This window comes from Puntigrus tetrazona, chromosome 16 (assembly GCF_018831695.1).
Source record: "Puntigrus tetrazona isolate hp1 chromosome 16, ASM1883169v1, whole genome shotgun sequence".
In the NCBI taxonomy this organism is placed as follows: domain Eukaryota; kingdom Metazoa; phylum Chordata; class Actinopteri; order Cypriniformes; family Cyprinidae; genus Puntigrus; species Puntigrus tetrazona.
This window is the reverse complement of record NC_056714.1, coordinates 17,701,045-17,842,512: the sequence shown is the minus strand read 5'-3', so window position 1 is coordinate 17,842,512 and position 141,468 is coordinate 17,701,045. Positions and strand designations below refer to the sequence as shown.

Genomic DNA, 141,468 nt, shown 5'->3' with positions numbered 1-141,468 from the left:
GTATACATGCCATTTTAGCACAAAATTGTCAACAAAGACTTGTGTTTTCAATTAAGGTCTTCTGATTTTTAAATAAACTAATCATGGCTCCTTCAAAAAAAATTACATTTGAAACTGGTTACCATAGTTTGGCTTGACAATATTTTGCGGAAATAAGAAAAATGGGCGCCCCAGATATTTTCGTTCACACAACCCAACTAACACCATCAGGTTAAGGTAGGCGTGACAAAATCTAAAGTGACAGGATAAACCAATCAGACGCTGTTATTTCGTGACGTCTGAGCTGCCTGACAAATCAAAAGGAGGCTCATGCTTGTGAAACGCTCGTCTATCACCTTGTTGAACTCATGCAGGTGACAGCTCAGAAATCAAATCGCAAAGAGTCAGAAAGATTTCTGTGTTTAAGGTTTAAACGAGCAAGAAGCAAGCAGCCATTTTAATATAACAGTATTTAAGCGTAATGACATTATAGTGGATGAAACTGACAGACACCACAAGAGACTGCACCGAGCGAGGCGCAGCCCGAGTCTAATCCCCACCTGAGTCTCTTCCATCTGCTCCGAATGCGTCTCCGTGTCTTGGTTATCTGATGACATGGTTGCTCGCCGTTTGCTGTCCAATTAATCAACGTGTTTGAGTATATATTTCGCTGTATATTCGTGCTCGATCTGGTCCACCCACGGTGTTCAGTATCAAAATGGCGTTCGCTGCAGTGACGTGGTTTTGGAGGATGGTCACGCAGCCTAAGAGCCAATAGGAATCTGGATTGATGTTTGAGAGACAGGAGAATCAGCCCGTAGATATCCAGAAGCCTTATCATAATAAAAAAGTGACCAATAGTAGGCTACAATGCCTTTGCGAGTTCGCACAATAATAAACAATATGGGGTAATTTAAACTGTTAAACGGTATTAAAATCTTCAGCAGACGTTAATATAAATTCTCAATAAATGACAGTTTTAGTAATATGGATTATGCCCGCGACAATCCTGTTACACAGGAGAGACCTTTTAAGTGCTATTTCTGAAATAGCAATTATAAGGCCTAGGCCTAAGTTGACTTCATTCATCAGTCATGCCATGACGTTTCAATGAGTAAATCTACAATGGCATACCTGAGGTAATAATGACATATAGATCAGTGCATTTAGTTATTTTAAAAAGCTGATGATAAAAAATTCAGCATTTTCAAATATATTTATATACAAAATATATTTTTATATATTTATTTTAAAACCCAAAACAGTTCACAAAATAAAAAAATAAAAAACCCTGCATAATTTTATTAACTTTTCATAAGCCCATATGTGGGGGGGTTTTATATGGTAGTTACACATAATTAGACAAGAAAAAAGAAAAGACATGTTTTGTTGTTATCCTATACTGTTTTATATTTCGATTTATATTATTTCCAACATATGCATACAGAATATAAGAATAAAAAGGCTTTAACTCAAAACAGAGTGCCAAGAGTTCAGGGATGACCAAATATTAAATAACAAAGATTTCGACAGTGTTTTGTGTGTGTGTGTGTGTGTGTGTGTGTGTGTGTGTGTGTGTGTGTGTGTGTGTGTGTGCATAACAGTTAAAAGAAACTACAACAATAGAGGATCATAACGTTTCAAGTATTATTAATTATCTTCATAATTGTATCAAAGGAGCAATATTTATTTATTTCGATATTTGAGGGCTCTCTTGTTTTTGGCCTGACGTCACGTAGGACCCGCGTACTCGATCGATGGTCGCGCGCATCCGGTGACGGTTAGAAGTCGGTTGATACGGACTGACGTTATCATCGTTTATAAGTATATTTTGCATTATTTCACGTTCATCAGAACCACTTAAAATTTTCACTTTCGACTTTACATATGTATGTGCTTTTAAGTAACTGAAAATATGGAAATTTCTAACGTTAATTATATTTGCCGATGCTAATTTTAAGGTTTTATTGCAGTCATCATGGCTTCTGAACAGAAATTGCGCCCTGTTCAGGTAAAAAATAGTTTTTTGTGGGTTGTTTTCCACATCTAGCACAATACCACGTACTGTGTGATTGTAATTTAGTTTTATAATTTGTCCTGGCATTTTGCTAGACTGTCCATTGTCTTACAGCACGTTTTTTAACGTGTTTTTCAGAGCTGTCAGATGTTGCCTGCTGTGGTGTCCACAGAACAACAATCTCTGGTGCTTGTGAAGAAACTATTAGCCATTGCTGTCTCAAGCATCACTTACCTCAGAGGGCTTTTCCCAGAAAAGGCCTATGGAAACAAATATGTTGGAGGTGAACGTCATACATCAGAGTTTGACAGGTAACAGAAATCCAGATCAACTTATTATTATTTTTCCTTTCTTTCTTTTGACAGAACTGAAAGTCCTGATACTGCGAGAGCATAGCTGTCCTGGTGCTCAGCAGATTGTGCAGTGGTAATATTCCCTTAATAAAGTACATACATCATTAGAAAGTATAATAAGCTGAATTGAGAGTATCTTACCTCTACTATTTCAGGTTGCAGGGATGTTTTGATGCACTTCAAAGAAGATACGTAAGTCTGTGCTGTTGCACTGTTCTGTGCATTTTTATGGGTAATAACCAGTTTAGTAACCAGATATATATTGGTCATCAATCTCAGTAACCTCTGGACCTTTTTGCATCTGCTTTACTTTATCAGCTGCGCATGGTTGTTCTGTCTGTGAGTATTAACTTATGGATTTGAGAACAGTAATCAGTTTGCATACAGAAGTTTAAAAAAATATATACTCTGTCTTCTAAAAGTATTTGTTAAATAAAAATTGTACTTTTTTACTTGTAGATTTACTGCGATCCAGACAATCCACAGGTGATCATACACCATACTTGAATGTTACTTAGCATTTGAATATAATACAACAATGATTAAATTAGTGCATGATGACCTTGTTTATTTAAGACTGAATTTCCATGTTTACTTTTCCATTTTTGCTTTTGTTGTAGAAAGTGACTGAATGCTATCAGTTTAAAATCAAGTACACAGAGAACGGACCTCAGATGGACTTTGAGAGGTGGCTTATCTGTCTGAGCAGTTATCAAAAGTAGTTTATAGATTGCAACCACTAAAGTGCTGTGTTCAACCTAAAATACATAACTTGTATCGGTATAGAAAGTCTCAATTACATTTTTACAGCATTATCAATTACTAGTATATTAGTATTGCATAATAATAATAATTGTCTGTGTTTCCAGCAAAAATGGGCACAGTGAGAGTAAAATGGCCTGTGACAACACCCAGAAATCCAGTATGCTGCTGGTGCGCAAACTTTACATGCTGATGCAACATCTCGGCCCGCTGCCTGACAACATCTGCCTCAACATGAAACTCTTCTACTATGATGAGGGTACATTTATGCTTGCTTTGTGAAAAACAGACAATTTCATTTATTGTATTTTTAGTATGTGATCATTTTTTGTGCTTAATATTTATTAACACAATTTATAAATAACCCAATATTTATTATAGTCATTCAAAAGCATTTGATACTTTTCAGATCTTCACACTACATACAGATCAGAAATGCACAAACAAAGGCCTGTGGCTCAGATTTGGTGGATGATGACCTTTCATTTCACACGCCATGTCATATCACACAGGAGGAAAAAAATATGAAAAAAAAATCCATTGAAACATTTTCATTTCTAAAATATATTTTTTATATTTACATTTTTACATTACAGTACAGAGAATATAAGTTAATTTGATTAAATAAAATGAATATAATACAGTTGAATATGATGCAGTATTTACTTTTGTTTTCAGCTTTTTATTGCAAAATGTTTGATGACCTCTGGTATTGGTGACTGTGCTGCTCTGAATCAGTATGTATTTCTGTTTCAGTGACCCCTCAGGAGTATCAGCCACCTGGTTTCAAGGACGATGACAATGAGACGCTGTTGTTTGAGAGGGAACCGGTAAATCTGACCATGGGAGAGGTGGTCACACCTTTTCATAGCCTCAGAATGAACGTCTCCACTGAGCAAAACAGACTTGAGTCGGTGAGGTAGACATCTACTGATCTTTCTGGGGGGGAAAAAAAACAAAACTACTCAATGATGTACAGCTGTGATCAATGTCTTTCACATGCATGAGCAGTTTGATGAGAAGGAGGTAGTATGTGTGAGTACTACGAAATGGTCTTTGAACGTGTTTGAGGATGGAGTGTTGTCTGAGACTTCAGTGCAGCAGGTGGGTTCTTTTAATAGCGAGCAGTTTATCTTTCAGATATTTCCTTTTCTGCATTACCTTTACAAAATGTGAGGATTAATCTCAAAAGATGGATGTTTTTGCTTGCAGGAGTGTAGGACAAAGGAAAACGTCATCACCGATGCAGGCATTGAATACTCAGGTGAATATTGGATTCTGCTTTGCCAGTTCGGCGTGAATCTAAATGAAGGAAAATGCAGCAGACTCCCAGCCACCGTCGCTCATGGTCTGTCACATTTTCAGAAACTCAGGAAACCTCACAACAGGGTCACAGAAGTAGCAAGGAGGATCTCAACCTAAGAAATGCAAAGGTAGCACTGCACAATTCACCACACACACACACACACACACACAAGTAAACTACCAGTCTGATTTAATGGCCTGTGATTGAGAGGAAGTTGTTTTAAATGATGTGCTGCATATTTTAGACGGACAGTCTGGTAGAGAAGGTGCATGCAAGGAAGACCAGGAGCGGACGCATCTTTGCCCCTCAGGTAGGAAATACACTGCCCATGGTCCATATCTGTATTTTGTCATGTTGGTTGGATTTTTTTGCCAGTGTAATCACTGGAATTTCGTGAGCAGTTTTAACATGCAAAATACAAGGTGTCATTCTGATGACTTCATCAGGAAATATGAAAAATGTAAAGTAAACAAATGAGTCTGATTCCTGTTTTGATTAACTGTAATTCACCGCAACTAAACACTTCCTCTCTCTCTCTGTAGATCACTCAGTTAGAGTTCCCGCTAAGCCAAGATCCCCAGCTAGCATCCCTGAAGAGGCGCAAAGTCAGTGTACCTAAAGAACAATGACTTGTGCGATCACAGTAGTCACAAAGCAACGTCATTTTTTTAAAAAAAGATTAATTTAGTTGCAGAAATGCATTGTTAACAAGTTGTATGGTTCAAGGGAATATGATAACACGAGGGGTGCACAAATGAATTTTGTATTTTGCTGTTTATGTCGGTTTTCTATCAGATAGATTTAAAATAGTCATATTTTGCTTTCAGTGCTTGTAAATGGTTACAGCTCTGCAAGATTTATTCACTAGAGCTACGCTACGGTGAACACATGTAATGAGTCCACTAGATGGCAGCATGCACTGTGCTTGTGTGTTTGTATTAAAGCAGTGATTCCAATAAAATAGCATGCTGTTTTCTGTAGTAAAGCAGACATTTTTATTGATGTACTTGAACCTGAGAGATATAATTTAATGAATAATGAGTTTGTGTGTCTAGAGAAGTACAGATATTGGACTACAGATATTTTAAATTAGATTCGTCTTAGTTTTCTGATGCTGATCTATACAGCTACACAACATAACATTTTCCTGTGTGATTGGTGACGTTGGTGAGTTGTTTAAATACATGTAAAAAAATAAATCTACAAAAGCATTAGCACCAAACGTAGGTTGCAAGGTCAAGGACTAAATCTTGCATTTTTGCACCTGCTGACGGTCACCTGCCAAAAATCAAATGCATATTATTACTTGCAAATGTCTTTTTACATTTTTTTTTTAAATCTAAAAAAATATGCAACAATGGTTGTTTTGCTGCCACACTCTACAATTGCATTGTAACGATAGTATGTAGTAGTCCCTTGTTTACAGCAGCGTTCATTTTATCTATTTCCAAAAAAACATTTGGCTCATTGCCTGAGTGTTCTAAGAAGTTGGCTAGAGACAAAAGCGTCTAAAAAAAACCCAAAAACAATTCTAGATATGCAGTTTCAGGCTCGGCTGCAAAACTCTGTCTTTGGGACTTGACTTGTCACTGATCAGAAACCTCAAAAGCCCCTTTGCCCATTCACAGAGGAGCTTTTGGTATTGACATCAGAGTTTGAAACATTTAGCATTTTCTCTGCCCAGTTTACAGCAGCTGCTAGTAGTCATGTTTACCTCACATCGATGACGCAAACATATCTCAGTTTGGTCCTGAAAGTACGATGTAAAAAGAGGCCTGCGGGGAAGGGGGAGGGTAGCGGAGTGGAGTTTGGACCAAGCAATCGAACCAAGTTAGCTGCTGTCAGGCTCTGTATCTATGTGTGGGGGGTGATATCTCCCCTCAGGGCTTCGGAGAGGGGGGGCTTCGGACATTTAGCAGGGGACTGTGATCCCCTGACCTTGCCAGAAGGGTAGAAAATGTTTTGCTGCTGATTAGCGATTCTTCAGCTTAGCTAAACTTTTAGTGCAGTTAAATTTTTTTCTGTTGTAAAGAAGGCTTGAATAACAAACAAAAATGCTTAAATGGGTTTCCATTGTAATGAAAATGCAGAATATAGTTTCACTTTGATTCTGCTTAATATACACAGCATGTAGTCGGTGATAGTGTCTTGTTTTGTCTTTGTTCACTCTCTAAACTAAAGTGTTAAGAAGAGTCTCATTTAAATAACGAGACTGTCCGAATTTATTAGATCACACTCTCTCAGAAGAAACGCGCAATGCTGTCGCCGTACCCTAGGTACGTCTTTCTACCTTATTTATCCCTAAGTAGTTCATATTAGCGTTTTAAAAGTTCTCGTTAGTATGTGTGTATGCTAGAACCTTTTGAAAGCTGAGAAACCACACACGAACTAAAACTGCACCTATATCTACGACCAAACAAAAAGCGTAGGATCTTTTCAAGCGGCTTCCATTTTTACCGTATTGATCAGTATCCAAAACATGAAATAAAACGTGTCACGATCAAGCTGAATTCATGCTTGGCATCTCTCAACATGACGGAGTGTTTTACACGTGTGTTCCCTCTGAAATAGCAGCACCGTACACTTGACCTTGGGGTGGATGTATGTGCCTGTGAGCTGCGGACCATCACTCCTGTCAATGGAGTGTGTGTCTGACCTTGGGCTGTAGTTACAGACTTGGCACTGACTAATTTCAGCGCTGGACTTCATATCGACACTGCAATCGCTAATATGTTGGATGATAAATAACTATTGACTGTGAAGTGAATGGAGCTCCTGGACAGGACAGAGTGGTTTGCTAACGTAGACCTTGAATTGAATACAGAAGCTGGCCACCCATAGATCCAGGACCAGCGCTATCTGTCTTACATTTGACTAGAAACAGCATTTAAAAATACGAACTGATTTTAGGTCAGTATCTACTTTTTTTCGTTGTGAGGAGCTTCTTCTGTAGACGTTTAGGTAGATAATCAATAACTTTTAATAACTAAAAATATTTTTTAACAATTTATATGTTGTAGCAATTGGATAATTTATTAAAAATAATATTAAAAAAAAAAAAATTCTGTTATTATTAACTCATGTTGGCTTTCAATTGACCTTCACTGTATGGACAAATAATATCTTATTTTGCGTCCACAGAAGAAAGAAAGCAATACAGGTTCGGATCGACCTGAGGGTGATTAGATGCTAGAATTTTCATTTTTGGATGAACTATCTTTTTAAATGTTAAAAGTGGTTATGTAAACATTTGGCACCTATATTTACACTGTTTACCCAAATGTGATCAACATCGACTATGATTAATCTGAGCGCTTTGAGAACAAAGCGAACCCAATGAGAAACTGCTCTTTAAACAAAATGTAGGCGAGCAAAATCTTATATCGGCGAGCCAAGAATTGAAAAAAAAAAAAAAAAAAAATGCAAGGCACAGCGTCTGACAAATCTCAAGAATCCAGAATCACGAATCAAGACACAGCTCGTATTAGGATGCAGTGTGCACGTCTGCTCCATAAAGTTTTGAAGTGTGCTGCCAAGTTCACTGCAGGCTCTCACTCTCACAACATATGCAGAGCGCTTGAGGCAGAGAAAACTTTCCCTCCATCACTCCTCTCTCCCACATGCCCGGCCCCACCGCGGCTGACTTCTGCCCTGGTAGCCGATGTGCCTCTCCGAGTGGATGGGTTTTCATCTCGCAGGGATGCGAGGGCAGCCACTCCGCTCCCCCTCACACTCCGTCCCCGCGGAGCACGGATTTACATTTGTACCGCTGCACAGAGCTCAGTACTGCAGGCGAGCAGCCAAATCCATGCAGCACTGATAGAAACACAAAAACAGCTTGAGCGACTTCAGTCGAGTCTCTGGAGATCAAGGACTTCTCAGCCTGGGATGACGGAAGTTCATGCGTTTAAAAAAAATGATCGGTGAACAACATTCAGGAGCCGGTTTTGCTTAAATGCGCGTCGCTCGAGTATTTTGCGTGTCGATGATTTTTTGGCAGTTTTACTGACAGTATTTGTAAGCGCTCTTAGTCTATGTATAATTCATAATATTAAACTAATTTTATACGTTCACTCAAGAAGTCAAACCTCTCAGTAATTCTTCTTAAACTCACACTAGGGTGTTGCTGAGGTGGACGGAGGCAAAAAGAAAGATGTAACCGACATCTCAATCATTTGAGTAATTTTTCTGAGCAGTGGCCATAAGCAAGGAAAGGGCCTTTGTCCTAGACCGGCTTTCATTTCCAGCACTGCAGGAATTGTGATGGCTGTGCCTCGGGGCAACAGAGGCACCTTAAGGAGCCCCACCTTTAAATCCAGTGCGCTGTGACTCCAACCGTGACCCCTAGCTGGAGGGATCCCTCAGGCCAGATTTAAACGAGCTCCCGCAGGTCCTTCTCCGCGCCTCTCTCTCCTTCACAAGCTCTTGCTGAACCCGGAGCAGCCTGGTCTTCCTGGCCATTCTGATTTGTGTAACAGTCAAAGCAATGACTGGACTAAACGGCCTCACATTAGGTAAATGGCGTGTGGCTGTTCGCATATGCACACCGGGAGATGTGTGGAAAAATCGGATATGACATGTTTTCCGTGCCGGGGCGCAGTAAAACGCGTAACACAGGCGAAGTGTCGTGATGGCTGTCTATTGTTTTTAAGAGCGTGCCTATCGGTCCAAGAAGGAAGTATTTTTTTTTTTCTCTCGTTTATGACGAAATAGATTCAGCTGTGTTTTTACTATTGTTTCAGGCTTCCTCCTTTTCTGTTTGCTTCCCTCTCACTATCATTACCACTATTATGGAAGCCATGAGAGACGCAGGGCAAAAGAGGCATACAATATCAGGTATTGATCCACACCCATCACCACACAGAGAAAAAACGCGGGTTCAGGGGCTGCACAATTCAGACTGGACAGTGCGATCGATAGGATGCTCTATCAGCCGTTGCCATGGCAACTCACAGAGCAAGGACAGAGCCCCGGCGTTTATTTACACCTGTCTTCTACTCCCTGCCACCTTGTGCTAGTCCCTGGCAGCTTGTGTCGGTTTAAGTGCCACCCAAAAGCGTTATGCGTTATAGCTATTGTATTTAAGTGTTTTTGTTTTTTTGTCGTAATGCAATTTGCATTTGCTTCCCCGAAAAGCGTATTGGATTTTGTGAACACGATATCTGTGTCTCAATAGTTCACTGTTTGTCTGCGCTCTTTGCACAATTGTAAGGGTCTTTACTTTGCGTTGACCCCAATTTGCAGGTCAAGTAAACATGTTCAATGCTGCAGCCGTTGACTTGACGAGGTCATAAAAGAGAGCCGGAGAAGAACAGGCTAAGGCTTTTTTCAATGAGCGCATGAGTGAGCAAAACACTGCAACAAAGAAAGGATCAGCAGACAACTTAACACTAGAAGCCGGCCAACTTAACACAAGAATCCTCTCAGACACAATCTATGTGATTATGGATCGCATTCAAAGAAGTCGAATGGTTAAACAAGTCGTTACATAGAACTTTAGTTTATTTTTATGGTAAAGCGAAATAACATGCTCAGTGAAGCTAATAAATAATTACATATAATATCAGCCTACAGCCTTATTAATAAAAAAGGCTATAGAGAAAATAATTTTTCTTAGTGTAAAGATCATTTTAATAATTTAAAAAGGCCTTTTTTTCATTATATAAAAAAAAAAAAACATTATTAAAAAACTAACAAACAATCAAACTAAAATCCTTGGTTCCATGGATGGTTCTTTTTTGAACCATAAATGGCAAAAATAAGAATATTTATTGCGATTATTAATTACGATGAACAAAATTTACCCTGAATGATGTTTATACCATTGCTTAAAGCAACTGCATTTCAAATTTTAAATGAAAATAAGCAAGCTGAAAATATTTAAACCGAAAAACGCTTTTCTACACTTTTCACTTCTCTGCTTTTCTATAGTATTAAGCCTCAAATGTCAAGAATTCGTTGGATTGGTTTCTTCTTTAAGGTCTATTTAAAAAAGGTAAAAATGTGCATGGTATCATAATGTTAAACTTAAACTATAATGAAAACAATGGAAACCCCTTTTCTGTAATGGAGAGGCCCTGTAGAAAGAAAAAACAACTTCTTAAGTGCTCAGAATAACAATTGTTGCCTTTTTGAGCGGTTACGCAATTGTGGCATCCATAATTGCGATAAGAAATTTGATTAATTGTGCAGCGCTACGATGGAGCTTTGGAAGAAATCTCTAAAATTGCTTAAAATTATTATAAATAGAGATGTGTGGCTATTTTGGCCAGTTCTGATTAACTCTTACATTTTATGTAACTAATAAATATCCCAAATTAAAATTATGCATTTTGTTAAAATAAATTAAAATTACAGCACTAAAGATTAATATTTATCAATTCAAATGCTACTTTTAGACATATTATAATGATTATAAATTAAGACATATTTTCATTATAATGAAAAATTGATGATTTGTTTCAAGATTCACTAAAGATTGCTTTTAACAATGTTATTAAATGATTGTCGTTTTTAAAGATTAACTTTGAGTGGGAAAAAAATAAAATAAAAATAGGAGAATCAGGCATGAACAATTACAATTGTCCAATTTCAACAGCACAGAACAATACCAACAACAAAAAATCTAAATCAACCAAAAACCAATGTACTTTCTATATATAATGTAATCTGATGCCAAAACACCTTTGTGTTATGGGCGTCCCGAGTTCAAGTCCCAGCTCAAGGTCCTTTCCCGATCCCGCCCCCTCTCTCTCTCACTTTGCTTCCTGTCTGCTATTCACCGTCCTATCATAATAAAGGCAAAACACCCCAAAATAAAACTGAACATGTATATATAGTCTGAAAAACTCAAATTCTTTTATTCACTTAGAATGTGTGTTTTGAGTTGTGATAGGAGGTAACAGAAACAAAATCTTTAATCTCTGCTGTGTGTGTGTGTGTGTGTGTGTGTGTGTGTGAGTGTGAGTGTGTGTGAGTGAGTGAGTGAGTGAGTGTGTTTAAGTGTGTAAGCATTACAGAGGCCATTTTAAACTCCCTATTGCAGTGTTAGGAATTGAGGTGAGCCCCATAACCTCACACACATGCACAGCTCTGACCATCAGCGCTCTCCCTACCCCCTTCAATCAATGGTAGTTTCATGTGGCCTCTCAGCCCTGCAGTGACGTGTGTGTGTGTGTGTGTGTGTGTGTGTGTGTGTGTGTGCGTGTGCGTGCGTGAGTGACCTATTGATTTATCGACTGTCTGGCTCAGCCCGGCCCATGGTACTGGACAGCCTGGAGCTGTGGATCATTGGACCTGCGGTTGCTGGGGTACTTTAGCCAAAGTAGCCGCAACGCTAAATGACACAGTTTTGCCGCCAGGTGATAGATTCTGTCACAGTACTTACAAGAAAATGAAATCCAAGGTGGAAATCAGGTGGCAAACTAAAGTGGGTCTTTGCTAACTTGCTAATTGTCTCTCTGTGGGGTCTATGTGTGCCAGACTCGCTTCTTCTTTTTCTTCTTCTTGCTTCCAGTTGCTCTCATCAACACTAGGCTATTAAGCTTTTCTCTTGCTCACATGTACCCACACACACTAGGACTCCCCCTGAGGAGGCAGGAGAGTGGCGAGTGTCCAGCTGTCCTACACCCCACCCCATCCTTGCCTTTTCACTGGTCAGTGTAGGCAGATTGAGGGGGCCTAAGGGGTGTGTGTGTGTGTGTGTGTGTGTGTGTGTATGCGTGTTTTTGGGGAGGTGCCATTAGCACAGAACTAGTAGCAGCTGGCCTGAAAGAAGGGATTGAGTGTCACTGACCTGGCCATAGTGTCCAGCTGAGGGTCACTGCTCTGCCCTCCTTCGGGCACGTGCTGACCAACCATCTGTGTGTGTGTGTGTGTGTGTACAGAACGGCCTTTTCTTTTTGAATGGAGTGACAGTTGCCTAATCTCAAGCTTGTTTGTGAGCAGCTGGCCTGTTTGGCCTTCATAAAATGTCTGTGAAGCAATACTTGGGTCAGCTTTTAGAAGAAAACATTAAGGTCTGTTTACACCAGAAATGATATCTACAACAGTAACTTTATTTTCATCCGCACCAGCAGATGATAAAATTCTGTTTAATATAATAACACTTTGCAATAACAGTATGTCGACTGCAACTTTAAATGCTTTTAAAAATTCTATAAATAGCTATGTTTCCATTCACTTATTTTTAACCACATTTTGGTGTATCACATAAAAAGGCTGGATTGAAACACCAAGATGCACATACATTCTAAAAACCTATATGTGGTCAACTAAGCAGGATCAATTTTTTATCCTGTAAGAAAACATGTACACGCTTTTACAGAATAAATATCTTAATGCGCTTCAAAAAAACGGGACAGCATAAAACTGGACCATCCAACAGATCGATCTCATTGCACAGCATATGAAATGCTAGTTTTGTTGTTTCAAAATGTTTGAGCAAAGTCTCATCAATGTGCTTCGTTATAATTAACTCCCAGAATTGCGTTCCCAAATAGCAGGCTCCAAAAATAAGATAACATGACCGCTTTTCGTCTGCGCACTCTGAAGGTCATAATTTATTCAGTACAAAAATTATTATTAGACAATGACTATTGCAACAAATGTATTTTTTCTTTTTGAAATTCAGCGGTTAATCGAGCGATTTATTTTGAAACGTTTATGCGGTATTCAACTTTAGATGGAAAAATGTATCAGGTAAAAAAACGTAGAAATATATAGTTTGTTGTTATAGATGTGGTGTAGACTTCCCTATTCTCTTAGAATTCTAATGATTATAAAAACTTTAAAGTTGTAGTTATTGTTATTATCATACTTTAACATGGTAGAAATGGCATGCGCTGTTACTGTATAAAAGTCCTAGAGATCATGTAATTTTCACAACTTTCCTTGCTGATTTTTAGTATGTTTTTTGAAAGATCCCGAGTTCTCAATACCGTCCCTCTCGCCCACTTCTGCCTGTTTGTAATAAAGGCAAAAATAACAAAAAGAAATTCAGATTGGCTCGACAAAATGTGTCACATCAGATTTGTTGGTAAAAAAGCTTCAAAATTCATTGAACACGCTGCACTTCTATCCCTCAGCCTCAGCCATTGCTGTCAAAAATTTAATATGTTACCCCAACTACAGTCTATGGCTGTTGTCCTAAAGAGGCCTTTAGTGTTTAAGATATTCTGCTTGTTAAGTCTGATATTACATCAATCCAAACGCTTATTGGCAAAACCAAGCAAGCTAATATACACTCAAGGTGTGCTGTAATGCACAAAAAATCATGATCCTAACCTTATCTGCAGACTGATTGATCTTTTATGAATCGTTAAAATATTCTCCTGGATGCTGTGAGCCTGTGGAGTGTAGTGTACACTGTGAGGTTTTAAAGATTTATTTTTGCCGTTTTGGCCTAGATCTGACAGTGGGAGAGAGAGGGGGGATGGGATCAGGAAAGATTCGAACTTGGGTCGCCCGTAGCACGATAATTCTATTGGCGCCGACTCCCTGTGAGTTTTTAAAAGCTTAGCTTAAATGTATGTTATTGTGAATAAACAGTTGCCGAGCTCGTATCCTCAACTGAAATGCATAGAAGCTTGTACCTGGTAACAGTATTTCTTATCAAGCGGCTTAGGTCATCAAGGTCATAAATTCTCGTAGTGGTGGCTCCTGTGTCGGGATGATGTCAGGCTGAATGTGCGGTAAGTGAATTTCGTCACATTTCACCATCAGATTAAAATACAGCACAGATGGAGTCGAGGTGGATGTGTCTTTCATCCTTCTGGTCTTCTTCATCCCTCTATTCAAGGTGCTGCAGGCCCTGATCAAGGCACAGATTAATGCTGCATCTGCACCCATCCATTCTTCGTTCCCTTTATCAACCCCCCTCTTTTCATTACCTCCTTCCATCCTGGACGTGCTGCCTCGGACTGTTTAAGGTGATTGGATCGTGCCCATCCTCCTCTTGTGGTCAGCTGGGGTCAGAGGTCAGTGACCTTTTCTTGATTGGATGAAATGGAATGGTCATCGTTGCCCTTTGTTGTTATTCAGTGGAAAACAAAGAAGTTTAAATGTCGTAAGTGTACGGGCACACTTTTTCATTCCTAACATTTTTTATTTTCATGCCCAGAGGAGTATTATACTTAAGTGCTTCCTGTGCGTGTGTGGAGGCGATTTGGAGTGCTTTACTTGACAATGCTTAAATGAATCCTTAATGTAAAGCATAAACAATGCTGTGACTTAATTCTTAAAATGGATGACTGTAATTCTGAGATTCTATATTAACGTTTTTTGGAGTGTGTGTAATATCTACGATAGCCCCTGGTCTTTGACCTCTGACTGCTAGGCCTCTGTTGCTAGGTGACTGGTGCATTTCTGATGGAGGTTTGGTTTGTGGGGTGACAGTATAAAGGGGGGTCAGGGGGGCAGTGGTCACTCTAAACCTCCCTAGGGACGCTCACACACACACGCCACATTCGGAGAGAGCCGTGAGCTGAAACACAAGCTCGCATCAGTGCTAGAAATATGATAGGGCTTCTGTTATATCAGAGATTTCTGGAACATGGCACTTAGGCCTTTTCAATTAGTCATTAATAATTCCAAGCATGTAAATAAGCCACATTTGATGGGTAAAGCCTAATATTACTGTATATGATACTGTATATTTTTAAATGAGAGTGTTTGCCTTTTACCTTTTATTTAAATGGATAGCTGAAACAAAAATGAAATTCTGTCATTCGAAAATTACTTTTTTTCACCTTTATAACTAACCTTTCACCTTTATAACTAACTAACTTCGCGTTTAAAATTATATGGTATTTTTTTCCAGTGTTTGTTGCAGTGACAATATAGTGCCTGTAAAAACATTATATTAATACATACAAATAATACATTTTAACAGAAGAATCATTTGAGAATATAAGTTTCACATTTCTGCTTTTAAATCCTCCAAAACTGACCCCATTCGCTTGCAAAGTAAGTGCTGGCAAATGCTATTGATTAAGATAACTTGCACTAAACACAGAAAATTCCTTTTACAAAATCCTTGAGTTGTACCCTTTATCTAAAAAAGGCTTGCATGTTTAAAATGCAAAAAAAAAAACTTTTATCTTTAGAAGAATGTACAATCTAGTTTCTCTGATCTGCCAGCTCAACATGCAAACAGTTAAGGTCAACCGATGGCAAACATAAGAGAACTTTGCTATGTACACACCGCAAAGAAACTACCACGAAGTAAAAGCATGACCGCAGGTCTGCACAATGTCAGCTTTAAAGGCCATTCTGTGTTTGCATGTGCGTTTAATGTTTTTCTCCCCCAAACATTTTCTTCTGTAAAGGGAATTCTCTTTATCCTCTGCCATTTTTCTCTTTCCATCCTGTTGGATTTGGCCATTTGTAGTAGAAGACCTTACCCTGGGGTGAAGAACACACATACTCACTAAGAGATATTTTTACTCTTGGTGTTGATGTTGGAAAAGACGTGTATCACCATGTGCTTTGATACAAGTAAAAAAAATAAAAAATCATCCCTTTGTGTTTGCAGATCCCAGCCATTTAATAAAGCACATGCTTAAATTCCCTATTCTACACACTTCAGATTCTTTACAGATACCAGTATCAGACAGATCGCTGTTAAACTTAAAATCAAAAAAGTAATTATTCCCTCAATGTTATTGTATACATTTCTGTTTACTATTTAGCCTTTGTGCTCATAGTGTGTGTATATGTGTGTGTGTGTGTGCGTCAAAGAGAGAGGGGAGGGAGGCTGAGATGGTATCAATCGCCTGGCCATTGAACGTATTGATTAGTTACCTTTCTTATTAACATGCTGATTAAAAAGAGCAGGAACAGAAACCGCATCTAGCCACACACACACTGAGACAGGGAAGACACCACATCGCCGAGGAGCAAAGCAAAATGGATACAGGGCAAATTGTGTGGAAATAGACGGATGCGGGACACAGAGGGGACTCACAAAATGGGGGATTTCTAGGGACAGGAAAACATTCTCTTATGATAAAACTGAAGATGGGATGGAGGACGCGGACGCTAACTCCCGCAGAGAGGAGCGAAGAAGAGAGTGGGGAAGAGGAGAAAAAAAATGGAAGAGAGAGGGGCAGGGAAAAGGATGCTAACCGACTACAAGGCAATCTCAGACCCTCCACCCACCCACAGAGCATCTATTAGACGGGATATACAGAACACACACTCTTATAAACGCATAAACAATGCGAAGGTTCACTTCACCTTCACTCACAAGCTGTGTTCTACATGGACAAAATCAGATCACTGTGTTTGCATAGACTTGTATTTATATTGTGCAATGCATGTGGGTGTCTGAAGTGCTCTGCCGCTGCCGCTGTTGTTGTTGTGTGGAATGAACGTGAGATGGAAATGTGCTGGTATGTTTAGCATCGTGAGGATCAGGATTTTTCTAGTGCTGCTGTAGTTTTGTTTTGAAGAAGGCCGCGCGTCTTCAAATTATTTTAGTGGCAAAAATCCTACGCCATTTTATTTTTAGAATTTTAAGATTTGAATTAAATGTGATTGGGCGGCGCTTTAATTTCAAATGGATTCATCTAAATTGCATCATCGTGTTGCGTTCACGATTACGTCGTTTAAATTTGAACTAAAGACTAAAACGCCGTGCTTGTTTTACTGAGTGATTTGAACAGGTTCAGTCGAATTCAAACGCTACGCAGTAGCACGTGAGACATTAGAAATCTTTTGGCAATTTATATTAAACACGCTGTATTATATACACGGCCGGTTGTTAGACTCCGATTGCTAATAATTCACAATGGTAATAATAGATTGCCATCCTGCATGTTGGCAGCACGCCCACGTTTCCCAATCGATAAACAGAACCAAATACACGGGCGCGCGCCCATTTGAATGCGGCTGAACACTTGCTGTGGCTCAGAGGTTAAATCGTAAAATCATAGAAAATATTATCCTTTAACATTGTGGTTACGTTTGTGAATGTGACTACTGAAACGTTACTAAAAGCCGAATGTGAGCACGCCCTTCATAGTAATTCGGCAGACTCCCTTAATACAGTCTCGTCTTCATATTTTTGAAAATTATAAATATCTCTCAGGATTTGTCTGAAAAGTGTTTTTATGCAAAACCTTTATATAAAATACCCTTACACGAATAAAATAGGCAACCTACCTGTATGTAGGCCTGTAGGTAGGCCTGTGATGGATTTGCTGCCTGCGTTTTATGTAATGGTAAATTCTTTTGAGTAATTAAATCTGTGAGGGGGAAGCTTTAAGTTGTATGCTATTTGAACAAATCCATAAATTATTTTTCAGCTAACAAATAAAGCCAGTATAAACAGCTGTACTGCATGAAGGTGCTCTTAGACATAAGATCGCGCGTGATGTAAAATGTAGCTTATTTTACGTGAACTTGATGTTAGAATTTTATTATTTATTTGTTTGTTTTTTTATAGTCACAAAATTAGGCTTTACACTTCCATTTGAGTTTAAACTTTGCAACGTAAAGAAAGTTAAATGTACCTTGAGCTCGAACACACTGAGAGGTTCGTGAATGAATTCTCGTATCTTTTTCCGGTGCAGCCCGTTAGAACGCCCACCCCACAATGTTACATTTAAAAAAAAATATTGGAAATGTAATTTACTAATATTTATAGAAAACAATAATAGATGCATTTGTTTTTAAACTTTTATCATTGCGGCTATACAACCCTCCGTTTATGTTTTGTGTAATTGTAAAGTTACAGTCAGGCGCACAAAGTTTTTATTTCCATGTGATTTTCCATGTTTCATGGGCCTGCTCTCCGTGAGGTTCGGGCATGTTAATTGAGTTATTGACTTTTTCATCGATCGACTTCTTTTTATTATTCACCATGCGTCCTATTATTTTTGGACAAAATGAATTTGTTTTGGGCCTTTTACATTTTGCATTTGAATGCACGTTTTAGTTTAGGGAGTATAATTGTTAATTCGTTTATTTTTGCGCTTTTAGGCACTTGTTTCGGAAGCCAATATGTTAAGGCTGATATAAAACATTAACAATGAAACAAAAGACATAACGCATGAAAACAAACATTGTTGAATATAATAAAAAATGTAAAAATATATACGTTTTAATAATACTCTTTTTAGATTGATGCAATTTGTTAAATCTGAAAGGAATAAGTGACAGTTGTAGGTTAAGTATTTAAATGTATTTATTACAATTGCTGCACAATTTCATAATTGATTTTTTTATTGCACTTGCAGATTTGGGATACTTGTTTTTTGTTGTTGTTGTTGTTGTTGTTGTTGTTATCTTCTATTTTTTAATTAAAGTCTTGAATTGTAATATTTTGTAAGTCTAAAGCGCTGCAGTCAAAAGACGACATAAACATGGATGAAGAGGAACATCTAGATTTATCAAATTATACCGCACAATCATTTTTTAAAACAATATTATTTAAAATGATAACGTATGAGGCTGCAAGCTATAAACAGTTATTACTATTTATCTTCCATAAGATGTTTCTATAAATCGTATTAATTGGACTGCACGAAACTTACACTTTAAACGGATTCTTTTCGCTTTATGTCTCCTCACGAATTAAATGCAAAGAATAAATTCTATTCAGACACCGAGGTTTTAAGAAACCGCACAAACAACATTGTTTCCACATGTGATCAATAACATGTATGCCTTTGAAATTTATCAGAAGGCCGAAAACACCAAAGGAAAGCAAATCAGTCTATACCTCGTTATGCGTAGAATACTTATGAATTGTACAGTTATTGCGTAAATACCATAAGCATATTTTATATAATCTATCAATTTTGCACAGTCGGTTTAAACTCTAAAGGTGCTTTCGTAACAGAAGTAGAAATGTATTCAATGTAGAAACTGATTCTCTGATTTCATTTATTCAGTTTTACGCATTAAGGCCACTGCAGAAAATACATTTATTTGATGTTACGCGCCGAGAGACGTGAGCGATTTAACGCCGTCTTTTCTGCCGCAAAGACAATATATTAATATTATGATGTGAGTCAAACTCTTGAGCAAGTTTCAAAGAACACACACTGTCCGTATCTGTCTGCTTAGCTCTGCTCGTTTAGCCTCATGTACGTGTTAACCTGCAGGCCTCTTGATACACACCACTCGGGAGGAGGACGTGGCTCGACCAAAGGCTCAAAGAACTCAATAGACAGGTATAAATAATTTACCAACTCGCTGGCCGCTGTTTTGATTTCCACGGTTTGTTTTGAACAATGTTTGATCATTGATACGTGTCCCAGACAGAAAAAGAGAATCGGTGAATAATATTCCGCAACGCCTTACGTGGCGCAGAACTTGTAGCTCTCTCCGTCTCTAATTCGTGCGGATAGTGCCACATTAAAATTATTTTGAAATAGCAATAATATTAATAGATACGGCGGGGGGGAAAGCACGGTGGCTAAGCCGTGCCAGAAAAAGAGAGGTCATTGTTACACAACCGTCCATATTGATCATTACTGTCGTGTATCTATATTTTAAAATACAAAATCACGTTGAAATAATATCACGATTCACTTGAATTTACTGACGCACGCGCGCGCGCGCGCAAAAAAAAAAATCCCATTCAGTCCACTTGCTATTCATTATTTTCTAGATGACTTTAAAACGCACAAGAAAATTATTAAAAGGTTAAAGGGAAACGATTGTGTTTTATTTATCAGAATTTCAGATTCTGAAGGGCGTGAAGGGTTATCAACGCACTCTTGTTTTGATTCGGGTGTATAACGTCTATCGAGCTCTCCAGCCGCAGTGAGTGAACTTTCACCTCGACCCTCAAACAGACCTTTTTTTGCGGTAAGAGCTGACCATTTTACCTCCAGCCACACACTCTCCGCACGCACGCACACACACACGCACGCACACACACACACACACACACACACACACGCACGCACACACACCCCTCCTTCCCTCCCTCCCTCGGCCCTGCTCGGCGCGGATCGATAGTGCAGCATCTGCTGCGGGAAGACAGCGGTCCCACATCGCACTGGAAAATTTTTCAAGCGCTAGAACTGCTCATCTCTAAAAATTAAACTGACAGACAGATATAATTAATATTCCAAGTTTCAAACACCTACCCGCATCAACTCCCAGCTCTTTCTCTCTTTCTCTCTCTCTCTCTCCGACGCGCAAAATCTCGCGTCGCATAAATGGCTTTCCCCCCTTTTTTATGGAAACATGACAGAAGTGTAATTCTGTTGATTATTAGATAGCGCGGTTTAGCAAAGGTCGCGTGTGCTCTTGGAAAGGAGGTCATAGGTGCGCATTGGGTAGATCAAGTGCATTGATCTTGTTTAGCACTTCTGTGATTGAAGAGCAAACTCTTATGTTAATTGTCCACTACACTGTAAGCTGACAGCTGATAAGAACCGCTCTCTGTCACTGCGCTTTGTTGCTTCAGTTAATTGCCATTAGCTTGGGAAAATAAAACTGTAGTTAACGGTACATAAACGTTTTGGCCTTTGATTGGATTGCGCGGTTTTTTTCTCTCGTGCAACGTCCTAAACGTAGCTATTATTTATCATCGACAAAATAAACTTGAACACGGTTCTCGAAGGGCTGTGAACTAAATGCGAAATATTGCGTAAACATCACATCGTGTATTTAGGCTCAAAATATTGCTGCGCGTTTTCAATTTTAGCTAACAGAAAAGCAAAATCGCGTCGGCCCGAAGAAGTAACCATAGCAACAGTACGCCGAGTACTTTTCGTTAGTATCAAACGCTAAAAAGCATACGGGTCCATCAGTATTCGTCGCTTTGGTAAAAATGTGCATATTAAAAGCAGCTTATAGCCTACGGCAAAAGACGCGTGTTTTGTTTATAATGTGTTTTAAGATATTTAATATTTGTATAAATGCGATTACGGCAGGAATCGGCGATTTGGGTTACGCGAGAACCTCAACAGATTGCGCCCAAAAAATGTTCCCGATTTTTTTTTATTTTATTTTTTTTTATTTCAACTCTTCTGAAACTGTTTAATTCGACTACTGTCACGAGCCCCACCTAAGACAATGGCTTCTTGAGGTCCGCAGGAGGGAAGGAGTTAACGAGGGTTGTAAATTCACCCCACATCTGTCAGATTTTAAGAGTGTGACGTACAGGGAAGGGGGGCTGGGGGAAGAGAGAGAGGAGAGAAAGAGTTGGGGCCGAGATCGATGAGGATACAGAAGGGCAAAACCACAGAGATAATGACAGCGACGGAGCGCGATGCTTAGACGCACATCGGCGTTCATTTTTGACACGGTTGCGGCATAACGAAGTCCGGACATCGGACAAAAATCGCACGGCCTTACGCGTCATTTGTGTTGCATCCTCGGCAGTTGTGGTCCGGCGAGAATCTGGCGGATAACGGGAGTGAAGGACCGGACCGAGCCGTTGCTCTGTTTTTTTTGAACACCGAAATGTGCTGATGACACACAAAAGTCGTTGTTACGTAAAACCGACTGTTGTGTGATGGTAAACTCGGGATTTCTGCAGGTGTATAGAATAACCCATCCTATTATCGGCTTTTGATTGTGTTTTGGAGAGGCTGTTTCGCTTCTCTCCGTCGTGTCGGATAAGCTACGTTGTGAGGTAAGCGATTCTTAGCTGCTTAATTTTTCTCGAACTGTTTTTTAAACCTTTTCAACTATACGATTGTTCATTGAAATGTATGGAAAGTTAAAATTGAATGATTCATTTTATAAGCAAAATAAGGTTGCTGTTAATAAACAAAAAAGTTAGTTGTGACGGAATTAATCATCATGGCGTTCAAGTAGTGTGATATTTGCGACTGATCAATAAAGCTGAATAAATCATCAATAATAAATCAGTGATCGTGGTCCTCCGGTTTCTTTTTCAGCTTTGGTCAACAAGACAAAAGCAAGACTCACATGGATAAATTCAGAAGCATTGATGGAACACAGAATTTGCTTGCATGACCCAAGATGGTGCCACTGTGATGAAATGTCTCTGAGAGTACACTGAAATCAGATTTTGAGATATAAACAGCATCAGGAACTGTTTTAGATCGCATTACAGAAACCACACTCTAGACAGGTAGAAAAAACGCATCAGCTGGAATTTAAAGAAGAAGTGGAGCAAGGAAGGCACAGTTATGGATGGTAATATGGGTGAGATGTCCGTGCACAGCCACGTAGAGCTGGCACACAGTCAGGACAGCCGAGCCATGCTGCACTCTCGGGATCTCGCGGCTGCTTTCCCTCGTCCCTCTCTGGGAGGCCCCGCCATGGGCCTGGAGTCAGACCACCAGAGCGCCGCGTATGACCACAGCATGGCAACTCTGGGGTACGGTAGAGACCCACCAACCAGCTGCGGAAGCACCTACACCACACTGACACCCCTACAGCCCTTTGATGACAAATTCCACCATCATCATCACCATCCCTGCCTGCCTGTGAGCAACGTCATCGGCAGCTTCACTCTCATGCGAGAAGATCGAGGCCTGGGAGGAAACTACTATACCCCGTACGCAAAAGACTTTGGTTTGGGTCAGGGTCTGTCTCCACCGTTGGGCAGTGCAGGCCTAGAGACCGCCATGCATGGCTATGGCAGCCTGGGAAGTCAGAATGGACACAGTAGCCAGATGCTTCCAGGTGGCCATGAGGTCCATATGGGCAGCAATGGGGGTAACATCTGTCGAACAGCACCAGACTTTGGGAGGGAGATGTCACCGCCCTCTCTGGGGGGCGAGCATGGGGTCAGCCACCAGCTAAACAAAATGGATGCCCATCAGCACACTCCCACCTACCACCCCCATATATACAACCAGAGTTATCAGCACCACCTTCAGAGCCAACAGGCTTCCAAACTAGGGGATCTTCCCTCTTCTTCCCCTTCCTCCTCCAGCTCCAGCTTGGGAAGGGAGGGCATGCTGGCCAGCTCTCAGAACGGCGGTGGAGGGGAAGAGATCAACACCAAAGATGTGGCTCAGAGAATCATCACTGAACTGAAGAGGTACAGCATCCCACAGGCCATTTTCGCAGAGCGGGTTCTGTGCAGGTCTCAGGGCACTCTGTCAGACCTGCTTAGGAACCCCAAACCTTGGGGGAAACTCAAGTCTGGCCGCGAAACCTTCAAGAGGATGTCCCGCTGGCTACAGGAGCCAGAGTTTCAGAGGATGGCCTCGTTACGTCTGGAAGGTAAAAAGCTTGCGCTTGTTTAGTTGAATTTAAAATGGATTGTTGTTGTGAGATCCTCAAAATCAGTAGTAAATCTGGACCAGTGTTGTTAAAAACAGTAGCAAGTGGTACATATGTGATTAGCAAAAAACAAAGAACATTTACGTTATTCAGTCACAATACATGAAAAGTACCACGAATACAACACCGTCTTTTGACCAACAATTGCTTAACATACTGTAAAATATTGGCACCTAAACGTTTCAATAATGTGAAATGAACATTGTGTGTATTATTGAAAAAGAAGTCATATTTCACTTCAAACCTCGGCGTGTTACAATGTTTTGACATTAAAGAGGCTGAAACTTTAACTGTTGTCCAAAGCACACAAAGAGATCCAGAGAAAAACAGTAACATGAGAATAGACGAAGGTGGGGGGGGTGGCGATGCAGGGATGGGGCGGTTTTCAAAATGTCGGCTGGCGTGCTGCAGCAGCCACTGAGGATTGTGGGGTGGGAGACAAACACAGACACGCAGATTCTGCCGAAATCTTTCCGAATCCCAAGCAATCAATCACCTAAGCATGAAATACGCTTCAGAATGAATTATTCTGCTTGCATTACCACTACAGATATTGATTGGTGACCACTGTGCCCTCAGTCGTAGGGGTGTTCCATGCAACGAAATACATGGAATCAATCAATGCCCTGTTGGCCTGAGCGTTACCGTGTCCTGCTGTTGTTTTCTGTGGTAGTCGCTAAACATGCCATTGTGTAAATTGGCAGTAAATGTTCGTTGAGGACGATGAGCGGTGCTGTGATAACATAAGCCCTGTTTATTTATGACCTTTTTTATATATGTATGCATAATGCATAATTTAGGATGGGATTATTAATTAGAATATTTTTCATGCATTTGAGTTGATATTGACTGTGAGTTTGCTGTTGGCCAATCACCACCTTTTCTTGAGGATTTTTTCACAGCTTCTGGGCGCAAAAGCATAAGTGGACACCTCCGTATTTCCCTATATAACCCACTTTCCATGAGTGTTGACTTTTCTCACCATGCCCTTTGTTTAATTACTAGCTAGTATTGATTTCCTTGGGAAAGCAACACAGAAGGCTCCAGCGCACACCTCCTGTGAATAAGACGGCGTGAGCAAACATTAGAATGCATGCGGCTACACGCCTCCTCTCTCGAAGACAGCAGGAGTTCAACTTACCGACACGTTTAATGATGATTCAGCTTAATGCAGTGATTTTTAACATGCGATTATACAACAAATACCCATCCTTTTAAAATCCATCAGCACTTTCTAGACACTCACCATCGTTATTGGGAGGAAAAATGATGACACTTTTTATTTATTTTTTTTCCTAGTGCAAACAGGGCCTGGGATCACGCTGCATTTACTGTATAACAAATGCATATTTTAATATTTTATAAGCTAGATTTATTGACCTAAAATGCGTATCCTGTTTTCCTAGATATCCTGAATTGTTTCTCTCCTGCTCTTACTCAGTTTTTCCTCAGGTCTTTTGTGTGGATGCGTTCTGTTGCTTGTGTCTGTGTGTTTTCACAAACTGGCTGAGCTTTGATTGGGAGAGAGATGAACAGAGAGAAATTCAGTCGCAGGGCAGGGTAGAGATCATTACTCTAAAGCTCGGCATTCGGACAGCATTGGGATTTCACACACAAGCACTGAAGCCTAAAGCCCTTGTCTTAAGGAATCACAGAGATATAATCGGCTTAAATAGCAGAGGCTTTTTTTCACTGATGCTGTTACTTTTACATTTTCAGCCTCAAACTATTTTTTATAAAAATTGTATAGTTAAGTTTGGATCTCTGCCGCCCTGCAGAGATTGACAATAAATGTGGTTTGGCACGTAGAAGCTCCCCTTTCATCCAGCACTAAAGGGGTTAAAGCTCCTCTATAGGTCGGGGAGTCTGAGCAGCACAGATTTAATCAATAATTTCTATCAGCCCCTGGCCGAAAAAAAATCAGCAGGGTGTGGAGTAGGCAGGGAGTACGGCTTCGGGGGGAGGGGGGGTGATAGGCAATTGGGGGTGGGGGTGGTTTATGAAAAAGGCTTTCGATCACGTTTCAGCTACATGAGACAAGTGGTATACATCATGATTAGGGCCTGCTCCCACGATCATAAGAACTCTATGGGGGGATGTTTATGTCTGGAAGTGTGGTGTGGAGCGCAGGATTTATAGCATGGTAATTCCTACCTTTTACACATGATTACAACATCAGGAAGCATTTAGTTAATGGTCGCCGTTGTATTGGCGAAAGCAAGTGGGCCCGATCGAGAGAATCAGGAGTTTGAATATGATGAAGAGGCAAATGCTGAACTGAACATTCAGCGTTTCAAGGACGTTTTGTTTCTTCTGGTTTGTTGTATTTGATATAGATCATTATTGTTCAGCACGTTTACAGTCTTTCTCTTTATCACTTAATCTCCCTTATCCTGAATTTCCACTCAGGGATCAATAAAGTACATTTATCTATCTATCAAGCTGGCAGTTGTCTGATAGAGACTCTCTCTGGTTTTCAGGCAATAGTCTAGTCTACACCCAGCACAGTATTTAATTAAGCTGTATATCATATAACATTAATAGCGATGTATGATAAATATCGCAAAATGAAAATGCAGAGCATTGACAACATTGGCTCTAACTGATCTATTGCATCTTTTTCTATTGCACAGGACTGCTCAGTTTCATGTTACATGCAATAGTTTATTTATTTTATGTAGCTTTGGATTATGATTTCCCGATCTGTTGCATATTTTTCTGTAGTAGCAAAGGATTTATTCATCAAATCACAAACTAGTTTCACTTTAGATGCAACGTTTACCATTATTACATGTACAACAGCAAAGGTCTTTTACAATAGCAAATCTCGAACTGGTGGCACTTCAGATGCAACGCTTTCGGCTTTGTATATTTTTCTACAAAACCAAACTACTTGATTATTATCCCTTAAATTAGTTGCATTTCAGATTGAATGGTTAGCGTTTTAAAATGTTGAGATCTTAAAAACCTGAGAATATTTCAGCCTTTTACTATCATTTCCTTGATGAATCGTTCTCTTTTTGTGCATTTTGTAAAAGATGCATGTTAAGAATCTGCACTGAATAGGCCGTTATCAAACACTATTTATGTTTTGTGTGGAGTGTGGAGCCTATTAGATAAGATAAACCGCTAATAATAATGGAAAGACCAATTAAGATTTTCAGGTCTTATCTGTACACTAATGGGTTTTTTTCTCTCTACCTTTTTGCAGCTTGTAAGCGTAAGGAGCAGGAGCAATCCAAACTAGAGCGCAACCAAGGGCCCAAGCGCACCCGGCTAGTCTTCACGGACCTGCAGCGTCGCACTCTCATGGCCATTTTCAGAGAGAACCACAGACCGACCAAAGACCTGCAGATCACCATCTCTCAGCAGCTTGGCCTTGAGCTTTCCACAGTAAGCAACTTCTTCATGAACGCTCGCCGCAGAAACCTCAACCGCTGGACCGAAGAGGGCCGCCCATCCTCCACTGGCTCATCGGGGTCCAGCACTGCTTCTCCAGCTGTGACCTGCTCCACGGCATGATGGGAAAATGAGCCGTTTTACGCTCTGCACAGCACAGGTTTACCTGTAGCTCCTAGAGTTTGAGATTTTTAATCAAGGGTGTTTTTGTATACAAATCAACAGCATATGAAACCAAAGATGAAGTCTGATGTTCGCAATGTCTAGATGAGACAGGATCTGATTGTAGTTTTAGCGTCGATTATTTTAGCGTTAATCGCAATGGATGGGCCCGACGCATCAGGGCTTATGAAATCACTCACAAATCAATATGGAAGGTTATGAAAAGCTACTGAATAGATATTGAATCTATTAATTTTGTAATTCGTTACAGCGTCTAAAATCAGTGCAAATGTTTCTGGTTTTTCTTTGTTGATCATGACAGTCAAAATGATATTTTTAGAGTTCTCGAAAGAGAGAGAGATGATTTTACAACAAATGGAAAATTAATGACCAAAGAAACAAAGGAGGATGCAAACGAATCTTTCAGAAAATCTTTTAAAGGGAAAAACTACTGGATAAAGAAGCTGAAACCAAAATATGAACATTTTTGAGAGCTTGTTTTCTTTTTATACACCTTCGTTACAAAAAGCCAGGCCTCATAGTCCAAAAAAGACATCTGCTGTGGGACAACTACAGTCTCAGCACAGGACTGGAGTCGCATCCTCTCTGACAGTTCGAGGAGGAACTCAGCCATGACTCTTTTTGCAACAGACGTTTAACTTGTTGGTGAGTTTCCGCTGACAGAATGGCTGCGAAGAGGAATCCAGGACGCTCTTGCATACTTTCCATCTGATTTCAAATGATTTCTTAGATGTCACACTGAGGATGGAGAAGTCCGTTTGTTTTTGTAAAAATTTCAAGCACACAATCTGGCCGAAGGCTGTTCGTTACCGGAAAAAGCTCAAAATCTCAAAGAACCTGATGACAAAATACACACAGAAAGCTTGAATTGAACATGAACTGAGAACCACTTTGTGTATTTATAATTATTTATGTATTTATTTCCAATCTTCTAGCTATTTATTTTATTTATTTGCTAGTTACCGTCAGTATTTATTTCACAGAGTGTTGTTTGTGTGTGAAAAATGACCCTATCTCTGATAGGAGTCCCAATACCAAAGATGAATATTTGTCCTCCCTGAATGTCCGACGTTTCTCATCTCCTGAACGCTGTGTTAGTACTTCGATAGCCAAGCTACCATCCATGTTCCCCGTTCACGTGTGCTGCATGTCTAGACCCTTTAGGCCACAGCTCGACCAAACAAATCGAGACTCAGCGTGATCGTAAAAAAAACAGCACACAAGTGGCTGGGAAGTCGAGACGATTCTATATTTAGGCTGTTGAACTGTGATCTCCTCACTGCAGTCCACATTTACTGTACGGTGATTGTACGTGCTGTGCCGTGGTCTCTCGGGGTGGGCCGTCGAGGGAGAGATCGTCCCTTTTTCAATGCTCTTTCACGTTCCCCTGTGTTTAACCTTTGCAGGGCATGTAGTGAGGCCCCTTCACAGCACACACTTGAAAGAGGGCCCATGAAAGAGGCCATCGACTTTTGCCGACTTCAAAGAGGCCCTTTTTATCTGTGTCCTCTCGGCGGCTGAGGCCGGTGCTCGGCACTCGGTAGGGCCCATGGGCTTAGGGCTTTCACGGGGAGGGGTGGCAGATCAGAGGCTAGCAGCATTACCGAATCACGGTGAGGGAGGGGAGGGGCGGTTGAATGGGAGTTTGGGGATGTGAATTAAAGTTTAATGAGCGACAATTGTAAGCGTGCTGCGCGAGGGGCAAAGGGTGTCAGCGTGTGAGCGTCTCAACTCTCCAGGTCACCCTGTTGCAGCACTGGTGGTTAGCCGGGCCTCTCTTCTTGTAGAGATGTAATGATTTAGGTTATAATAATTTGCAGACTTAAGGCGGTAGATGGTTAGAGATCACTCGACGACTTGTAGCGTCCCGAAGATCACGTTTAGCAGCTCGTGGCAGACGCGTCTAACGTAATTTAGTATTTGGCCCCTCCTAGTGGACGTTTTGTTCACACGCTTACCGAGAGGAGCATAAATCACACCATGTTCTCGTAGTGTTTAACCTCTTCAGATGCATTTGAAAGACTTACTACAGTATGTAAATCTTAAGCGATATTTTCAACTGAGGGGAACCCGTTTGGCAATTTTTGTTCTACCCGACAGCTCTAATTTCATCTACCTCAACTGTGTGTGATGTGTCGTGTAGCTGAGATGTAACTGTACCAAAGATCCCATCCATTCAGGGAGCGTCTGTGCGTTACTAAGTTTTTATAGCCAAATGTGCTGGAATCAATCCGTGAACACAACTAAATCACAGCCCTACCTGCAGGCAGAGAGAACCTTGTTTGTGTGTGTGTGTGTGTGTGTGCGTGAGAGAAGAGCGATTGAAGAACAATTATCAGTATAAAGACCAAATGGGAATGACAATCGGAGCAAGAGAGGGGTTCTTGCTGATCTTATGATTGCTTATCCCTCCAAAAAAAAAAAAAAAAAAAAAGTGTTACCGTGTAAAAGTGACAATAGAGACCAAAATAAATGTTAAATATGTTTGTCTCTACAAATATGATGCAATTATGTTTTAAATGTGTCATATGAATCACCCGAATAAAAATATGATTTTAGCAAACTTGATTGTTGGATCACAACGTAGGCTGACAGAATTCATTCTCTCGAGGCGTTTTTGGCATCTGGAGATCCACTTATTAACGGTTCAGATAAGCAGACTGAAAAGGTAGCAAGTGTTTTCTTTTTCCTTTTACCTATCACTCATTTAAAATCTCTTTCTGCTGGTGTGAACATCTGTGTCATTTTATGCCATTCTCTCCCTTGTGTTACCTTATGAATGTGGCTAATCAACCAAAGGTGTAAAAATCACAGCAATCTAAATGTCAATCATAACTGGACATTGTGTGCTGATCTTGAAAAATCCTTTAATACCTCATGTGAAACTGTTCGTTGTGATGTTGCACTGAATAAAACCAAGTCATTTGTAAACATACTGGACAGAGTGAGAGCAATTTTTCTTTTAAAGCTTTACAAGAGAGAGAAAAAGACAGATTTAAAATGTAATATTTATATTGTAAGACATAACTTTTTTTTTTTTTTTTTTTTTTTTTTTTTTTTTAAAGACTGGAAATAAACAAAAACATACAGTATATAGAATACTAATTTACAGCAGATACCTTAGATGCTAAAATAATAAGATATTTATCTATTCGGGGCATAAAGTTTTTCAGAAGAAAAACAATTTTTTTTTTTTTTTTTGCCAGATCTCTGGCATGCAGCATTTGGCTGCGGAAAAAAATAATCACACATTTTTAAAAAAAACAAAACGTGATATCACTTTCAAGTCAACGAGTTCGCCAACCAATGGTGTGAGAGGAGCACAGCTTTCACTAGCAAGAAAACTAACACTACTAGCCAATCAGATTGTTTTGCTCTTATAAACACGAGACGTGCAGATTTACATGAAAGAACTAATTAAAAAGCAGAGCTTTGTAAACAGCTCGGAGTAATCATGTCACCTCCATAAAATGATATGAATGGCAAAAATTTTTGCAGGTTTTACAGGAAAAGGTCCTGTTGCTGTTCACACGTGATCTCTAAAAGTTTCCGAGTTGTCAGGTGGCCAAATTTTAAAATGACATGGTTTTAAACGTCTTTTACTCACGCTGTAAAGTGAAACGTCACCAGTCTGTTGGAACACTCTATAGGTATTTGTTATAATACATAATGTACTTAAGTGTTTTAATGTTCATATTACATTATGTATTTTAACAGTGTTATTCAATAAAACCATGTAATCCTAATGTAACTTGGTTTTGATATTTTATTTGAGCCAATTATTACTGCCTGCATTAGTCATACTAAAGTTACTAAGCTTGTTTGTGTTACTACAAAATCAGTATAACCAGTAGATTATTTGATTACTAAAATAATCATAAATTACAGCCTTAGATTAGTTAAAATATTTCAAAATCTAATGGCATTGTTTAACTTTTTTTGTCATTAAATATGTCTTAAATATGGTATTAGAACTATTGCTTTCCTTCCCACAAATAAGGAAAGAGATAACTTTGTAGAGATAACTTACAGTATCTTCTTAAATGTTAAAGTTACCACAGGCATCGCATCCCCTTCCCCTGCCGCCGGAAAAATGCTCTGGCTCAGGATTGTTGTTTTGCTTTAACTCCTGTCTATTTTAGAATAGGTTTCATTTACATAATCAGATACGAGGCGTATGAGGAGATGCCACACCATCTCCGAATCCAGTACCCCAACTGTTCAAAAAGATAACAATTAGCATTTGTATTTATTCATCTCAGTGGGTTTTTTTTTTAATGGATGTTTTCTTTTTAAGACTGCATTGGGTACTTTAGAAAAACTAAATCAGACCCAGTCATTTCAGAATTACAAAACTTTACAATCATTCTGAGTGTACCTGTTTTTGACCAACCAAAACCAATTATAGTCATAATAATGGGATACAGCTTCTCAAAAATACACTGCCAGCTCAGCTGTCTGCATACATATTGCTAAAATCTTGCAGTAACAGTTCCTGACTTCAAACATCTAATGTTTCTACCGTGTTTCTGTATTTATCACTAGTTTCTTCTTCACTTAGACCCACACAAACAACCTACCATTCCTTCATAAAGGTAAGATGCTGGAAGCACACTGGAAGGTGCCATAACTGGAGGAACAGTCCACCAGATTCTGAGGACCGAGGTCAACCAGCTTTCCTGTGGCCTTCAGCTGACCTTCAAGAGCCCCTACAGAGCTGAAGGCCCAACACGAACCACATTATACGGAATTATGATACAACTACTAAAACAGGAAACACAAAATCTATTTTCGACTTCAAGCTACATTTAAAAGAAATATAAGGTGAATGCTAAAAATGCTTTGTCTCAGTTCTATCACAAGAAACAAAAGACCTGTCCTGAGAAATACAAAACTATTTTTTTTATTTAAAAACAACAAATGGTATAATCACACAGCAACTTCAAGACACTATATTCATTTTATCATCTAGGAACTTTTGTAAAGAAAATATATGAAATGAAAAAGTCCCCCCCACACAGAATAGCTTCATGTAAAAAAAAAACAAGGAAATAAGGTAGCATTGCATACCAGTTTTTTTAAGCAAACTGGATGCAAGTGCATACAAACAAAAACCACAATGAAATGCAGTGAAAAAGGGACGCTGTGTTCATGTTCTCACCATGTCACCCATGTGGTTCATGCCCAAGTCATATGAATGCAGACCCATGGAGGCCTCCAGGTTGTGACGGGTGATAAGTTCAAGGTTTCCTCAGTTCCTCATCCCGCCAATATAAGCAACAGACAGTTTCACGGTTTAATACAGAATGTTGATATATATAACATAACTACTGATATTGCTGGTCGTAACACTTAAGTCTCAAGGTAATACACAATTTATATAACCAGTAAGTCAATGAATCGAGCTTTAGAAGTTTGATAAGAAACAAGGAAGACATTTTGTTTGTATTCCTCACAGAACATGTGGTTAAAAAATATTCTAGATGTAGGTAAAAGATAATCTTTCGGATCATGTGACAAATGAATGAAATTCATAGAATCACCTTTGCAGTAAAACTTGTTATGTGTCTTCTTCCACAACAGCTGGTCTAGATGTATGTTGAAACGGTCCAGTGCCGCACTACAACACACGACAAACAGCAAGCTCCCGAGCGCCATGTCCTGACAACAACAAAACTATATTACTATTTTAAACCTTAGCATTTGGCTTTGCATTAACGATTCATTGAAAACGGGCTTTCAGTCCCACCTACTGGCCGGAACAAGTACTTCTACTTTAAAACTGCAATGAGCTGAACAAACTGTCGAGACAAATTTGAAAAGTTGAAAAGGCGCAAAATCGTCTGTTTCTCATTTTCACCTCTAGTACAGAAGAATCTAGATTATCTGACGTTATCTAAAAAGATCAGGCACACTGAAAAATCTGTGAAAAAAGCTATTATAAACACATGCTAATATATGGCTAATGTCATCTGACACAGCTTGCTTTGTCAGGTTACATGAATGAATAAATTACTGTTGGATAAAGACGGGTTAATTCACTATACCATCCATAAAACATACTCATATGACAGCTTACATTTTTAGCGTCCTGAGATCCACTGTAATGTTTGTTTGGCCCGTGTTCCCCTGTTAAAAAAAAATCACCTTCCCCCCTCCGTCGTCTGGCCCTTAGATTCATCCTAGCTACACAGAGGAGTGGAGTAAAATTTAGCTTCAACATCATAGGGAAATGTTTAACTTTAAAATATATTAAAGTAAAAAAAAGTTATTTTAATTTTGTAATATTTTAATAGTGCTGTTGTACCTGTATTTCTTGTTAAATGTGGTTTTAATGAACATAAGAGACTTTTTTGTTGTTGGTTTCTTTTCAAAAACATTTTTTTAATCTTATCATCCAACTTGATTAATGATTCATTGTCGTTCCAAATCTGTAAAAGCCTTGTTTGTCTTCATAATATAATTTAAGAAGATATTTTTGATGAAAACTGTCAAGGTGCAGAAAAGTATGCAAGACTCACCAAACTCGCAGCATGCTTTAGGAGGGCTTTTAAAACTCAGTGGGCTCAGGCAAGAGAGGCACGGATTCCCTCTGTAACTTATCACCTCTGTCAGGGGAGAAAAACCTTGAACTTATCACCCTTAGCAACCTGGAGGTCTTTATGGGCCTGCAATCATATGACCTGGGCATGAACCACCTGCTGTTGTTGCTGAAGTCTCATTCACTGAAATAATCTATTATATAGATAAACTGCTATATCTGCCAGATGTCAACATAATGCAATGAAAAGGTATTATCAGATAAAATATTTATGTTTTTATGCATGTCAGTAACTGGCACAGGCCGTTTGCTGTGTGTTGTAGCACAGCACTGACCCATTTCAACCCAAATCTAGACCAGCACTGAGGAAGAACGCTTTCTTCCTCAGTGCTGGTCTAGATTTGGGTTGAAATAGAAAGGTTTTACTCTAGCAAGGTAAGAATAAGAAACATCTGTCAGGGGAGAAAAACCTTGAAATGATGACCCTTAGCAACCTGGAGGTCTTTATGGGCCTGCATTCATACGACCTGGGCATGAACCACATGGATTTCCGGGTAATTTGTGGGCTCTTCTAGAGTTGCTGTCCCAGACTCTGTGTATTGAAAGATGAAGGGATATGTCTTCATAGTGAAGGGGTTTTTTTTGGGTAGGAGCAAATAGACCTTTGATAGACCAGAGACCAAAATCTGAATAGTTCTCATTATTAGTAATTCAGTAAATCTATAGTATCTATTGAATGTAGTATGAAAGCAAAATGTTTCCTGTTTCTATAGTTTTATCACGCTTCTCTCTGTTCTGTGAGGGTGCCTGTTGTTCTTGTTGGGCGTTCAGCTCCGTCGGGGCTCTTGAAGGTCAGCTGATGAAGGCCACAGGAAAGCTGGTCGACCTCGGTCCACAGAATCTGGTGGACTGTGATACCTTCTAGTACGTTATAGATAATAGGGGAATAAATTCAGAGTCATCTTACCCTTATGAAGGAGTGGTTGTTTGCTTGGGACAAGAAATTGATGAGATTATGTTCCATATTAAAAGTGACAGAACCTGTTATTGTAAGATTTAAGTAATACAAATGCAGTCAGGTCTCTACATCACTGATTTGTCAGTGCAAAGCTGCACTCCATTATCATTATGAATGTAATCTAATAAATAAATGTTTCCTTCAGCAAGGGCAGTGCAGATACAATCCATTCCAGCGTGCAACAATATGCATCAAGTACTATCCTGTCCTTCAAGCCTGAAGCAGGCTGTTGGTTGGTCAAAAACAGGTACAGGCTGACTGATTGTGAAATTTTGAGATCAAAACCTGACTGGGTCAGAGAATGTTTTGGGAAATGTACCTATTCAAAGGAACACTTGTATGCAGTTCAGACTCTCTCAAATGAAGTGTAATTACTACATTATATTATATTGTTCTGTTATAGGAGTTCTCATATACACTGGGTTGCTTGCTCACCAAAGCCGCATTTATTTGATCAGAAATACAGTAAAATTATTGTATTATGACACATCATTACAATACAAATTCATGGTTTCGATTTGCCACATTTATAAGGTAACAAAGGAGAGTGGCATGTGAAGGAAAATTGTATAATTTTCAAATTCATTCTAAAATCAGTTTCATCATAAATAATGAAATCATTGCCTTTTTCTGAAGGCCTAACCTTTAAGTATGTAGTAGGTAAAAAGGTTGAGAACCTTTAGTAGTGTTGCAAAAATAAAACATGGACATGACGAGACGAGATGGCTAAACATCTATCTGAAATTAGTAATATCATGATTTGGGGAACAAGCTGATTTGCCATATAAGTGATTCACATTAAAGGGGAATGATGTAATGTGGCATGATGTTACATTTGCTATATACTTTTTCTATATAAACTGTTGTATCTTATATGCCAGGGGATTCTTTGTGCTTGGTATGAGCTCCTTCCGGCCAAGATTAAAGCCCATTCAAAGGCATTGTCAGGTTACTGCTGTGCAGCAGATATAGTTGAACACTAAAGATTTTGATCCCAAGTGATAATATTCATAGAGGGTGAGATATCGTCCAACTAAGACTCTCTAAGGTGTCAGGTATAGCTGTAATCATTAAGTGATTTGTCTTAAGCCTGGTTCTCCAGTGCGGTCAGAGGTATCAGTTTGCAGAAAAGTCACCTGAGGATAATTCAGGTGTTGTTAGACAATGTTCAATTGATCAAATTTCTACCACAATTTTGGCAAGGTATTTAACCAGGAGACCTGGCAATCTCCCTCCGTCAGTGGATGGGGCCTAGGAGACTAAGCGGACTCTGAGAATTGAATAGAGAAGGACATTTTTATCTTCATCTGACAGAGGGACCATTCCTTCACAGGCTAAAAAGACATAGCACGGACATCAGGCCCAGACTGACTAATCAGGAGCACCTGGAGAACTCCTGGTGGGCCAGTCTGTCTTTTTGCCCACAAGGGCCGGTGCTGTCGTGCTTTTGGGTTGAAATATGAATGCTGTCCTATAGGAAGCCTGCACTCACAGCAGCCTCGCTATTTTTATTTAATATTTCCCCTGAACCCTATATAGACTGCAGCCTGTAATGCTTCACCCTCTTTACCAAGCGCTCACAAGAAGCACACGGGAGGTTATTGTCAGCAGATCCCCGATATATCTGCACATAAACAGATTGTCTGATAGACACAGCTTTCAAATGCTCCCTTGTGCTTCTGTGTGAGTGTTTGGTCAAGAGGGTAAAGTGATGATGATTGCAGCCAATCACACTTATATCTGTTGAACACGTAACACAAAGACTAATCAGCACTGTTTAAGAATCTGCTCAGGAGTGCACCAGCCTAGCCCTACTGTATATCTTAACGAAAGGGAAAGGACGTTCACTGAAAGAGTCATTCTTGAGAAGTAGGACAAAACAGGATGCAAATCTGAAAAAACAAATCCTTGTACTTGTATCTATGCCTTGACCCAACCTCCCAACTTTTCTCTTTTTTTGTAATGTAAACATGGACTATAGGATAATAGGCCCCAGACTAAAACGAGGAGAAAGATTTTGAATTGGCTAAACTAAAAATTCATTGTACATATCATCCACAAAGTGGATAAAGTGTGAGAATGCTTTAATAAGGACAAAACTGTATACCAAAAGACAACATAAACAGCACTTACAAATAACAGTGTATATAAAAAGTTAATAATACACTCACAGTCGCAGACTGAAGGCATAAAACAAAACACAACAATCTACATGTCAATCATAACTGCACACTGTGTGCTGATCTTCAAAAATTCTTTAATACCTCATGTGAGACTGTTGTGATGTTTCACTGAATTAAAAAGTCATTTGTACACATACTGAATAGAGTGAAAGTACTTTTTCTTTTTAGAGCTTTGGAAGACAAAAAAAAAAACAGATTTAAAATGTAATGTTAATACATTCCTAAAATACATCTGGATTTTTTCCAAAACAAAAAAACGACTGAAACTGAAAAAAAAAATCAAATGTCTATACTTCTATTTGTGTCTATTTGTCAGTGTCTATTCTGGCAGATCATGTTAGTCAAGCTTGCATCAACTAACTCATTTGACTAATTTCTAAAATGATATTACATTTTTAAACCTTAATAAAATCTGTAATACATTTAAGTTTTTCTGTCTGCCCTGGGGCATTATTGCTGCTCTCCCTGCTCTTATCCATGCTAGGCTGTATGAATGCGCAGGGAGTTCTTGCCCAGAACAGAACCAATTCTTCCAATCCAAAATGCTAATTGTCAGTCATCTTTGACAACAGTGGTCATGACAGAAAAACAGTATAGAGAACATGCATCATCAGCTAAGAAATTAGATTATAAAATAATACATTTCTTACATCTTATCTATATTTAGCGTTTTGGTTACATAATTGGATAGGAGGCATACGAGGCGATGCCACACATGTTGTTCTGGTTTCTGGCCATACGGATGTAGCCACCATCTCCAAATCCAGTACCCCAACTGTTAAAGTAAATTTTAACAATTACAATACTTCAGATGTTCTCTTTTTACAAGACTACATGTATTATGATATATATTTTGAAAAATAATTTGATTGAACCTGTTTTTGACCAGCCAAAAGTCCTGTCCAGCAATCGCACCGTATCCCACAACCAGCACTGCATGATTTATGATTTTGCTGCAGGATGGATCATTGTACACTCCTGTGAACAGATGTGAAATAACATTACAATAGCTATCAACAAAAGGTTGTAGCTTCAGTTTGCGATGTGATCCTTGGAAATTGGTATGAATGAAATGTGGTGAGAAAGAAGTACTCACCACTACGGTACAGGATAAACTGAGGGCGGGTGGCGTCGATGGCCACTGAAATGGGTCCGACGTTGGCAACAGCCTGCTTCAGGGCCTCCTCATCTCCCTGACTGACAGAATAGTATTTGGTGCAGTTTGCTGCACGCTGGGATGGATTGTATCTGCACTGCCCTTGCTGTAGGAAACATCAATTCACAAATCTGCTGCAATCTTGCAGTAACGGTTCCTGACACTTCTAATATGAAATGTTTCTAACATGTTTCTGTATTTATCACTAGTTTCTTCTTCACCTTCACCCACACAAACAACTTACCACTCCTTCATAAGGGTAAGATGACTCTGAGTCTATTCCACCATTATCAATAACATACTGGAATGCTTCATTCATCCAACCACCACTACAGCCATGGGTGCCATATCTGGAGGAACAGTCCACCAGATTCTGAGGACTGAGGTCGACCAGCTTTCCTGTGGTTTTCATCAACTGACCTTCAAGAGCCCCGACGGAGCTGAACGCCCAACATGAACCACAGGCACCCTGACAGAAAAGAGAGAAATGTGATAAAACTACTAAAACATGAAACAGAAAAACAATGGAATATTTACACTTTTTGAATGTCAGCATACATTTAATAGAAATATAATGTGAACTTGAAATACTTGAAAATGCTTTTGTCTTCGGTCTATCAATTAAAACCTACTCAGACAAAAATCTAAACAAGATTGCTTTTGTGTTAAAAAAAACCCCAACAACAAATAGTATCACACCTGCATCTTCACACTGGTGACATATCCCTTCTCTCTCCAGTCCAGAGAGTCTGGGACAGGAGCTCTAGAATAGCTCCCAAATTCTGGTGTTTGCCTCTTATAGTTAGGAGGGACACGAGTTGCGGCTAACTTTTGCAGAATCTCCTCTGTTGTCTGTGAATCAACAAAACAAATAGAAAGTTTGATGATGAAATTGTCACTGCATCTGATGTAGAGAATGTCTCCCGAAAACTTTATGGCTGTGCAACTTCTAGACGCTATATCAACTTAAACGTCTAGAACCTTTTGTAAAAAAAATGTATTGGATGAAAAAAATTATGTTTCCTTGCACAGAATAGCTTTGTGAGGAAAAAAACGAAACAAGGAAATAAACTGCGTGCCAGGGGGGGGGGTTTCATCAAGCAAACTGGATGCAAGTGCATACAAACAAAAACCACAATGAAATGCAGTGAAAAAGGGACGCTGTGTTCATGTTCTCACCATGTCACCCATGTGGTTCATGCCCAGGTCATATGAATGCAGACCCATGGAGGCCTCCAGGTTGTGACGGGTGATAAGTTCAAGGTTTTTCTCCCATAGCTCCCTCCTGCCCAGTTCTTCATCCTGCCAACATAAAAAACAGACAATTTCACTGTTTAATACAATAATAATATTCAGACACACACACACACACACACACACACACACACATATGTGTGTGTATATATATATATATATATATATATATATATATATATATACACACACACACACACACACACACACAGCATACCTATTGATACTACTAGTCATAATATTTAAGTCTAAAATGAATACATAATTATTTATATAACAAATAAACCCACGAATCAGGTTTTGCCAGTTTGATAAGAAATGAGGAAGAAATGTTGTTTGTATTCCTCAAAGAACATCTTTTTCGATCATCTGGCAGATTAATAAAAAAAATCCTATTCTCACTTTACTGGAGTAAAACTTCTTATGGGTCTTCTTCCACAGCTCCCAGTGCTGGTCTAGATTGGTGTTGAAATAGGCCAGTGCTGTGCTACAACACACGACAAACAGCAAGCTCCCGAACATCATGGCCTGACAAGAACACAATGTCTCGTTAAAACTGACATGCATTCAAACATCAGTATTTGATAATATATTCTCACTGCATTATCAGCCACAATATGAAGAGGTCATTTAACCGAATGACTTTTGAAACTATATATAGTCCATTTATATGTTAACACGAATGGAACAAAACCATGAAAGTTATTAAGGTTGGTTAGGATTTGGGACTTTGAATTAACGACTGAAAACGGGCTCTCAGTCCCACCTACTGGCCGGAACAGGGACTGTTCTACTTTAAAACTGTAGTGCACTTCAGATACAAACGCCATTCACACAGAACGATATGATTTACATACTCGAACAAAATGGAAAAACACAGAAAGTCGAGGCACATTTAAAACGTAGCATGAGAAGCCGAAAAAGCAGTGAGGCGAGGCGGTCAAAGAGGTCTGTTGCCGTACGTTTACCCTTTCTATTTTTAACCCCTATTACAGAAGAAAGTGCAAAATTGAATTTAAAATCTGACGTTATCTTAAAAACATAAAGGGCTTCGGATAATACACACAATCAAATCCCTGTGGAAAGCTGTCTTAATTAAAAGTCAGTCAGTGTCTTAATTAAAACAGAACGAGAAAGCGTTTCTATATAAACCCCACACACAAAGGCTTTTATTAAATAGATGAATTGATGTATCTCGCCTCACCTGTGTACCTTTTGTTAAGCCGCACCTCTGGACTCTGTAAAAGAGGTTATGGTGAACGAGTTCCTGGTCGCTTTGCTTTTACTTTGTTCCATCACGTGCTATCTTGCTATTATCGCATAACACAGCCATCTTCTTGCTTAGGTTACATGAGTGAAAAAACCCCACTTGCATAAAATGAATTGCTGTTGGATAAAGACGAGTTAATTCACTATATCACCCGGAAAACATATAGCCTACGTTGTCAGCATCCTGAGATCCATTGTAATGTAATAGTTCAGATAAGCAGACTAAAAGGTAGCAAGTTATTATTATTATTTTTCTTATGCTCATAAATCAACTTGACGTTACTTTTCCCTTTTAGGCAACAAAGTTAAAAAATAAGATATGCTTAGAGTAGAGTGGGAGAAAATGCCCCCTTAAGCAATTTTTTTAAACTTAAATACACCCTTCTAATGAACAGATTTTACAGGAAATTTCTATACAAATCTTAATGTTTAAGTATATAATGACATTAGAGAATTGTGTGTTTCTAATTTTACCTAATTTTAGATCAACAGTTTGAACATGACATTTTCTTTTCTGACAATAAATGGAAAAAAACTAAAGTGCTGAAGAATAAAACTGGTCTGTAGAAAGCAAAATTGTAATCCCAGTTGAACACTTGTTACTTTACAAGTGCTGTATGAAAAATTGTAGTGGTCGAACTAGGTATTGCAATCCAAATTCAAGATATTGGAGAGTCTCCTCCTCGAGATGCACACACAGGTTGATGACACCAACATGAATGGGCAAACATGATGAAAAAATGAAATATGTTGTATTTACCACCAACTGGCAACCTGAGGTGCCCAAAATCCAAAAACAGTTTTGAAAGAGTCTGTGTCTATATATGTACAAGTCATTGGTTTTTGCTGCTAATGATTACTCCTCTCATTGAAATCTGATTGCCTAATCCCAAGCCTTCCCCCAAATCCTAACCCCAAATTTTCCAGTACCAGGGGTTAAGAATATGATGGGGGTCAGAAGACCGTTTTTTGCAAAAGCTCTCATTAAACAGTTAGATGTCATTGTCCAACATGCAATAATTTATTCAGACTTTACCCCTTGTGGTATCTGAGTGTGGCTGATTGATTCATGTGTATTTGTTTAAAATAAACAAAGATCATAACTAACTCAAAACCATAACTGTGTGCTGATCTTAATCATTTATTTAATATCTAATCTTAAAATATGTTGCACTGACCAGTTAAATAAATACGCCAACCAGTAATAGCATACTTTCATTTTAAATGTCAGCACAAGCCAAAGACAAGATTTAAAATTTCATATTCATTTTGTAAGATTCATAAAATACATTTGCAAAACTGAACACACATTTACAATAAGAAATTAGACTATAATACGCCAAAGCCCCAAAACAAAGTTATACCCAGTCAATTTACGCTCATGAAACTTTACAGTCACTCTGACTGTACCTGTTTTTCACCTGCAAAAAGTAATGTCCTACAATCACTGTATCCCACAGCCAGAACAGCATTGTTCACATTTTTGTAGAGGTTAGGTCATCGTAAGCTCCTGTAGTGGACAGATGTGAGGCTTCATAAATGCACCACTGCAGCCCTTGTGGCTGTAACTGCAGGATCAGTCCACCAGATTCTGAGGTCAACCAGCTTTCTTGAGTTCTTCATCAGCTGACCTGCAAAAACCTTAACGGAGCTAAACGGCCAACTGCACCCAGATAGAAGAGAGAAGTGTGGGAAAACTGTTTCTGCTACAGAAACTGCATTTTTCAGCCTTGAGTTTTTGGTTTCTGAATTTCCAAATCATCATAGAGGATGTTACTGGAAAGGGGAAATAAATCCCCTCAAACACAGACTGTACAAACATATATAAAGGAAGTGAAATTAACAAAAAAAAGTCTAACAAAGACTGTAGTCAGTTCACTTGACATCATGAGAGCAACATCTGAAACAACATCTAAAATAAAAGCCACAAAGCTATTTGAGCAGATATCAGTTAACATAGTTTCCAAGACACCTGCATCTTCACATATTATTTTCCTTTTACAATTTAGAGAGCTAAGCTGCGGAAGAGCCAACAAACCCTTGTCTTTCAACCCTTGTGTGGCCTTCAGTCATTTCTGAGCCAAGAATTGCCAAGAAAAAGAAAGTCACAATGAGGTGGTGACACTAAAACATTCAGTGTAAAATCACCATATCCATTCATACATATGTATACACACTCAATTCCCTATACATGAAATTGTGGTTACAACATGAAATTCCATGTTTTTTCTTTCTTTAAATTGAATTTTTTAATTTTTTACTATTTTCAATGGGACAAATTGATTATAATTATTGCATAAATATTAATTAGTACCATAAAATTATTTCAAAATGCAAAAGAGAAAATAAAACATATTATTAAATATAAATATATTGATTGATCTTGCTAAAGAAAAAAGTAAAATTTCAGGTTCCATTTTAGTTTGACTCCCAAATGAGGACCCCTCAAGAATAAATGTATTTCATTACTAGGTCATATTAATTTATTGTGAAATAGAACAATAAACAATGATTAATACACTTTTATTAAATATAGCCACAAGCAGCAACTGCCAACTGCAACAAGCAATTAAATCCATTCACTGTAATTTCAGTTAAAATGGCTAATAAATCACAAATACAACCTCTAGTAATATGATTTAATGGGTTATTATTTTTGTATATCATTTTTGTCTACCCAGTATTACAATAACATTATAATGACAAGTTATAAATAATTTCTGAAAATTGTATTAATGGTTAATGAATTCTTTTGAACTTTTTAATGAACCTTTAACCAATAGATGCCGCTGTAATTAACGTGGCACGGTCAGTGTAAGGTGACAATGGCACAGGTTTGGTGTCAATATCTCAAAGCATTGCAGAGATACACACTCCGATGCAATACAACATTCCAAAAAAATGTGGTAAATGATAACTATTTTGTATATTGATACAAAATCCATATCTTTTGCCAGCATGGTCTGAAGATGATCTGAGTCGAATATGGTAAAAATGAGACCAATGGTCTAGGAGGAGTTCAAAAAAGTATGTGTTTAACATAAATCAAAATGTCGGACAAAAAGTTTGGCCGACTACGGCAAAATTTGTATCATGTCCTGCCTAACCCAAGGAATATTTTTTAATTAAAACAGCCCAATTTATTCAAACGTTATTAGGTCATGGTTGTAATAACACACACCAGGTTTGATCTCAGTGAGCTAAAAATTTGCATTTATTGATCATTTTATTTAAGACATGCATATTAGGGCATTTTTAAGACAATGTTTAAGACAACTGAGTTGGGAGAAAACATATTTAACACATTTACAATTAAGACAAGAGATTCTAAAACAAGAAATCTTGAATCTTATTTTGATATATTCATATCTTTAAAAGGATTTCTGCTACATAGTTGGATAGCAGGCATACGAGGCGATGCCACACATGTTGTTCTGGTTTCTGGCTATACGGATGTAGCCACTATCTCCAAATCCAGTACCCCAACTGTTAAAGTAAAAGATAACAATCAGCGTTTTATTTTTTTATCTTAATGTTTTGTTTGAGACAGATATTCTGATCTTACATGCATTTAAGTAGGTACATCTCTCAAAACAATATTGGACCAAGTCAGTTTACGTTCACACAAATTGATAAGTCAGCCTGTACCTGTTTTTGACCAGCCAAAAATCCTGTCCAGTCATCGTACCATATCCCACAACCAAAACTCCATGGTTTACATCTTTGGTGCAGGATGGATCATTGTAAACTCCTGTGGAAAGATGTAAGATAATGTTAGAATAGCTGTCAATGAAAAATGACAAATTTATACCCTAAATTTGTAACTTGAATACCTTGATCTGGCAATAAGTCTAAAATGTGCAAGGAAAAAGTACTCACCACTACGGTACAGGATAAACTGAGGGCGGGTGGCGTCGATGGCCACTGAAATGGGTCCGACGTTGGCAACAGCCTGCTTCAGGGCCTCCTCATCTCCCTGACTGACAAAATAGTATTTGGTGCAGTTTGCTGCACGCTGGGATGGATTGTATCTGCACTGCCCTTGCTGTAGGACACATTTATTTATTATTAAATTAATTTGCTTAATCATACTGATAAATCCATCAATGAGGAATATCATTAAAATTTCACAATAACAGGTTCTGTCACTTCTAATATGGAATATGGAGCACATGGACCCATGCAAAACAACTTACCACTCCTTCATAAGGGTATGATGACTCGGAATCTATTCCCCCATTATCAATAACATACTGGAAGGCAGAACTCATAAAACCGCCATTGCAGCCCTTGTTGCCGTAACTGGAGGAACAGTCCACCAGATTCTGAGGACTGAGGTCCACCAGCTTTCCTGTGGTTTTCATCAACTGACCTTCAAGAGCCCCGACAGAATTGAACGCCCAACATGAACCACATGCACCCTGACAGAAGACAGAAAAGCATGATAAAACTACTAAAACAGTAAACATTTAGCATTTATGCTATGTACTAGTACAGATTTTCAAATACTAATAATATAAATCAAATAAATGTTTGGCCTCTGCTTGTCTATTGAAAGCAGGAGAAATTAGCATTTCAAACAAAAGGTTACACAGAGAAAAATCAAAATGAGTAAATATTTTACACAAAATAGTATAATCATACCTGGTTCTTTACACTGGTGACATATCCCTTTTCTCTCCAGTCCAGAGAGTCTGGGACAGGAGTTTTAGACAGGACAGAAAGTCTAGAAGAGCTTTTAGAATTTCTTTGCCTTTTAAAGTCAGGAGGGACACGAGTCGAGGCTAATGACTCCAGAATCTCCTCAGCTGTCTGTGAACCAACACGACACAAAAAAAAACAATATGAGTTACTGATGACGAAATTAGCAAATTTTTCAACAGGACATCTATTATAGTTTATGCCTAGCAAAATAGATTTCATGGAAGTAAAATTTCTAGGTGCTACTGAAAATGATCTAAAAAAAATCACATAAGAATGCTGTGACAAAGATAAAAAGGGACGCTGTGTTCATGTTCTCACCATGTCACCCATTTCGTTCATGCCCAGTTCATATGAATGCAGACCCATGGAAGCCTCCAGGTTGTGACGGGTGATAAGTTCAAGGTTTCTCTCCCACAACTCCCTCCTTCCAGGCTCCTCATCCTGCCAGCATAAGACATTTTTAAAAAGCAATATAGAAAATTATTGAGAAGTGAGAAGAATTATTGAGGACTAATCTAAGGCAGACAAAGGGAGCTCAAAAAATGATTTCACAGAGGCATCTTAGTCAGAGTAACAGTTTAATGATCTACAGCAAAAAAATATATATATGATATATATATATATATATATATATATATATATATATATATATATATATATATATAATACAAAAGTGCAAATTGTCAGAAATATACATCACAATAGACAAACTGTCCACTTTCAGATGCCATCTTGATTTTCTTATCTCAACCGTCACAGAATGGAAAACACAGAATTGTGATTTCAAAGATTTTCAAAGACATATATGCTGCCATGATGCCTTCCTGCCTTGGAATGCTTGAAGTGTCTCATTACATATTACAGACCTAACTGAACTAGTTCCAGATCTTAAAACAGATTTTAAATAACCTAACAATCAATTGAGGCTGAAGTTAAGACCGACCGACAGAAAATGAAAAGTTGATTTTCTAGGCTGATATAAATAGGAACTATACTCTCACTCCAGTGCAATAATCAAGGAACTTTGCTGCCGTACCATTATTGCAGCAGGCGCATGATATTACGTAGTGCCAGAAAATGCTGGAGACTATTTTCAGGCGCTGCTGAGTACACAATGCTTAGTTTTAATTTTCCGTCATAGTACATGATGCAAAAATAGAAGAGTCTTACATAGGAAAAATATTGAAACTATGATATAATCAGATTCAATTATCTATGCTAAGCTACTGCTAAAAGTGCTACCATGGCACCAGAGCCCTGGAATAGAAACTTCTGAGTTGGAGATATAGCCTATTTCTAAAAAAACTGATGTTTGTCATGGCCTTAGGAGGTAATGATACCACGCAGCACCTGAAAACAGCCAGACCCTCTGCGTGTCTTGCAAGATGCTGATTATTTTCCACATGCACTGCGTGATATCACTGCGTCTGCTGCAGCCATGTTACGGCAGCAAACTTCCTTGATTATTACGCCGGAATGAATGTATACTTCCTAAACATATCAGCCTATAAAATTGCAAATTTTCATTGGACGCCGGTCTTAGTGCATGATATAACTACAGAAGAGTCAACTTTTAAACAGGAAAAATATTGAATTCTATACTTATTCTTAATGTTCTGTGCTGCATTGTGTATAATTTTGTCCAATTATCTACACAACTTCCTGTTTTTAGTGCCATGTTGTAGTTAACACGTAGTCCTTATGTTTCATTTTCCCCATTGGTTTCATTGTGGTCACATTGTTACACTGGTTACACGCTCCCCTGTAAAACTTGCGTTTCCTAGTTCCTTGTTCTTTGTTTGCTGAAGATGCTCATGTTCTGTCTCCTGCTCTGCTACTGTTGGGTGTTTCTTGTTTACACGAGTTTGATTTAATTTAATTTAGTGAATACACATTCTGTGCAATTCTGTAATTCATCTCTCTTTTGTCTAAGTATTAGTACAAAAACATTTAAGTCTCAAATGAATATAAATTTCTTCTTAAACAAAAAACCCATTAAACAAGCATTACCACGAAAACACAGAAGTTGTTAACGATTATATTCTTTATAAACAAGTTGGAGTGGGAAAAGAAGATTTTAAATGTGAATAAAGGATCCGATTTTGATAATCTGACAGATGCTTGGGAAATTCATTTTCTTACCTTACTGGAGTAAAACCTTTTATGGGTCTTCTTCCACAGCTCCCAGTGCTGGTCTAGGTTGGTGCTGAAATAGGCCAGTGCTGTGCTACAACACACAACCAACAGCAAGATCTGGAGCATCATGGCCTGAAAAGAACAAAAACCCCCGTCATATTTACTGACAAGCATTGAAACATAAGTATTAATTTCTAATATATTCTCTTTTCATTATGTTGACAGATATTTCAGTGTGCATGAAACAACACACACTGAATACTATCCACCCTGAAAATTATTAATGCCACTTAGTATCAATAACATATAACTAAAAATGCTGCTATTTTAACCTGGTGATAATAGAATACATTGCTATAGTACATAGAGTTTAGGATGGATAGTATGCACACTGGGACGCAAGCTATATCTATTTAAATTGGGTACCTTTCAATAAGGGTTTTAAAACTCATTCACACAGAATGCATTTGTGCTTTAAAAAGCAAACCAATCAGAAAAGAGCACAGACTGTCGAGACATATTTTTAAGGCAGTGGCTATTTGCACAAAGTAGAGGCTATTTACACTAAGTGAATATAATATTTTCTTAGCATACATGCCATTTACACTAAATGCAAATATAATTTTCTGCTATTTATACTACTTATTGCAGGTGGCAATTATTTGTATTTGAAGTACATTATAAAACAGAATGGAAATTATTGAGTGTAAATGTTGATATTAATTGAAATTATTAAACAGATGCTATGGTTGGCACACTTATTGGGACAAAAAGCCCTCCATACACCTACCCTAACCCTACCCAATACTTTATTTGTAACTTTTTGATTGTTTCCTTAATTTTTATTGCAAATAAATAGCTTTTCTGATGTGATTAGAAATCTAAAAAGTCCAAAAGGCTGATTCGAACCCGCGGCAAAACATGACAGCCTGACATTTTTGCACCCACGCCACTGGAGATGATACCACACAATCATGTCTTGTTGTCGTGACGACTAATCACACATTTGTGGGCTGAGTTAGTGTAAATAGCCACTGGCAATTGAGTGGGGGAACTAGGACGTCACTCTGTAGGCGAAACCCCGGGAAGCGAGTAAACATTTTTCATACCTGTTTACATTTTAAATGTTTTTTTTTTACTGATAAACACTTAAAAAATTACCATGATTGTACTACAGTGAATATTGGGTTATCTTGTTTTTTGTACTGATTTTTATTCGTATAGACACAGTCTATACCTCTGTTCATTTTCATGAGAGTAATATTAAAATAGATAAGTGAATACGCGGGCGTTGCCTTAAAGAAATGTAATAATTTTTAATGTTTTGGCTAAATAATCTTAAAAAGCATAACGTGTCGACAGTGTGACAGTGTGAATATTTATTAACAATTTTGGCATCAATAAATTTTGGCGCTGCTTCGACTGGTACTTCCAGCAATAAATTTCGCTGCGATAAAGGTACATTTTCTCTTTTTTTACGAGGGTTTGGTTAGATCCCTTAAAATAAGGTCTGTGATTCACACAATCGTAATGTTTGTGGTTTCAACGACAACATAAACAAACGGCACTGCGCATGCTTGCTTTTGTGGCCCTAACTTAACTTCAGGTAGACGTGCTAATAGAATCAATAATAATCTGTAAATCCTTCTAGAGTAGATTATTTCTTTTGATAACAAGCAAAATGTGTTTGTTGCGTAAATCAACTCCCAGTGCTGGTCTAGATTTGTGTAAAATGGGCCAGTGTTATGCTACAACACGCAGCAAACAGCAAGGTCTCGAGAATCATGTCCTGACAAGAACAAAAACTCCCATCATATCTACTGACATGCATTCAAACATAAGCATTATTTTCTAATATATTATCATTGCATTACGTTGACAGCTGTTTCAGTTTGTGAGAATCCTGAAATCCTGACAACACACATACTGTACTATCCCTGGGTCCCAATGTGCATACTATTCACCCTATCTGCACTAAATAGTATTAAACTTTATTAATATCACATAGAATGCACGTCGGGACGCAGGCTATATCTCCCATCTTCCACCTGCTGGCCAAATTAGTGCTTTAAAAAGCAAACAAATTGGAAAACAGTAGACTGTTGAGACATATTTTTGGGGAGCGGCTATTTGCACTAAGGATCAATATATAGCATTAGAGGCTATTTACACTATCTTTAAAGGGCAAATAGCAATATATGCTGTTTAAACTAAGCGTAGCAATTAGATGCTAATTACAACGTGAAAATAGCATTTTTTTCTTAGCATTTTCCTTAGGAGATAAAGTGAAACGTTATTGATGCATTTACACTCAATTTCCTTTTTTTATGATGTACTACAATAGTGAGGTGCAAATAAATGCCACCTGCAATAAGTAGGGAAGAATTTTCCACAAGGAAAGATAAAATAACATTTTGTGCATCCACCCTAACAAAACGATAGCTGAAATGTGATATTTTATTTAGTTGCCTGGCTCACTCACTCTGCTGTTATTTAATAGACTAAATGCACTAGAATTTTACTGAACAGTACGCGAAGACACGTTTTGAATTAAAATATCAAGATTGTATTAACTTTTAATGCACCTTATTTCGAAATGTACAGACATACGTGCTTTAAAAAGTTATTTGGTTTTACTATAATATAGTATTTATAACAAGGATCTCATTTTAGTGTAAGTTTGGTTATAGTTTTGCATTAATTCCAGTTTATATGAATACAGGATTAAAATTAATATACAGACTAAATTCACTGAACAACTTGTCTGGAGCGCAGTAGCGGTGACGTTGAAGGCGAGCGACCGGGGTGCTGTAGTTCGTTTATAAAAGTTTAGCTTTTAAGTTCTGGCGCTTTTATTCAGACAAGCCATATTTATAAACGTTATATTATTAAGATTATTTCGATGGACAAAACATGTGACTTCCCTTAACTATGACTGAACACAAAGCTTTTGTTTTGTTGTTGCAATAATCGAAAAGCCTATGTCTTTTTTTGAGGGAACCAGTTTCATGCTAACGGCCGATCGGACTACAGAGTGACGTCATGGCTCCCCAACTCCTGCTGGGGGTATTTGCGATTAGTGTAAATAGACACTCCGTACTTTTAAACTTGACAGCATTTTAAGTACGTGGCGTCAAAAGCTGAGAAGCAGAAAGACGAATCCTAAAAGATTTTTTATTACAATTACAGGTCGAAGAAATTGCACGAATCTATGTTAAAATTTACGTTGGCTATCTGATGTTATAGCCTGGGTGAATTTTTTATAAAGATCATGGACAAGACACGCTATACTACCATTACGAACCTCTTTGAAAAGAAAGCTCATTTTAAGAAAATAAAACAAAATAGCCTAATTACACTTTTTTTTTTTTTTTTTTTTTGGTAAACGTAAAAAATTTCAAACAAAAAAACCCTCCTTATTTAAAACCGAAAGAGAAACTTTTGGAGAGAAAACCCGTACTTTGGTTAAAAAGATTATACATAATACAATGTGGGGAGAAAAAGTAGTCTTCTCACCTTTGCAGCTGCACTTTTGGTCGTCTGTAGAGGGAGGCAATAATGAACGATTTCCTGGTTGCTTTGGTTTTTTAGTCTTCTATCACGTGCTGATTTTGCATATCGTCATGACGACATAACTTTCTTTGTTTTGCCCTGTCACGAGTAAAAAAATTAAAAAACCCAAATTTCCTACCTGCTCTTAAATCTCATTCTGCTAATGTGAACACCTTTCTCTCTTTACAGATGTGACCATAAGATGTTTGTCATAAAATCTGTCTCATTTACTAAAAATCAATATTGTCTTAATCTTTTGATTTAAATAATTTAAGCTTTTATTTCTAAAAAAAAAAAGTGTGTGTGTTGTGGTGACTTTTTATAGACCATTTTGGAATTCCACTAAGCTTGAAGACTTCCTGTATCCAATATGGTAGGCATCATCCTATGGTGACAACATTGTAGCTTTTTCTGGTGTGACCAGGTAGGTGTATGGCATTGTCCAAATTTATGCAATTTAGACACTGTTACCCCTCATGTTACCTTATGTATATGGCCAATTGCCTGAAGGTGTAGATGTTTTTGCAAATGTAAATAACACACACTTCATTACCTTTTAAAGAGGCAAGCCAAACAAAATGGATAAAATACATTTATTTTGTAAGAGTCATAAAACATTAAGGCATAATCAAAAAAATTAATAAAACCCACATATAGAACATGCATTTACAAAGAAATTAGATTAAAACTTATTTTAGAAGTGTTGCAGTTACATAACTGGATAACAGGCATACGAGGCGATGCCACACATGTTGTTCTTGTTTCTGGCTATACGGATGTAGCCACCATCTCCAAATCCAGTACCCCAACTGTTAAAGTAGAACAAAACAATCAGCATTTGTAGAGTCCTCTAAATGCTTTTTTTTTTTTTTTTTTAAACCACTGTTCTGCTTTTTACAAAGCCTTTGAGGCGGTACACTTCAAAAATCAGAGTCATACCAAGTCAATTTATGATCAAACCTTAAATCATTTGGATTGTACCTGTTTTTGACCAGCCAAAAGTCCTGTCCAGCAGTAGCACCATATCCCACAGCCAGCACTGCGTGGTTTACTTTTTTTGTACATGTTGGGTCATTGTAAACGCCTGTGGTGGACAGTAAGATAAAGGGTAACAACAACAACAAAAATGCAACAGGAACAGGAGAAGGCAAAGAAGAGGAGAGAAAAAAAAAAAAAAAAAAAAAAAAAAAAAAGCACTCACCACTACGGTACAGGATAAACTGAGGGCGGGTGGCGTCGATGGCCACTGAAATGGGTCCGACGTTGGCAACAGCCTGCTTCAGGGCCTCCTCATCTCCCTGACGGACGAAATAGTACTTGGTGCAGTTTGCTGCATGCTGGGATGGATTGTATCTGCACTGCCCTTGCTGCAGGACACATTTATTGGATTATGCATCAAGATCCATAATTATAGATTATAGTATTAAAAAAAGATTTAAATTGTGAGATTTTCTCACACAACTTACCACTCCTTCATAAGGGTACGATGACTCTGAATCTATTCCCCCATTATCAATAACATACTGGAAGGCAGAACTCATAAAACCGCCGCTGCAGCCCTTGTTGCCGTATCTGGAGGAACAGTCCACCAGATTCTGAGGACTGAGGTCCACCAGCTTTCCTGTGGTTTTCATCAACTGACCTTCAAGAGCCCCGACGGAGCTGAATGCCCAACATGAACCACAGGCACCCTGACAGAACAGAGAGAAACGTGATAAAAAACCCTCCCCCAACTAATGGCTTGTGAAGGTGCAACAACAGCATTTTGACCAATCAGTTCTCAGTTGTTGGTTTCTGAAATGTCCAAATCATCATAAAAGGAAGTTACAGGAAAGAGGAAATAAACTCCCTCAAACACTTGACTGGACAAATAAAGTGAAGGAAGTGAAATTTAAAAACACACGTCAAGCTCTGACAGAATGTGGTCAACTCACTTGACATCATAAGACCAACATCTGAATAAACCAAACCATTTACTTTAGCGAACGCAAGATAACCACCTAGCACGTTTATATTGTGTACACAAAAACAAATTAAGTGGATATCAATGATCATAGTGTCAAGAAGAATACATTCACACCTGCATCTTCACACTGGAGACATATCCCTTCTCTCTCCAGTCCAGAGAGTCTGGGACAGGAGCCCCAGAGGAGCCCACGAAACTTGCTGTTTGTCTCTTCAGGTTAAGAGGGATACGGGTTGTGGCGAATGATTGCAGGATCTCCTCTGGTGTCTTTAAACCAACATGAAAAATAGGGAGAAAAAGGTCAAGAAGAAGTTACGTTATAGCTGCATTATTGATATTAATTAGAAAAGTGGACACAAGCATTTAAACCTCTTACAGTTGCGTTACAGCAATGAAAGGGTTACTCTAAAACACCAAGAGTGTGAAACAGACACAAGCTGATGTACAAGATTATCATTTATGAAACAACCAATCACCAGTAGAGTACATAAACAGATTTAATATTTATTTTCCATTATAACTGATAGACAAAAATCATTGCCAGAAGACATGCCAGAAGCAAGATAATCACGAAAAAAAAAACAAAAAAAAAACAAAACAAACAAACAAACACAAACCATGTCACCCATGTGGTTCATGCCCAGGTCATATGAATGCAGGCCCATGGAGGCTTCTAGATTGTGAAGAGTGATAAGTTGAATGTTTCTCTCCCATAGCTCCCTCCTGCCCAGTTCTTCAACCTGCAACAACATTCAAATTACAGGGATGACATGAGAGTTGTCAGACTGCCATCGCTGCATTTATTACAGATATCTTTGGTAAATACGTCCAGTTCAAAAACTGACATTGATACAACTCCAAAACATGGACAGCATGAACACCACTTCAAACTACAGTAACGAAACCATTCTAGCGCCAAAAACACTCGAACCCGTAAGGGAGTGAGCTTTTTTAAAAAGTTCATAGACTCACTTTACTGGAGTAAAACTTCTTATGGGTCTTCTTCCACAGCTCCCAGTGCTGGTCTAGATTTGTGTTGAAATAGGCCAGTGCTGTGCTACAACACACGACAAACAGCAAGCTCCCGAACATCATGGCCTGACAAGAACACAATGTCTCGTTAAAACTGACATGCATTCAAACAGCAAAAGTTTCTGCCAATTTATTCACATTGCATTACGTTGACCGTTGGTTAATCTAGTGCTAGTTAAAATAAGTGTTCATATCTAATGAATGAGCCATTTAACGTCACATAAAAAAAAAAAAAAAAAAAAAAAAGGAAACAAATTGAGTAAAAATAAAAGTAAGTGAGGTTGACCAAAAAGGAAGTTAAAGCATCCAAATGTTGTAAAACTGGTAGAGGAAATCCAAAGGGTGAAAAGACTTTATAAATCCAGACTCAATGTGCTGCATTTATGCAAGCAATAAACATAATTGCTTAATTCTTACTCTATCGCGACACCAAGCAGGCCATTATGTCTCGGGTCGTTTTTACAAGTCTGATTTTAACCCTAAATAATGAAAATTACTTTTAACCAGATTAATGAGGCAAAATGGCAATTCCAAAAGGTTAACCGTTTAAATCGAAGAAGATAACAAACCGGCCAGAAGAAGGAGGAAGAAACGGAAATTAAACCAATACTATTGTTTGATCGACTTCACCTGATGCTTCATCTCACAGCACATATACATAACAACTTTAGTATTTTTTAACGTTTTTTTTAAACCCAAAATGACTAAAGAAGAGTAATAAAACGCTGGATACGCTTTAAATCCATCTGAGGAAATGTTTTCAATCACCGTTTGCCACCTTAATTAAAACCGAAAGAGAATCTTTTTGGGAGGAACGCCTTACAAACTCAAGGGGGAAAAAAACATAAAAGCGAATAACATGAACGATACCGAGCTGGTGTGTTTCGTCTCACCTGTGCACTCTCTTTCAGCTACACTTCTGGTGGTCTGTAGAGGAGATGATGATCGACGTTTTGAGTTCCTGGTTCCTGCTTTTATTTTGTTCCATCACGTGCTAATCTCTGCGTATTGTGATATGACACAAATGACCTCGCTTACTTTTTGTTTCGCCCTGTTATAAAACATTTGGTCTAGCCTATATTTATTGCAATCAAACATAAAAATCTGATCAAAAACTAAACTAGTACCTAACCAGTAAGCTGATACCATGCAGAGTTTTGATTAATACAACAGACTAGCTAAAGAATATTAGTATTTACTATTAATCAAATGGTCAAATATGAAAATAAATATGCTACTGTTGATATTAAAAATAAGCATACGCAATAGTACGACGCATGGCAACTTGCAGTGACCTAAAAATGCGTCCGAGGCTTTGTTTAATTATATTCTAGTTTTTTTTTAAAGGGGTTTTCCAGCGAAGTTACCCTGTAACTCTAAAGAAAATACACTCACAGCTCACAGCTGACCAGCTAACTGAACTGTTAAAGACACTCGTCTACAATTAGTGGAAATACACATATGTTTTTAATAAGCCGTGCAGGTAGGCATTATGATCAGAATTTTTTTTTTTTTGAACTCTACATCCTTTCTCACATTTTGTGTTCGGATCGCCATCTAGCGGAATTTATATTAAACAAGATATTCCTCAAGCGATGCACAGTAACTATTTTTCATTTTAGTGGTAATATATAACCCGGCATTTGAGGCCTTCACCCATAATTACAATTTATTACATGATACATGACAGTGTACAGGAAACAGGAAGGCAGCCAGAGGAAACCATGTGGTTAGACGAGCAAGCACATGACATTTAAAACACCTGCTGAACTGGCATCTGGCTTTGAGCGTATGTGCCACAAGGTTTAGGACCGAAAAGAGCATGCTGTGCTCAGAATGACATTTCTTACCACTGGGCTAACGTTATACTGGGCCACGCAACCACTGAGGAACTGGAACAATTGGCAGCATGACTTATTTTCCATTCGTGAAGCATTTGCCGTTCGCTTATAAAATGAGTCATCAGCGTGATTTGACAAATATTTTTGCTGACAAATGTATAGCTACATTTAAAAAGATTAAATGTGTGTCGATGAGGGGAATTTCTAGTTAATATTAGAGCTTGCAGGTCATGCTGAGTGCTAAAATGATACATATCTTTTGTCTGTCAGAAAAAGTATTTTGTGGATTCTGAATGTTGTGTTTCCTAAACATGCATCTGTTTATGCGGTCTGTGGTTCTATTTTGGCTCTGGGAAACATTTACTAAGCAGACGGCTTTTATTAATTCAGAAAGTACACAAACAAACAAGCAGAACTGAAAGTGGTGCGTTCAGCAGTACCCAATATAAAAAGTTAGTCACGTTACATCCCACAACGTGCAAAGCTTTCTGAAATGAATTCTTATTTAATCGCTAATCGATTAAACGAATTAATGCCTCTAATATACAGAGAATATGCAGTGGCTAATGAATGCATTCAGTTTTGCAATTGTCATTTTGTTTCATCACATTGTTTCATTATTTCTCACCTTACTAATTTGTTCTTTTTACATACGTTTACATCCGCAGTGCACTTACTTGTTATTTGCACATCACAGAATTACGAGAATCTGTAATAAATTATAACAAATTAGTTCATATCAGCATTTCCAGTTACAAGAAGGTAAAGTTGCTTGTTTTGTAGTATAATTATGATATAAAGTTTTTAGATTTTCAATGGTAGTTATTGAATGTGAAGAAGTGGGTAAAAAATAAAAGAAAGGTTAAAGCTGGGTTGTTCATCTGGCGAATGGGGAAGTGATTCAGTTATTGTCATTTGATTTCATACCATTGAACACATAACTGTCATGATTTTTGTTTAAATAGCCCAGACTGTTTTTTAGTTCAGTATGTTGGTTTTTTTTTTACTTCTCTTGGTTTCAACTTCCCAAAATAAAGTCTCTGATGCTTTCTCTTCCACCTCAACACAAGTAAAACTAAGTCATACCCGCATGTACGTAATAAAGATACCATTGTTTAAGGATAAATTCTATTAATTTGGAATAAAGGTTTATTATATATAATGTTTATATATATAATATTCATTATACATAATATTTCTGTACAGAGGTGTGATATTGTCTTGGTATTAAATGTAGTATAATAAAAATGACATTGAGCTTCAATGAAGTAAAACAATTATGAAAATGATGAGATTAAGATATCTTTTCCCATATATGATATACTCAAAAACAGTTTATTAACATTTTAAAACATAATAAAACAAATGTTTCAAAAATCATATCCCACCAGGGGAACTGAAAAAAAAACTTTAACAGACTGTATACACAATATCAAAATTTCCCTTATGAATTTCAAATATTGCACAAAACAGTTTCAACTGCACCGATAGGGTTAAAAACAAGATATTTAAGACACAAGAAAAAATACACTTAAACTTGGGGTTTTCAAATCAACTGCATCTTTTAAAAAATGTTTCCCCCGGTCAATGTTGGAGCACACTGATAGTGATCAAGTCCCTTTTTGTCAGCAGCAGACAAGTTTGGTCCCAGTTCTCACATGACTGGAAAACTGGCCAGGCTGGCAATGCCGCATGCATTGTTACGGTTACGAGCCATCAGGACGTATCCCTTCTTCCCCCAATCTTCACCCCAACTTCAGGAACCGAAACAAAAAATAGGTTGGATTAGGAGAATTTCACACTATTACATGCTGAATGTGACAACATGGGGATTTATTTATTTTTATATATTTCTAAATGTATTTTTTTCATTTACAAGTACTTTTTTATTAACATTACATATATTTTTTCATTTAATTGAATGAATGATTTTTTTTTTTCTGCGCTCAGCATATTTTCCTTACCTGTTCTTCACAATCCAGTATTTTTTGCCTTTTGGTGTGACTCCGTAGCCAACAGCTAGAACTGCATGGTTGACATCATCCTTGTTGCAGTTGGGATCATAGTACACACCTAGAAAAGGGTTTTACATAGTAAGGGGACAAGATTTTAGTCTTTTACTTCACTATAAAAATTTCAGCAGAACAACAAAACACTTTGTAGATGATATGTTAATTACCGCTTTTGTAGTAGAGGAAGGTGGACTGCATGGCATCTATACCCACTGACACAGGTCCCACCTTTGCCACGGCAGAAGTCAGTGCCTTCTCATTACCCTCAGGAATTTCTTTATACTTTTTACAAGTGGCTGCTCTCCCTGAGCTGTTGTAGGCACACTGCTGGTCCTGCAGGGGCAGTAGCAAGATGAAAAATCATTACTGTGATATATATATATATATATATATATATATATATATATATATATATATATATATATATATATATATATATATATATATATATATATATATATATATATACAGTCGCTAGGACACATTTCTCAAAACTTAGTTAACTTTTTACAAATTCTCCATGCAGATCTCCTTACTATCTGGGAGCTGTGCCCATAAAAATGCACAAACCCCCCCCCAAAATAGTTCATATGTGTCTCAAATCAAGTCCTTCATCCATAAGAGTAGCAAAAGTTGCCACCCAACAAGTATATTTTGTCACAGATCTCAAAACACTAATAGCAGTGTAATTTGAAAGGCATGATCATTGAATGTAGTACCAAAGCAATGTAAAAACCGTATTTGCACTTTTACAGAATAAAATAAATGAATCGTTGAATAAATGTTGTTTAGGAAAGCTGACTCTTACTGTTCCAACATAGGGGTAGCTCTCCTCTGAATCGATGCCATTATTCTGACTGACGTATTTGAAGGCATTTGTCATATATCCTCCGCCACAGCCGTCATTGTCAGTCACACAGTCCACCAGGTTCTGAGGACTGAGGTCCACCAGCTGACCTTTGGTCTTCTTCAGCTGACCTTCCAAAGCCCCAACAGAGCTAAAGGCCCAGCATGAGCCGCATGAACCCTGAGAGAGCGAGAGAAAAAACACTGAGAACACTTGTATACCGGTAGAGAAATAATCGTTTTGACCACTGGGTGGCACTTAAGTACAGTGATATCCATAGCTGGCTTGAAACAACAGATGATCATATGGATCATAGTTAGTTGCTAACCCTCATTCTGTGAGAAAGCACTTGAGGATAGGGTTGATCGTATTAGTGTTTCTAAGAATGATGAAATATTACCACAACATTACTGAAATATTTTGTTATTTCCTCACTTGGTTCTTGACAGAAGTGACGTATCCCAGTTTACGGTAGTCAATCGATTTGGGCAACTTCTCCACTGTGTTGTCAGGCAAATATCTGTTAGCTGGATCCCGGTACATGGGCATCTGAAGTCCCATGACTTTCTCGGCCACTTCCTCTAGAGTCTGCAGAGAGATAAGCATTAGACAAAAAAAAACCTTGATTAAAATAGTTGATCAACCCTCAAAAATGTTATCAAGTTGGATCTAGTTATCAAGTTGGATCTAGTTTCGGTAAACATGCGTTTATAATACATACTTTGTTGATAAAGCATTATCACGCACTCTTAAAAATGTGACATATTAAAATTATAGGGTGTGGGCTTACATATATACACCTGTTTTCCAACACATAAGACTGGAAGATGTTTGTAAAACAATGTATTACACATTTTACAGCAGCAAAATATTAGCAAATTGAATTAGGGCACTTACCATATCTCCAAAATGGTTCATGCCCAGATTATAGGTATGAATCCCTAGCTCATACTCTTTGTTATGGGCTTCAATAAACAGCATGTTCTTTTCCCAAATCGTCCGTCGAATAGACTCTTCATCCTGTCCACCATAAAAAAACACATGTGAACGCTTGGCTCGAGTGCTTGGTTCTCAAACCATATATAAACCACCAGCTGATGATACATTACATGAACATGAACGTTATATTAAGTCGAATAATAGAAGAAGCAATGGTTTGACTTTAAAAATATCTTGATGGATTTGTTTGTTAACACATGCAGCTTTTTGCTTCGCAAAGAGTTCATCTTATGTACTGGAGTCATATGTGGATTACTTGATGATAATGTTTTCATCAGCTGTTTAAACTCTTTGATGAGGAAATGATCCAATGCTAATTCTCTACAAATCTTTTCGAATGAGCAAACAAATTTATTAACACCGAATATGACCTTTGGGTGAGTACATTATCATTTCTGGTTACACTATTCATTTTTCCATATCATTTTTACATTCTTGCACCTAATAACTAAATCTATATAACATATACAAATAGCTGAGCTAATAGTTAAGCACAGAAAGGGACTTAGCCAGAACATTCCAATCAATGTAGTCATAAAAATACAAGGTCATTTTCCTCTCTCTTTTTTTCCAGGCAATGGAAAAACAGACGGTTTTTCATGAAAACACAAACCCGGTCTAGTTGATTAACTCTTTCGGTAGGCTAAGGAAACAAATATTGTTGTATTGTTGTCTTCGGAGGCTGTTACTCACCAGGCCGTTGTACTCCCTCCTGTGGGTGAGTTTCCAGCTCTCCCATGCCTCATCCAGTGTGAGGTTCTCCAGAGTGTGAGCCAGTCCACACCACACCACTACGAGCAGAGTGATCCCACCAAACGCAAACATTGTGCCCTGACAAACAGACCCACAGTCAGAGGTGCAAAGCCGCACTGTAAACTATATCACGCCAGCCACTGTGGTTTACAGTGTTTACTGTAAACCACAAACACGAACGAGTGAAACTTCACCGCAGCGAAACCTATTCAGTCAGTTTCGAGAAAGAAGGTTTAAGCGTTACTTCTGAAACGAGCTTACCGTGTTGTTATATTTTAGTGTTATGTGCGAAGAATAAAAAGAAAGCGAAAGCTATTGCAACAAAGCTGCACCCACAACTTCAAATGTTTGGAATTTTCACCCTTTTTTTTACAGGAATTAAAACCGCCATTTGCAACACTTAGCATAAAAGCTATGTAAACCATTTTATATGGGTTAAAAAAAGAGCGATGAGGAACTTCGGTTACCTGGACGATTTCCAGAAGTTCAGAACAAAAGATGGATGCTGGTTTGAAACTGGGTTAGTGGACGACCTCTTTATACGCAGAAGTTTTGAGGAAGTCGCTCCTCTTGCAGGAAAAGGAGGAAGACCCGCTTCATCTGGAATCGTTTACACACCAGCTCAGAGCAATGATGTCAGGAGTCAGGTTACGGATTTAGGAAAAGTGGAAGTTGGGAATAATGTATCCTGTGCCAAGGTCATAGAAAGAGATCAGTAGCCTATTTGAAATTAAAATAAAATGTACTAAAACCAAAACCAACAACAGAAATTATACTATTTTAGAAATACCTTGTATTGGTTTTGCATATAATTTGCATATAAGCTACAGTTGCCTGGAAAACTAATTTGCAAGCAGTAGCAAGTTTCAATGCATCCATTATTTTTTACGTAACAACCATTAGTTTTACATAATGCATTTGCTGCACCTTTTCCTTTATGTTAAATATTCTTAAAAGTATTGGCAATTGCTTACTGACAGCAGTTTTTGATTCTCGCCACTGATTCTCATTAGCATTTAAACCTTTGAGCAGGCTAGATGGTCTTAGTCACGCTAACAAAAGAAACAGTCCACCCAGTTTTTTTTAGGGAATGTCTTCTGGGATGCCGCAAAAAGATGGATGGGATTAAGTGATATACATTTTCTCATCTTGGAGACTAACCTTCCGTAAAGTCACAATATCAGCTGTTTTTTGCTGGCATAAATAAAGGACATATGGTACGTGACTTTAAATTCAACTGATTTGAAGGTATCAATATATAGCATCTCTTTCTAAGCTCTGTTCTCCTAGGGCCATGCCAGCTTGTCATGAACACTTCCGCTTCTTAGTCAACAACCTGTGTTCCCTGTGCAGTGTGTCACTGCATGAGGTCTATGTGAAAACTGTCCCATGATGTCTACTGTATAAGCATGCGGTCAGCACTAAGTTATAAATGTATGTTGAGGAAAGTCCCCTGATGTTAGTTGTTCACACTATGTGCAGGTTACTCACAAACATGTAAGCAACCCATAAATATCACAGGCCAAAAGCAGCCCAGCCTGCTGACATAGTGACAAGACTGAGAAGAATACGTTGAAGAATGTGTTTATCTTTGTTTAAAGGAAACAAAAAAGTGTTAGTTGCAAATTGTTTGCGGTACAGAGTGGATATAGATTTCATGTGATTGAGCATTATTCACCGAATATACAAAATAGTCAATGAAATAATAATAATAACATATTCTAGCACTTAAACTCAACAACCTTTACTCTTTTTTTCTCCAGTGTAGTGAGAAAGCTCTTTCAGACTGTGCATTTCATTTACTGCAGTTTCTCAGTATAGCACAGTGTTCACTGGAATTAATTTGATATTATATATTAAACTGCAATACCTAAAAGGAAGGATTGACTTTGACCGCATACATTAAATGAAACATTTTTTGGTAATGCACACCTGCTCATTCATGCTTTAGAAAAATTTTGCTTTTTATTGTTCATCTGATCCCGATCAGAGCCAGCATTGTGTGTGTGTGTGTGTGTGTGTTCAAGTGTGTTTTTGCTACAGCATTAAGGATTAGGCCTTATATATCTCTTTTTAGAATTTGTGAGTGCGGGTATTTTTTGTGTGAACACAATTAAACTGTCGTGAAATTATTCAGTACAATAAACAAAGAATTAACACTACAAACAAACGCTCATAAGAACAAAAAACACTGCAATGCATGCATATTAACCTGATGAAATATCAGATATTAATTTGCATACATTATAGCTGTATTAATAGGAATTTAAATAGCTCCATGATGACAAATGTCCTTTCACATTACACATGAAAAAAACCCCAAAAGCTCCTTAACTCTGATGTTAGCAGCGAACTCTACATCTGTTTCGTGTTACCTTACATTCCAGTCTAACCACAAAACTGAAGAAACCCAGAATGCCTTGCTGCAGTCATGTGTCTGCTCCCATGACTGTCACGAGACTTTTGATTCAAAGGTTTTTTTTAAAGTTTACTGTTCAGACTGAGAGCTCCAGCGCCATACATCAAACTTCCCTTTCTTGTGGGCACTATTGTATTGTATGTCCTAAAAACACTACCTAGTCCGGACACTTCATTTGAATTTCACTGTTTTAATGGATATCTGTAGTATTTTAATAGTTAAATTTTGCATTATATATTTTAATTATATTATATTGTGTATAAAAAGTGCTGAAGCAGAGACACTCCATTCATAAATCCCATCACAAGAGCTTGTTTCTGTTTTCCCAGTGCTGCCACCATTGATGCACAGATGTCCACATGCTGGAGATTAGAGACACAGAAGCCTGGCAAACTATACATTGCAGCGTGACAACCAGTCTTTGAAAAGCAAGAGCACATTCACAATTTCAAAACTGTCCCATCTGCCACGTGCACAGGGATCTGAGGGTTTGCGATGGCAGGATTTGACCAATACGAATCAGTGTGCATCCCGTCTTACTCTAAGCCAAGGTCAGTACGGCATTTATAAAGGCGGGTCAAGAGATTGTTGTGTCAGTGGATGCACAGAAAAAAAAGAGAGAGAGAGAGATATTCAGCTGGGAATGATGTAGTAGATTTCAGAAGGTTGTGCTGGGATACGAGATAAACATCCTTTGACAATCCTTTTTAAATATACAACAAACAGCAGTAAGGCTTTGTTTACAACACTGAAGAAAAAAAAAAAGTAAAAGCAAATAATCCCATTTCCTGGCTTTATACCAAGACCAAGCTCTGCAGAAGACATTTTAGAAAATAAGAGAAAATGGTACACTTACTTAAAGCCTTTATGTATAATGCATTATAAAAATGATTTTAATGCATTAATTATGCCTAGGCATAATAAATGAATTATGTAGGCACCTTATAATGTATTGAACAATCACATTAATAATTGTAACCACAGTTAATACATTATAACACTCATTAATTAATTGCTACCCTATGCATTTTAAATTATTTACGATAAGGAACATTATGAATAATTATAATGTATCATAACCTTTAATAACCCTTTATAATTGATTACATACAAAGGCTTTAAGTAAGGTGTTACTGAAATAAAAACACTCAGTAATGAGAAAACGCTATCATTTATAGTAATTTCTGACAAAACAAATTTATTATGTATATATAAATACAAACACATGCAAGTATAAATCGAAGAAAATATGTTGTTAATATATTAAATATATAATATAAAATATAAGATTATATAGGAATATATAAATGTATAAACGTTTAAATATATATAAACATATATATATATATATATATATACATATATTTTATATGTGTGTATTTATAAATAATAAATATACATAGTACACATAATGTAAACAAAACCTTTTAGTTTGAAAGCACTAGTTACAGTTTTTTTTAATTTTATATAGATTACTAAATAAGGTTTAAATATTTCTAAATATACACATATCTAAAGATAAGTGCATTTGGTTCATTCAGATCATTTAAGAAGTGCTACTGGCTGAGCACGCAAACATGATGATATGTCACTGTTATGATGAAAAGGCAAAGGGTTCAGAAAAATAGGCCAGTCTTGTTGTGATGTATTACTTTCTTGAAGTTTAAAGAACTTGGAGCTATTAAATGAGGATAAAGGTGAATGTTTCCTATATTAGAGACGTTTCTGCTCTCAGTCCCTTCCTTCATTTGAAATGTTTTCCCTCTAGTGGCCAGATTTAATTAAAATCCTACAGGCAATGTGGAGGGTGTCACTGTTCTCCCAAACCACTAATGTGTGCTTCTCCAGTGCAGGTATCTATGTTTCCGTTTGACTTGTTCCACCATCGGGTTGTAACAGAAGTAAACAACCATGTGGCAATAAATCTGCTGCCATTAGGGATCATCTCTGGGATGATTGTGAGCAAATGTATGCAGTGTCTACGGCATGGCTTGCCTGATTAATTGTTTTTGAGACTAAATATCACACCTCTGTTCTTCATTTATACACTAGGCCCAGAATTATGAACATTTATGGTTCATTGTGTGCAATATGTTTCCTCCTCACTAATTAGAGAATTAAATATGATGTTTTACATTAAAAGCGCTGGTTAATGTCGTGTGATGTCCATTAAAAGACACTTGTAGTCTTAATGTTAGTGATTTTGTGGCTTTTTCATCCTGGCATGAGGGCTAAAAGAGCTGCCACACTGATTAACCACAGAGATGTTTTAACACAAGTTATATAACGTTAGTGTCTCTCTACAGATGGTGAAACTTTGCATATTCTAAAAGAAAGGTGAATGGCTACAGTTCTTAAATATTATTTAATAAAAGCTATTTTAGTCCTGCAGTATTCCTGGGAGATCTGACCATCGTCAGCATATTAGAGGATCTTGGTCGCAAGCCTGCACATCTGACTCAGGGCCTTACAAAAACAAATAGTGATTTATTAATTGCACAGTATTAGCCAATGCTGTAAAAAACCAAAACTAAAAATGTTATGTTAACAAAAAAGAAAAAAGCTCACTGACAAATGGCCAAGTTACCTTACCCATATAGAATTAAAAATATGTATTCATAAAGAACATAACAATGTAATTTTACTGCAAAATGTTGCACAGATAGATGGATTCTAGAGCAAAAACAATGAATAATCTCATAAAATGCTATTTGAATCACATACTATAGAATCACATATTATTAATGTGGAAATGTGCATAGGCTACCCACAATTCCCTATGCGCATTATCTGTTAGTTGATATTTAGGCCATGAGTTTTTTGCATTAATTTTTTATGACTAAAATCTGTGCCATTCTGTAACTCGTTTAATTTTACCTTCGCCGCATTGTTACCATAAAGCGACAACATTTTACCTTAAATTATTTTTTTTTAATGTATCTAAGTTTTGAATAGGCTACTGTCACCTTTACATACAATGCATTTAAAACCAGTTCGCCACAAAAAAAGTTGCATTTAGTTTAACACCGCGAGCCTTCGCATCGTGCAAATGGACTGAAGCAAACATGTGTCCTATGAGATGTTTTCTACCATCTACAAGCCACGAGTCTCACTCAGGCAACCATCTGCTGTTTTACCTAAATCCGGAGATTTGGCCAAGCCGCGCAAATATCTGTCATTCTCTCAGAGTGCCCTCACGAGGTGTTATCCTTCATCAGCTCTGCCGAACAGACCAGTAAACACCGATCTGCTCTCTAAAACCGCTGGGGTTCGGATGTTCACTCGTACCGAAACGGGCAGGTGGGAGCTGGAAGTTAGAGGAGCGTCAGCGCGGAGAACAGCCAGCCTAAATTAAGCTTACAATTATCCTACAAGACCCTGGAGGGATGTGTCGTAGACAGAAGGAATTAATGAAGGAGCAAAGCGATTAAAAACATTCGGGTCTTGTCTCAAGACATGCTCGTCGTCTTTCTGAGCACGATGTTAGAGGACATCGTGCAGAAGTGAGGATCTGCGAACCGAGATGGACAGAGACTTGGGGAGCTATGATATCGCTGCCATGCAGATATCGTAAGGGAAGCGGGTGAGTTCCGCTTTGTGTGTGTGTGTGTGTGTGTGTTTTTTTGCGATAGTTTATGCAGACTATATTTAAAACTATGTTTGCTTGGAGTTTTTCAGGGTTACGACTAATTTGGAAGTAACTCATTTTGTCACATTCAAACATGGATGCCAAACATTTGTTTTATATTCAATTATTTCAATCTAAAAACAAAAAAACAAAAACACAATAAAGTTGACGGCTTTTCATATACAGTTGTAATCAAATCATTTTATTTACGTTGTTTTCCAAGGTAGACGTGATATTGTAGAAGACGTGTTAACGTTTGAATGATTTTTTTAAATGGATTTGCCCTTGTTTCTTTTATAAACTTAAAAAAAGAAATATGCTTGCAATCGTTTGCCTACAAATAGCAGCTAGTTTGTGCTGGAACAGGAAAGCATTGGTTTAACCAGATAGTTAGATAAATGGATGGATTTATTGACTATTGATTGACAGAGCATGGATTAGACTTACTGACTTTAGCTAGATAGATAGATAGATAGATAGATAGATAGATAGATAGATAGATAGATAGATAGATTAAAAAAAGAATAAGTAGATGACAGACTAATTAGTTGGTTCATTTATTAACTTTAATTGATTAACTGATAAAGCATTGTTCACTAACTCATAAACAGATAGACAGACAGACAGACAGATAGATAGATAGATAGATAGATAGATAGATAGATAGATAGATAGATAGATCTGTTGCATTGTTTTCTTAAAGCCCACATGACAGGTCCAGATCAGTCCTGTGAAGCACATAACTTATGTGATAGCTTTTCGTTTAGGAGTCAAATATACAACTAAAAATAGTAGCCGGGACCCCAGTGGTCAGCTCAAACTGTGCGGACCAGGTGTGTTGTGCTTTCTGTCTCAGGTCGCATGGACACTGAGGCTTTTGAGATGCATGGCAGTCATAGATGGCTTAATTAGCACTAATCAACTGTGCAAGTTCTTTCTAATGAGATTTCAAACAGCATCCCGCACCGCCAATGATGTGCTGCACGGCAAATTCCCGTCGCGCCCCGCGTGAGCCAGCACTAAAGGAGCGCAAGCTTTGGGGCCGGTCCAGATGAGCACTTTAATCAGAAGAGTTGTAATGCACAGCAGGGCCTGATTTATCACCGGTTGATGGGGCGGAGTGGTAAAAGCACTTACTTGATCACTGGTTTGTTTTGCTTGGTCACTCGACATTCTCATCACGCCCTCATATGTAACGGCATGTGATTTATGAGGTCTGCCGATATGAGGTCGTTTTGGAGCAGGGTTTAATATCACCGAACAGGTGCAGATGCCCTGTTTTGACCAGTTTTGCCATTTTAATAAACCACAGCAGGACTAAATTTGCGATTTGGGGCCCCGATAAGTCTGCCTCACATTGTGAGCATCATCCTGATTCTTTGTGTAATCCTGCTGCCCTAAAACAGACCTATTTAGGACTGCTTAAACACTGAACTATCCAGGGCACCATATGACCCTGCTAATGGGTGTCCTGTATTACAACGCGCAGCCAGATGCAGAGGTCTCACTGGTGAAATTTCCCAATAGACCAGACCTATCTTTTAACTAAGCAATAGCTATTTTTCCTGTAAGGACGTCTCAGTTGTGAGCTGGATCTGTGACCCTGGATGGGAGGCAATCTGTCAGCGTGACTGGGTTGCAACCTCAATTGATGGATTAAAATCTATGGACGTCTAATACATACGTGGGTGAAACAGACTCTCAGCTTTTCACAGATGACATATGAGCCTAAACCACATTCATATGTGTGACCTCTTCGAAATCACACTAAAATCAATGGACGCAGACTTGATTTATTCTCTCTTCTTCAAGACAAGTACATCACTGGAATGAAATCTGAATCGGGGCCTTCACAGTCCCACCAGCATGTTTACTGAATTGCAGATGCTTTTGCTGCTGCATGTTTCACATGTTTATTTTATACGGAGTATATGCAAATGTTCGTCATCCAAAATGGCTAAAATTAACAATGAACTTGAGCACATGTACAGTGACCCAGTTACATTAATGCATTCAGTTTAGCCTGAGGTCACCTTACTTGAATGTCCTTGAAAAGTTCTGTTGAAGTTTGTTTAAAACACTGGTACTCGTATGTGTGCTGCCTTCTGGCAGGCAGTAGGAACATGTGAGAGGAACTCAGGTTCATTTTTTTTCCCACACATATTTTCCTATTGTATTATGTTTGATTCTCTTTGGGGTACACAATGTACATGCACTGACTAAAGTGACCAGCACAAAGCTGAATTATCATAATCTGTCCTTCAGACTGTTGTGATCTAAACCCAGCATGACCTCTCTCAGCTGCTCCACATTATTAATGAAAAAACAAAGAAGCATGAACATTCATATTTGTTTGTTAGAGTAAAACAGGCATTTTAGATACTTTTCTGTGAGCAGTACCTAAAGCGATTATGTGTCTATAATTTAGTTTTATTTCTGCTTTCTTGCACAAAACTAAATAATGTTCATGCAACTGCAGCAGATTTAATAGATTTAGCATTAGATCACATGCTCACCAGTGGATACTCTGCAGTGAATGGGTGCCGTCAGAATGAGAGATAAAAACATCATAATAATTCACAAATAATCCACATTACCTGGTCCATCAATTAATGTCTCGTCTTGTATAAGAGGTGTGTGCTTATAATGAAAAAACCCATCATAATATTGCTTTCTCCAGTAAAAAAAGTTCAGATCAAACACTGTAAGTAAAAACAGTTCAAAACAGATATGTTGGTAGATTTTGATGTGAGAGAACAATAGGGGAAGGCACTTCTTTACTGTAGAAAGCATTATCATGGATCATGGATTTGTCAGTTTTTAGAAAATGTTAAGTTTTGAGTAACTGTTTCTTTAAGACAATAATTATGATGTTATGGCTGGTAACAGATAGATGTCCAGTATTAAAATCCAATACTGTTGTCTAAATAAATAAATGATAAAAAAATACATTTTAAATACTTCAAGTGAATTTAGGACAAAAATGATAATGCATAATGATACATTTTGTCACATTATCTTCTTCTCACAGTCATTTAGACTAAAGCAGCAAAATCAGTCACTCATCTCTTAGACTGTAAATGCTTGTCTATATGGTAGACAAGCAGGCAAACAACAGAGATGCCTTTAAACTCCATCCTTATGGCTTTCAGCAAAAGGCGGATTACAGAAGGATGAGTAGAAGTGTCTTGTAAATTCACTGTGGGCTTGAAATACAAACACTTTGAGGAAGCATCTGTGGTTTGTGCATCCAAGTGTGAACCTCACCTTCTCTGTTATATTTATTTTTCCGTTCCCCGGGCAAGCTCGAAGGGAACAAATACTCCATGTCCAGAAGATCTGTCATCATCTCCCATTGCTAAACAACACCTGTTTCAGAAAGCTTTTAATACTTGCGTTCATTCACATGGCTGCATTCTGTGGCGGGGGTGGAGGGCCAGGAGCCATAAACAGCCTCTTTCTCACTGAGTTGCAATTGTTGCTGTGAAGAATTGATGTGAGGAATTCTAATTGGAGATTGAAGAGCAGCTCTGGGCAGTTTTCACCCGGCTGGGACCAGAATAGCACAGGCTCCGAGAGACAGGTGAAGTACATTCCCTGGATGCACTTAGGGGTTAGAGATCGCACTAAATATGCAGGTCAGAGACCTCTGATATTGTCACTGTAGAGTTCCTGCAAGTTCAGGCACGGTTAGTGTAAGATAAGCCAAAATAAGGATAAAAATAAAATCTCTTGTGGGTTTGGCTGGCATTTTGTGAATATCCTAATGTTAAATATTTATTTCAAAATGTCTGGATTTCCTCATCTGTTTGCTTGGCACGTTCCCTCTCCTGACCTTTTCGCACAAAAATACACAGTTAAAACTCAATAGAACTTCTTTTGGCATGGTTGTAAGCCCATTTGCACGGCTGGAGTCAGTGAAGTGCAAATTGGAGTCAGACTGCAGAGGCTTTAAGTGTTGTGGTTTTCTAATGGAGTCAGGGGAACAGCTACAGCAGCAGAGGAAAGGTTTTGCTCCCCTGTTTATAGTACCTGGCAAAGGTCCATGTCATTTACTGTAACCTAATGAAGCCTGCCTGACTCTGATGAGTTTTGATTGTTGACATGAAAGTATGAAAGTCAGGCCCAATATGAGAAAACAACACAATGTGTGTGTGTGTGTGTGTGTGTTTAGCTTATTGAAGGCTGGCTAACTGTGATGACATTGCATCAGATCGACAAGGGCACACTCAATGTTTGGCGGAGTGTTGTTTGTTAGATAAGAGCATTGCCAAAGCTGGTATGTAGACAGTCGGGGTAGCCGATTATGCAAAAGTTTTACTAAGAGGCATCTTCTTAAGAGTTTGGGCCACAAATGTTTTATTTGACAGAGTTAATGAACAAAAAAGTTACATATAAATAAATATATATATATATATATAATTGTAAACAATTTTGACATCAAATCACTTAAACTGCATTTCTTTTTGCTTTCATTAAAGATGAGCTTAGCTGTCAGACAGTGTGAAAATGTTATAGGCAGGAGACAGAAAATGACTTTCAACACCTCCATGTTCAGATCTCGTACACCTGCTGCACCGTGTCTTTCACAAGTCGACAGAGAGGGATTCGCACCTTTAATTTGTGTAAGCCAGGCTCTATGCTGTGTAGAAAACCAATATGGTGTCAAAACAGCCAAGCCAGGATTGACTCTCTCTCTCTCCTTTCGCTAGATACAGCATTATGAGTCAGCTTATTTGGCCAGTATAAGGCCTTTGTGTAGAGACAGGGGACGACACTGGATTCGGGGAAACAAGTCAACCTCATTTTAAGTGGTTTCAGCAGGAACAAGTTCAAAATAGAAGCTTTGTGTGTAAACAGGAGATGTGAGAAACCCAGACCCATGTGAATAGGCTATAAAAAGCAAGCAAGCAGTGGGAGAGGTGTAATGCAGGACTGCATTAATTGAGATCATTTGTCACGACAAGGTAGGAGTTTATACCCATTTTGTTTCATTCATTATAGGACTACTGGAAAGTTTACAAATTCATTGTAAACTTATGATTCATGAAGTAATGTAACTTAAGTATTACAAAACAGGTGTTAATGTGATAATTTAGAGATGAATTTTCTCATTTTAAAAAAGTGTTTTCACATGGTTTGCGGTTTTTGTTTTATCCTGATGTTTGTTATCACTGCTACTTTCTAATATTTTATTTAAAGCTTAGTTTTGTTCTTAATTTAACTTTTTATTTGTCACCATTACTGAGGTTTATGTGTGAAGTGTTTACCTATAATAATAAATTAAAGCAAAAAATCTTTATGATGCAGAATGTTCTCTTAATAAGCAGACTTTTAGAGGCGAGCCATAAATAAAAACTGTGTGAGATAATGATAAATGAACGATTACTGTGCTGCTCATCGACTTCAGCAGATGCATGAGACATTTAGCATTCAGTGAACAAACACATAAATAAACTAAATTACAGAAGACGCTTGTTGAAAGAATAAATCTCAATCTCAGATCCCAGTCCATTGCATTGCAAGCTCAGTGCAAGTTGTGTAAGGTTATATTGCTGTAATAGTTACGTTTTAGATGCAGTTTTACTCTTAATTCAATGCATGTATGTTCAGATCTTACTCTCGATTCAGTTTGAGTATGCTGAATTAATTTATATGCAAATCAGTTTTTCCATACATACATAATTTTTATTCTCACAATTCATTTTTTTTTTCAGTTGCAAAAATGTCAGAAATGTATATAGTCACAAATACCCTTTTATATTTCATATTCTTTGGTGGAAACGATTCCATGCACATATTATTTAGCAGTCCAGTGTTCTGTTCTGTTTAATGTCATTTGGCACAGCTCTATCCATTAAACTAAATGTCTGTTCATGCTGGGTGGGTAATTCCTAATTTGTGTCCAGGCCTGGGCACCTGTACCCTGTGACATGAGGTTAAGCTGGACTATAGTGAAAGTGCCCTGCACACCTGTCATCTCACATCAGACGCTTTAGAGCAGTAGAAAGGGAAAAAAGCGTGTTGCTGTGCAGCTGTCACATGGCCTGCCATTTTTATTTACCTAATGATGGTGCTTTCAAATGACAGTCTCACACCCAAACAGGTATAAAGCATTCCACTGTTGCACTTAATCAGAACTGAATGAAAAACTGTTTTACAACTTCAGCTGTGTCTGGATCAGTCGGTCTGTCTAAAAGCAGAGCATTGTTAGTACAATCATCATAACACAGTATCAATCATTTTTTGCTGATTCTTCTCTTTTCTCTGGTTTCAGGTTTTTTGGAGTGTGACGTCTAAATGTGACTAAATGCTTCTTCAACAACCTCTGAGCCCAACATAGATACCAACCTGAAAACATCTGGTTATGAGAACTGGCACCACAAACGTCCCTTGGTAAGTGGTCCCTTGGTGAAATAGACATAAAAAAATTGTTATGGGGAAAGCAAGTAAGCTTGTCTTCTGATTTGGTTATTTCACATCTATAGCTCTAGAAAATACTTTTTGTATTTGTAGATTAATGCCTAGTATTGCTTAGTAGTTTCATTTTGATTGGTCAAGATGCCTTTGGGTTAATGGCAACACACTGATTTTTTTTGTCCATGTCTATTAATGTATTCAAAAATACATAATTGGAAATGCATTTCATACATAAAATGACTTAAAGTGACCTCTTCTATGAGAAACATTTTATTTTCTTAATGTGCATTAATGTTTTGGAGGAAATACACGGAAAAACAATGCACCCACATGTACTGTAGATTGTGAATTAAAATTATTTTACGAAGATTACATTTCTAATAACTTTCCTGTTGAAAAAAAGAGCACATGCTGGTTAGGTATGCTTTAAGGCCGGCAGCTGGTTTGAGCTGATTTTAACTGGTCCTTATTTGGTCATGACCAAGTTTAAAGTTATGATCTGGTCTTGTGCAGAAGCTAGTGACTAGCTTATACCAGCTCACGAATAGCTGCCATGCTCATACCTAACCAACATATGCAGCATATATTTTTTTCAACAGGGTTTACTTTTAATTTTTGTAAATGTTTCCTCATATTTGACACATCACTGACCGTTTGGTTACACTTTATTTTGATAGTCTACTTTAGACATTTTGGTAACTATAAGTAACTTTGCAATTACATGTCAACTAATTCTTGTTATTTTGTAACTACATGTATATTTACTCTCAGAGTAGACTTTCAGGTTAGGTTTAGGGGTAGCAGTTGACATATTTGCACAGTTTCTCATAGTATGTTGTATGTTGTGTACAAAAATAAAGTGTTAAAAGATATTAAGCAGTCTTTTAATACCCTAATGACTGCTGATTGACATGTTGTTGCAAAGTTACTTACTATTAGTAGAATGTCTTCAAAAAAAAAAAGTATTATCTTTTTTTTCTTCTTTTTGCAGGAAGGAGGTAAGATGTTCATGGATCTGTGTGGCCGGCGGGGCGCATGGACAGTCCTGTTGTTGTGGTGCATAAATCTATCAGTTGCAGACCTCACCTGCCCGCAGAAATGCACATGTTACCCTGACACTTTGGAGGTCAACTGCTCCTCAAGACACCTAACGAGTGTGCCTGAGGGCTTACCAAACTATGGCAAACGCTTAGATCTTTCAAGAAACCAGCTGAAAACGCTGGCCAGGCGTCAGTTCTCCAGCCTGTCAAAGCTGGAGGACCTGGACCTAAGTGAGAACATAATCTCTATGATCGAGGTGGAAACATTTCAGGGGCTGAAGAACCTGAGATACTTGAGGATTAAGAACAACCGGCTCAAGATCCTCCCAGTTGGAGTCTTTTCTGGTCTCTCCAACCTTCGACGTCTGGATATCAGTGAGAATGAGATCCTGGTTTTTCTGGATTACACATTTCGGGACATGATTAATCTACAGCAGCTTGATGCAGGAGAAAATGACCTGGTGTTTATCTCGCAACGGGCATTTGTTGGGCTTCAGGCGCTGAAGGAGATGAATGTGGACCGCAGCAATTTAACCTCCATCCCCACCGAGGCTCTGTCGCAACTTCAGAGCTTGACCAAGCTACGTCTGCGTAAGTTGACCATAAGCGTCCTGCCCAACAATGCCTTCCGCCGACTGCACCAGCTGCGTACCTTGCAGATCCTCCACTGGCCTTCTCTTGAGACGCTAAATAGCAACAGCTTGGTAGGCCTCAACCTTACCACCCTAATATTAAGCAGCTGCAACCTCAGCGCTGTACCTTATGCTGCGCTGCGTCCACTCACCTACCTGCAGTACCTTGACTTGTCCTACAACCCCATCACCTCCATACAGGGCAACCTTCTTGGGGAGATTCTGCGGCTCCAAGAGTTACACCTAGTTGGTGGGAACCTACTGCGTATTGAGCCGGGTGCCTTCAGGGGTCTGGTCCACCTTCGTCTGCTCAATGTGTCCTCGAATCGTCTGTCCACAATAGAAGAAAGCGTCTTCCACTCTGTAGGGAATTTGCAGACCCTGAGGCTGGACAGAAACCCATTGGCTTGCGACTGTAGGTTACTCTGGGTCATGCGAAGGCGGCGGCGCCTGGATTTCGATGGCCGCCAACCTACCTGCTCGCCTCTAAATCAGCACAAGAAGGCATTTCGTGACTTTTCAGAGGCTGATCTCCCGGTTATATTTACTTGCAGACAAGCGCAGATTCTAAATCGGCAGCAGCAGGATGTGAGTGTAGTGGAGGGCATGAGTGTACGGTTTGACTGCAAAGCAGACGGCTATCCATCACCTTCTATTATTTGGCTGTCAGCCCAGCAGACTGCACTTAGCTCTGTCGGGAGAGTACGAGTGCTTGCTAATGGGAGCTTGGAGGTGCGTTACACCCAAGTACAGGACAGTGGAACATATCTATGTACTGCATTTAATGCAGCAGGCAACGACAGCATCTCCGTGAGTCTGCAAGTGGAGGGGCTTCCACAAAACCGCACAGCGTCATATTTCTCAGACGAGGGGTGGATGGAAACTTCATTACCCCCTTCTACCAACTCCTCCGCACGGGTGTCAAGTCCTTACCCATTTGATGCGAAAACCCTCATCATTGCTACCACCATGGGATTTCTCTCTTTCCTCAGCTCTGTGGCGATCTGTTTTGTGTTTATGTTCTTCTGGAGTCAGAGCAAAGGTCAGATTAAACACACTGCCACTATAGACTTTGTGCCACGATCTTCCATGGGTGGAGGTGGAGATGGTGGGGACACTGGGAGATTCACAATGAAGCTGATTTGAGCTGGAATAGAGAATTCATGGTCACGGTTACAATTAGTTGAGCCTTTAAAGCTGTAGTAACTCTTATAGTGGAGCAACTGCTCATTCATAATGCAGCTTGCCAACACAACAAGGTACAAAGCCTTATAATAACACAACAAGTCTGATTGACAACAATGTAAATAGGTATAGTAACTCAACTTTAATTAGTAATAATAATAATAATAATCTCATTTATATTTTGTAGGCCTGATGACATTAATGTAAGTAGGTTTAATAACTTAACTCTTTATTATAATTACATTTTAGTGGAGAATTAAGATATATCTAATCAATAATTAATTCTGTAAAATTGCTAAGCAATGCCAAAGTCGAACAATAATAGAAGAATAAATACTTTTATTGTCCAATAGCTATAATTAAAAAAATATTATATATGTGTGTGTGCGTGTGTGTAGTGGAATAATATTCCACTAATAAATAATTAAATAACTGTTGGATATTATTGTGGTGTGCCCTTGATATGGTGTGTTATTGCTTGATTTTTTTAGGCTCACAGCTCTTAGTATAATGAATAAAATCTCTTCCTTTGAGAGGGTTCTGGTACAGTTAGCCTTTAGAGATGTTCATTTCACTGCCAAATTAAACCAGAGCAGGCCACACAATGATGCATCTGACAACTGTTAGAATGCAGTTTAGATATTGTAACTTTTTGTTGCACAAATGTATAACCCATAGAACTATGTATGTTGCTATAGAAGTCTTAACAGCCTATAAATGTCTATTGTAGTTTGTAGCATTACAACAGAAAATAAGTAAACTAATATGTTTTTAAAAAGTGAAGGATTTTAAATGGATACGTTAATGACAGAAATGCGTTATTGTATTATATATTGTGTGTGGTTTTATTGTACATTACAGCCGTTATTCTTATAGGTTGCTGTAAAATGACAAACATTTGGCAGGGTCATTCAAATATGTCTTTTGTGATTTTTTTTTAACAACATCAAGTGAAATGGCTATGCACAAATGTCATGACCACACATGGTTATTTACCTAAGATGCTTTGCAACTTATGTAATGTATATAAGTTATATTTCCACATTTTAATGTTTTTGCTAATGCATTTGTAAGTTATCATGTTTTGCATTGGATTATTAAAGACTATGCAAGTCTGCTTGTTCAGAAAACGATCTCATCTTGCTATCTTTACTCCATAGTGTTCCATTTTAAACCTCCTCATTAAAAATTCAAGTTCATTTCTAGGTAAAAATTAATTTCTGAAAGTCTGAACAACTTGCGGGGAGGTTCATTAATACAGCTGACAGCGGTAATTTTAAATGGCATTGTGATCACCTCTTTGTTACTCTGTGTATGCAGTATAAAATAATCCAGATGTAAGCTCCATCTGTTTCATCAATGCAGCACCTATAACCTTGAGTGCCTGCAGTTTTTCTTTAGCTCATTTGATCGTGGAGGATAAATGACATGAGATGTTACGGCGGTGTCAGGAGAGAGAGAAATCTGCATAATTATCTGCATCAGTCACTGTCTTGTTTGTTAAACAGAGAAGTAATTTTCCCCTGTTGATTCTCATCTGATTACCTACGATTTAGGTTTGATATTAAAGTATTTACGCCGTTTTTTCCGTGTAATAACAAAGTGAAATTGATCTGTGAGGGGTATGTTTTATTACGCTGATGACAGATTATTGTCTGAGCGTACAGGAAAGGACGGGGGACTCACAGTGATGTTTTAGGCAGGCCGTTGATTTGTTGGACAGACAGTTCTCAAGCTTTAACTGGATTCTGCAGGGAGAGAGAGAGAGAGACAGAGTAAGTCAGAGCAAATCATTTCTGCTGCTGCCCAGAATAACCCAGAAAAAAAAGATAATAATCACGTGTATGACCAGTGGTTTAAACCCTTTAGGATTACCTCTAGATGTCTCAATCTGTTATATAGGTCTGTCTGGCTACAGATGTGCTCAGCCCACAAACAGAATCTTGTACTAAAATCAAATTAAAAAATGCTTCTTATTCTCCAAAAATGTATTACAATTTAACTTAAAATTGTATTTTAAGTTAAAGTAACAGTTAAAATAATACTTTTTTTATTAAGATATACAATACAATATCAAACTATTTTTGTAACTATTATAACAGAAAAACATTTAGCACATTTTTAGATTTTTTTTTCTTTTTTTACTAATTACTTTGTAGTTATTTATGAAATGTATTAGGCATTTCTGAGTGAAAATAATTTTTACACTATGTTTATTATTTACTAATGCATTTGTGCGGTCAACATGATCCTATAGTCAAACTGTAAAGTGTGATTACAGTGTTTTCAGATCTCCCTTTTATAGACTGTTATAGAAATGTGAGGGACTATGTGGCCTACCAAAAGTATATGGATCTCACGCCTTTTAGCCACTAGGTGGAGCAAAAGAGGGACCCATAAATCAGATGATGGCCTGTACCTTTGAAAGGCTGCACAATTTAAAAGCTTTAAAACTGAAATATATCAGTTTACATATGCTATATCATTTGAAACTACTTATGATAAAGGTTGTTTTTTGATGCTCAGTCTAACACTGAATGAGAAAGAAGAAAAGGTCAGTGCCTCTTCAGGCCCGCTCTTCCGCTGATGCATTGGTTTACTGTATCTGAGCTTCAGGAGTATTGATGAGTTTGATGAATAGGACAATAACTTGGGCAAGACGCAGAGCGAGCTGATCCTAAATGCTGATTCTGTCAAAAATCTGAGTATTGGCAAGACCTGACAAAGCAAAATGTACAGCACACCAGGGTAGACATTTTTTCCCATATTTATTTACTGTATGATCTAAATGTACATACATATATATTACGTACATACATAATTAAATACAAAATTGAGACAAAATTATCCTCGAAACTGTTTTGACTGAATTAATTAGACAAATGGGGATATTAAAAATTATCAAATTAAAAACAGCACAGGCATTCATTCATATATACAGCGATAAATATGTATATATAGTTATACAATGTAGATACTAAAATCTTCTTTATTTCTCTACAAACTACAATAATCTACATTTAATAGCAGGGTGAAAAATTTTGGGTGATTTTAAGGTTAAAATACTAGGTCAGGCAGGGCCCACTTGGGCTTATAGGGGTACACTTTAACTTTTATCTCAACATACTTTCAGGATTATTTCAATTTATTTTTTACTGCTATGTATTACTGCAATCTCTAGAAGCATATAGGCAGAGATTGAACCAACTCTAGGGTAAAGCTAAAAATATCCTAATTTAATTTACTAACTGCACACATCATAAACCTGTTGTTTTAGGCAATGATATACTACAAACCACGTGATACTACAACCACCATTGTACATATTTCTCTTTATATCTGTCTTGTCTTGTTATCGTGTTGCACTGTAGAGTTTTTGTCACTAAAACAAATTCCTCGTATGTGCAAACATACCTGGCAATAAAGTGATTCTGATTCTGATATGGGTGTCATCTCATAAAATATTTATAATACAGCTGAATTTGTATGATCACAATTTAAGTTACTACTGCTTTAATTGCTACAGTAAAATTTAGTGAATTCAGTTAATTATAGCAGATAAATTATACAGGACTACAGAAATTAACAGAGCAAAGAACTTTCACGTTATCAAAGAACAGTACCATTATCGCTGACTTGAGTCTAGAGCATGTTTAAGGACGCTTAAAGAACTCCCTTCATAATGTCTACACTGTGAAATTAATTTCTTCATACATTCATCTGCACTCTGTGAGAGTGCGGAAATACTGTCAGCAAGACGCACACTGAGCAAAACTATGGTGCTTCAGCGATGGCTAATCTGGGATATTCTGATTGGCCAGTGCATTCATAAACTCAAAGGAACTGTGTGATTACTGCTTAAAACATAAAAAAAAAAAAAAAAACTTGAGCAGATCTAAAGTGAATGCTGCAATAAACACTTCCCCTTTTTATTTTTACTCATGACAGCCATGTAGAGTTTTTTTTTTTTGTTGTTGTCTGAGTGTACAGGAAAGGACAGAGACTCACAGTTCTGCAATTTACATATATTTACAGTTAGAAATTGCCAAAATATCTTCATTTACCATGATTTTCCATAATGTCCTATAATTTTGACAAAAAGGAAAACTATAATTTTGACCAATACAGTGTATTGCTGGCTAATGCTACAAACATAGTCGTGTTCCTTGTTTTGTGGTCAAGGGTAACAATTTGGGCAACATTTTTTGTACCCCAATTTTTTTTTTTTGAATCTACATTCCAAGTTTAGGGGTCCAGAGGAGGGCAGAGGGTCGATCTTGTCGACAGAACGCAACCTCTCACTCCAGCCGACAACGCATAACACTGTATCCTATACATCCCCCAAATGCATTACAGCGAAATACGTTATCCGCAACGCACCGCATGTAAACAAATAAAGGAAAAAGCGTTGAGCTTTTATCTCGAGATGTCAATCGGGGGGATCGCTGTTGTGAGCGCATGTCTGCTCGCTCCATTCTCTCTCTTTCAGAAAGTGTGACGTGAAGGCAATTAGCCCTCAGATTCTCAGAGAGGTCTGGTGAGGGACAGGCGGCGCCCGCTTATCACACGCGCACTCTTGCAAAACACCACCGGTCTTAATCTGAGACGAGACTTTTATTACCGTGGCGTCACTGCAATTAAAGCGTAGCGGAACGACATGAAGCTGCTCGCACTAACGACCCTTTTCTCAATGGTTTTGGCCGAAAACTCCCCCCGGCTGAAATTCACCGTGATGGGTAAGACTTTAATTTTCTTCGGTGCGATTGTTTCCATTTGCATATTAATTCTGTGGAGAGTTCTGGAATTTTCTCGTTCTTGGTCTCTCATGTTTATTCGCACTAAAGCAGAAATCGCTCGGCTTCTGTTCCCCCTTCGGGGAAATAAAAACCGCTGCGTAATAAGACTTCCGATTCGATTAGGACGTAAGAAACAGAAGAAGTCGGATCGCATTGTTAGTAGATGGAAGTAGGCCAAGATGGGGCACTGATTGCTTTACATTGCTGTTTTGAAAACAAAAACCGATTGAGTCTCGTATGCACGTCATGACTTCATTTTATGACGTATACGTGATATTAATCGTGGTTAGGAGTTTATAAGCCTATATATTAGAAAACTGTGAAAAAATACAGTTAAGTAGCCTACTGACAATGTGTACAAATTAAGCAGATTGCGATGAAGCCAGCGTCGTAAATAAACGTATCTAACCGAAGGTTCGTAGAAGGATGCTGTACTGTGTATCCATAGCAACATATCTTTAAGACGTGTCGGTATTGTATTTCAAAAGCGAGTAGTCCGCTTGGAATGTATGAGTAAACAAGCCCCTGAACCTTCCTGAGGGCGAGGGAATAAGTCATTTTCGGAAACGACAATTTGCTAAATAAACTCGTAAATGCATTGAATGACTTTGCTGATTCGGACGCCGTTTTCGTTCGGGATGCGCTGCAAGGGGGTTTGATTTAAGGGAATCATAGGACGCAATCTACAGAGCTGCAATGCAGGTGCGCGAGCTAACGGGAAGGATGGCACTGCAGCAACTGATGCATTTCCAAGACTCAGGGCACAACATGCGATGCGAGGAAAAAACACACTCGCAGAAGAGAATAGCCCATGGAAAATTCCACGAAACCTACCACTGTTATTTATTCAAAGCACGTTCGCATCCTTCTACGTCGATACACGGCCAACATGGGTCACGCGATTCACATTTATTTGAAAACATCGACATGTCTCACGGTCATCGCCGTCGGTGTCGCGTGATACTACAACCACCTGCGATTACATACACGAGAAAGCCACGAGAAAGACCGATGCGAGTCTCCGACGAGGACCTGACCGCCCACTTCAGCAAAACGACGCTTCCTCGAATCCTCAATTCAGCGCACGTCTTCCGAGAAGCCACGGAGGATGCGATGGCGAGACAAATAATCTCATAAACTAAAGTACCGTGCTATGGAAAACTACACCTTCGTATGCAAATAGGAACCGGATCAGACCGGTCTGCAGGCTTTTTCGACCTCGCCAGCCCCCGCTTCGAATAGCCAGTTATTGATTAAGATGAAATTTCTACCGGCGCAGACCGAGACAGACACCTGTTGCAACGTGCTAGTTTTATGAAACGATCGCAAATCTCCGCTATATAGAAGGCGGTGAAAATAATTGCTAGTTTTACATAGCCGTTACCCCTGACAACCACATTTGACCGTTTTCTTCATTTAGGTCAGATGAAAAACACCCACGAAAGTGGCTTAGGCATTTGAATTAATCATTTAGATCTCAAATGATTTCGCTCCAAAACCCGTTTCAGAGTGAAAATCAATCCTTTAAATAATACAGCGTGGTGTTTTACATGCATTTAGTAACTCCTACAATATGCAAAACGATTTACATAGAACAAGCTGAAAAGGAAAATTAACTGTTGTTAAAAGAATAGTTCACCCAAAATGTAGATGAATGTCTCTTCATCTGAACAGCTTTGGATAAATTTAGCTTTACTTCACTTGCTCACCAATGGATCTTTTGTAGTGAATGGGTGCCGATTAAGAATCCAGATAGCTGACATTAACCATAACATTCTGTAAAGTATAAACCATAATCCATATTTAATCCATAATATTGTTTTCTGTCTAGTCTGATTCAGGCTGAAATATGCACAGATGAAATGTAAACAGTCCAAAACAATTCTAAACAAAGATGTTGGTGGATTGTATTTAATGGAAACAAAGGTGGTGCACTTTTTCACTGCATGAAGCATTATTACGGATTATGGACAAGTATATCGCAAGAACCATCTTAATGATGATGACAAACATGCAACTTTTCAATTCACTGTAATAACTGATGGACTGGATTACTTGTAGATCACTGTGATGTTTTTAATCACCTCTCATCCTGGCGGCAACCAGGGGATCCATTGGTGAGCAAGTGATGTAATGCTACATTTTTCCAAATCTGTTCTGATGAAGTATCCAACTCATCTACATTTTTGCTTTTGCCTGTGGGTGAGTAAATGTCGGGGTGAACTATTTCTTCAAAGTATTGGTTGCGCAGCCTATTGTCTCAAAAATAAAAGATGCCATCCTAACTATGTCTAGTTGTATCTGATTGTTTGCATTTTGCGTAGTTCTTCCCTGTGACCCATTTTTGAATTGCAACCCGGCTGTTCGGAGCTACTATTTTCACAGTCACACATTATTTATTCATGCAGTATGCGAATACATACATTAAAAGACTGCCAGAAACATTTTTAGACACTGCATTTCTGTCAATTTCTCTATAGAGTCACCTCGGTTTCGCTTCATGAAACCAGAGAACTACACAACGGTTTACCACCAACAGGAAACTGATGTCCTGTACGTGGGGGGCCAAGGGGTCATCTATAAGCTCACCTTCAGTGATAAAGGAGTGCATGACACGCAGGTAGGGGGCTGACACAATAACCTGGAGCCAAAGTATATCTATCACTGCTCTAAATCCTGACCTAGATAGCTGGTACTCAGTAAGTAGCAAAAACGTGCTATTATTTATGGAGCAGAACAATGGTTTATAATGGAGGCTGTCTTGAAACGATTACTTGTGGATGCATAAAAGCAAGCATTTCTTGCCAAGGAGGGACAGTTACGGTTTCTTATCATTTTACTGTCACCATAACACTTTATGAGCTGTTCCTCACTGTAATTATAGAATACAGCTTTAACATGATGAGAACAATTTATCACTACATTATTATGTACGTAAGGCAGCATGAACAGTATGTTTTTGATGTGCTCACAGATCAATTCGTTAATGGATGAGAACGCAAAAGAGACGTGTGTCTCTAAATCACCAGAATGGAAGGTAAGAGGAACGATATTCTCAATCTCGCAATATTCAGCCAATTCAGACCTCAAGTTGCTGTGAGAATAGGATTATCTCAACTCATTTAAGACGAGTGATTCAGCGCACTCACAAATCTAACCACGAGTAGTGTCCAGTTATCCATTTCTCATAAACCTTCTGAGCGAATTAGACTCACCAGGTTTAGCCGGATTAGAATAAAAACAGAATTCTGAAACTGTAATCATAGCATTTGCGAACATGTTTCCCACACGCTCCTCATTATGCAAGATGGAGCCTGGCTGGATTCACTGCCCTGGTTCGACATATACAGAAATAGTCATCCATGATGAGCAGGTCATCACTCAAGAGTTGACTGAATGAGGCTATTTTTTAAGGGTAATGGCACAGACAGCCAACTGATGAGTGATGGGTTTCTTTAATTATCTAAATAAAGATGGTGGTTAGGAGTTGTTAAGTCAATCATTCTGAAAAAAAAAAAACTTGATTGACTTGATTATGGCCACAAAATCCAGTTTAGTATTGAAAAAAGTAAAAATGCCCACACTGGATGACACACTGTGTTTAGCAACTATATCTGTTTCTATAGTTTATAATATATGATGTCTATATGTTTCACATTGAAGCATATTGTGTTTTTTCATCTTTCTGTAGCAAGAGTGCGCTAATTTCATCACAGTAATCGAGAGAGTTGGCGATTCGTTCGTGGTGTGTGGGACACGAGCAGGTGCTCCTAAATGTTGGCTCCTGGTAAGATGCCTTACCTGCAATTTAATATATATGCAACTAACTGTCCTAAAGTAATATAAAACTCCATTTGTAAGCAAACTTACTAAAGTGGTTTATATTAAAAAGTGTCTTCCTTTGTTAGTGTCTATATTTGCATGTATGCATTTGGCAAAGCAAGTTAGATTGCATTTATTTAATCAATAATCTTGCTTTCCTCGAGAATCAAACCCTTGATTTTTGCCATTGCAATTGCACTGAGAAGCAGGAAGGCCAAATTATCTATAAGAACATGCATGCCACAACAGCTCAATGCAGACACTTCAAGTTCCTTTAATTACTCAAATTGTCGTGAAGACACTTATAAAATGTAACTTGTTTCAATCGCTTTAGCATTTTCGGGGGATTACAGGAAAGAGCAAAAGAATAATAAGACAAGTTTTCCCTTCCAGCTCAGCTGCTTTGGCAGAATTCAGGCTATTTATTTAACTGCTTCTGTATTATTGTGCACATTTTCATAACCTTAGTGTGTCTCTGCCGTGGGTGTGATTTATAACCCAACCATTTAATAGTTTCCCTAGGATGAAAACCAGACAGAACGGAACGCAATACAATAAAATACGAGTTTAACATCCTGAAATGTGGAACGCACATTTAGTATATGAATAAAATTATGGGAAAAAGTTTTCAGCATCTTTTCTGCTAAAAAGTGGCCTGATTTCTCCAAGTGCTGCAGTGCCTGTGCCGTTTTATAATGAAGAGGCTAAGAAGCAGTGAATAATCACATCATCTCTCTCACCCAGGTAAATGACAGTGCATTGACGGACATGCCGGAGGAAACAACAGCATCTAACATCTTGGCGCCTTTCCCTTCTCAGCGCTCCATCAGTCTGTCAGCAGGTAGAGAGAGAGGAGGGGAATGAAGAAAGGGAGAGAAAAGATATCGTGCAAGGAAGAAGAGAGAGAATGTCATTTGTTTTTAACTACTATGTTTTTAATTAGATTGTAATGCAGTTTTATGAATTTTATTTTACAACCGGATATAAATGATGTGCCTGAGAAAACAGAGATCAACAACAACTTCCAAAAAGAACAACAATTCCTATAGTACCATAAGACGGAGAGAGCTCTCTGCCTCCTCTTTAAAGTTCTAAATGTCAGGTATAAAATGGAGAATTTTATATGCCATGCGAGCTAAGCAGAGCTGAAAGGTCAACACTGATTCCGAAAGAAGTAGCATGTCGTAACAATGTCTCTAACTGTCAGTCAGTAGGAAGTCGAAGCAGCGCTGCCATGAAATTGCTTTGTGTGTGAGCTCACAGGCCTCTTTTTTAGTTTGAGCATCAAAGCATTGCAAACATTGCTAAATCTGAATCAAAGTTTAAGGGAGTCTTTGAGCTGACAGAACTGTAGTCACAGAGGTTTGGCTGATGGATATACTTATCTCTCTTCCTCATTTAGATGGGAATCTGTACTCTGCTCTGTCAGCGGTTGCAGGACAGACTGGCTCTATCCATCGCACATATGGCTCCAAAAAGCAGCTGAAGACAGAGAATAAATGGTTACTGAGTGAGTTGACAGTTGTTATCTAAACTGCATTAGCAAAGATTTTTTATGAAGGACTGAACTAATGGATTCACCTATGCTATGTCATCTTACTATTTAATCTGATAAAGTACAGTACTGTAAAACTGAGTTTGTTTGAAAATTCGGGAAAAAATATGTCAAATATTTCAATAGTGTATCAAAAGTTTCAAAATAAGTTACTCATGTTCACCAAGACTGGATTTATTTAATCAAAAACGGGAAAACATAATATTGTGAAATATTATATATTATATTATTATAATACTAGTTATTATTTTAATATATAATTTATTCTTGTGATGTCAAAGCTAACTTTTTTTATTTCTTTGAAGCATAATTTTTTAGTGATTATTTCAGTCTTTATTGTCACTTTGAGCATTCAGTGAATGAAAGGCTTTTGAATCGTCTTATGTCATTCATGATGAGTGAATGTGCATGAATGTTTTAAACACCAATAATGATGGCAGCACTACAGCGATTGCAGTTTTGATGAACTCAACTCACAAACGACAAATTCAATCTCTGCATATTAGATTGAACAGGAGAAGACATTTTAAAAATTTTAATAAATCTAATTTCAACCAAGGTGTAGGTTCCAAGACTAATGCAAGTTTCTTTTAAAATAATGCATTTGCTCTCACCATCTCCCTCAGATCCACAGTTTGCAGGAGCTGCTGTGATACCACACAAAGAGCAACTCAAGAATGAGATCTATTTCTTCTTCAGTGAGGTCAACATTACAGCCAGTCTAGATGAAGAGCCATACAGGGCTCGCATAGGACGAGTCTGCATGGTAACAATCTTTTATGCATTCTTGCTTCATATACTCTGCTGTGCGGGCTCTAGGTTTCTGATAACCTTTGCATCTATGGCTCAGGTTGATGAGGGAGGGCTTCAGAACATGCTGCTGAACTCTTTCACTACGTTTCTGAAGGCACGTGTGATGTGTGGAAAAGCTGGAACTCCTATACATTACAATAACTTCAAGCAGGCTTTTGTTCTGTCCTCTCATCAGCGCACTGGGTTGATATACGGCATCTTCTCCAATGCCTGGTAAGCAGATGTACAGTCTAAATGTGAGTAGGAAGACATGGGCTGCTGAAATAATGCCTCCAGCAAGACTACATTATACACCAAAAAAAATAATTCTGATAGATATTTACTCAAAGCCAATTGTGTTCACGTCAAGCTTATATTTTTAAGGTATATGCAAATATTGGTGCCATATCAGTAAATATTACATCTTTTATTGTTTTAATTTCTCAGTATTGGTTCGATTTTGGAAACTTAATGCATGCTAAGTGCACTCATTTTTTACTATATTTACATTCACAGGTAAACCTATTCATTAGCACATCACTGAATGAATATCCGTTTTTCATATTATTCATTAACACGTTGGGGATCTTGTTGCACTTGACACAACCAAATTTATATTTATTGTTTTATTTTATTATTTAATTGATTTAAGTATAGTAAAATGTTATTGGTCAAAACATTAAAAAATAACTGCATTAACCAGAACTGTAATGTATGTGCTTTGCTGCTGTACTTTTCTCATTACATTTATCTATACCCGATTAAAGCAATAATTCAATAACTAATGACAATTAGTCGAACATTTACTCACCCTCACGCCATCCAAAATATTTGTTTCTTTATCGAAACAGATTTGGAGAAATTCATTTAGCATTACATCACTTGCTCACCAGTGGATCCTGTTAAAAACAAATGCATCATTGCTTCTGGCCAAAATAGTCTGCAAACGTGGTCTTGTATTATTCCTTTAAGATCCATTTGCATATTTATCTTTCCACAGGAACACCACTGTAGTGTGTGCCTACTCCATTGAAGACATTGACCAAGCCTTTTCTACATCCAAGCTGAAGGGCTACAACTCGCCTTTGTCAATTCCCCGTCCTGGAGTGGTACAACACTGAAACATTAATTAGTCTAAATTAATAAATTAATTGCCAACTGAATATCATGTTGTTATACATGCAGTGTGATTACGTTCTGAACATTTATCAAATTATGTATCTACAAAGCAAAGGTGGCAGAGCCAAATTTTTAATTAGTCTGGTTCACCTTTATCCAGTGTGCTTTTAGGAATAACACTCAGGCTCATAACCAGAAGCTCCTGACCGTGATCAAGGATCACCCTGAGATCGAGGATATGATCATCCCGGTCGGCGAAGCTCCTCTAGACCTGGCAGTTCAAGACCACTTCACACATATCGTGGCTGACACGGTCCTTGCTGTCAATGATGAACATTACAGCATCATTTATCTGGGCACAGGTACTGTTCACTGCAGAAATAGCTCAAAAATAGTATATTGACAAACAAATAGCTGATTTTAAAATTCTATTGTATTTTGCCTGAATAAAAAAATATATAACAGGTCATACTAAAATCATTGCTTTAATTGTTTTAAAATTTAGGCATTACACTATTATTAATGCATAGTATCGTATAGTTTTACGATTGGTGTTATTAAATTAGTATTTTTAGTTATGTTAACATGTTACAGTAGATACGGCAAATGTAATCTAAATGTAAAAATAAAGGAAATAAGCAGCTCTATTAAATATCCACTAATATGTATTATATGGATATAATTATATTATATGGTGTTATACCAATAAATGAAAAAACATCTCTGCTGCTATCAAACAAATATTCAAATATGTGTCTTTTCCAATGCTGTTTTTCCTGTATCTCCTTTACAGAGAAGGGAAAGGTCCTGAAGGTGCTGCATGCCATAGAAGGAGCCTTTATCATAGCACAGTACTCTTTATTTCATGATGATAGTCCCGTCATCAACATGGCCATTGATTCTAAAAAGGTAAGAGGCCCACATTTTAAATAAGTTAATTCACTTTAAAACAGGCCAATTTTAGCCTGCAGTGGTAGGACATATTATTCCACTGCAATATATTTAGCTTTCAAATGACTATTTTTACTTTACAATCAGAAAGTAATTTAAAGGCTGTTCACATAGATATGTTTGATAGGAGCCAGATGGCACCTTTCACCTCTTTATTCTACTTTGTGCCAGGGTCATCTCTACATTGGCACAGAGCTTGAGGTGCAGCGCATCCCTCTCGCTGACTGCGGTCGCTACGGAGCCAGCTGCCAGGAATGCATCCTTTCACGAGATCCATATTGTGCGTGGGACGTGTCCAAGAAGAAATGTACTGCAATCCCACCAGACTACAACTTTAGCACTGGGTACATATGGGCTCACAAATATCCCAACGCAATAATGCATCGTTGTTTCCTTTTGCAGTACACTCATATTTTTATATTCTCCCTAAAATCAGAACCCTTGTTCAGACCCTTGACCACTCCAACGCCTCGGTCTGTGGCCATGTTACAGGTAGGCTGTTCAAAAGGACTTCCAAACGTGCCTTTTTTTGTTGTAGCTATGAAACATTTGAAACATTTCTTAACGGTTTCAGATTTTTTCATTCATTTATACCTATATATAGTAATTTCCTGTTGCTTGACATAAAAATATTGGTAACAGGCAAATGTTAATAGTGAGAATTGAACCTTAAAATAAAGTGTGACCAAAATATTTATTCTGGGATTTGCTGACCTAACAGCATTTAATGCAATTGAATATTCTTTTTGAAAAATCAGATTTACAGCTAACAATACACACCTAAAAGTAATAAAAGATAAATACACCTAGTAATAAAAAAATGAAATGAAGAGCAAGTGTTCTGTCTTCAGACACAAATAGTCATTTTATGTCTGCAGCAATAGCATTTAAAATAAATTGAAAATAATAATTTCAAATAAAGACTTTTACATTGTTGCAAAAAATGTACTGTTCTTTAAAACTTTTTTCATGTAAAAATGTACAAAATAACTCCTTAACAAATGAATAAAACAAAAATGCTACAAAAATGTGTTAAGCCCACATTAATAATAACAATAGTAATAATAATAATGATGAAAGAGTTTCTTGGGCATTAAATTTGGCATGTTAGAATTATTTCTGAATGATCATATGATGCTGTATGACTTCTGAAAATTCAGCTTTGACATCACAGGAATAAGTTTATATTAGAATATGTCATTTTAAAAAGTGTAAAAAAAAATCATAATGTTTCTGTTTTTACTGTATGTCTCAGTGAGCATAAGAGACTTATTTAAAAAAAAATCCCAAACTTTGTGTGTATATAAAATGAAAGTATTCTTATTCAAAATGACTTACTCACACTAAAAGATTATCCTGTTCTACAGCTCATAAAGCACGTAGCACCATCCCCAAACAGGTTTTAGTGGATAAAGATGGACCCATCCTGCTACTGTGCCCCGTGCGCTCCTATCATGCTACGTACCGCTGGGAGAAAGATAACTGCGTCAAGCAATATCCTTGCACCATCTCCGGCTCCTCCTGTGTGTTGGCGCCCACCCCTGACCTGCCTCTGAAGGAGGGGGTGTTCCGCTGCATGGTCGAGGAGAGCGGCCTGCAGCAGGAGGTGGTGTCCTACAAGCTGGTGTTCAACGGTGGGCCCCTCTCCACCTCGCTAGCCTCCACCCTGGGGTCGTCTCTGCTTCTGGCTGCTGCGGCACACTGGCTGCTGTAGATCCAATGAATCCCGGGGGCTCAAAAGGAAACAAGTTTAATACTAAGGTCAGCAGAGCATGAGTACCTAGGCCGGTCTGACTAAACTGCAGGGGAGCAGCTGGTCTCTGTATAAACTGTGTTTCTTGTTTCTTATTCAAAGCAATCACAAGTTTATTCTTTTCTTTAAAGGGCCGAGAAAATGCCTGAAATCGTATCATTTTGCAAAACGCTTTATCATACCAAACTTCAGTGTTATGTAAAACATTTACTTACGTAAGTGAACTATTTCATGCCATCAGCCTGAAAGCATTTAGACTTAAATACTGTATATTCAATATCTAATACATGAGATTTGTACTGCATAATACATTGCTTGCAAAATGTTAAGTGCCATCATTCAGATGTTTCAGACTGCTTTGCTAACTACACTCAGACATCCAGATCAGTTCTTGGTTAGTTTTCTTAGTAACACCACTTTTCAAAAAGGTTCAGTTGCATTAGTTAAGAATAGAGTATCATGAACTAACTATGAACAATTTACAGTATTCAGCAACCATGGTTAATTTATTATTATTGAATATTTAACATTTATTCATTGTCAATTCATGTTTCATCAACTTGACAGTCTGTACACCATATAAAGTAAACTTGAGATGCTAAAATGCATTAGTGTACGCAGAAATGAAATTTTTACTCACGCTGTTCATTTTTAGTTCATGTTACCTAATGATTTAACCAAATTGAACCTTATTTTAAAGTGTTACTCTTTTGTTGGTATGTAGAATTGCTACAGATGTGTTAGATGTGCGAGTACATGCTGAAACGTGAACATACTGTTATAAATCCTTCGACTTTTCCATTGTGTGCCATTAGGACAGTACTGAAGCCTTAAAACAAGGATGAGTCCCTTTAAAGCTGCAAGGGTCACATCCTAAGCACAACTTGCGAACTGAGCAGAACCCGCAGAATCTGCTGGCTTTGTCTTTCCATTGATTCATTCCGACCTGACGCAGAATGTTATTTCAGCACGATTTCAGGAGTACAAACAGCAGATTTGTTTGCGCCCGTTTGGCAAGTTTGAAATCCGAAATGTGAACTGAAAAACATGCAAAAACGAACACAGATTCGACCGCTTTTGCTCAGTGGCTACACAGGAAGAATAACCAGAATTTATAATATCCATATTTTACTCGGTTTATCTCAGTACATCACTGTGTTTAACAAACACGCATAAACACTCTTGCATTCTTGACGCAGTGTACTTTTCATGCTCATGAAATACATTTTGCAGACAATAAGCTTCAGTACATGTAACATGGAGTCGCATTTTGTAGTGGCAGTGTACAGAGGCTTAATTAATGCTGTTGTTTTAATTGTAATGCTCTGCATATGCTGTTTTTCACCATTGCTGCCTATGGGAATAGGAGTATTCCTGATGGATCTAAACAGTCATCCTGCACTAAAGTGCTCAGAGTGTAAATCTGTCAGCATTTTACTTCATAACATTTTCATTCGATCATGACTTCCTCCAATCAGACTTTAGGGCGGTTATCTTATACGCATTACAAAAAGGGACAATAAAAAAAAACGCTCATACAAGAACATTCTAATCACCATCTGCACCTCTAACACACACCCCACCACTATTTCTGTTTTTCTCTTTCTCTCTCTCTCAGAGCAACTGACCCCAAATGCCAATTTTGTCTTTAACCTTGTTCTTTCCTCACTACATTTTGGGAGCAGGACAATGGTGTTATGAACGAATTGATCACTAATAACCAGAAGTGCATTGTGTTTTCAGATGATGGATGTTGTGACTTTGTTTTTGTATATAGTCATATAGTTATGTCTTGTGTTGCTCTGTTTCTTGCTCTGTTGTTGACATAATCTGCCAATCCTAAACTAAAAGGAGACGTTTTTTTATTTTTTACTTCCGTTTGAATCTCTGGTTTAACGTTCGGGCTAACCTAAGTGTCATAAATGAAAGCCATGTAAATAGTGCAGGGACTGACTGCAATGTTGCTTTACACATTTAGTGCATTAGCTATTTATGCTAGTGTGTGCTAACCTTCTGTTTGCATGCATGCTGAATGCCACAGCACTGTCGCCCTTCTCTGTGTACTTGTACCTCTGTCTCTTGGCCTAATGTGCTACAGTGCACTAAATGAAGGAACGTTGTCGTGCCAAACCAACGCTGTGTCATTTTCGTCAAAGAGCTTTTCTAACTTTTCCACTGTGCTTCGAAGCCAAACATTTATCTTATGTGATAACACACATATAGCAGTTATCTAGATATAGACCGCCACATGTACACACTCTAAAATACTTCTGGCAGTGTAAGCGACACAGGGTCCTTCGATGTAGACGACACAAAGTAACAACTGTACAAAACTGTTACATGTTATGTTTTTAAATTAATTTTTTTACTCTGTAACTGGTGTTGCAAAGATAGTTTAAGGTCACTGTGTTTTTATTGTCTGTCTGTCATTTGCTATGCCCGAGACTTGTGGCAGGGAGTGTTTTCTCATGTAGGGGACGCTCAGCACGGTTTACTGCTCAAAAGCATCTTGCAGTTGTGTAAGCTTGCACTTAATAATTCATATTTATAACTGGTTACCCAAAGTCATAGCAATTTTTTTCTAAAGGGATTGAAGACATTGTAAAATACAGAAATATATAATTATACATTAAATGTTTCCCTGAAAATGTGCATTAAAATAAAAAACAATCTGCTGTATTTGTTTGGTTTGGTTTATTATTTTTTATTATAACAACTTTTCATTGTTTACATGTGCATGATGTGCAATTTGTGGTAAAATGTTGCTTTTGACATCAGTAGAATGACATTAGAGAACACGCAAAAACTGAGAAACAAAAAAAAAATGCACGAATTATATGTAAAAGCGTACATTAAAACATCAAATCAAACCAGCTGTAATATGGCACAAAACATTGCTAGACGATGTAGAAACACCTCAATTAGGGAATTTCCTTGGCAATATGCATTTGACATGTTGTCACATGTTAATTTAACAGATGTCTTTGGCAAAGGCAAATAGTTCACTTATTGTAGTGACTTCCCCGAGGGTGCACAGGGCAGCCAGATCTTTAAAGGAACAGTTCACCCAAAATTACATTTCAGCTACAATTTAATAAGGAATAGTTCAATGAAAAGTTACGTCTGTTACACATGCTTATATTTACATTTCTTTCTTCCTTAAAACACACACTTGAAGAAAGTTAACTCATTATTTGAAAGCAAAATATCTTTGTTCCACTGGAAAGTAGATTGTAATAACATGAGGGGTGAGTAAATCATTTCATTTCTGGGTGGACTACCATTCAAACCTCATGTTGTATAGAGAAGCATTCAGGAGAACATTTACATTAAATTACATGATGTTTAAACTGAATTGGTTATGTTTACCTCAAACAATTTACACAAAGTAAAATTGTACGTAAAAACTAAACAAAAAGCAATCTGAATCACAGTTAACTCACTATATTGAGGTTGTATGCCTACTTGAAGGGCAATAGCTTCTTAAACTTTTAAGGGCTCACCCAAAACTGGGACTTCTGTCATCATTCACCCTCGTGTCATCATACACTTCTTTCCTCGGTGAAACAAAAGCAGACATCTTGAGAAATGTCACACTTTTTCCATTCAGGAGAAGTCAAAATATCTTCTTTTGTGTTACACAGAAGAATGAAATCATACGGGTTTGCAACGACACGAGGGTGAGTAAATGTTGACAGAATGACCATTGTTGAGTGAACTACCCCTTTAACAAGATTTTCCCTGCCGTTTCTGTTCCACTCACCGGAGCTGAATAACTGAACGATTAGCGGGGCGGAACATCGCCGTTTGCAGTTTTAGCAGAGAATGAAGGAAGAAGCTCAGTGAAAGCTGACACGATGTGCTCAAACTTCCCTCTGGGGCCGGTCGTAAGGCAATGCTGGATGTAAAATGCGATTTGAGTTGAGTTTCTACCCGTTGCACTACGTCTGACACCAAATCTTACCCCTAGAGAGAGGTAGGTGTAAAATGAAAAAGTCATGATTCGCTTGGACGTTATGTTTTTAGGATTCACGTCTCTTAGCTCATTGTTACTGCAGACTACACTGTTCATGGTCTTTTCGGACAGGTTAAGCAATGTCAAAGGCGAAGCGCGGTAGACTAATATTTAACTTACCACACATATAAAAATGTAGAGCTTGTAATTGTGCAGTAAAATATTACTTGTTGAATTATTGAGATAACCTGTATCATTCGCTGTTTAAATTTTTCAAGTCGTCATTCCGTTCATTAGGCTATGTAGCGTGACTTTTCCCCCATAAAATACAAACTGTGTTTTTTTCAGTCATAGAAGGACGCACGGTCACGTAAAATCACAGTTACATCAGGAAAGATGTTCATTGGATAGAAAAACCCAGCTAGAAAAATACCTCTAGAGAGCAACTTTGTTACATTCGTTATATTTTACCCAACTTGCTGCCTTCATTAAAAATGTTTGTTTGAATAAATCTGTCATGGGAACATGCGCAGAGACTTGAGATAAAGCGCGGTGGCTCCGCTTAGTGCCGTCTTGATCAATTCAGTTTTATATTAGTAGCTGCAGTCACTGCAGCGTGAAGTCGTGTCAGGTATTATTGCGGGAGAATGCACTGTCTAAACATTTAAAGTAAAGCTGGACGTTTCAACGTCTGTCGTAGGGCTTACTCCCAACTTTTTTACGTCTAACGTTAGCTGGCGCGTCGACTGCCCCGCAAAGTTTAGCTCCAACTCTGATCAAATACACCTGCTTTTAATATTCAAGCGATCCCGAAGACCGCAATTAGTCGCTTTAGGTGTGTTTGATTACAGCCGGAGCTAAACTTTGCAGCTAAACTCCTGTCTATTTGTACTTGCAAAATTTTAAGGTTTTGCAGAGATGCGCATACCTTAATTTTCTGTATTATAAAAGGCAATACGCTGTGCTAACGTTATATGTTTCTTCCACCAGGATTATTCACGAATCATTAAATCAGAGCGATGAAAAATCTTAAACCACTGGGGCGTATGTAAATACACTAAAACCCACTCGTGTTTGTATTAGCTACCAGCGTAACGTTTGTTTGTCTTTAAAAGTTCGTCAAAGTAATCAAACGTTAATCCTACACTGGTGTACTAACGGAAGCAACTTCATAAACACCATTTCTCTCCCCTCGTCGACTTTCTCCCTCCTTCTTCTCTTTTTTCTTATTTTTATTTCCACAATATTTATTCTAGTGCGCCATAACCTCATCACCATAGCAAACACTTTTCTTGCGCTTCACATTCCCAGATATCTGCTGCTGAAGGATTCTTGAACTTTTGCGCCCCTCAGATGTACTTTTTTTTAAATAGGTCAAACACACTTTGTGTTTGCCTGAGCTGCCTGTGATTTAAAAAAAAAAAAAAAAAAAAAAAATAGTAAAAAATTTGAAGTGACAATGTTTTGGTTATTACTTACAATTTATTTGAACTACAAAATATTAAGAAAACAAAAACTGTAGGGAAAAAAGAAAGTGACGAAAAGAAATGAAGATTGGATTGATAAACCTGTTTTGAAGATGAAATATTGAATAACTTAATGGAACTCGGCAGGGAACTGTTTCTTTTTTTGGAAGGGGGGGCAAGAAACCAAAGACAATAATGAAGGGTCTGTTCTAGAAGGCAGAGCTACTTTAGGTTAATAATTTCCTCTTTCTGTCCTTGGCGGAAATATTGAGTTGAGCAGTAAGTCACATGGCAAAAAGGTGTTTAATTATTACTGTGCTTGAGCACTGCACTCTCATTAGGAGTCTTTTAAGACATTTCGACTGACTAATCACTCTTTACGGCAGATGAAGTTTGAGGATTTATTGTGGATTCCTGCTTCTTCCATGAAACTTTAAAAAACTACAGCTTCTCATGCAAAAGGTAAAATGTAAATCTTAAGTATTATTTTTTTTATTTGTGGTTTACGCAATATGATTTTTATAGTGTAAAGAAACTGTGTAAAATAAAGTCTATAACTACTGAACATGATGTTTAATATTTTCATATTCGCAAAACAACATTATAATTGACTATATATGTGTGTGTGTGTGTGTGTGTGTTCACATTTTTTAAGGTTAACATTAGAAGTTGCTGTACACAAAATGTATTGTGAGAACATTTCTTTTTTTTCCAACAACTGAACTGACAGCATGATTGATTCACACCTGAAACAAACCATTCATTGTCTGGCAACTTCTTTCTCATTTCCTCATTGTCAACCATTCTTGAAAAGATATTAAATTCATAAATATGCTGTAGTTGCTGTAATTTTTTCCCCTTTCGAGTAAACACGGCATATTTGATTAAATTCTAAGCTTGATTTGATTGCGGTCCTCATTCGTGTCATTAAGCGTCCTTAAAATTGTAACATAAATTGAAACGCTGAGTCTGGTTTGCTAATAACAGAAATATTTTTCCCTATCCTTTGTTTCAGATCTAAACAAAGCCCATGAGAATGTTTGTTTTACTGGCTCTTCTTCTCAGCCTCCAGGCAGTTGTGCACATGAAACCAGCTAAAGCCAATCAGTCCTGCACAATAGCATCTGATATGCGTTCAGCCGACTGTAAAGGTCTACGGCTAGACCATGTGCCTGCAACAAATCTGCCCGCCTCTCTGGAAGAGCTCGACCTGTCTTTCAATACCATACAGGTCATCAGCAAACAAGATTTTTTCAAACTTAGTCATCTGAGAGTCCTCAATCTTAATTTCAACAACATCTCTTTGATTGTGGATGATGCCTTTCAGGGAAACATTTTTTTGGAGAATCTAAACTTATTTAATAACTCTCTGACAGAAATTCCATTCAAAGCCCTTGCGCCGCTCACAAATTTAAAGGTTTTAGAAATGTCAAATAATTTGTACACACAAGCATTACTGGATGCTGCTTCTTTCAATTTCACCCAGTTAAAAGTGCTGTCCATTGGTGGACCGCTGTTCAGTAGTTTGGGAAGCCGTGACCTTTATGCGTTAAAGGATATCTCATTGGGCAAGTTTGCTGTTAAAACTGGTACTGGTTTTAAAAGTTACGAACCTGGGTATTTCAGCAACCTCAACACAAAAAACTTGTGGTTCGATATAGCTTTTGATAAAAGCCCAGAAATGCTTCCAATTATATTAAAAGATCTGGAAAACAAAACTTTGGATGTGCTACGTTTCCGAAACCTTTTTGAATTTCAGTACTACACTGGCAAACAGGATATTTTTAATGGCCTACAGTATGTAAAGGCCCGGCTCCTAACCTTCTATCGAGGTAAATTCAATGAAGAGGTTATGAGAATGGCTCTGGTAAATTTGGAAATCAGTTCAATCAAAGGCCTGGAACTGCTGCTCATCGACTTTGCTCGTTCACTGAATAAAACGCAGGGATCCAGTGTAACGAACTTGACCTTGGAAAAGCTGGTGCTCTCGTAAGTTATTAACTGCTATATTTTTCAGTATCAATTTTTTAAAACAAAATGCTTAAATATTTCTCCATGTTTTTTTGTATGCAGTTAAAAAAATGCATGCATATTTCAGGAACTGGAAACCAGATACTTGTTAGAATCATTTTCATTTTTGCCAAAAACAAGATTAAATGACTTTTGTTGCTTTTATCATTACAAATGTATTAAGATACTTATTTACACTTTATTTTAAGGTGTCTTTGTTGCAGTGAAATTATTAATTTATGTACTGAGTGAAATAATTAACTACATGTACCTATATGGTTTGGGTTATGATTAGGGTTTGGGTTAGTTTTACTTGCATTTAGTTATGCATAATTTATTGTTCTTATAATAATGCGCAAACCGTCAAACAAACACAAATCGCATCCTAACATGTTTTCACATTATGGTAGTCTGCATGTTGTTGCAGAACCTCTTTCACAGCAAGGGGTGCAACTATGATCTCTACTTTGCCTAACAATAAGTGTAATTTATTTCTTAAAAGTACAAAAATAATTGTTAATGGAACCATAGTAGAATTAGAACCATTAAGAGGAATCGGCAAAGTTAATTCTCATTTCTCTTTATGTATTTTTATTGTGAGAAAAAATAGCTTTGTTATTTTGATGTTGCTGTTTTGTTCTACAGGGACATCAGTAATCCAGATATAATGCGTTTCGACTGGAGCTTCACCTGGCTCAATCATATCCGCCAGTTCATTGTATGGAATGTGAACTTCAACAGCGTGCCGTGCGACTCGTGGCCCGAGATGAAAAGTGTTGAGCTTCTGGACATCTCTAACAACCAGCTGAGGGACAGCTACATTTATAACCCACTATGTGACACTAGAAACGTATTGCACAAGCTTGAAACCTTCAACGTCAGTCGCAATCGACTTACCAGCCTCAGTGACTTGGCATCTCTGACCAAAGATTTTGTCAAGCTGACTACAATTGATATGAGTCACAACGAGCTGCAGTATATGGGAAACCATGACTGTCAATGGAGACAAACCATTACTAAAGCAATCGCTCATCATAATAGTCTGACGAGTCACTGTTTTAAGTGCCTTCCCACTTCCGTAAGCTTCCTCGATCTTTCATACAGCAGCTTAGACCAGCTTGACATGGAATATTTTAATAAGGCATCCAATCTGACCGAGCTCCTCCTCAGTGGCAACAAGATCAAGTTCATCCCTTCCGGCTGGAGAAATCCATACTTGAGGATGCTCGCTTTAGACGGGAACTCCTTTGGACTTGTTAGCTTGACGTCTTTTAAGGACATGCCTAGCCTGCGTAGCCTGACTGCAGGAAACAACCCTTATCATTGTACCTGTGATCTCTATACCTTCATACAGGAAACCACAAGCAAGGGCAAAGTGACCATCACAGACTGGCCAAACAACTACAAGTGTTACCATCCCGAACGTCTTCTCAACACAATGGTATCACGATACTTTCCTGGTCATTTAGCGTGTAATATTACACTCGTTATCATCGTCTGTGTGTCAACAACAGCAGTCGTTGTTCTTGGTCTGACGCTTCTGTGCTACATATTTCACGTGCCGTGGTACATTAAAGCTACATATCAGATCATCAGAGCCAAGTACAGGGCCCACAAAGAGGGTTCAGGCCAGGCTGTGGACTACACCTTTCATGCTTTCATCTCTTACAGCCATGCGGATGCAGACTGGGTTAGAAACCAGCTGCTCCCTTGTCTAGAGAATTCTAAGCCTCCTTACCGCCTCTGCATCCACGAAAGAGACTTCACTCCAGGGAAGTGGATCATTGACAACATCATTGAGAACATTGAAGATAGTCGCAAGGTATGTCCTCACACATTTATGTTCTTCAAAAATGCCTGTCCTCGAAAGAAACATGCAATGTCACCATTTTTAAAATGATTGGAACAAGTCTTTTTCTGATTCATCTTTTTGTGTATCATAGTAGTGTGGATGTAGTGTGGATGTAAATATCTAAACCTTTATATTATAGAAGCTTATTTTTATTTTAAAAAAAAAACCATTTTATTATATATCTCAGAATTGCAAAATTATTTACCATAAATACGACTTTATATCTCACAGTTGCAACATCATAGACTAACATTCAAAATTTTGGGTCGGGTGGATAAGTCTTCACCAATATTTTATTGTATTTTCAAATTAATGGATTATTCTTATGTTAATTTGATTGGGCTATCATTTACAATAACCCCTAAAATAAATGAAAGAGCATTGTCTAAATACTCTAATAAATGTCTAATATTTTTTACATTCCCAAACTGCATCCTAAAATGTTTTCTTGTTATTAAGGTAATCTTCGTGTTGTCCCGCAACTTCGTGAACAGCGAGTGGTGCAACTATGAACTCTATTTTGCCCAACAGCGGGCCATTGGCAAGACGTTTAGTGATGTCATCCTGATTGTGAAGGAGCCCATAGACCCAACTTCCCTTCCCAGTAAATTCTGCAAGCTCAAAAGGATGCTCAGTACCAAAACCTACCTAGAGTGGCCCCAGCAACCCACAGAACAGAGCTTTTTCTGGGTGCAGCTGAGGAGTGTTCTGGGAAAACCAAACATTATAAGACAGCGTACGACCAGCCGTCATAGTCGCCCATCTTCAGTGAGGTCTGTTTCCCAGACTGAGCTGCCACAGGACCAGAGTTCTGCAGGTACAGCTGAAGATGGCCACCAAATCACTGATGAAACTCCTAATAGGTGTTTATGAACTAGCTTGAAGGACATAAATAATGTTATCAGTGGCAGAGATTACTTGAAAGAACATGTAGCTGTTAATTTCCAAGTATTCAGAATATCGCGTGTATTGTAGCAGCTGATCTGCAAGGGTGTTAAGCTAAGATTCGTCTAAACCAGTTTGTCTGACTAACTGGTTGCAGAAGGAATGGAAAAAGTTAATTCTGACTCATATGTTCAGTGAGTGAGCAAAAACAAGTAGACAAACCACATGCTCAACAACACACATGCTCACTTTGTCAATCAATAGTTCTATTTACTTTAGTATGCAAGTATATACTTATCTTAATTAGGGTAGTGAGCTGCAATACTGTTTCCACATCTTATGCTGAACTTGTCATTAAATAAGGTTTTGATATATTTTAAATGAAAATAATTAACATTTAAAATTGTTTTGTAAATACAGTGTATAGATTTTATGCATTTGTTTTTATCAGACATTTAAATGTATCTTTTTATACACAAATGTATTTTGTATCTGTGAATTTGTGATTAAAAAATGTGAATGCCTTCTATTTTTGTTTTGATAAAAGAATAATGGCAATGGCAAGACTATGAATAGATAGATGGAGAAACAGATGTGCTTGATTGATTTGTAAAGAGGAAATCATAAAATAGAGTTGCCATGGTTACCATATAAAGTAAGTATCATTTAAAAAAATATAAAAAAATTATACTGTGCCTCTTAGGCCGGCACTACAATGTTCTATCTCTAGGCAGTTTGAATAATTCCTCTCTCGTTCTATTATTCTTTATGATCTGGATTAGGAAATAACCTGTGCCCCTCGCTCTGAGTTTGATATGCCCACAACTAACTTCACATTCAACTCCATTAATGATGATTTTTGATGTCTGCTCTATTTAGTTGTGAATCATGAATCATAAAATGTATTTTACTGAACAGATGGATCCGTGCAAATAAACAAGAAGCTATGACGCATCATTTTATCTTGTATGTTTACCTTCTCGTGTGATTTTTCAGAGCCATAATAAAAGTGGCGGATGTTTAGTCATCACTGTTTGTGTCTGTTGGTGTAGGTGGTACTGCTTTAGTGTGTGTATTTATGTGATTGATATAATACCGTTTTTGTTAGTATTTTGAATTAGCGTTGACTTTTACATGTTCTGATTGTTTTTTACCTTTAGTAATTTGTTGATTTTGTTTAGTTTTTTTATATGTCCATATCTTCCTTTCATTTTATTAACAGTTCCAGTTTATTTTGTTTTTGTGTATATATATCTTATTTAAATGTATTTTAGTTAACATTTCTTTAAGGTAATGGAAATATTTCCATAACCCTAATAATAATAATAACATTTTTGAAACAATATTAAGTCACTGATAGATTCATTCTAGACAAATTTATTACTGTGATAATGAAACAACAACTTCATGCCTCACTCCACCTCATAACATTGCCCAATACAAGATTCCTTTAGCCTGACACGGATATTGTTTGACCTGGTTTAAACCTTAGACTGAACCAAAAGTGCTTTAATAAGAGATAAAGTGAGTAGGTTACTGAAGTGAAATTTGAGATAAAATGATGCCAGGAATTCATCTAGTTGGCCTCATGAGACCATGCTTCAAGTTCCAGAACTTCTATCATGTAGGTAAACATAGCAAAGTTATATACGAAGCTGTATGTGATCTTTGCCTTGATTTGTTAACTAGTGAAATCATTCCAAAAGCAAAATCTAAGCAGTTACTTGTATTCTATTATGAACCTACACAAATTACTTCTACCGCTATCTCATTTATTTTAGCACATTGGTCTCAAACTCAACTCCTGGAGGGTCACAGCTCTGCACAGTTTAGCTCCAAATCATGCCTGCTTGGAAATTGCTTGTGTTGATTAGCTGGATCGGGTTTGTTTGATTAAAGTTGCAGCTAAACTGTGCAGAGCTGTGGCCCTCCAGGACTTGAATTTGAGACCAATGTTTTAGCACATTATTAGAGAACTTAGATCAGGGATGAACAAAGCAGTGTCCTGCAAAGTTTAGCTCCAACCCTAATTAAACTTACATAACTAGACATGTTAGAAACGTCCATGCAGGTGTACGGAGGCAAGTCGGAGCTACACTCTGCCGGACACAAGCCCACCAGGACCTAGTTTGGACAGCCCTGGTTTAGATCGTGTGAGCGTGCGTCATGATGTCATTGGACGTGCGTGCTGCGGTTGGACGAAACCCCGCCCACTTGATTATTTCCCCCGCACAGGTGAATGGACTCTATTTAATGACTGGGCGCCGGTAACTTTTCAAGCGCTAGTTAGGTGCCACTTCTTTGTCTAGGTAAGTTGAGAATTTTCTTTGTTTTTATTGACATACTAATGTTTTGCTGACAGCTTTCTGGATATATTGTAGGCCTATATACGTCGTTATGTGTAAACATACAGTTGTCAATGGTTTAACACGTTTAAGCCCCTTTAAGATAATTATTTAATTGTTAAATGTTAATGCGTATTATAAGACCCTTTCATTAAAAAAATAAAATAAATAATATTTGGTACATAACTCTCCTTGTAATACGAATAAGGCCGTTTTTGCAACTTAATAAGCAGTACGTATTACTACAATGACCAATACGAGTGATTTATTGAACCAACGTCAATTAAATAGTTTAATAGCGCTGATAAAAAAAAAAAAAAGTTCTTGTTCATTGGCTCATTTGTGGATTGGTTTACCGGTTAAATGCTTTTTTTTTTTTTTTTTTTTTTTTTTCTCCTTTGAACGTTAATTTCTTTCTGAGACTTTAGACTTGATATGCATTTTTTTAAGTCCTTAATGGTGGATAAATAGCATCAGAGCCTTTAGTTCATACAAAAGACTAATTGAATAATTGATGTATACCTGTCTTCCATCTCCCTCATGATCGTCATCAGCCTGCCGGAGCCAAAAGGCCTGTTCGCTCACAGATATTAGATTCCTTCGTGGCTATGTAACCCCATTCTTAGGGGGATAGTGGGGCCTCTGGGGTCAGCAGGTGTCTGTTCAAACAGCGCATGCTTTTAAGAATCGAAAAGGGCTATGCATTTTCACAAAACGTTAATTTATTGGATGCAGATAATGCATTTTAAAATGAATTTGAGCATGCATGGATTCTCAGGTGTTCACGTGATTAGCAAAATGTATTTATTTTTCAGAGTATATATAAAGGATAAAAAACAAACAAACATGGTATCAAAACTGGAAGACGCAATGGAAGGTCTGATTAAAGTGTTCCACACGTACTCTTCCAAAGAAGGAGACAAGTACAAGCTAAGCAAAGCCGAGCTCAAGAGTTTGCTTCAGGGAGAGCTCAGCGACTTTTTAGCAGTAAGTTTTTAGCCATACTAAGTAGCGTTAACACTTATATCTCCCATGCATAAAAACTGTCTCCTGTTGTAGGCAAGTAAAGACCCCATGGTTGTGGAGAAGATCATGTCCGATTTGGATGAGAACCGGGATGGAGAAGTGGACTTCCAGGAGTTTGTTGTGCTGGTGGCTGCTCTCACAGTGGCATGTAATGAATTCTTTGTTGAGAGCATGAAGAATTAACATTTTTCCATGTCTCCCTTCAGTTGTGTGAAATTTTGTAAGTGTTATCACAAATAAAGACTCTAGTGATGTGCAGAGTGTTTTGAGAGTGTTGAATTGAACTCTAAAGTGTGCACAAGATACAATGTGTTGTATGGAGCCAGTGGTTCCTAGCTGAAGGGTGCAATACTACATAAAATGAGCTAAAACACATTAAGATTTAAATTTGATGTTTATGTTTCTTTTTCTTTAAACCTAAAAGAAACAATTGGATTCCCACTGTCTTGGAAGACCTAAATATGAGGAAATCTTAAAGGAGCGATTTCCAGACCTGGAAATGGAGATTAATCAAACCCTAAAAGATCTAAATTTTAATGAAACGTTGATCTTTAAAATATTTTATTTGGCAAAACAAATGTTTTAGGTTAAGGTGAATCTTGATGTAAATGGTTCAATAAATAATTTAACCTTTATTCCATACATTCTAATACATCAGCACTTCTAGTTTCTATAAATAAAGCTGAAATGAGAAAATAATTTGGTTTGTTACTGCAGTAAACTTTATGTACTAGAAATCATGCAGCTTTAGCATATTCTCTCTGAAAGCTTGACCTGATTTTATATTAAGACTGCCATCTATAGGTTAAAAAAGGACACGTCAGGCTTTTCATTAGTGTTTTGTTTTTATTTACAATTAGAACATTTTTGTAAATAACAAACACAGTAGATCCCGGGTCTGAATGTCTTTTGTAATAAATATGAGCCATAGATGATAGCAACTTTGGCCAGTGAAATATAAATCCTGTTCCTTAAGAGAAAAGTTTATGCAATAAATCCAGTCTGACAACTATGAAAAAAGCACAAACTAGTTTGTCTTTATAACAAAGTTAAAAATATTTTTAAAAATTCTCTCCAATTCAGACAAAATCTCAGACAGTTTTTGCTTATAAGTGAAGAAAAGCATAACAGGAATAAATGATTGACAATGAGCTATTAATGGGTCACTATGGAAAATGGAAAATCAGACCTCTAATTTCAGTTTTCAAATGTCAGATGGTTTGTGTGACGGTTCATTCAGGGGATTTTATTTATAAATTGTTACTGTTAATCTAATTACGTGGTTGTGATTCAGAACTTGGATTCAAATATCTTGGTGTGTGTTATTTCGTTCAGCTCTGTGCTTCTTTGGGCTTGACGGCCACCAGTACCAGGTTTCGTGGGGAAAAAGCAGCATCAAAAAGTGGGATGATGTTACTCTGGAAACCTGAATATAAAAATATAAAGATGAATTATAATTATACAATCAGGGAATATCAAAATTTTATAATGATTCTGATTTTAACACCTGGAAAATGTATGAATAGAAGTTAAGTCAAAATCTAAAATATTTTATTTTGTAGATACTGATATTTTTGAGTAAAAAAAACATATGAGATTTCTGTCTGTAAAACATTAATATTAAAAAATTAATCAAATAATATTTAAATTACATGTAAAAAAAACCCACTAATGCTAATTTGGTCATTTTCAGTTCTTCATATGAGTCTTCATTAACCTCTCTCTTGCAGGAAAATCATTCTGTCCAGTAACACTAGAGTTTCCACCACAGGTGCGAGGAGAAGAACCAGGCTGAAGTATGCCACCACTTTACCCTGGTGCGCTAGCATTTCATCAACAGCAGCAGGGTCAAGTGCGAGATCAGAAGGTAGGCCCACCCGTGGCAGTGCCAAACGAGCATACCTGGGACAAAACAGAAGATAACATTAAAATGCAGCCGTCTAGTATCTCAGATGTACTTGAAAATATGACATGTGGCAATGAGATTTAGATTATTTAAGACTTCTGAACTAGTTTCTCAAGTCCTTCTTGTTCCAGAAACTGAAGCTCAGGGGTGAGTCACAGATTCTGCAATTCTTTAAAGGGGTCATGAACCGAGAAACCAAAATTTCACACACAAGCGGTCATTGTACAATCAAAGCATCCTTTCTCATATCCCAAAACTTTCTCGTCTATCTAAAAAACAGTTTATACTGAAGGCCAAAATGACTTTTTTCTAAATAAGACATTATGATTGTGGTGTTTACATGAGCTGCTGTGACTTTGTTACCCCCGGAGCTGTTAATGTCAAGCCCTGAACATATTAATGGTGTTAAAATCAGATTATTGTTGTCCATGTAAACGTACAGTAGAAGCGAAAGATGATTAACGCCTGCTTTTATATGTTGTTTAATCCCGATTCATTCATGTAGAGTTGTCGAGAGAGGTGAATGCACAGGTCTATGTAGAAACCGAATGATAAAGATGGCTCTGTAGACAACAAGATGCTGTGCAGGGCCAAGATGTGGAAAAACATTGACATACGTCTTTACATTGCTTTCCTTATGCTCTCAACATTTAGAAAAATGTAAGAAATGTATTTTTAATGCCCAGGTTGCCAGGTTTTCGAAACAAAACCTCCCCAACAGGTACTGGTGCCAAAAAACAGCAAAGAAAATAGTGGACCTTAGAGAAAGGTGCAAAATTAAAAACAAAGACAGTGCATTACCTCTTTGAAAAAATTATAATTCTCAAATGTAACAGTAAAGACACTAACTCAGAAAATGACAGTGCGTGGGCTTTCCTAACAGTCTGAACTCCCGGTCTGCGCATATCGGGCCTCTCCGCTCTGATGATGCTTTCTAAGATGGCTCTATAGCAGTGTGTCCTCAGTAAGCCACTCTCCTCTCTCAATCGGTGGAGATAGTCCTCTATTGCATGACACGCTCCCTCTCGTGCCTTATACGACAACTGGTGCGCTGGTAATCCACAGACCCAGTCGCTCATCGGATAACCATATTCTGAACAGGAATCCACCACTCTGTCTGCAGAAAATGGGGGCTGGAAAACGCCTGGAGGGTTTGGGTTTTCCTTGGTTGAGATTTTCATGTAGCAGCAAGCGACTGATGTGATGACCTGAACGCGAGGGCAATTGACAAAATGACGTAGAAGTGTAGAACTAAGGTCTCCACAAGCATGAAGTCCGGTGAGGACAAAACAGCCAAGTTTTTCGGCATCACAAGCAGCAACTGGTACAGTTTTACAGGTAAGCATTTCGGTGGCCATCCCTGATGGAAAAAGCCCAGTGTTTATTTGTGCTACAGAGTCTGAAGCATTGACGTCAGTTTTTTGAGTCAGCAGTATATTTTGTAAATCTTGTGCTTTGATTTGGCATGAATGCGGCTCTAGATTCAGCTCCTCCACCCGCTGTTTCTTTTCATATGGGCCAGTGGTTGCTCCAATACTGTCATTTTCAGTTGCTGTCAGACCAAGCTGCTGAATGAAGACATCCCACGAAGCTTTTGGGTTGACCCAGCCCACCACATGACGAGGAGGAGGACCAGGTGCAGAATAAAGACTTTGAGAATTTCCTGACTACAACAGAAACATGAAAGATGCTTGATGACATATATTTCTTATATAAAAACCTGTGGTTTATATAGTTAGGACATGTTGATGAAAATACGTAGTGTAAAGGATAATATTAATAGATTATAAAATAAAATGAATTAACCTTCTGAATATCTTTAGTGAGTGTCAGTACAAGCTGTCTATCAAATTTGGTAGCCATGGAAACAAGGTTAGGGTCAGCCTCAATTCCAGTGACATCCAGACCAAGTCCAAAAGACAGAAACCTCGTCAAATGGCCCTGTAGGACGGATCAAATTAAAGTGAGTAACACACAAATTTAGAACAAAAAAATTAAGCAAGTCATTACTGTACCTGTCCAGACCCAACGTCAACCACACAGCTACAGTTAGCCTGATCACATAATTTCTTGACCAGCTAGGAGAGACAGTTCAGCAGAAGAAAAATGTTTGAATAATCCTCAGTATCTTTAGATGATCAAATAATGCTAAAGCTGCAGTCCATTTTTGGTGCTCTAGCAGTTAATAAACAGAGCTACTTGACCAATCACGGGGTTACCAGGCTACTCCGCAGTGGTCCCTAGCCAAACCAGACTAAATAGTCTGAATGTAAACACTTATTACAGGTGTACCACAGTGATTCAGGACCACGCGAAAACTGTTTGGAAAATGGATTCATGGTGTACTTGTACACATTTTGTTCATTTTTAAAAAGTTATGGACTGCAGCTTTAATGGAGTCATATTTCTTTAAAAATGGCAATCATTTATTTCCATATTAACATTACATGATGCATAATGTACCCGTACCGTGCCTAGTCAGCGGATTTCGTGCTGCTTCTTGGGCTTGACGTGCTTACGGAATATGTGTCCTAACAAAGAACTCTGACTCTGGTTCGACTGAAACTCCTCTGGCCCTGCTGCACCTGTGTCCTGGCTGTGCCCGCCTGGTGCTTTACGTGGAAACGACAGCGAATGTGCTGCCGTCCGCAGTGCCAGCAAGGACAGAGGCCACACAGATGGGTACCTAAAACACAGAATAAATACAACACCCTTGCATTTACTTTAATTCATGTTCACTATAATAAAATAGTAAAAAGGAAAAGAAAATTATATATGTATTTAAATACGTCATATGCTGAAACTTTTACAAGAAAGATATTAAAAGCACAAAAGCATCACAATGATGCTAAACTAACTATGGGTATGGTAGAATAAGCATATGGTGGTCCCAACGCAAAACCAGATTTTTCAGACAAGAAATAAAGTTATAAAGTATGTATTTTATCACGTCACACATTTCTATCTGAAGAGTTCAAATGCAAAAGCCTTTAAGTTCCATCTGAAGTTTTTATGTCAATGAACATATTTATCAGGCTCTTATGATAAGGTTCAGTAAACTTCCTCTAATGGCATTGTACAGGTCCTTTTCTATGCAATTAAAGTGAAAGAATTAAACATCAATATAGGAGCCTGATCATTTTGGAAGAAAGTTTTAGAATGCACATTTGAACTCTTCGTCTATTTATCTCAAAGCTTTTTTCTACAGGCAAATGCTCCAAATTAGATTTTGAGCAATGTTCTGGCTTTGTAACATTACCTTAATTTAAGGCAACCAGAGACAGATACAAAGAATAAACTCATTTACCGCCTGTCCTTAATCTCTTTATCCAGCAGCAGATCAGCGATCTGTGGTGGTGTAAGATCACCGAGGGCGTCCTGCCAGCTCACAGGCAGAGTGTCCCACAAACTCTCACTGAAGAACTCCTGCGTGGACGCACAAACACAGATACACTTTCACATGCACATAAATATTTTAGTTGACAGAAACCCTCAGCTTAACACACCGGATTATCCGTTTACTGTTACGTTCACACTTGCATTCTTGACGAACTTCACAACATAGCAGTTTATAATGCACAAACACTGAAATGGTACAATAAGTTGTAGATTCATTACTATTATGTAGGAGTCTGATATGTGTCTGTAGGTTGACAGCAGCGAAGTCAGCTTCTCAGCTAAGTCTCTCTGCTCCTGCTCTGAAAAAGCCGCCACAAACATTTCTGCAGCACTAAAAGCACCACGCAGGTTAAACTAGGTGTCCTTCAATAATCCGAGCATTTATTTAATATAAAAACTTAATTGGAAACGTATTAAGACTGTGGTGTTTACATGCAGCAGCCCGACCACACGTGTTCACAGGCGCGCCGCCTACCACTGATGTGCGACTCGTGAACAAATGACTCGGTTAAACTGATTCACAAAAGTGATTCGTTCACGATTGGGAGTTGTCCATTACTTCGTTATGAACGATGCATTTTTTGTACACAAATGTGTACAACTCTATACCATAATCACCCTAATAATTGAAACTACGCCGAAAACCGAATTAACAGTAAACAGAAACCTCTAAAATCACAGATGTGGGGTTTGAACCGTTTGTTTGAAATGAACAGTTTGAACTTCCTTTAGCCGTTAAACTCCGACCCGGAAGTACATGCGCATCCACAAACATAACATGCTTGTTATGAACGCCATAATAGGAAACAGTATAAAAATGTCGCTGTTTTGGGACAAATTATGGTATGGCTTTAGTAACTTTGAATGGTTTTGTCTATACGTTATAGAGTCGCACACGTTAATTCGCTGTTCACTGTGTAATATTTGAGAACTGGCTAGATAACTTGTCGATCATGGAAATGTGCTTTGATGTGACATTCAAGAGAAATGTTCATAATCGGTTTATTTAAAAGACATTAGCGACCTGTTATTTTAATCCAAAGCCTACATGATTCAGGAACAAAAGTGAAAATGTTAAGTCTGTCTAGTAAAACCGTCAACCGTGAATAGATGCTATTGTCTTTGCATAGTTTTAAAAATATCGTTTATAAAGGGGATTACAAACGTTAACTTTTTTGACAGCCTTTTTTATTTTATGATTTGTCGTCGAGCGCATTTCAAAAGGCATATATATATATATATATTACCCAATGTATAAAGACTCATTTTATACAGTGAAACATGATTATAAAGATAAGTAAATTAAAATAGAATTTGTTTCTGTTTCATTGTTACTTTTGTACTATTTATTGTAGTATTGTACTGTATTTCTCGTACACTTTTCTGCAGAAGGATTATTACAATCGTTTTGTGCTATCATGTTAGTTCTTTGTCTTAACAGTCATTTTTCTTTTTCTTTGTCACTATTTAAGAGTAAAAGAAGATCAGGAAGACTGCTGTAAACAATCTCTGGGTGTGCAAGAATGTCAGGGATTATGCTGAACCTGGTTTGTGAGCCCAGTCAAGGAGGCAAATCAAATAAATCCAGAAGAAATTCCAAGCATGAACGTTTCCTTGGAAGGAGACATTACTTGGAACACAAGGGTTTGTTGAAAGAGAAACAAAATAAAAAGGGTAACAAAAGGAACAAGCAGAAAAATAAAAACAAGTCAGGAAACGCAAAGCTTGATCAATCAAAACCAGGTGCTATTTTTCCTAAATTTACCTCTCATCTGCCTAATAAGACCAACGAGCCTTCTAGTTCTTCACAGACATTTTCCAAGAATTCCACGCTTGCATTTCCATCCACTGCCTCCACATCTCAGAGGCATCCAAGACCCCAAGCGGCACCCCGCAGTCTCGGATCTTTAAAATATGTAGCGTTAGACTGTGAGATGGTGGGCACAGGACCGAAGGGGTTTCGTAATGAACTTGCTCGCTGCAGTATCGTCAACTACGAGGGTGATGTGATATATGATAAATATATCAAACCCATCAATCCTGTGACGGATTTCCGCACTTGCTGGAGTGGAATCAGGCGGCAGGACCTACTCCATGCCATACCCTTTGATCAGGCACAGAAAGAGGTATGAAAGAGCTTTTCTACTTTAATCAGCATGTTATTTTGCATTTATATATATAGAAGACACTTTAATCAAGCAAATCAGCAGTTTTTAAAATAAAAATCCTTTCCCATTTCCTTATACCCTGATATGATTAAAATAACTCAAACTGAAATAAGTATGATTACAATTGTTTTTTTTTTAACCTATTACTTTTTTTTGTCAGTTCACAGACAATCAAATAATGTTGTAATTTGTTACATAATAATATTTTACATAATATGTAACATATACGTAACATTCAACAAATGTTAGGAGATTTGTTTTTGCATTTAAAAATGTTGACGCAGTATATATTGGTAGAACAATATCTTATCCTTTATCAGACTGTGTTATGTTTTAAAGTTTTGACATTTTGATGCCCGAATTCATAGCATTTAAAATGACTGGTTTTAGATTTGATTATTTATATATAATAATTTTTTTACATTTCTTTTTATTTCATTATTCAGACAAAAATATTCATTTATTCACTGAGCTCAAAATAAACCAAGTAATGACAAACCAGTAATAGTTTGATTGATTTCCTAAGTCTACTAAGCATCATTATACATTTTGCCCACAGATTTTGAAGATAATAACAGGGAAAGTGGTTGTGGGCCATGCCATTAATAATGACTTCAAGGCCTTAAAATATTTCCATCCTGTTTGCCAAACACGAGATACGGCGCGGATTCCACTGCTAAACGAGAAAGCTGGACTGCCTGTGAAAGAAATGCCGTCTCTGAAGAGGCTCGCTAAGGCTATTCTCAAAAAGGACATACAGGTGGGTTTAACTCGGCACAAAACTCTGTATCGTGGCTCAGCGGATGTGAGGTTCTCCTGAGCCACACGGATCACAGGGTATATCTGGAGTCAGTTCAAAGCCTCCTAAGATCGAAAGAAGACGCATCTGATTGTTTTTATAAAGAAAGTAAAGACCGGCATGGCTTTTTTTTTTTTCCCCACTTTAAACTTTAAAACTCACTCTCCTCTTCTGTTTTCAGACAGGGAAGGGAGGCCACTCATCAGTAGAAGATGCCAAAGCCACCATGGAACTGTTCAAAGTAGTGGAAAGCATGTGGGAGCAAAAACTCTCAGAGCCTTTCAGCTAAAGCAATGGATCTAGCTCTGAATCGAAAAAATATAAAAGCTTTTTAAAGAGAGGATTTTTAATTCCTGCCTTTTTATCAGCTAAATATATCTGCTATGATTGGTTTTAAATGCCACCAGGGGGCTCTTCAGATTCTGAAAAAAAAAGGATTTTAAGTTATATTGGTTTTGTTGGCTGTTTAATGCAACTACGGTGCAAATAATTTGACACTATGATAAAATGTCCACGTGATGCCTTGAGTTCTGTTCAGAATCTTTACAGAAAGTTAAAAAAAGAAAAGAAAAAAAGAGCTTTCCGGCTGTCTGTCGAACAGGACGAGTCAGCATTCCTCTTCTACTCTGACTTCAACACCACCACATGAATTAAAGCTTCTCCTGTATTTAACTGTCCAAATGAACAGGGCCTCAACTGCTATCCTTAAGATTACAGTCAAAGCTGTTTTCCTTCCAAACCCACTCAATCATCAGTCAGTCTGTTTTTAAGAGTCCGGTCGCACCGCTTTGGTGATGTTTGGGAAGCAGCTGGATGTTCCTTGCCCACCAGTTTCCCAGCAGTTGAAAAAGCTCACGATGGACTGGATTTTAGCCTTATTTGGCATTCATCCTCTTTTGCAGAAAGGTGCTGTCTGACATACCGTGGAACACATTCTGATACTTGTTTTATGTAGAGTATACTTACTTTTTGCAACTTTTTTGCATGATTAAGTATTCTTTAAAATATGCTGACTCAATGTAGATAATTTAGGCCCACACATTTAGAATGGCTTTGAAAATCTTTAGTGCAGTCCTAAAGGGTTCACTGGTGACTACTGTTATATTATCTATGAGGTGTGCCTTATTCTGAAGAGTGGCTGTTTTTGACATAGTGCCAAATTTGTCATTTTTCTTGTTCATTTCAAGTATTATACCAATGTTAAGATTTATTGTGACACCACATTAAAGTTATGATTGCATCAGATTTTTACATGTAATCTATAGAGTAGGATGGATGGATAGATGGAGAGATAGATAGTGTCACATGATTCTTCAGAAATCATTGTAATATGCAGATTTGATGCTCAAGATTTCTTTAAAACAGTTGTGCTGCTCAATATTTTTATGAAACCTTGATAATTTAAAATTATTCAATCACTTGCTGAACACAATAATCAGTTTAATTGAGTACATTTCCAAAATTGTAATGAGAGTGAATATGTGATGAAATAAGAATGCTTAGTTTTGAACCCTAATATTAGTATTTGCAATCTCTAAATTGTCCTTTTGTAACATTAATCTTGGTCAATAATAATTTCTACATTTGCTAATGCATTAACATTTAAGTTATATAAGCATTATGTGTTATGAATTAATACGAATGTTCAGTAAATAATACATACAAACAATATTTAATACACATAATATTAATACATGCTGTAAATTGTTTATTGTTTCCGTTTATTGTAATCCGTTCACTAATATCCGTAATTTTAACGTTTCCCTGATGAAATTGGGTTGATAGGATGTGCTGTAGCGAGAAGGCAGTCGGTGACTTCATACTTTCCCGCTTGTGGCTTGGATATGGATGGTAGTAATGTTTGTAAAACGGTTCAAGTTTCAAAATCCTCAATGGCTGACAGGCAGAGGTAATCCTGTGGTACAGAAAGAGGTACCCTTGCTTATTACTAAAGGATTACCATAATGCCAGAGGCAATAAATAATGCACTGTAGTTTTATTGTCTGGTCCTAGTCACTAAAGGATTACCATAATGCAAGGTAAAATAAAAAAAGCACTGTCGTTTTTATGCATATGGTTATTTTCTGTAGATGTTCAGAGTGATATTATTAGATGTTTCATCTTCAGCGTATTTTTAGCATTTCTGAGACAGTCAGCTTTGTTGAAGAATATGTTATGTACAAAGTCATATTCACCCTCCGCTCTCTTTGTGAGCAAACCGTCCTTAGCGTCCGTCATTCAGCCTCTCATCCATGCTACTGTTTTAACAGGAGGCCAGACTGGTCTGTTGCGTCCACATGCGGTTAACTTCACAGACATGACTCACAAATGGATCGAATTCAAACTTGCAGATGTGAATCAGCAGTGACTCATGCCTCAAAACCATTTCAAACCGGTCATTTCTTTGAATAAGCAGTTGTCTCATCATTACTGAAGGATCTGGTTATTAAAGCTCTCCAACCATGACACAAAGACCTTTTAGCTTAGAGTCGGCAAAGCTAGCTATGCAAATAACATGCTATACAGATGTGATATAAAGTTGCACAGATTCAGTTTCATCGTAGCATTTAGCCATGACGGTGTTAACTATCTTAATATGCTTGCGGAAAGGGATGCTTACATTATTTATTTCTCATTTACAGTGCTGTTGTGGCCGGCAACTGAGTGAACCAAAGCATTCACTGAGGCACTCAGGCTTTGGACTCTTGCTTAATGCAAAGTTAATCCTTGCCTTAAATAGCGATTCTTACATTGAACAATGGGTAAATTCAGTGAGACGGAAGGTTTCCTCAAGATGTTTATTCATGTAACCAAAAGATTACCCCACACTAAGACTATGCAAGAAACTAGTTTGTTATTTCTCGAACAAACCTTAAGACAATCTAAAAAAAAAAAAAATGGAAGCATTTTATTTAAGAAAGAATGTATTAACCCAAAAATGAAAGTTGCTAAAATGTATTCACCCTTAGACCGTTATTTGTTATAGCTAGAAGACACAGCTTTTTTTTTTTTACTTCACGAGATGTTAACTGGTGAAGTGGAGTTCATGTGTGGATTACTTGAGGATTATTGTGATGCTTTTATCAGTTGTTTGGATTCTCATTTGGCACCCATTTACTGCAGAGAAGCCACTGATGAGCAAGTGATGCTATGCTAAATTTCTCCAAATATGTTCAGATGAAGAAACAAACTCCTCTACATCTTGGATGACCTCAGGGTGAGTACATTTTCAGCAAATAGAACCATTCCTTTAATAAAATTATGCAATTGTACATCACTCTTTAAAATAATGGTTCCAAAAGGGGGTTTTCACAGCAATGCCATAAAACCCTTGGTTCCCCAAAAATCCTTTTAGTGAACAGTTCTTAAAAGAGTCACTTTTTCTAAGTGTGAAGAACATGTTAATAAACTGAAGAACCTTTACTACTAAAATACATCTTGTGGAATATAAGGTATGGCAAAGGTTCTTTGTTTTTGTTTTTTTGTTTGTTTTCATTTTAAAGAGTGAAGGTTGCTCATGTTGATGATGGAAATGTTCATGTTAAAGAGAGCTCGCATATATGTTAACAATTTATTAGATACGATTCCTACTGTATAATTTTACATTTTTACACTTGTATTGCGTGTGCAATTTGATCTTTATTTGTAGACATAGCAGATGTCTTCACCTTGACAGGTTACAATCATTTAATGCGTTGACAGGATCAATAAATGTCGGTCAAGATAATAGTTTCCCAATTATGATCAAGATATGAACAAGCGACGCATGGAGCTCAGCGCTAAGCCAAATACATCGCTCTTTTTTTCTTTTAAGCATGACAAGCATAAAGGTTCGTTTTCACGACAGCTCGTATCAAATCAGTTCTAAATGATTTATCATGAAACGGTATTACACGAGTGATCTATTATAGGTTTACCATTTTTATAGGACAATAATTTCAGGTGTGTATGATACTGTATGCCGTGTTCTCTCTCTCTCTCTCTCTCTCTCTCTCTCTCTCTCTCTCTCTCTCTCTCTCTCTCTCTCTCTCTCAGCTCTTTCTAATTTAGAACAGTTTAACTTTTCCTCCGTCCCTTCCCACTTTTTTCATTGTGCCAGGGACAAATAAGGAAAATGAACCCTGTTGGTTAAAGAAAGTGGGTTGATCGCGAAACCTTCCTGCTCCTTTATTCCTTCGCTCTCTGTCATCCTCTCTCTCTCTTTCTTCTCCTCTGGACGAGCTCACAGCATCCATCACCTCCAGCCTGCACTCTATGAGACTCTATGCAATCCTTCATCTGCACGGGGGCTTTTCAAGAGGAATGAGGTATGTGCCTCTAAATGCATTTAATTTGCCCGCAACGATCCTGTAAAAGTAGTTGCAACTTGGCAAATGTATTTCATTGATTTGCATTTTGACTTTTTGGGCAATATTTTTAGGGTTAGTGAATTGTGCTTATGCAGAACATTTTCTACCCAGGACATTTTTAAGTTTGAGAGCACAGCAGGAGACGTTATGGAGGACATTACTGTGCTGAATATGCATGTTGCATCAGCCCTTGTGAATTGATACAGACTATGCAAAGCACTGTCTATTTAGATTACAATTATAATACATTTTTAAAATTGCTCTCCGATGAACCGTCATAGTTACTAGTACATAATATTCGAATGAACTGGAGGATGAAAAAGTTTTGCTTTGGCATCAGGCTGCAAGATTTATTTTATTGATTTATTTTTGGTTGCAAATGGCTCTTTGAAGAGGCATCAGTCTGTAAAGCCCTTTTCATGTGGATCTGTTATTGCTGAGAGCATAGCTATTCCTGGAGTCCTTGTACTTAGAATTAATTTTAGAATTTGTTTAGATTGCATTTGAAAGGCTGTCAGTGTTGAATGGTGCATAAGTGCTTTGCACAGCCTGAGCCTTCAAAGAGAAGACACCTGTTCTTGACATTTCTAAATGAATGCGTGTCCTATATGCATGAGCAGAAACTGAGACTGCATTTGAGATGTATTTGCAGCAAGCGTAGCAAACACGCAACCTGTAGTCATCTATTTTTATCCATATTACCTAAATATGCAATTACTGCACATAGATGGCCAGTTATTTAACCCTGAAAATAATACTTTATGGATTAATGTGTGTTGAAAAGGCTTGCTAACGTAAGAACCAACCACCAGTTCAGTTTCAGGATCTATTCTTGCACTCGGAATTGAATTGATGAAAAAAATAATAATATTAGTGTGCTGAGTTTAGCTCTTCTTAATAATGCGCCTGAGACGAAAGGCTTTTTAGACATAAATATTAGGGGTTTTTGAGCAAGCGAGGAAAAGGATGTCTGCAACACACCTGCTGGATGATTTTGCTTTGTGGTACAAACTAAGCAGAAATCCAGGTGCCAAATGTAGCATGAGAGACGTGATTCACGAATACATGTTTGGTCTACATCTGCAGGTATTCCAATGCTTATGTGAGTCAGTTCTATTGAGACGTTGAGCATAATGTCTGCAGTGTGTTTTCAGCTGTAAAATTGCAACACTTTATTGGCTGTTGTGCCACAGCAACCATTCATCTTCACAGTTGCTCGGCTTGTTTCTAAAACCATCGCTCAAATAGGTGTAGCGGAGCAGAAGTAAGTCGATGTGTGAGTGTTTTTCAAGCAGTTATAAGATAAAGATCCTTCATACCACCTGAAAGATTAAGTTCAACTATTATGAGGCATCCACACATTTTATTCAGTTCTGCTTTTTTTTAGTTCTGCTTTAATATATATTTAGTAGCTGTTGTGGAATGAAATAAACAATTTGCTCATTTCCTCCCAAATTAATTAGGTGTCTTCTCTTCCAATCATTGCTGCTAAAATACTTGCACAAACCCCTACAGGACACATCTGACCTAATTTAGCTGTACAGCAGTCATGTCCAGTCCTGATCACCCCAGTGTGAAGAGTAAAGGGTCTCTTGTGATAAATTGAATTCTTATTAACAAAATCTGCTGATTAAAAAGTCTGCAAAAAGTCAACAATATCAGTAGTAACAGTGTAGATCATTTATAATGTAATTATAAATATAATGTAAATTTCTGTTTCATATAAATGCTATATTTCTGATTTTTCTATTTATTAAAAAATCCTGAAAAAAATATCAAGCAGCACACTGTTTTCATCATTGATGATAAGACTTGACAATGAAGACTTAAATATATATAATATTGTTTCATTATATTTTTATGAAATAAACGCAGCCTTGGTGAGTTTTTTCAACTGTAGTGTATATCATTTATTTAGATTATTTCATTAAAGGAATACTTCACCCATACATGAAAATGTTGTCATCATTTATTCACCCTTATTTTGTTACTATCCTTTTTACATTTCGTTCTTATGTTGAACACACAAGAAGATAACCTGAAGAATTTTGAAGAACCAAACCATTGTTGGTCACAAATTACATCCATAGGGAAAGAAATAAGTCAATCGGGGCCTGTCAGCTATTTTTGAATACCAGCATTCTTCAAAATATCTTCTTTTATGTTCAACTTAAAAATGAAATTCATACAGGCTTGGAGTAAATTTTAGTGTGAATCCATTTCAAGTTTTTCTTTTAAAATGTAACTAATTTATGTGACTTGAATTTGTATATTATATTATATATTTTTACATAGACTTTTGTACAGCATTTATGCATCTACATTAAAGGTTAGACACAATATACAATGTTGCTCATTGATAAGGCTGTGAGATTCAGTCCACTATTCAGATCCGTTCTCTGCAGGTTCTTACAGAGCTCAGAGAATGGCTGTATGCTTGGCTAGCCAGATCTACCACAGGCTGCTTGGCTAATAACACCTCAGACCTCTACAGCATGGGTGAATTACCCTCTCTGTCTCTCTCTGTGTGAGTTCCGGTTGGTCTGTGTTTCTGAGGACAGTGCTGGTTGCCCCGGGTGATGGACCAAGTCACAGAGAGTCATGTGAGGTTAGGAAGGCCTTGAGTTTGAAGTTAGGTGTGGCATTGAAAGAGAAGAAAGTGCAAGGGAAGAGTCCACGACCAAGCAGACAGACACCGCAGAGAAAAGTCAATGAAAATATATGGGCAAACTGCAAAACAGAGCGGCAATCCACAGAGAACCATGTGCTTGGGAAGGTTTTTCTGCTTTCTTTTTACCATCCCTTGTCTGTCTGAAAGTTTATCCATTGAATAACAAACTAAACCAAGGAAAAAAATGATCTTCTCATATGGTCAGAAAAAAGATTGCTGTGATGCTCCTCCTTCCCCATTTCCCTTCAAAATGAAGTCATTCTGTATTCTAGACAGCGGGCATCCTTGGAGATGCCTGCCTAAGCACTCTTAAGGTTGCTGGGCCCCGTCCTCCATGTTTGCCCTTACAGCAATCTGGCTTTACTTTTTGCTTATGGAAATGTATCAGCATCTGTTGTAATGTTCTCAAGAACAGGATACAAGATAAGCAGAGAGGCAGATCAAATACCTGCGGATACTTGTAGGTAAACAGCAAGGCAGCTATGTTTAGTCTTTTCAGTTCATTTTCCTTCTGAAAACTCTCACAAAATATGTTTTTATCCTTGAAGTCCTAGTGCACTTTAAAAGGAGGTACAGTGAATGTGCGAACACACCCCTGTCCTCTATGGCAGTAGTCTTAAACACGCATTCGTGTATGCAACTTCAGGTCAGCCAGTTCATGCCAGTTTCCATCCATCTCTCTCTCTCTCTCTCTCTCTCTCTCTCTCTCTCTCTTTTCCTCTCAGGCAAACCGTTTCCATTTACCCATTACTCTACATCACTAAAAAATGCACCATAGCATCAGAACTTCCTGCTCTGGTGCGTCTGAGGCTTTTGTGCCCTGAATTCTCCTTTTGCTGGGTTTTGTAGTTCCTGTCTTATACTTACAGTAAACCACTTCTGTTAGACCTCTGGATCAGAGAGCTTAATGGGCCATATCTTTGGTACGCTTCCTTTTTAAACTTGAAAACAGGAGAGAAAGGTTACATCAAGGAAGTTGAATTGTTGTTTTTCTGATTATTCACAAAAATCACACTTTTTTTTTTAAATTGTACTGAAAAAACAAACAATGATTGTGTAGTCTCTTGTGTTTATCGAGATGGTATTTGGAAAAAAAAACTGTAGTAGTGTGAAATAATAGTGTGAGTTACTGAATCATACATTTTTTTTAGGTTGGAAATCAGTGTTGTGGTGCTTCATATGTCTGTGGAAACTAATTAATAGAATTTTAATTAATTGATTGTTTGATTGATTGATTGATTAATTGATTTTTGATAGATCGTGTTTGTTTAAATAATATATGCATGTGTTTCAATCAAATTCACATTGCATCAGTAAATTTCCACTTCATCAGTCTGTGCTCTATTAGGTACTATACACATCAGGAATGAGGGTCTCTCTTTAGGGATTGTAGTCTTTAATTTTGCATCTGGTTGGTTGTAAAAGTTTTTATGTAAAAGAGTTACAATTAGATACTTAAATGACCCCTAATTTTGCACAGGCATCGTCGTAAACATCCTGTCGTTAAAATAACTTAGTCAATGATATGTTATCATGTATAATTGATGTAATCAACTCATTACCTTCCACTTTTTTATTTAAAAGGTGCCTGAACTCCTGGATGAAAATTGCTTGTGTAGTGTTGTTGAAACTTACTCAGATTTTTTTGTACAGGTTTTAAAAAGTCACAGGGATATTTAAAATTGTTAGAATCACTGGGCCACTGTTATGTCTACTTGCTTTTCTGGCTCACACTTTGAGGCATGACTATTCAGTTCATTTGGTCTTTACAAACAGTATTTCAGCGGATCTAGCAGGTGGTCTTTTATTTATTTATTTCAGCCTCTCTCACTTAGAAACCATCTAACTGCTAAAAACATTTCCTTTCACTGGGCCGTTTAGCTAAACACAGTCTATATTGTGCTCTGTATGTAGTTTAAGGGCTGCACAGAGACAGGTGCATAAAGATGACCTTAGTGGAGATGGATGTACTGGTAAAGAGATGCTCATGTTTAGAAAAGGGTAGTTAGTCTGTTCGGTGACTTGTCAGAATTCTGAGCACATACAAGAGCTCCCAAAGACTCCAAAGATCTGAATCATGCCAGCTGGACCTAGCACAGGGTTGCCAAATCCTCTCTCTGGGCAGCTCTCGAGTAACCTCTGATTCAGAAAGGCTTGTGAAAATGCAAAACCACACATAAAGTTAAGTAAAACAAATAAAATGTTATTCAACACAAATTATAAGTCTGCAAAGTCTCATCGTTTAAAGAATAAACACGCCCTCCAAAGACTGTGCTGTGGGTCTGCAGTGAAAATTTGTTTACTGCGCTGCTTGAGCATTTTGTTTTTGTTTTTTTTCAAAAGAACTGCAGGCAAGCCTTTCTGTTTTTTTCCATTCAGTCACATGCCTTTTAAACCAGGGTTTTAAACCAGAGGTCTACAAAAGGGATCTGTGGAGTAGATGACTAAATATATACATAAAATCTTCTTTAAAAGTGTTAAATATTTTTTAATTGGTTGCATGCCTAAATATAGTCTCATGGGACCGTTCATATAACTGTATAAAGCCATAAATAAATAAATAAAACTGCAAACATGACGATACAATTGTTTCACATTAGGTATTATGTAATGTAACAATGTCAACATTCTAGTCTAATGAAACATAGTCTTTATAAAGTATTAGCAAAATATATACCTCTTGACAGGGGTTCCTGTTCCTGAAAAGGTTGAGAACCCCTTTTTTAAAACAAATTTATTTTCTTTAGTTAAAAAAAAAATAAAAATCACTTAATTCAGTGCTATAATGCTATTACAATAGCTATTAAAATATCGCAGGCAAACTATTTGATTTTAAAGGGCTAAAAAAATGCGTGAATCCTCGCAATCCGGCAACAGCAGAGGCACAAAGAACTCCTCTTCCTCTATTCTCTCCCTCTTTCTCATTTTCTCGCTTTCTCACATAAGGCAGTGTGTCATTTCCCCCTATGAATATCCATGAACCTACACTGGAACAGAATGCAGTTAAATTAAATGACATATATTAGCTAAATTGCTGTGCTGGAAATAAATGTTGTTCAACACAAAGATCTTATGTTGTGGTATGTCACAGCTCCATTTGACTTTTATAATGCTGTTCTTTGACTTTCTTTATATTGTCTCATTCTCTCCCTCTGTTCAGTCTCAGGTCAGCGATGTTTCTGCATATACTGCTGCGTGCCATCTGCCTCTTTGTCTTGTCATCTTCTGCTGTCCTCAGTCCTGCAGCAGGTGTGTCTCACCTCTACCGTGTAACGCATGAGATATAATTAATGATAAATAACAGTAAAGGTCATAAAAAGCTGTTAGAGACCAGTTACAGAGTATGTTTTTGTACTTTTATTTCCCATGTTAATGCACACCTTGAAAATAAACATCCAATTCAGTCCGGTATTAAACTATCAGTTGATTTCAATCATTCTTGTCTTTTCCTTAGATGAGACCCCATTTTTAGTGACCATTCCTGATAGCCCCCCAGTAACTGCCATTTTGGGGGGCTCCTTGACCCTGCCCTGCGTGGTGAGTCTCCCCCAGACACCGCCTTCGGGCCGACATGCTGCGCTGACCCAGCCACGAGCCAAATGGAGCTTTCTTTCATCAAACAGAGAGACTGAGATTTTAGTGGCCCGTGGTAAAAGGGTAAAGGTGAATGAGCTGTACAAAGGCAGGGCATCACTGCTGAATTATGCTGCCTCTTCTGCTGATCTCACCCTCAGACTGGATGACCTGTTACACAACGATACAGGCTTCTACCGCTGTGAGGTCCAGCATGGCTTGGAGGATGCACGTGACCAGGCTCAAGTCAAAGTAAAAGGTGATTATTATGTAAACTACTTTATATGCAAATATCACTGGCCGCCCCAGACTGTCTTGCCGTATTTGCCATACAACGGTGTTTTGCACACTCATATTCTACCGTTCAGACTTTTGGACGAATTTCAATTTTAGTTTTAGTTTTGTTTTGTTTTTTCTTTCTTTTCAATAAACCTTTACCAAGGCTCTATTTAACAGTTTATTCATCATTTATTTACAGTAAAATGCATAACATTGAGAAATAGTACAACCGAAAATATATTTTCCAGCTGAATGTATTTTATCTGTTTATTGTAATTTATTACTGACAAGGTATGCATGAATATATCGAAGAATATATCGCCAAGTCCTAGTCTCAAAAACGTTTCCACGGGGATCACAAAAGGCTGAAAAATTATAATTTTTTTAAAGATTCAGCTGGAAGAACATCCAACAACTAATTAAAGGTGCAGTGTGTAATATTTAGGAGGATCAATTGGTAGAAATGCAATACAAGTAGATATGTTTTCAGAGGTGTACAAAGACCTCAGGCAATGAATGGTTAAGTTTATATTAACTTTGAATGAGCTATTTATATCTACATACACCTCGGGTCCCCTTAAGTGGAAGTCGCCTGTTTGTACAGTATCCCTTAAAGGAAAAACAGACCATGTTTCCCTGTTGTTCTTGCGAATAAAACATGCACCCTACGATGAACAAGTAATGATAATATTTGCAATAACATATTGATTTATTGAATTAAGTGACTAAGTATAATTCCTTAATTTACCTTTCTAAAGAACCTCATTGCTGACTATCTCCACTGTCTCAGACTACGACATCTTAATCCTGTATTAGTTGCTGTAGCTTCTCCAAAGGGAGGGGCGAAAGGGGGAATAAGCCGTTGGTTTCAAAAATAACAAATAACACTTTATAACTGTTCAGAAACTGTGGTATATGAGAACAGTGACATGCTATATGTTCTTAGGTGTCGTCTTCCATTACCGCCATACCTCAAGTCGCTATGCCTTCACTTTTGGTGATGCCAAAGATGCGTGTGAACATATTGGAGCTCAGATTGCTTCTCCAGAACAGCTGCTGGCTGCGTACCATAGTGGTTATGAACAGTGTGACGCTGGCTGGCTTTCAGATCGCTCCGTTAGGTGAGTGGACAGAGTCACACAACAAATAACCAATTACAGAGCATATCCTGTATATACTGTACTTGTCAGAACATATCTGCCATTTAATATTTAGAATGAATTTCTGGATTGGGACAAAGCTAAAAATTGTGCTTATGATATAAAAAACAAAACAAGATATTAGATTAGTTAATATGGTTAAGATTGGTTTATTTTGACCAAACAAAAAACATCTATCTTCAGGATTTGTTATATTGTTTTTATCCTATGCCTCCTTAGATACCCAATCCAGTTGCCACGTGAAGGATGTTTTGGAGACATGGATGGATTACCAGGCGTTCGAAACTATGGAATGATGGAGGATGATGAACTGTATGACGTATATTGCTATGTGGAGAACATTCATGGTAAACCATTTCCATGTCTTGCAATCCATGTTTACTGTGCTCGAACTACTGTTATTTCCAAGCAGTCCATATTGAAAGAATGCACTCTGTTTATGATGACTTGTTTGTGATTTTCAGCAAAAAGGTTGTTGATTCATTGATGTAACTGTTTTTAGGAGAGGTTTTTCATGGGTCATCAACACAGCGCTTCAACTTGTCAGAAGCTAAGACATACTGTGAGCAGCAGGGAGCTCAGCTAGCCACCACTGGCCAACTGTATGCCGCCTGGAACGATGGTCTGAACCACTGCAGTCCTGGCTGGCTTGCTGATGAGAGCGTTCGCTACCCCATTGTGACCCCTCGTGAGCGTTGTGGGGGTTCTGAACCTGGTGTCAAGACTGTTTATCGTTTTAGCAATCAAACAGGATTCCCTGAACCACACACTCAGCATGATGTTTACTGCTTCAGAGGTATTTACCAATATGTTTAAATTTGAGTTTGCTGTCTTTAGTTAACCAAGGTTCAAACTGGAGTCCAGGTACCTTAATTGGCCTTGAACATGGAAATGCCATTGGTCCAACGGGTTTGTCATGAGGATGATGTCTGTTTATGACAGAATTTTCATTTTGGGTGAACTACCCCTTTAAACTTTGGTTAATAGTATCTCTCATATTCTTCGTCCGCAGCTAACAGGAACTCTCAGACAGTCTCACCTATAGATCATATGGCAACAGAGCCTGAGGACACAGAGCAGGATATTGTGACTTTAGCAGATTCTCAAGAGGAGTATAGTGTGGATCAGATCACTCAAAACTCAGAAAATGAAGCACAGGGGGCTGTTGAGTCCTTCTCTATTTACAGCACACAGACTACTTTAGAACCAGAGGAACACAACCACACCACAAGCCCTCAGTTAGATGAAGATAACATCTATAGAGACTCCACCACCGCAACCAGCACAGACAGATATCTTGAGCCCACTGAGTTCACCTGGAAAAAAGTTGAATCTATTCCAGAGATTTACAAAGATTCAAAACACATTGATTTCACACTAAAAGAAGAACCAGATATAAAAGCTTCAGCAGTTGATGGTGTTAAAAGCAGCAATCATAGACACTACCAACCAATGCCAGATACCAATCTACAGCCTGGAGAGCCCATCGATTTCATCCTGCCTACAGAAACTCATCCTGACACAACAGAAGAACCATCCTCTCAACCGAAGGAGAAAAATGGATCCAAACACTTCCAACCCATGCCGAAAACCAACCTGGAGCATGAGGATGAAGATCATGTGACTACTGAGATCTCCATGACCACTGATGATACTACACTGGAATATGACTTGAGCAATGCCACGACAACTCAGCATGCTCCAGTTCAGTCAAGTCCCTCAACGCACCTACCTGAAGGTGCTACAGAAGAAGAAAATGCAGGAAATATCACAGAAACTCCAGAGCCAGATAAAGACCAGGGGATTTTTATACACACAACTCAGTCCACATCAACAAGCACATTCAGCACTGAAGGTTGGTTGGAGGGTTCCGGTGAGGATTTGACCTTGCTATCCACTCAAAAGGCCAAACATCTGGTCACCTCGCATAAATCAGAGACATATGGAGCATCCACATCTGAGACTATGACAAAGAGTTTCTCATTAACACATTTGAACAGTATTAGCCCAAGTAAGTAAAAAGAAAATAAAATGCTTTTACATTGTATCAGCAAAAAAACATTTAGTGAGCTTTTTAATAACCAAAAATATACCAAAATGTTTGCCATTCAGAATTGAATTGAGGATGCCTTTTAAACAGTTTTTTTTTTTTAAAAAAGTGGATTTTAAATTAATTTGAATTCAAAGAGATATGTATTTGAAAAAAAAGGAAACAATGTTGAGCTTTGAAGGTTTATAGGCCTTACAGACAGAGAGAAAGGTTAAAATAATAGATGAATGGATAAATAGTAAAAATGTGCAGAATATGTGTTTAATAAGCACTGACAAACAGTCAATATGTTAACAGTAGGCATACTAATAAGCAACTAGTTAATAGTGAGATTTGGTCCCTATACTGAAGTGTTACCAAATTGTGAGTAAACTGCCATAGATAAACTGTAAATCACCAAAATTCTATGTCCTAATCGTGTTTTGTCTTATAAATTACAATGAGATTGTTGTTTGATTTGTTCACTTGCAGCTTTTACACCCAGACATGAAGACAGTTCTGCAGACCATCACAATGCTGAGGAGACCTCAACTCAGACTCTTCCTCTGTCTCTTGGTGCAGTTGATGATGCCAGTGATTATTCAACTGTGAGTATGAGAACGAAGGAAACTGAATCTTCTGAAAGTTCTGGCGATCATGATGACATCCTGCCTGTCACACTGCTGACCACCCCAACGCCTCACCTATTGGGCACATCCACCACGCATGGGCCTGGACAGGTAGAAATCAATTCTCCACTGGAAATTGTAGGTGTCCTTTCTGAAAGCACAACCCAATCAGGCCTTGGGATTGTGGAAGAAGAACTGGAGAAGGTGGAGCAGGAAGGGCTTGGAGAGGAACCTAATCAACGGCTCACCACATCCACTGAGTTTAATAATTCTACTGCAACTTTCAGCGTTGATGGAAGTGATGAAGATGAAGATGAGTCTTCCGGAGAAAGAGAACTTCCAGGAAACAGGTCTTCAGTTATTAAACATCCATACTCAGATGTGGCCAACATCACTTCCTCTAATCTGACAGATATACAAGACCTTAATGAAACTAATGGCGATAATGATGATAATCAGGCGAGCACTGTGGGATCCACGAAAAGTCTGGAGGTTACATTTCTTCCTCATGGGACCCAAAGTCCCATCTGGCAAACAGTGGCCTCTTCCACAAACCCAGGAGAGTTCAGAGCAGATGTTGAATTCAGCGGGGAAGCTGCACTTACTACAGATGACATCAAAGCCTTAGATGAATCTGACTCCACCATTGCACCTATTAATGAGAAGACAACGCAAACCCAAAAACCATCCACTACGTCAGCCAAAAATGAAGATGATGATGACGATAATTATAAACTCATAACTAAAGCAAACTCAGACAATACGGAAGATGTGAATGATGTCACAACCAATGACTCTTCCCTTCTACCTGCCAGACCCACACAGAGACTGCTAGTCAGGACGGGCTACATTTCAGGTAAACATAATGTATTGCATTGAGTCAATTTCCAGACTGCAATTTGTATTTTAAAAACTGCTTGTCTGTTTTTCGATCATTTACAGAGATTATAAAAATATAAATTATGATTATAAGTTTTTATGAGTTTTTTTTCTTTTGTTCTGTATTAAATCATGAATATGTAGTTAGCTTTGAAAGTACAAGGCACCTTAAACCACTTTTATTTAGTATTTATAAACGTTTGTAGTATATACTTAAATTGTGTTTTTTCAGTTTTCATTAGCTTATAATTTGTTTATTTTTAAGCTATTTTAGATATTTTTAATTTATGTTTTTTATTTAGCTTTAGGTCATTTTTATATTAGTTTGAGTCAATTTAACATCTTATTTTATTTCAAATACCTGACAGTGCACTTTACAGATATAGCATTTTAAATTATAACTTTTTTTTTCATCTTTCAGTTCTATTTCAGCTTAATGTCACGTGCCAATTTAAATTAAAAAAAACAATTTTAGTGTTGGTTTATAACTACACTGCCTTAAAAAGCTAGGAGTGATAGCGCCCTCTATTGGCTGCTTAAATTTCTTGAGCAAACCATGTGCTCTCACAAGGGGGCGCTGTTTCACTCCAAACACTGACAGATACATCTATTTAAAAATACCTGGTAACTTGATAACTGAAATGCTGGGCCAACTGATCAGCGAATCTATCAGAAAGTACAGTGCAGACAGATAGAGACAGAAAGAATTTATCCAAAGTGTGTAACCCTCATCATAACAAATATTTTCAGTAGCGCATGAAGGAAGAGTTTGGTTTAGTGGGGCCATGATGACTAGAAACTGATAACACAACTGAAAAGAAAGGGCATCGTATCCGGTGCTGTTACGGCATGTTTTATGTAGATAGAGGTTAACAGATCTATTTAGGGATTAAGATTTAACCTGTTTTTGAGCTGTGGTCTACAAATTATGCACCATACTCTTAGTGTACCTATTACTGCATAGTTGCACCACCTTGTGTTTGTTGATTCATTAATGTGCAATATTTTATAGTCATCTATAAAACATGTGAACTTTTAGATGCTTGTCTGGAGAACCCCTGTAAAAATGGAGGCACCTGTGTAGACAGTGGAGCAGGTCATAGTTGTCTCTGTCTACCCACTTATGGAGGAGACTTTTGCGAGACAGGTGAGTTTATTCTACACTATAATACTATGTACTATTTTTATATATATATATATATATATATATATATATATATATATATATATATATATATATATATATATATATATATATAAATTACCTCATATTTAATATGATTCTTCAATATTTTCCCTAAATGTATGAATGTAAATTTTTAATCTATGAGTCTTAAACTCTCTCTCTCTCTATATATATATAAATATATACATACGTGTGTGTGTTAATAATATATTTTTATTAATATACAAATTACATATATATTATTAGAGGAACTCGACTATAATTTGTCCAATCTCTCCTCACAAAGATCTAGAGCACTGTGAACCAGGCTGGGAAAAGTTTCAAGGGTTTTGTTACAAACATTTCACAAAACGGCAGAAATGGGAGGTTGCAGAGCAGCACTGTCGCATGTGTGGAGGTCACCTGGTCTCTGTTATATCACCTGAGGAACAGGAGTTTATCAATGGTACGTCTGAAAAACTATCTGTAAAGTTGACACTTTTCTGTTGATCTAATCGTGTTGACTATTTATTGTATGTTAAAAATTTTAACATGATGGAACCTGATTTGAATCTGATGGAATGTGACATGGAGTCACACTACAGGCTGTCAGTCTTTGCGGGTGGCTTTTATTTTACAGGAACTCTTTCTGCCAGTAGGTTGCACAAAAATGATAGCCTTGATAAGTGAATTATCATTTGTTCAACCAATTCTTTTGATTCATTTAGGAACAAATTCTCAATTTGAGTCATTGAATTATTTACTCAACTGATTTATCCGTCTTATTTTTCAACACGGAAGTAAGCCATGCTCTGTGAATGTGTGAGACTTCCGGTTCATTAGCTGCTGCAGGAAAATAATGTGAAGAGTAAAAAAGTGCAGTAAACAGTAATATTTTCTCTACGCTTCTTGTTTTTGAAGTTGTCTATCAGAAAAGCAGTACTCGTGCTCGAGTGATATTGCTTAAACTAAGAGGTGTGGCACACTACTGAAGCGTTTTAGCTTACAGTACATAAAGGAATTCACAAAAAACCAGGTTTGTTGACATAACATTGAGAGGCCCTGCATTTTGTTCTGCATTTCTATACAACCATCAAACCATTGAAGGGCTTTGAACGAGTCACCTTATTCATGCAAGTGAATGAGGGTTGTGTTAAACGGTCCTATATGCTGCATCTGGGTGTTAAACTGGAACTGGAGTCTGTGTTGTGTCTTACTGACAGTGCATGCTGGTTCTTTGGCATTTCTGTGTTTTTGTCTTGGCTTAGATAAATACAGGGAGTATCAGTGGACGGGACTCAATGACAAGACCATTGAGGGAGATTTCCGTTGGTCAGATGGGAACCCTCTGGTGAGTCCGCTGATCTGGCTTTCTGTAAAAAAACAAAACAAAGCAGTGTTTCTTTAAGGGTTTTCCAAACTATAACTCCAGGGGGTTCTTGACTTGATGAAAAACTTGATTATTCCAAACGTTTGACCTGTCTCTCTTAATCAGTTGTATGAGAACTGGTATCGTGGACAACCAGACAGCTACTTCCTGTCAGGGGAGGATTGTGTTGTCATGGTGTGGTATGATGATGGCCGTTGGAGTGATATCCCTTGTAACTACCAGCTGTCCTACACGTGCAAGAAAGGCATTGGTGAGTATATCGCATTCTGTGGTGGCACCATGTACCAAGAAGAGCAAATGTTCATCACGGTTTGTTTTTTCTTCAGCAGCATTTTGTGGCCAGCCCCCTCTCGTACTGCACGCCAAAATGTTTGGACGTCGTCAACTCAAGTACAGGGCCAATTCGCAGGTGCGCTACTACTGTGAGCCAGGCTTCATCCAGAGACAAAACCCTATCATCACGTGTCAAAGCAATGGACAGTGGGAGGAACCAATGATCACTTGTTCACCAGGTGGTTTGTTGATTATATTATATAATTAAGCCATTAAATCCAGATGTGTTACAGTGTTCATTTGATATATTTTGCTCACAGTGGGATCAGCGTACTCGAACGGAGAACCGGTAACATGGTCCACAGGTCAGAACAAGGAAATAATCATAGAAGAGACAACAACTAAAACAACAACACCTGAATATGTGGATATAAAATGGAACTTTTAAAACAAGCACATTGCATTCTTTCACTCTCCTGTTAATCATGTCATCCCTTCGTTTATCCTCCTCAAAAAGTGCATTGATCAGCTCTACAAAGTTCTTGATATAACAGCAATGTTATATAAAAATGGTCCCACTTAACATTTTTATACAACAAAAGCGTATACTTCTAATTAGATAAGTTTAAATACACCAAACATTAGTATACTTTAATTTGACTAAAAGGTTATTCATGTTTGTTTTTCTCTTCTCAGTTTTTTTTTTTTTCTTCTCAGTTTTTTCTCTCTGTAGACCTTGACACTGAATTGCAATTGTAATTCTAAGATACAGTGAAAGCACACTTGATAAAATGCAACTTCCAAACAAAGCTCATAACCGTTTGGACCAGTCATCTTTTCTGTTTTTTTTTTTCTCGAATAAATTATGAGATAAACATATGAACAAATGCTCTCTAACATCAGCTGGTCTGAATCGTTTTGTTTTACATTATTGCCCTGTCGTTACTAAATATGTCCTCATCAGCAGTATTACTTATCCATTCCTAAACATTCAGTGTCCTGTGTTTTTCCTCATTTAGAATTGCAAAGAAAAGACTCAGCTTGACATCAAGCCCTAGCCAGCGTTTTTGCTACCCTATTTTGTCATAAACTAACAAGTATTTCTTAATAACAATACAGGAATACTCTTGTGCTTGTTGTTAGATTTAGATAATACTCTGAAAAAAAAGTTAAAAAGAAAAAAAAATTTAGTCATATCAAACCCATCCTTTGTGTTGATGTTGGGTCAGCATAGCTTTATGAAGCAGGGAAGATTCCTTTTGTGCTCCACAAATGTTTGTGATTTTCACACCCACGTTGAGTCTTTTTATTGAAAGACAGTTGGTCATTCTGCGACTTGGTGCTCAGTTTTTCAGGTCTGTATTGTACCCTGGAGGATGGCCATCTTCAGTAGACTACTATCAGATTAATTTGATTCAGTGATGCATCACTAACAAAACCATATTTTAGGTTTTGGTGGCCTGAAACCAGGGCATATTTTATCACTCTAGAAACATGAAATGAATTACATTCCAAGCAATCAGAGCAATCGCAATAAAAAAAGTTATCACAATAAGAAATGCTTATGAATTTTCTTGCATATGTGAAAATGTATGTATAAGTGTTATGAAAAATTAGTTTAACAAATATGTGGTAATATTCTAACTAGCATTACTAGTAGTGCACCTATGATTTGTGAGGCACTTTAAAAATAATATTTTACAGGAACTTGTCTTTTAAGTTGATTACTGTTTGGTGTAATGTGTATGTATGTAAAAATGCGAAAAAATATATGTAAATACAGATTTAATATTTTCATTGGTAATTTTATTCACTCATTTTACATGCTTGCTATTTTGTTTGGTATTAAAACAAATTAAAAAAAATCCAACTACAGCACCATGGTGCTAAACAATGTAACATTTAAGATAATGTGATGAGTTTAGACAAGTTTAAAGAAAAAAGCAACATTAAGTTCACCTCTCTTTTTAAAAAATGATGCTCATGGGGAATCTACATAGGCACGTTGTTACAAATACAGTGATTGAATCATTGTTAGACTTGGTGGTTTATGCTACGTATTGTTCTTGCCGCTATACAACGCTACTGAGTTAGCATTTCAAGCTAGCAGCTATTCAAGCAGGAGTAAAGCCTCTGGTTCAGTCCACTCTTGATTGATGTTTTCCCACAAGGACCCTATATGTTCTGCTTTTAAACAGGCTTAGTAAATGATCTGATATATAACCCAGATGGATGGAAATGCTAGCTGTAATCCAGAAAGCTAACTTCATAGCTCATACATTCTCATTCCTGCAGTTCTACACTACAGGGAGCCTCTAGTGGTGCGCATACCATTAAAGATACATTCTGCGACTCTTTAGGGACTTCACCTTTAGGCCAGTGTGCCATGTACGTACAGACGTCCCGTAGCAGAATTTACCAGGCAGCAAAACATGGAGCAGTTACCTGTAGCAATACGCCCCATAAAGCTTCAAACTTTTGCCGGGATACCCAAAGCTACGAACCCCCGGTTCTGCGATCCCACCACAGTTCTCCCTCGGGTGAATGATGGGGTATCGCACACTGCCATCCTGCAGCCAGCCTCCATCACAGTGGTCAAGCTGCTGAAACTTCCACGATGAGTAGATCTGACCAACCTTCGCTAGACTGGCGTCATCCCGTTTGCAGGCGCGCTCGGCCTCAGCAAAACTAAAAGGCCCCGCAATGAAGAACACAGAGCCTGGAAAACCAAAAAAGTATAAGGTATTTCTAAGTGCAGCATAGAAATAATAGCTATATATGATAACGATACATTTAGTAAACAACTTTGACCTGCATAACAAACTGTTTTCTAGGTGAAATTCCTGTATCTCTGTTATTGACAATGAATTCTCCAGTCTCATCTTCCTATTCAACAGTTTCATGTAGGCATAATGGGAGCTCAAATGTCACTCTACAGAGTAACAGACTCTTTGTTTTTCCTAAATACAAAAACAACAGAGCTGATAGGGTGTGTCACTTCTAGTCTATTGGGGGAACAAACAGTGACTGTGCTTTTAATGGCCTTTTGTTTTAAACAGAAACAATTTAGTAGGGAAGATGCCTCCTAAAAATATCTGTATCAGTTTATATCATTGTAACAATTATTGTTTCGGGAAAGGATTACCTTTCATTGAAAAAAATGGTTAATTGAATGTACAAAATTGTAAGTTTTAAGGTAAGTGGTTGCAATCAATTTATTCTATCAAATTACCATATTTAGTTGACATTTTCTATAGCTGCAATAAATAGTACACAACCACTTATCTTAAAAAAAGTGCAGTTTTTTTTTTTCTTTTTTTGTTTGGATCTAGAAACATGGATATTTGAGAAAAAGATAAGATACACTATACTGTTCACTATAAGGTTTTTATTTTAGTTTCATTTATTTGTCTAAAAGAAGTCTTATATGATCACCAAAGCTGCATTAATTTGATAAAAATACAATAAAAATAGAAATAATATTGTAGTTGTAAAAATGTATTTAGCTGAATTTTCAGCATCATTACTCCAGTCTGATCTTTCAGAAATCGTTTGATGTTCAAAAGACATGTTTTTATTACTATCAGTGCTAAATGCATCAATGCATTAATGCATCCCTGTTAACCAAAAGCACTAACCCTAAACTTTAGAATTTTTTTTTACAAACAATTTACCAAACAGTATGATAAATCTCTGTTCTAACATTACTAACAGTTTAAACAGTTAATATGTGTACAAAAATTTGTCATCATCTGAATTCCACTCTAAAACTAGCATGGATCCCCCATTCACTGACCCTTAGTAGCTGAGGTGAAGCAGAAAGCATCATAGTTGTCCTTTGTTTTGTGACGGGGTCCGTAACTTCGGATGCCTGAGAGGAGATCCCCTCCACAAGCCGGCCGTGGTTGCAGGACTGGATAATTGACAGTTCCATCGCTCAGCCATCCAGCATTGCACCAGTCTAACCCTTCAGTCCAGGCTGTAAAAAATGACCATTCATTAGAATATCACAGAATTAATACAGTTAAGTACCAAACGCATAACAGCTGTTGGGTATTTAAATAAACTTTGGCCAATATTGCTCAAAGGTGCATGTGTATTATTACCCCTGTAAAGCTGCTTGTAAGTGGCCAGTGTTGCATCTTGTTTAGCGCAAGCTTCTTTAGCATCAAAGAATGTAAATCTGTACCGACCATGGTGGCTCTGATAAGGAAATACAACACCTGAAATACATGGCCAATTCTAATTAGTATATTAAATACATGAATGTGAATATGGGTATATTTACTATATCTAGAACTATTGTACTACCTTCAATCCTCAGAGTAATAGCCACACTTTCATCCTCAATTCCGTTGATCAGTTCACAGCGGTAGATTCCGTCATCTTCCAGCTCCAGGTCAGTAAGACGGAGAGAAACATCCAGGTTATGTGCATGCAGGAGAGACGCCCGGGGCCCGACTGGGCCATACTGCTTATCCGCACGTCCGTTTGTTATAAGCACTATGTTTTCCACTCCCTGACTTGGGGGTTTGATTTTGGTCCACTTCACTCTGTAGTGCGATGGTTTGAACCTCATCACACAGGGCAAAACGACTGCTTGTCCACGGCGAGCAGTGACCTCAGCATACACCAGAGGTTCCAAGAGGTACTTCAGCTCTTTGTTATTGTCTAGAAAACAGAGGCAAAAGCATTGTGGAATTGTTATCATGTTATATTGTAATCACAAAGTTTGTGAATTACATAGGAATTAAGCGTTTAAAGGATATTACCTTGATAATGGTGGTGGTATTTTGCAGAGGTCCAAGAGAAGATACAGGCTGATATCACTAACACAGCAATTGAGTTCATTGTGAATTTCACTATTTCCCTAAACAACATAATATGATGATTATAGCTTAAGTGATATTTGATTTAAACAGAAAGCTGTGAGGAAAGAAAACTTCTCACCTCAATCTTTAGCCTCTTACTTAATTTAAAAAGGACATCCAGAAAAAGTCCATGACAGCAATCTTCTTCTGCTCTGGAGAAACACACCGATCAGGGTCATCTGACAAGTGTTGGATGTGTACGCAGGCTTTTTCTCCTCTGCTCCAGATGTTAATGAGTATCACACTGACTCTCATTGTTTCTTTCAGTGACTCTCTGACAGACAGACCAGGAACGCCTGAAATCAGGAAACCTCAGATGATGGAGGCAACTTCACATTTTTGTGGTAGTCATAAAAGGTGCTGAGGATGAAAATGTCATTTTCAAGCCCACACAGTGTGTTTTTGTTAAGAAAGCAGAAGAAATAAGACGCTCATTATAGGTGATTAAGCATGCTGTCTGCCAGAAACCAGACAACGGATGCGCAGCACCCCCTTTTTGTACTCTGACACAAGTGACAAAAATGTAGATACAAGATATAAAACAAATGCTATCTATAAACAATGTCTTAGCAGAAAAAGCCACATTTGTACTTCACTTTACCAAATGAACATCATCCACCAATCTGTGATAATGTTACATTTTAAACAAATATATATTTTTTTATATTTTCCTAAAAAGTTTGTTTGCAATATATAATGCAAGTTTCATGTTTTATTTTAGATTTGTTTTTAATATTATGTGCGTTTACAAAATTCATGTAATATACAATATTTACACAGAACAAACTTTCTGAACAAAGAAAGTGACTTACCCGTGTTATTTTGGTATAGTTTTTATTAAGCATTTTAATGTTATCATTTTAATAAAAGTTTTTGTAATTTTGTTTCATTTTATTTTAGTGCTCCTAATAGTAGAATAAGTTTTTTGTTAACATTTAACACTTAGTTTTTTTAAGTAACAAATTTAGATTCTTTTGATTAGTTTTACTTAACCATAACAACCCTGTTTAAGAGGTAAATTCATATTTACTAAAATTTGATAGACCGCTCAGATTGTGCTTTCATAATTGTTTGCATGACCAGTCAGTTTTAGCCATAGCTGACCAGACCAGAACAGAAGGAGGAAGCTGATTGGGTCATAGTTTGTGCTCTTTTTCTCTCTGTCTCTCTCTAACCTGCGAGCACAATGGCAGCTTTGTCACTAAACTCCCCAGCACTGACCCACGGGCAGCAGTGAGCATGAAAACACGAAAAGGAAACAAGCAGTTGGAGGAAAAGCGGTATAATGGGATTCAAGCGTTGTCAGTGTACTTTGCATTGTGCTGCTCCATCAATGGCTCTTTTTGTCATGTCCCAATGTTTGTGCTCAAAAAGGCATGTCTAGATGACCTTTGTCATGCTCTGTCTATATCTCTTTCACTCATCTTGTACATTAGGTTTAAACTTCAAAACTTCTTAAATTACTTTTATTTAATAATTTAAGAAAAAAAGTTCAGGAAGAATGGTTGATCAGTGATGGCCCTCTCCCACTCCTAAACTGCACGTTCATATACACACATATTCTGGCTCATTGTTTAACCTCGTGTTAACCCAGCCCCTGGGAAAGTGGGGTTTAAGTCAAGGTTGTGTGTTCCTAATGAAGCATGCGCTCTCAGTTACAAGAGACAGTGACATATGATAGATTCATCCAGAGGACAACCCTTCGCCTAACTCTGATGTCAAGCCCAAGCTTGCTATTGTCTTGTGGCTCAGGCCCCACCACCTTCATATATCATCTTGCTTTGGGTACTTTATCTTATAAACCATCTAACAAGTTCTAGCAGTATTATATTGCTGTGTGTTTGTGGAAATCCGATTATTTGAAAGAATAGTTCCCATATACTCTGTACAGCTTTAGGGAAAACTGATGCTTGTATTTGACTTTATATTGGTCAAAAGTGACAGTGAACACTTGTTTCAGATTTTTTAATTGATTGTTACAAAAAAAATGGTCACACTTTTTTTTAAGGTCCAATACTATTAATTAATAAAAAAAAAACTGTAACCATAAACTGTTTTTTAACATTGATATTAAAATCAGCCATTATTATTATCTTTAATTTTTGTTTTAATTTAAGTTTAATGCACTCATTGCATGTTTAATGTTGTAAAATTAATGGATAATGTCCTGGTAATGAGCATTCTACTGTTTTATTCTTATAAACTGTTATGTATTTCTGATCAAATAAATGTAGTCTTGGTGAGAATAAGACTTCTTTTTAAAAAATGAAAACATTACCAACCCAAACGTTTAGTGTAGCTATAATTTAATGTGTTCCATGGAGGTTTCATGCCATTATCAACACCATACTTGATCAGATATGTGTATGTGGGTCTGTCATAACCAACCACGTTACTTCTCTCTCTATGTATATACAGTAGCAGGTTAGTCAGGCTTTATATGTGTGACAATGTGTACAGTACAAACCAGGTTTAGTCTAGTTGGAGTCACACTAAAGTCAAACATTAGAGATTTAATAATGTGATAGTAGAGCTCTTCAGGTTTCCATTGTGACCTTTTGTTATTTGCCATTTGAATTCAGGAGCTAAATGCTGAGTTTTAATAGCTAAGTGGAGTTATAATATTATGGTGTGCATTTGTTCTCCTTCATGCTTACAAAAAACGCCACAGTAAGATCATTTGGTGTCAGACAAAAAGCAATGTTAAATTCAGAGAAACCTGCAAGAGAACTTATGTTCTATCAAGGTGCCTTGTTGGAGTTGTTTGTGCACGTTTCCATTTTTTATGGAAAGAGAATTCTCTTTCCATTACATACTTCGTTCCCTTTCATTATACGTGTTTCTGTGCGCACATGTAGCTGTGTAAACCATTCGATTGCCGGAAATCCATTTGAGGAGCGCTCTTTGAGTTACAGCAGTTGACAACTCCTGACAGGAACATCTCTGGGCAGTTTTACACCCATTTTATCATCAGGAATTCTATTCTTTGCTAAAGCGTCCCTGACAGACTGACGGATAAGACTGGTTATCTTCATGCATTCCTCTATGAATAGCCATTTCATTCTCTTCTCGGTCATATGTTCATTGTCTGCCACTAGTTTGAGATTCCTATAGTAGATTGCCACCAACTTTAAATCAGATAAAGTTCTAGAGAGGGACTGTGTCGTTCAAAGTCTACCGTGTAAGAACACACCTGTACAGGTTTTACCGGCGCAAAATGTTCTGCATCACTGATTTATAAATCTTTTAACACACTCTTTTTTTCTGCATTGGCATTTAAATAGTCAAGCTCATGATGAAATTAAATCATCAAAATAAATCTACAAAATATAATCAAATATGATGAAGTAAAAAAAGGAATGACATCTAATACATATAAATAAAAAAATTATGTTGTGCGACATCGTATCCAATATAGTCATGGCATTGTATTTTAGTTAAAAAAAATTCAAAATTTTTGTATCACATTTTGCCTTGTTTGTAAACAAATGTGTGAACAAAGGACCACATTTTTCTAGCACTTCATTATGAATAATATTCATTAAATAAAGCTTATTGATTGGTTTCTGCATAGACCTTGCCGCTCTTGTCATTTAACAACTATGGGTGCGAATCAGTGGGCGGGGCTAAACAGGTAGCGATGTGGTAAGAGAAACTAAGCCACACTATTGTCATAAATTGGCACATTTCAAAACGTTTCATTTTGGCTGACTGTCTTCACTGCTGTTTTTAAATTAATGGGAACATTCTGAATTCTGAAATTGACTTACATATCAAAACATCAAGGGAATTTTAATCTTTAACCTTTAATCTTTAACCCTTAATTTAGGGCCTTTCGGACCGTGGGAACCTATGTGCGAAAGGCCCTATAGATTACTTGAACTAATTGTGGAACTACCCATTTTTTTGGCGTGTTCGCACCACAGAAACTGGGATCGGTTTTAATTCTAGGAACTCCATTTGGAGGAACAGCCCGAGGGAGAAAGTAGGTCTCTAGGAACTACACTGCTGGCTAGTTCCTAGAACTAAGTTCTCAGAACTATGCAGTGGTGAAGCCCCTTATGTAAATGATCTCTCAGTATCTGTCTAGAAATTATGATCTTTCAGTTCTGTTCAGAAATTAGTTGATGGTAGTTAGTTTTGGCAACAGGTTTAATTTCCAACATTTCTTAGTTAGTTAACATGAATAAAACCTATGCAGCATTTATTAATCTTCATTTTATTCATGATGGGTTTCTCTACAGCGTAAAAAACACCACTTGCAGCGCATGTAAAATGTCAGTATATGATTACAGTGTGGCAATTATCCTTATATATTTTTGACAGTTTAGCAGAGAGATTTTTGGCCACATGTTACCATGTGACAGTCACACATCTAGACAGACATCTCTTTCTATCTCGCTCACACATGAATGGAATCTCACTCACACACATTACAACGCTCACCAGAAGCTCGCTGAAGAGATCCTCATTTAGATAGCCTGCAAAATGCACACGACCAGGTCACGACTGAGCAACTATGTAAAAAACTAAAGCAAAGGTTAAAAAGGACTGTGTTAGAGAAAGATTGATATTAATATTATTCAAAAAGCCCTTTTTTCCCCATTTTTTTCCCAGTGTCGGTGGATTTCTGTTTGAAGTTATGCATGTGTCTGTTTGCAATGGCAAGTCTTGTCATGTTCTTATCTTGTGGGATCTTGCATGGCATCTCTTTAAGCTGCTTCTGTTGCCTATATGTTTCTCAGCCCCCCCCACCCCATGTATACTCACTGATCACTTGATTGTGTTATCTCACAAAGATGAAGAGGTAAGATTAAGTGACCCAAACTCACACTTCACAGCAATCTATTGCATGCATGGCATGCTTGTGGCAGTTTTGGCAAGAACTAACACACCCTTGGGGAGGGTATGTTATGCAATGTTTGTGCATTTTAAAGTTATATTTATGTAAAGTGGAATAAAGTGGAATAATGGAATAAATTTGTGAATCAAATGATATTACCCTTCAGTAAAGAGGTGTGTCTGTGGGTGTAAGATTTAAAGAACTCATGATCATTAGGTTTTTTGGAATGACTGGGAGTTTAGCATCAGACATTTCATGATAAGGCCTTTCTGCAGCTAAATCTAGTTTACTGAATCCAATTTTAAATACAGATGTCTATTTTTGTTTTAAAATTAAGAAAGTGTGGTGAGGGGGTGTATCTCAAAATAACAAGATTAATATTGATATGCACATGATGTGCTGATTATTTTTATGATTACGTCATTAAAGATAATACTTTTAAAAAACTGAATCAAATCGAATATGAATATATTGAAATATATATATATATATATATATATATATATATATATATATATATATATATATATATATATATATATATATATATTAAGAAACAATAAAAGTAAAAGCGCCAGTAGGTGGTGTCAAATCCTTGCCTTAATAAGTGAGTCATTCAGTCATTCATCAATTCGTTCAGAATTGAAGACAAAGTCGGACCGAATACCAAAACAAACTTGTAGCCAATCAGCAGTAAGGGGCGTGTAAATATCATATCAGCTTTCCAGCTTTTCCATTTATTTAATATTGCGCTTTCGTATAATTTCCATTGCTCGTCGACATAATAGAGAATTAAATAAAATTAAATTGCATGTAGGCTACTCTGCAGGCTCTTGGTGGCGTCTTTTGCGCACTCAAGTACTTTATTTCAAATGTAGAGACGCTGTTTGCGCTCTCATAACGGAAGCGACGCGCTCGTTTTTCCAGACGCGTCAAGATAAAAAC

The 141,468-nt window shown here is 37.7% G+C and overlaps 15 protein-coding genes across 20 annotated transcripts in view; 8 read left to right on the top strand and 7 right to left on the bottom strand.

Moving 5' to 3' along the window:
* Positions 1-711, bottom strand: part of ensab (endosulfine alpha b) — a 5,512-nt gene extending 4,801 nt beyond the window's left edge. The window contains exon 1 of the mRNA XM_043261064.1: positions 540-711. Within this exon, the coding sequence (XP_043116999.1) occupies positions 540-596 (57 nt within the window). The 5' untranslated portion in view covers positions 597-711. The remainder of the gene's footprint in view (positions 1-539) is intronic.
* A 1,246-nt stretch (positions 712-1,957) lies between these two features.
* On the top strand, positions 1,958-5,378 carry hormad1 (HORMA domain containing 1). Its single transcript, XM_043261063.1, has 14 exons — positions 1,958-1,990; positions 2,135-2,279; positions 2,362-2,422; positions 2,505-2,541; positions 2,668-2,688; positions 2,809-2,835; positions 2,970-3,037; positions 3,219-3,370; positions 3,868-4,025; positions 4,123-4,215; positions 4,324-4,375; positions 4,477-4,544; positions 4,662-4,727; positions 4,960-5,378. The coding sequence occupies exons 1-14, from the start codon at positions 1,958-1,960 to the stop codon at positions 5,044-5,046; spliced, it is 1,068 nt and encodes a 355-aa protein (XP_043116998.1). The 3' UTR covers positions 5,047-5,378.
* Positions 5,379-21,564: 16,186 nt separating this feature from the next.
* On the top strand, positions 21,565-29,680 carry onecutl (one cut domain, family member, like). Its single transcript, XM_043262034.1, has 3 exons — positions 21,565-22,016; positions 22,285-23,584; positions 26,856-29,680. Exons 2-3 carry the CDS (start codon positions 22,540-22,542, stop codon positions 27,164-27,166), a joined length of 1,356 nt encoding a protein of 451 aa, XP_043117969.1. The 5' UTR covers positions 21,565-22,016; positions 22,285-22,539; the 3' UTR covers positions 27,167-29,680.
* Positions 29,681-36,852: 7,172 nt separating this feature from the next.
* LOC122359893 (cathepsin S-like) lies at positions 36,853-40,736 on the bottom strand. 2 transcript variants are annotated; one of them, XM_043260106.1, is made up of 8 exons: positions 40,583-40,736; positions 39,781-39,906; positions 39,304-39,426; positions 38,824-38,976; positions 38,369-38,593; positions 38,065-38,230; positions 37,844-37,946; positions 36,853-37,743 (listed from the first exon to the last, which is right to left on the bottom strand). In XM_043260106.1, the coding sequence occupies exons 2-8, from the start codon at positions 39,901-39,903 to the stop codon at positions 37,644-37,646; spliced, it is 993 nt and encodes a 330-aa protein (XP_043116041.1). In that variant the 5' UTR covers positions 39,904-39,906; positions 40,583-40,736; the 3' UTR covers positions 36,853-37,643. The 2 variants fall into 2 exon arrangements, with proteins under 2 accessions (XP_043116041.1, XP_043116042.1); XM_043260107.1 differs by having other exon boundaries at positions 40,591-40,721.
* Positions 40,737-43,839: 3,103 nt separating this feature from the next.
* Positions 43,840-51,157, bottom strand: LOC122359890 (cathepsin S-like). Its single transcript, XM_043260103.1, has 8 exons — positions 51,004-51,157; positions 47,494-47,619; positions 45,670-45,792; positions 45,292-45,459; positions 44,844-45,068; positions 44,527-44,692; positions 44,296-44,398; positions 43,840-44,133 (listed from the first exon to the last, which is right to left on the bottom strand). The coding sequence occupies exons 2-8, from the start codon at positions 47,614-47,616 to the stop codon at positions 44,034-44,036; spliced, it is 1,008 nt and encodes a 335-aa protein (XP_043116038.1). The 5' UTR covers positions 47,617-47,619; positions 51,004-51,157; the 3' UTR covers positions 43,840-44,033.
* Positions 51,158-51,618: 461 nt separating this feature from the next.
* ctss2.1 (cathepsin S, ortholog2, tandem duplicate 1) lies at positions 51,619-55,085 on the bottom strand. Its single transcript, XM_043260105.1, has 8 exons — positions 54,931-55,085; positions 53,978-54,103; positions 53,623-53,745; positions 53,120-53,272; positions 52,506-52,730; positions 52,241-52,406; positions 52,021-52,123; positions 51,619-51,848 (listed from the first exon to the last, which is right to left on the bottom strand). The coding sequence occupies exons 2-8, from the start codon at positions 54,098-54,100 to the stop codon at positions 51,749-51,751; spliced, it is 993 nt and encodes a 330-aa protein (XP_043116040.1). The 5' UTR covers positions 54,101-54,103; positions 54,931-55,085; the 3' UTR covers positions 51,619-51,748.
* A 2,107-nt stretch (positions 55,086-57,192) lies between these two features.
* ctsk (cathepsin K) lies at positions 57,193-61,116 on the bottom strand. Its single transcript, XM_043260104.1, has 8 exons — positions 60,957-61,116; positions 60,430-60,567; positions 59,635-59,757; positions 59,173-59,325; positions 58,699-58,917; positions 58,058-58,223; positions 57,843-57,951; positions 57,193-57,632 (listed from the first exon to the last, which is right to left on the bottom strand). The coding sequence occupies exons 2-8, from the start codon at positions 60,559-60,561 to the stop codon at positions 57,533-57,535; spliced, it is 1,002 nt and encodes a 333-aa protein (XP_043116039.1). The 5' UTR covers positions 60,562-60,567; positions 60,957-61,116; the 3' UTR covers positions 57,193-57,532.
* Positions 61,117-66,153: 5,037 nt separating this feature from the next.
* Positions 66,154-76,946, top strand: lingo4b (leucine rich repeat and Ig domain containing 4b). 2 transcript variants are annotated; one of them, XM_043260788.1, is made up of 3 exons: positions 66,154-66,491; positions 72,814-72,932; positions 73,948-76,946. In XM_043260788.1, exon 3 carries the CDS (start codon positions 73,960-73,962, stop codon positions 75,772-75,774), a length of 1,815 nt encoding a protein of 604 aa, XP_043116723.1. In that variant the 5' UTR covers positions 66,154-66,491; positions 72,814-72,932; positions 73,948-73,959; the 3' UTR covers positions 75,775-76,946. The 2 variants fall into 2 exon arrangements, with proteins under 2 accessions (XP_043116723.1, XP_043116724.1); XM_043260789.1 differs by lacking the exon at positions 66,154-66,491 and adding an exon at positions 71,329-71,503.
* A 3,327-nt stretch (positions 76,947-80,273) lies between these two features.
* Positions 80,274-93,280, top strand: si:ch211-113g11.6 (uncharacterized protein LOC559008 homolog). The gene is made up of 14 exons (XM_043260787.1): positions 80,274-80,549; positions 83,090-83,229; positions 83,584-83,646; positions 84,301-84,396; positions 85,176-85,272; positions 85,834-85,941; positions 86,613-86,752; positions 86,837-87,012; positions 87,779-87,887; positions 88,058-88,259; positions 88,691-88,806; positions 89,020-89,192; positions 89,285-89,340; positions 90,216-93,280. Exons 1-14 carry the CDS (start codon positions 80,471-80,473, stop codon positions 90,560-90,562), a joined length of 1,902 nt encoding a protein of 633 aa, XP_043116722.1. The 5' UTR covers positions 80,274-80,470; the 3' UTR covers positions 90,563-93,280.
* Positions 93,281-94,123: 843 nt separating this feature from the next.
* On the top strand, positions 94,124-101,731 carry tlr18 (toll-like receptor 18). Its single transcript, XM_043260786.1, has 5 exons — positions 94,124-94,577; positions 96,409-96,484; positions 97,038-98,011; positions 98,678-99,854; positions 100,344-101,731. Exons 3-5 carry the CDS (start codon positions 97,053-97,055, stop codon positions 100,755-100,757), a joined length of 2,550 nt encoding a protein of 849 aa, XP_043116721.1. The 5' UTR covers positions 94,124-94,577; positions 96,409-96,484; positions 97,038-97,052; the 3' UTR covers positions 100,758-101,731.
* A 1,228-nt stretch (positions 101,732-102,959) lies between these two features.
* Positions 102,960-104,398, top strand: s100a1 (S100 calcium binding protein A1). 2 transcript variants are annotated; one of them, XM_043260396.1, is made up of 3 exons: positions 102,960-103,078; positions 103,930-104,101; positions 104,174-104,398. In XM_043260396.1, the coding sequence occupies exons 2-3, from the start codon at positions 103,961-103,963 to the stop codon at positions 104,321-104,323; spliced, it is 291 nt and encodes a 96-aa protein (XP_043116331.1). In that variant the 5' UTR covers positions 102,960-103,078; positions 103,930-103,960; the 3' UTR covers positions 104,324-104,398. The 2 variants fall into 2 exon arrangements, with proteins under 2 accessions (XP_043116331.1, XP_043116330.1); XM_043260395.1 differs by lacking the exon at positions 102,960-103,078 and having other exon boundaries at positions 103,760-104,101.
* Positions 104,399-105,030: 632 nt separating this feature from the next.
* On the bottom strand, positions 105,031-109,909 carry mettl25b (methyltransferase like 25B). Its single transcript, XM_043260332.1, is given in 8 exon segments — positions 105,031-105,566; positions 105,858-106,042; positions 106,896-107,713; positions 107,853-107,987; positions 108,062-108,124; positions 108,516-108,732; positions 109,354-109,472; positions 109,665-109,909. Coding segments are annotated over 8 exon segments (1,734 nt in total). The 5' UTR covers positions 109,767-109,909; the 3' UTR covers positions 105,031-105,471.
* Positions 109,910-110,174: 265 nt separating this feature from the next.
* isg20l2 (interferon stimulated exonuclease gene 20-like 2) lies at positions 110,175-113,657 on the top strand. Its single transcript, XM_043261985.1, has 4 exons — positions 110,175-110,288; positions 110,918-111,571; positions 112,173-112,373; positions 112,594-113,657. Exons 2-4 carry the CDS (start codon positions 110,969-110,971, stop codon positions 112,699-112,701), a joined length of 912 nt encoding a protein of 303 aa, XP_043117920.1. The 5' UTR covers positions 110,175-110,288; positions 110,918-110,968; the 3' UTR covers positions 112,702-113,657.
* A 2,810-nt stretch (positions 113,658-116,467) lies between these two features.
* Positions 116,468-132,606, top strand: bcan (brevican). 2 transcript variants are annotated; one of them, XM_043261902.1, is made up of 14 exons: positions 116,468-116,719; positions 122,593-122,681; positions 122,887-123,264; positions 124,231-124,405; positions 124,664-124,791; positions 124,947-125,240; positions 125,457-126,455; positions 126,966-127,958; positions 129,021-129,128; positions 129,454-129,612; positions 130,415-130,497; positions 130,642-130,786; positions 130,863-131,048; positions 131,130-132,606. In XM_043261902.1, exons 1-14 carry the CDS (start codon positions 116,667-116,669, stop codon positions 131,255-131,257), a joined length of 3,918 nt encoding a protein of 1,305 aa, XP_043117837.1. In that variant the 5' UTR covers positions 116,468-116,666; the 3' UTR covers positions 131,258-132,606. The 2 variants fall into 2 exon arrangements, with proteins under 2 accessions (XP_043117837.1, XP_043117838.1); XM_043261903.1 differs by having other exon boundaries at positions 116,472-116,719; positions 130,866-131,048.
* On the bottom strand, positions 132,594-135,911 carry hapln2 (hyaluronan and proteoglycan link protein 2). Of its 2 annotated transcripts, none has more exons than XM_043261905.1 (6): positions 135,760-135,911; positions 135,582-135,679; positions 135,121-135,480; positions 134,916-135,032; positions 134,606-134,788; positions 132,594-133,528 (listed from the first exon to the last, which is right to left on the bottom strand). In XM_043261905.1, the coding sequence occupies exons 2-6, from the start codon at positions 135,658-135,660 to the stop codon at positions 133,251-133,253; spliced, it is 1,017 nt and encodes a 338-aa protein (XP_043117840.1). In that variant the 5' UTR covers positions 135,661-135,679; positions 135,760-135,911; the 3' UTR covers positions 132,594-133,250. The 2 variants fall into 2 exon arrangements, with proteins under 2 accessions (XP_043117840.1, XP_043117841.1); XM_043261906.1 differs by having other exon boundaries at positions 135,582-135,638; positions 135,760-135,898.
* Positions 135,912-141,468: the final 5,557 nt, after the last annotated feature.

Bases quoted from the DNA above. Each gene is read 5' to 3' on its own strand.
- tlr18 (XM_043260786.1), top strand. From the start codon at position 97,053: ATGAGAATGTTTGTTTTACTGGCTCTTCTTCTCAGCCTCCAGGCAGTT. The intron at 98,012-98,677 runs GTAAGTTATTAA...TTTGTTCTACAG, and splicing joins TTGGAAAAGCTGGTGCTCTC to GGACATCAGTAATCCAGATA. The intron at 99,855-100,343 runs GTATGTCCTCAC...CTTGTTATTAAG, and splicing joins ACATTGAAGATAGTCGCAAG to GTAATCTTCGTGTTGTCCCG.
- onecutl (XM_043262034.1), top strand. From the start codon at position 22,540: ATGGATGGTAATATGGGTGAGATGTCCGTGCACAGCCACGTAGAGCTG. The intron at 23,585-26,855 runs GTAAAAAGCTTG...ACCTTTTTGCAG, and splicing joins GGCCTCGTTACGTCTGGAAG to CTTGTAAGCGTAAGGAGCAG.
- LOC122359890 (XM_043260103.1), bottom strand. From the start codon at position 47,616: ATGATGCTCCAGATCTTGCTGTTGGTTGTGTGTTGTAGCACAGCACTG. The intron at 44,399-44,526 runs GTGAGTACTTTT...ATCTTTCCACAG, and splicing joins GTTTATCCTGTACCGTAGTG to GAGTTTACAATGATCCATCC. The intron at 44,134-44,295 runs GTACAGGCTGAC...TTACTTTAACAG, and splicing joins TTTTGGCTGGTCAAAAACAG to TTGGGGTACTGGATTTGGAG.
- hormad1 (XM_043261063.1), top strand. From the start codon at position 1,958: ATGGCTTCTGAACAGAAATTGCGCCCTGTTCAG. The intron at 2,280-2,361 runs GTGAACGTCATA...TTCTTTTGACAG, and splicing joins TGGAAACAAATATGTTGGAG to AACTGAAAGTCCTGATACTG. The intron at 2,542-2,667 runs GTAAGTCTGTGC...TTACTTTATCAG, and splicing joins ATGCACTTCAAAGAAGATAC to CTGCGCATGGTTGTTCTGTC.
- lingo4b (XM_043260788.1), top strand. From the start codon at position 73,960: ATGTTCATGGATCTGTGTGGCCGGCGGGGCGCATGGACAGTCCTGTTG.
- si:ch211-113g11.6 (XM_043260787.1), top strand. From the start codon at position 80,471: ATGAAGCTGCTCGCACTAACGACCCTTTTCTCAATGGTTTTGGCCGAA. The intron at 88,260-88,690 runs GTACTGTTCACT...TCTCCTTTACAG, and splicing joins CATCATTTATCTGGGCACAG to AGAAGGGAAAGGTCCTGAAG. The intron at 88,807-89,019 runs GTAAGAGGCCCA...ACTTTGTGCCAG, and splicing joins TGGCCATTGATTCTAAAAAG to GGTCATCTCTACATTGGCAC.
- ctss2.1 (XM_043260105.1), bottom strand. From the start codon at position 54,100: ATGATGTTCGGGAGCTTGCTGTTTGTCGTGTGTTGTAGCACAGCACTG. The intron at 52,407-52,505 runs GTAAGTTGTGTG...TGTGTCCTGCAG, and splicing joins CGTACCCTTATGAAGGAGTG to CAAGGGCAGTGCAGATACAA. The intron at 51,849-52,020 runs GTACAATCCAAA...CTACTTTAACAG, and splicing joins TTTTGGCTGGTCAAAAACAG to TTGGGGTACTGGATTTGGAG.
- hapln2 (XM_043261905.1), bottom strand. From the start codon at position 135,660: ATGAACTCAATTGCTGTGTTAGTGATATCAGCCTGTATCTTCTCTTGG. The intron at 134,789-134,915 runs GTAATAATACAC...CATTTTTTACAG, and splicing joins TTACAAGCAGCTTTACAGGG to CCTGGACTGAAGGGTTAGAC. The intron at 133,529-134,605 runs GTCAGTGAATGG...TTGGTTTTCCAG, and splicing joins CTTCACCTCAGCTACTAAGG to GCTCTGTGTTCTTCATTGCG.
- s100a1 (XM_043260395.1), top strand. From the start codon at position 103,814: ATGCATTTTCACAAAACGTTAATTTATTGGATGCAGATAATGCATTTT. The intron at 104,102-104,173 runs GTAAGTTTTTAG...CTCCTGTTGTAG, and splicing joins AGCTCAGCGACTTTTTAGCA to GCAAGTAAAGACCCCATGGT.
- isg20l2 (XM_043261985.1), top strand. From the start codon at position 110,969: ATGTCAGGGATTATGCTGAACCTGGTTTGTGAGCCCAGTCAAGGAGGC. The intron at 111,572-112,172 runs GTATGAAAGAGC...TTTTGCCCACAG, and splicing joins TTGATCAGGCACAGAAAGAG to ATTTTGAAGATAATAACAGG. The intron at 112,374-112,593 runs GTGGGTTTAACT...TTCTGTTTTCAG, and splicing joins TTCTCAAAAAGGACATACAG to ACAGGGAAGGGAGGCCACTC.
- LOC122359893 (XM_043260106.1), bottom strand. From the start codon at position 39,903: ATGATGTTCGGGAGCTTGCTGTTTGTCGTGTGTTGTAGCACAGCACTG. The intron at 38,594-38,823 runs GTGTGATACTAT...CTTTTCTGTCAG, and splicing joins TCACCAGTGTGAAGATGCAG to GGTGCCTGTGGTTCATGTTG. The intron at 38,231-38,368 runs GTAAGTTGTTTG...TGTTTCCTACAG, and splicing joins CTTACCCTTATGAAGGAGTG to CAAGGGCAGTGCAGATACAA.
- bcan (XM_043261902.1), top strand. From the start codon at position 116,667: ATGAGACTCTATGCAATCCTTCATCTGCACGGGGGCTTTTCAAGAGGA. The intron at 127,959-129,020 runs GTAAACATAATG...GTGAACTTTTAG, and splicing joins CAGGACGGGCTACATTTCAG to ATGCTTGTCTGGAGAACCCC. The intron at 129,613-130,414 runs GTACGTCTGAAA...GTCTTGGCTTAG, and splicing joins GGAACAGGAGTTTATCAATG to ATAAATACAGGGAGTATCAG.
- ctsk (XM_043260104.1), bottom strand. From the start codon at position 60,561: ATGTTTGCGTTTGGTGGGATCACTCTGCTCGTAGTGGTGTGGTGTGGA. The intron at 59,326-59,634 runs GTAAGTGCCCTA...ATCTCTCTGCAG, and splicing joins TGAACCATTTTGGAGATATG to ACTCTAGAGGAAGTGGCCGA. The intron at 58,918-59,172 runs GTGAGGAAATAA...TCGCTCTCTCAG, and splicing joins TCACTTCTGTCAAGAACCAA to GGTTCATGCGGCTCATGCTG.